This window comes from Phaenicophaeus curvirostris, chromosome 4 (assembly GCF_032191515.1).
Source record: "Phaenicophaeus curvirostris isolate KB17595 chromosome 4, BPBGC_Pcur_1.0, whole genome shotgun sequence".
Classification (NCBI taxonomy): domain Eukaryota; kingdom Metazoa; phylum Chordata; class Aves; order Cuculiformes; family Cuculidae; genus Phaenicophaeus; species Phaenicophaeus curvirostris.
The window spans coordinates 48831500-48975678 of NC_091395.1; the positions used below are offsets into that span (position 1 = coordinate 48831500).

At 39.1% G+C, this 144179-nt stretch overlaps 3 protein-coding genes across 9 annotated transcripts; 2 read left to right on the forward strand and 1 right to left on the reverse strand.

Moving 5' to 3' along the window:
- Positions 1-8650: 8650 nt before the first annotated feature.
- PPAT (phosphoribosyl pyrophosphate amidotransferase) lies at positions 8651-16092 on the forward strand. Its single transcript, XM_069856570.1, has 9 exons — positions 8651-8854; positions 9372-9484; positions 9603-9748; positions 10998-11070; positions 11980-12131; positions 13313-13440; positions 13768-13989; positions 14436-14556; positions 15917-16092. Exons 1-9 carry the CDS (start codon positions 8651-8653, stop codon positions 16090-16092), a joined length of 1335 nt encoding a protein of 444 aa, XP_069712671.1.
- Positions 16093-20717: 4625 nt separating this feature from the next.
- AASDH (aminoadipate-semialdehyde dehydrogenase) lies at positions 20718-40546 on the forward strand. 5 transcript variants are annotated; one of them, XM_069856013.1, is made up of 16 exons: positions 20718-20751; positions 22206-22441; positions 22948-23201; positions 25206-25326; positions 26049-26395; positions 27122-27314; positions 29012-29253; positions 30753-30859; positions 31307-31479; positions 32024-32216; positions 32701-32819; positions 34164-35001; positions 36104-36267; positions 36854-36979; positions 38323-38454; positions 39514-40546. In XM_069856013.1, exons 3-16 carry the CDS (start codon positions 22972-22974, stop codon positions 39919-39921), a joined length of 3393 nt encoding a protein of 1130 aa, XP_069712114.1. In that variant the 5' UTR covers positions 20718-20751; positions 22206-22441; positions 22948-22971; the 3' UTR covers positions 39922-40546. The 5 variants fall into 5 exon arrangements, with proteins under 5 accessions (XP_069712114.1, XP_069712115.1, XP_069712112.1 ...); XM_069856011.1 differs by lacking the exons at positions 20718-20751; positions 22206-22441 and adding exons at positions 22533-22621; positions 22704-22843; XM_069856014.1 differs by lacking the exons at positions 20718-20751; positions 22206-22441 and adding an exon at positions 21633-21674 and having other exon boundaries at positions 22946-23201.
- A 3335-nt stretch (positions 40547-43881) lies between these two features.
- CRACD (capping protein inhibiting regulator of actin dynamics) lies at positions 43882-99837 on the reverse strand. Of its 3 annotated transcripts, none has more exons than XM_069855991.1 (10): positions 99710-99837; positions 83159-83327; positions 67664-67799; positions 58444-58608; positions 55909-55977; positions 54399-54581; positions 49318-52588; positions 47914-48104; positions 46740-46905; positions 43882-44309 (listed from the first exon to the last, which is right to left on the reverse strand). In XM_069855991.1, the coding sequence occupies exons 1-10, from the start codon at positions 99801-99803 to the stop codon at positions 44149-44151; spliced, it is 4605 nt and encodes a 1534-aa protein (XP_069712092.1). In that variant the 5' UTR covers positions 99804-99837; the 3' UTR covers positions 43882-44148. The 3 variants fall into 3 exon arrangements, with proteins under 3 accessions (XP_069712092.1, XP_069712094.1, XP_069712093.1); XM_069855993.1 differs by lacking the exon at positions 99710-99837 and adding an exon at positions 97746-97841; XM_069855992.1 differs by lacking the exon at positions 99710-99837 and adding an exon at positions 85515-85593.
- Between the last annotated feature and the right edge of the window lie 44342 nt (positions 99838-144179).

Consider the following 144179-nt stretch of genomic DNA (forward strand, 5'->3'; position numbering starts at 1 on the left):
GATCTACCAAGGCTTGGACTCCCCAATGAGTTTTAAGGTGTAGTTTATGTAATATTCCTCTTGCTATTCCTTTTGGAAGGACCCGTCGGCCGTCAGGTAATAGCCATTTATCACCATTTCTTTTGGCCCCAATTAGTTTCAATTTTTCTAGTTCCTGGAGAGTAGATGTCTTTCTTACTCTTAGCTTCTCAGGTTCTTCTCCTACAGTTTGTGTCTGTACCACTAATAGTGCAGCCCGTTTAGCTTCTGCGTCTGCTAAGTTATTTCCCCTTACTGTAGGGCTTAATCCCCTTTGGTGTCCTTTTACATGGACTACTGCTATCTTGAGGGGGTTCCTTAATGCTTTTAAAACTTCTAAAATCAGTTTTTTCATGAACTAGTCCTTTTCCCTGGGTGTTAATCAAACCCCTCTCTTCCCAGATTTTCCCAAAAGTATGTACCACCCCAAAGGTATGTTTTGAATCTGTGTATATAGTTCCGATCTTGTTTCCTATTAGCTTTAAAGCTCTCAACAAGGCATATTATTCATATTCCTGTGCGGACCAAGTTCTATCTAGTGGTCCCAATTCTTTTATCTGAAAGATATGCCCATCAATAATAGCATACCCTGATTTCTTTTGTCCCTCAATTACCCTTGAGGAGCCATCTACAAGTAATTTTTCTCCTTCATTTAATTATTCTTTCTCCAAATCTTCCTTTATTTTAGTTTGTAGGTTTATTACCTGGAGGCAATCATGTGTTAAATCTTCTCTGGGTTCCCCATAGAGAAATTGAGCTGGATTCTGGATAGAGGTGGTCTCTATCTCTAGTTTAGGGGAATTAATCAAAATCCCTTCATATTTTAACAGTCGGCTGTCAGTAAGCCATTTATCGGCTCGTTGTTGCAGTACTCTGAGTATGTTATGGGGCGTATATACCTTTAATTCACCTCCCAGGGTGACTTTTCTGACTTCTTCTACTAATAATGCTGTGGCCACTATTGGTTGTAAACAGGTGGGCCACTCTCGGCTGACAGGGTCCAGTATCTTTGAATAATACCCCACAGGTTTTCTCTGCCCTGCCCATCCTTGGGTTAAAACCCCATACGCTGTCCCATTATCTACACTGATAAAAAGTTGAAAGGGTTTACGAATATCGGGTAAACTAAGGACAGGTGCCTCTATTAAATCTCTTTGTATCGCTTCCAAACAACTTTCATCTTTGGGAGTCCATTTTACCAACCCACCTTTGGTCAGGTTTTTTTTTTGGGGGGTTTTTTTTTTCATACAAAAATTTTACCTTGCTACTATAGTTCTCTATCCACAGTTGACAATACCCCAATAATCCTAATAATTGTCTTATCTGTCTCTTGTTACTGGATGTAGTTAGAGATAATATTCCTTTAATTCTCTCGGGATCCAGTTTCTTGTATCCCTTCGTAAGCCAGTGTCCCAAATATTTTACCTCTTCTTCGGTGAATTGTAATTTAGATTTTGAAACTTTCAACCCCTTAAGGCCTAAAAAATTCAACAATTTGATACTTTCGGCTCTAACCTCTTCTTGGGCCTTCCCAGCAACCAACAAGTCATCTACATACTGGATGAAAATCAGGCCTTCAGTTAATTCATAAGATTCTAATAGTTGTTCCAAGGCCTGCCCAAACAAGTTTGGGGATTCTGTAAATCCCTGGGGCAATACAGTCCATCATAATTGTTGTTTTCTATGTGTTTTAGGGTCCTCCCATTCGAATGCAAAATAATCTCTACATTTTTCTTCTAAGGGTCAAGCCCAAAAGGCGTCCTTTAAATCTATAACACTATACCATTTATAGTCTGGACTTCATTGGTTTAGTATAGTGTGGGGGTTGGCCACTACAGGAAACCGGGTAATCGTTTGCTCATTTACAGCTCTCAAATCTTGTACTAAGTAATAGGACCCATCCGGTTTCTTTACCGGTAATATGGGAGTATTATGAGGAGACATACAGGGTTCCAAAAGCCCTTGGGCCAAAAGTCTCTCAATTATTGGCTGTAACCGTTCTCTTCCATTTCTAGAAATGGGGTATTGTCTAATCCTAATTGGTCGGTCTGGATCCTTTATAGAGATCATGATAGGTTTGATATTTAATCTTCCCACCGATCCTGGACTATACCAAGTGTCCGGATTAATTTTGGCTTCATCTTCCGCGGTCAAAAAACATAATTTTACTTTCAATTTCTCTTGGTCTGCTTCTAAACTGATTCCCAATTCTACCATTAAATCTCGTCCCAAAAGGTTGTATTCAGTTTCTGGGACCAAGAGGAATGTTCCCACCCCATATTTATTGGGAGTTTCTATAGTTACATTCCTTATCAGGGGTACCTTGAAGGGTTCCCCCTTTGCACCAATTACTTGGAGTTTGTCTTTAGATTCGACACATCCAGAGGGCAACCTCTGAACGGTTGATCTTTCGGCACCCGAGTCCACAAGGAACTCAAACACCTCATGCTGAGGACCCAATTTCAATTTTATCAAGGGCTCTGAAACTTTAGGAGTCCCCAGCAAATAGAGCCCCTGACCCCTCTAATCTTCTTTAAAGATTTCCTCATCCTGCAACCTCCTATGACAATTTTTCTGCAAGTGTCCTTTTTTGTGGCAATAGAAACTTGCTATTGCCGGGGGGCCATTTTATATCTCCAGCAGGACCGTGCTGGTGTCTCTGCTCCCAGTGGAAGAAGACCCCCTAGGGGGTCTTCTAATAAATGCCCCCTTTCCTTTTCTCTTTTAATGGGAACAAATTTGCTGTCTGAGTTGTACTCAAGATCCATAAAAAGGCATATTCACTCTCCTCTTCATTAAAGAGTTGTTTGCTGTTAAGGTATATATTTAATTGCTGACATATCCAATCCTCAGAGGATCCATAAATTGGCTGATACAAGCCTGTTCTTATCTGCTTACCTCCCCATACTTCCATACAATAATGAATCATTTTCTCTTTGGACTTCCCTCTTCGAGAGGGGAAACTATCCCAATGTCTAATCATTAATCCTAAGGGGCTATCTGGGGGTATATCAGGGAGCCCACCCCCACCCCTTTTCTCCTGCATGGAACCAGAAACTTTACTCTTCTTCTGGCCCATCTTCCGAAAGTGCCTTCTCTCACACAATCCTCTCACTTCCCTCCGTTCGTGGCCCACATCCTCGCGGACAATGGGAGCCACACTATTTGGAGGTCCACACTCACTTCATCCGGTGGACACCTAAGTCCGTTGGACATCTCACTCGCTTGCACTCTGGGTACCCAAAATCCCCGACCAAGCGGTATCCAATTATACTCACCCTATCCTGGGTCTTCACCTGGTTCAACCAGGCGGTATCCACTTACTATTTTCCCGAGTCTTCGCCTGGCTCGACCAAGCAGTATCCCAATATATTTACTCTTTTCCCGAGTCTTCGCCTGGCTCGACCAAGCGGTATCCCAATATATTTACTCTTTTTCGAGTCTTCGCTTGGCTCTTCGTGCACAAAAATTACAGGGAACTGCAGTATTTCTTCTTTCTTTTTGCTTTCCTATCTCAGTTCAGAAAATCCAGGTAAGTTAGATCAGAACTCTCCCTCGGGACCATCCGAAGGTGGGACGCCCTCCCAGAGTCGAGGTCCGAGTCAACTGTCTGGATCCGAGTCACGGCACCAAATTGTTATAATTGTGTTAACAACACAAAGTCCAAACGTGGATCAATTTATTATTTATTTAGATAGGAAAGCAAAAGCAGCGCTGGGCGGCCAGGGAGTCACAGCTCCACCAAGGCTCGCAAAGTCAGGTAGGCTGAGCAACCCCTTTTATCCCCCCCTGAGTTCGTTTCAACATCTTTGAAGACGCCCCTTGGTTCCTTCCCAGTACATACAGTTTCCATATGGTCAGATAATAAATCAGCTAAGTTTACAGAGTTGTCTTAGTTCAGCAGTCTTCAAGGTTGCAGTCCTGCTCTTTGTCAAGCAGTTTCTAAATCCCCTTCTTCCTCCCTTCCTCCTTATCTCTGGGCAACTTGTTCCTTACTCGCACAAGGCCCCATTCTTTGAGCTGGCTAATCTCAGTCTGCTGAGGCCCGAGGTGATTTGTTGCTTTTGATGCTTGCTTCAGGCGGTTTCAAAAGGCTTAGTTATAAAATTCAGTAGATATACAAAATGTATATTGTCATGGTAACCTTTAGCATTTAGTTAAGATAGCATTGTGCTTCCTCTTTCTTACCAAACAAGACGTTCCTGTGCGCTGGAACAGAAAGACCGCTGCTCGTTTAGTTGGCTTGATCAGCAAATTACTTTCTGTTACTCATTACATGGCAGCAGTTCGTTTTGAGGAAACACTCAACCTTATTCCAGGAAGCCTTTCAAATCCAGTCTGCAAAACATAGGGTTTTGGTGGATATGGATGGAATTACAAGCAGTACAGCACCAGGGAAGCTGTTGGAGCTGGGGAAAAAGGGGAGGGAGCGAGGGACAAGTGTCATTCTAGCTGACAGAGCTCTTCTGCCCAACACAACTGCCCAGCTCTTCTGCCCAACACAACTGCCCGCCAGTGGCTGATCTGCTGTAACAGAAGTATTTCCATTTGCAGTGACAGTGTACACCAGTCACGTTTTGCTAGAGTTCAGAAGCTATGATGCTCGATATTAGGTTTATGTGCTCAAACGCTTTTATCAGAGAGTCCATATGGCTTTTAGAGGTGTAAATGATAGCTTATCTGCTGAAGTGCAAGACTGCAAAAGCTTCTGCAGAGGTGATCTGTGGAAAATACCATGCATTCCCTTAGGCAAACCTGTCAGTTTCTTAATGCCCTCCCACCAAAGAAAGCAGAGTAACACTATAGAGCCTACTGCTACAGCCTAGACTACTATCACTGCAAAGTGGCTTTTCAGATTAAGCATCTGCTGTTATTTTATGCCCACACTGTTACAGGACTGCAGTAAGAGCCTGAGCCAGTGCTTATTAGTGGAAAGATTCCCACTGAATTCAGTGGGCTTAGGCACAAACCTTATGTGACTGTTTTGAAATAAAGCGTAACATGGGCACAAAACCAGTTGTAATTACATGCCTGTAAAATAAAACAACAAATAAGCCTACATCAACATTTCATGTTGTAAAGAATAGATTAAAAAAAACACTAATACATTGTATGTTAAAGCATTTCATATTCTAAACATTTCAGTGCTTTAAGTTAATTATATTTTGTCCATAGGGGCCAGGAGAGTGCTGGAATTGTGACAAGTGATGGAGAGTCATCCCAGGCATTCAAAGTACACAAGGTAAAATGTAAATGAATGTTCTGTAGATGCCTTACTGAGATGCATGAAAGTTTGTTTCAGCTAGGAAACAGAATAATCAGAGTGAAAGTAACGTGTTTTGATGGACTGTTTTGGGTTTGTTTCTAATGATATCTCTGTTATTTGTGCAATTTCTGTCTTAAGTGTGTGTATTAAACAATATGCCGACATTATCTTGCTGGGTGTATCCATTCACACAGTGGCAGACATACAGAAGTATCCAGATCAGGCTATTGATGTCAAAAAACTACTTGCCAAAGCCACCCTGCACTGTGAAGGCCTGGAAGAACACCGATGCAACTTGAGATCAAGAAAAAAGAGATAGAGTTACAGGCTATGCACAAGCAAATGGATGACTAATTCTTGTGTTACTTAGGCTCTAGGAAGTGGCAGCTACTTTACCCATAGGTAAAAATAAACAGCATAAGAGACTGAATAGATGCCTGAGAAGGTCACGCAGTCTTTCTCAAGCTGAGGGAATCCCAGGGGCTGTTAAAAGACATAAAATAGCCATAGCCTCAGAAGTATTATGTCAGGAAAATACCTGCATGCTGTGGGTTATTTCTACTCATTCTGTGTTGAATGGTGATGAGGAAAAAAATAATCAGACTATTCCATTGTGGAAGAGGAGAGGATTGGAAATAAATCTACATCAGCAAAATAGGCATGGGGCAATTCTTGATGTGTGTTCCCTGTCTGCAGTCAGAGTGCAGTTTGTCTTAAGAGGTCTCTGAGGAAAATTAAGTTGTTCAAATCCATCCAAGAGTAAGAACCGCTTTGCTACAGCAGCATGCATATCTATGCATGACTGCTCATTGTCTGATGCAAAATCTTGTCTTTTCAAGCATCATGTTTGTCACCTCCTCAGGCATTTCCCCCCTCCTATGTTACTTACAGCCTGATAAACACACACACATGCGTGCACTTTTAAGTGCAGCTTTTCTCAGCTTCAGCACCATGTTATCTGTTCTTCATTCCTGCTCCTGCTTGAGTTTCAGCTTTCCTTAAGTTTCACAGGAATTCCAGCTTTCTTTAAAGTGAGCTGCTCTATAAATGCCTTAAGTAAAAGTGCTTCTCAGGTGAACTTGCAGCAGGTGATATAATAATTTGTATTGTTTCTTCATTACAGAGCTGCAATACTTAACTGTCATGCTAGGAACTTAACTGACTATCTCATACCAGCTTTGATATTTTAAGAGTTGCAGAGCATGTGATGGTTTCTTTTATCCTTGCAATAAGTTTCTCAGCTACAGCACTTGTAAAAACTGTAATAACCACGGTGTAAAAAAGAGCCTGAGGATTTATTTGGATCGTTTTATATCACTTGTTTAATCCTGGAAGTGGTGCTACTGTAACAAACATTTGCGTATGTTACACTGGTGAAAATGTATTTAGGACTCTGACTTCTAAACTAGTCCATAAATATGTCAGCAGTTAAAATGCTATTGTCCCTATTTGTCCTCCAAACCCCAGTTGACTCCTCTTCATAGCAGAGAGAATAGAATGGAAAAGGTTCCTGCTTCTTACTGCATTGATTCACTCACCTTTGTCAGCAGTTTAGTGCAATACATATATCAGAGTGTGATCTGGAACACCTAAGGCATGAGTATGTGTCCCTTTCTGATGGCTGCCAGCCTTTGACCATGGATTAATAACCCTCAACAAAGGGTACTAATACTTTCTTTTAAAATCTTCCAGAAAGATGCATCCAAATTTGTCTGTCGTAATCTTTCAGCTAGATTTATATAACAAAAAGTTATTGCCATAGCTCAGGATGTGGAAAAATGTAAATCTCTTGCATAGACATAGTGATGCCAGTAGGAAAAAGACTCTCTGATTGTTTCATACTTGGATATGCAAATAATATATTAAAGTAGCTATTTATCAGACCAATATAATGTTCTGACATGTACAAGGCCACGTATAATACAGACATGAGATTGTCTTCATTGGCAGTTTTTTGTACTGTTGTAATTCACATCACCATCTCACACCAGCACGATATAATTCAGAGGGATATTTCAAACTGCAATTAAATCATTATGTACCTTGCATAACCAAACCTGGTTTAAAACAGCATTGCTTAACTATTGCAATGCTTAACGTGGCCACATCCATTAATGCTGGACCTGTGAACTGCCAGAACTGTCAGGATAAAGTGGCCCTAAATAAATTAAGACTGCCTGGTTGCATTTCTGTACATATAAGAGCACACAACATGGAGTCTAGACCACCTTTATGTCATCTGTGAGACAACAGATAATAACTGATTTGGCATAAAGTTTGTTGAACCATTAAAGCAAGCCTATACCAGTTTAACTGTTGAAGGCAGTAACTTTTTAACATGATAGTAAGTATCCTAAAACTACATGTGCAACAACTGCCTTATGGTATTTTGACTCTATAGCACAGCAGAAAATACCCCCAAAATGATGTTTCTTTAAGCTCTTTTGGTTGAGCTTTGAAAACAGTTTGGCCAATTTCCTTCATTCCTGTCCCATCTCACTCTTGTTGTGGTACCTATAGCACCAGTTAAAAACCATTCACAGCTTCAAAACTCTCCTGTGTACCTTTGAAGATCCTGGAGGAGTGTTTGTCATGTGGGATATTATGATTACTATGTGCAATCCAGAAACGGGCATAGAAGGATGTAAATATTTTCCACAGGCAGCAGCAGAAGTTTGTAGGAAGGCCTGGCATCCAGTCTTAACTTCTATTCTTGGTGCATTTTTTTTCAGACTATTCTTGCTGTTAAATTGTCTCCACATACTGCTTGTTGCTAAAAGAAGCTCATGATGGTAGACTAAAAAGTTTTGATGCATTTCTGCTTTTGATAGAGGGCAACTCAGCTATATGAAAAGTTTAAGTAAACAATAAAACTTTTGTTACCAATATTGGCAGGAATGACAATGGACTCTAATAAATGTTATCTTGGTCGGATCCAGTATAAAAGTAAATCTAATAAAAAGTAAATCCAATATATTGCTAACTTTTAAGAGGTATTCTCTACATAGAATTTCCTTCTCACAACTTTTTCTTTTTTGCCTTTTTTTTCTAGTGTTTTTAAACAACACAACGGTTTCTTAGTGTTTTTTTCAGAAGATTTATTTTTTAGCCAGGGAATAGATTATTCTGTGAAAATCCTCAGCACAAAAAGAGTATGTTTCTTTATTTAAAAAGAGGAGTAATTGGGTCTGAAATATCACTGACACGTCCTCAGCTTCTTTCTTTCCCAAGTCTTTTGGGTTATTTGCCTTTCTCTTAAAGCTGCTTGCATTAATGCTGTATCAAAAACAAACTCAAGGAGAAATTAGAAAGTTGCCTGGAAAACAAACGCAAACCAGACTTTTTTCTTTTTATCTCCTAAAGGGAATGGGTCTTATAAATCATGTCTTCAATGCAGACAGCCTGAAGAAGCTGTACGTTTCAAACCTCGGTATTGGGCACACGAGGTACTCCACCTCTGGAATTTCTGAGCTGCAGAACTGCCAGCCTTTTGTCGTAGAGACACTTCATGGAAAGATCGCTGTTGCGCACAATGGGGAGCTAACAAACGCTGTACGACTCAGGAGGAAGGTTAGTGTCTGCTTTGGGAGGCTCTGGCCTCATCTCTTTCTTGGTATGAGACAGCAGTGAGGAAAAAGTTTGTTATGACTCTTCCATAATACCAAACTACTTGGAGTAGTGAAAGACCACCATAATCAAAGTAGATCATTTTGTGGGAAAAAATCCTGGAGAAGGGAGGCACTTCTAACTGTCAGAGAGGATAATTCACCAATCCTCTAGACTGATGGTCGCATTCCTGTTGATAAAGTGAGAAAACTAACTCAGTATTAATTCGGTTTCATGTAGACCAAAGGAATGAGATGCAAAGGGAGAAACATAGTACCAGGCATAGATGATTGTACTAGCTTCTTTTACATATTCGGTTTGTTGGGCAAAATGTGATGTTATTGTAATCTGATCACTTGAAGTACTGATGTGTTTGAAAACATTTGTTCGTTGCACAAAGGTGGTGTTAGATTAAAATCTGAGCAGTGTTACGTGGGATTTTTTTTTATGTTGGTAACACTTTTGTTTTGTGTCTTAAAAGCTTATGCGGCACGGTGTGGGACTGTCGACCAGTTCTGACAGTGAACTGATCACCCAGCTGCTGGCTTTCACACCTCCTCTAGAAAATGACGATACAGCTGACTGGGTAGCAAGGTGAGGAGGATGGGTTTCAGAAACAAGAACAGCATCTAATCTCAGCACATTATGCAGCTGTAAATGCACACAGATGTTTGTGTGACACACAATTATGTTCACCTGTGTCTCATTTCAGAATAAAAAATTTAATGAATGAAACTCCAACTTCATATTCCTTGCTAATTATGCATAAAGACATAATCTATGCAGTACGTGATCCATATGGGAATCGCCCACTCTGCATTGGTCGCCTTATTCCAGTAGGGGACATGAACGGAAAAGGTAAACCATACATACATATTCATATGTATATATGTGTATATATATATAGTTTGTGCCTGAAATCGCTGGTAGAAGTCATTAAAGCTACACTTACTGACATGTAAGTAGGAACTTGTGATGCAAAATTCAGTTTTGAAAATTTGAAACAAAAAAAAAAGTTGGTAAAAAAAAATAATTTGTAGGAAGTCTGCAAACATATCTTTTGTTCCCAGAAAGTCATGTGATGATAGTGTCAGAATTAGGCAGCCCAACTGTAATAGAATATTTGTGAAAACTTAATTAACATCTCATTACCTAAACAGGAAAGCAGGGATGAACAGAATCACAGAGGTGTTGCGCTTCAAGGGACCTTTAGATCTCATCTCCAAATCCTCTGCTCAAGCAGAACCACCTAGAGTCAGTCACTCAGGACTATGTCCAACCCAGAAACAAGTCTGGTTTCTTCCATTCTTGTGTAGTAAGTTGGACAAAAAGTACTGTATTAGTGGCAGTGTGTTTCTAAATTCCAAGCACTCCCGGTTGCACATAGTATGGTAATGGAACACTATACGATCGGTTCAAGGGGAAAATTCTTTTTGTTCCTGTTTAGCCTGCAAATCAACATTTTCAATTAAGTGAGATTAAAATCTGCTCATTTGTATAAAAATGAAATCATTCAAAAGCAAAGTAGTGAATGCTTCCGTATCTTCACGAAACTTGCTAATTTTAACCACATGAAAAATTACCAGGATTTGTTTAAAGCATACAAACATTCCTACCCTGTGTTACACAATTCTGTATTTCCTGTGCCTGTCTCTGAAAACTCATTATTGGAGTTCAATCCAACATCCATTGTAATCAAAAGGATCTATCCATCAACACATTTAGCATAAGAAAAGTAAGGAGTTTCTTGTGTGAACAAAAGTAATTACATATAACTGAAGTCACTGAAATAGATTTGGGAAAATTAGAAATACTGCGGAGATAACAAAGGTAGTTGTCTGAATTGTCTCTCTTCATGAACTGTAGATATGATGCTGTTACTTCTGCCTAGAACAGGTTTATGATGTTTACAAATAATATTATGATATTATAAATAATATTATGAAAACTTTGGAATGCTGTACCTTTTAGTTCGAAATTACACCAGTCTTTAATTGTGCACTTGGCAACTTGAATCACAGCAAGCCAGATAACTGCAGTAGAAATGCAAATGTCAGGGGTAATGGTAACAAGCATTGTGAACTCTAACTGAAATCTTTCATTTCAGGAAAAGATAACAGTGAAACAGAAGGATGGGTAGTCTCTTCTGAATCCTGTAGCTTTTTGTCTATTGGTGCAGAGTAAGTGCCCTGATTCTCGCTTTAGCCAAAAGCTCTCCTCATGCAGTGACTAAACATTAAACCTCAAATTGCCAAATATCATAATCTATAACAACATGAAAGACATCAAGGATTAGGTTTTTGGGCTGTTTAGAAAGGCGTTTTTTTGCCAGTCCTGTTCTTGCCTGTTTATTTTCCTGAACAGATTAATGTAGAATTATGTGTTAAGAATGTAATAGTAAAGATGACTTTACTGCTATAAGTGCCTCTTACTTGTTGGATTAAACCTGGTTATCCATATAACTTTTTAATTTTAGCCTTGTTTGCAGAATCATTGTATTACAAAATGTTTCTTCAGATACAGCAAGATTACATTGGTAGCTCACAGGCTGGATTAACCTGAGCTGTAGCATCTGCTATCTGACAAGTGATGGGCACCTGAAATTATTTTCCACACGTGCAAACACCTATCAGAGCCAAAAGATGAGATGACAGTCACATTGGCTCTCTAGCTAAGACAATTTGAAAAGAAAGGTGTGATACTTCTCTGGATAAAAAGAGAAGACCAAGAGGCTTTTTGGGAAACTGCAGATTGATCTTTAGAAGTTTCGAGTGGAAGGCAATTGTGAACTAGATCATAATTAAAGTTAGACTATGAGGAAGCATATTTATTATTCGGATATTATCAAAAGGTTCATATAAGAGCTAGACTAAGAAGTTGAATCCTCTTCAAACTGTGGAAAATTGCATTAAGAATACAACTACTAAGTAAAAAGACATGTAAAGCATGTATCACCATAAATCTCTGGTACTAAACTGTTGTATTAGGATGTTCAAAAGCATTTTTCCTGTCAGTTGAATCTTGATTGTGTTTTGAAATTATCATCCAGGTTCGGGACTTTTCTAAATGCTATGTAATTCTCTGTCAAGGTACTATCGTGAGGTCCTTCCTGGAGAGATTGTGAAAATATCTAGATACGATGTTCAGACACTGGATGTTGTACCAAGACCTGAAGGAGATCCCTCAGCGTTCTGCATCTTTGAATATGTTTATTTTGCAAGACCAGACAGTATTTTTGAAGGTAAGAAGATTCAACATACAAAGCCCCTCCCCATCCTAGGAGATGTTATCCTGGAGAACAGTGCCTCTGGAAAGGATCTTGGATCATAGGGAACCACTGCAGAGCAGGGCTGGGACAGGTCTTGAGGACGTGAAACTGATCAGGAGGAGCATGTAACATCACCTTCCTGTTCTAGTTGTGCATATGGCCTCAGTCAGGCTGCCTGTGTATTCCTACAGAAGGGATGAAAAGAGCCGTAAACATGATTAAGGTAGAGGTAATATCCCTTACAGGTGAGAGACTTAAGAAAAGAACTTAATTGCTTCTTGGAAAACTTTTTTAAAAATAGACTTATGAAATAGGATTTGCAAAGTAACTTAATCTTGGCATTATCTTCACAAGAAAGTGCTATTTCCAGAAGATGCTTTTAGTGTAACTTGTAAATCTATGCATTTTCTAAGTATTTGGGGTTGTCAGTCTAATTAATGCTTTATTATTTCAGAAAACGCTCTCAAAAATTATCTTCATGACAAGATATTAGCCAGACAAACAAGCTTTTCTTTGCTTTTTATGGATGTGACATTGGTTGATTCAATACAGTTCCCCACCCTTACAAAGCCAGTTTGATCTCACATCCCTTTTATTTATGCTCTTACCGTTCAGTATCCTCACTTCTTACATTCTTTAGTTTGCTGTGCCTCATCTCACCACAATACCTCCAGTTCCTTCCCATGTTGCAAATTTTTTAGGACCTTAAAAACTTCTGAGGCCTCTTATCCCCTTACTAAATTTGGGGTGAATTTTACCAACTGATTCAAAGTTAATAAGCGGGCAGACAGCAGGATTGCACAAACTGTCTGCTGGAGAAACTAGCCTAAAATAGGATTTGCATGTTATGAACAGGCAGGCATAATTTCTACTTCTTTCTTCCTATAAATAGATTTTGTACCATCCCCAGGACCTTTAGTTACCCAATTAAGGCAAACTGGATTTTAACACTCTGTGTGGGGATATGAATGGGAATGTTAAAATATGACATCGGGAAAGGAAATGAAAAATGGCCTTATGTGAGTGCTGCTTATTAGTTCTGGAGCTTTTCTTACTGACTTCTGTGCCTGCAACCTGCCACAGAAATTCGTACAGCAAACTGAGAGGAAATCTGCATCATGTATACCAGGGAAAACACTTCTTTCTGTTCTTAGGTCAGATGGTGTATTCAGTCAGGAAAAGATGTGGGCAGCAGCTTGCTATTGAAGCACCTGTGGAAGCAGACCTTGTCAGCACTGTTCCAGAGTCTGCAACCCCAGCAGCTCTTGGTTATGCTCAAAAGGTATATGTGAACTTGCCTTTCCACCCCCCCCCAAGCATATTTACACATACCTCTTTTTGTAATGGAGTTAAATGGTGTGGGCTGTTAGAGTTTTGTATTTGATAAAGCTTATGTATTGGATGGAGACTTGTATCAGGAGTATGCTGGGTACTCTATTGAGTCACGTGTACTTGTTTCTTCTGTCATTATTCCACTATATTAAGGTATTTAAAAGTTTTTTGGTTACTGTGAAGTAATACTAAGTCCTGAGGTTGCTTTAAATAGACAGTAACCAAGAATAACCAGTTCTTTAGATACAAATTCTGGCTAACTGTCTCCTGTTTACAGTGTGGACTACCATACGTTGAAGTACTCTGTAAAAATCGATATGTAGGAAGAACGTTTATCCAGCCAAATATGAGGTTACGGCAACTTGGAGTTGCAAAGAAGTTTGGCGTTCTGTCTGATAATTTTAAAGGCAAGCGAGTTGTTATCATTGATGATTCAATTGTGAGGGGCAATACCATTTCACCCATAATAAAACTACTGAGAGAATCAGGAGCCAAAGAGGTAAGTTAATTTTCAGTCAGTTCCATACAGATGTAAATAGAAGATTGATGGAAGGGTAAAGCACAGGGTTTTGTCTTCATTTGTACTATACATTGTTCCCTTATTTAAAATGGCAAGTGTGTAAAAAAACAATGGCTAGTGCATGTTTATTGTGAAGACAGGTTAAGAAGTTTCTTTTGTATGACTGTGATTATTGGGTGATTAGGTGACAGGAACAGGTCTCCATTTATAAATCACTATCTAAATTCTAAAACTATCTTTCTGTCTCCTGCTGTGTTGGCATCTGAAAAAAACTTTTATCTCCCTTTAAACCTTTCCATGATGTCTGTGCAGTGCTGTGTTCTGTTCGTTGGGATTATTTTGCAGAACTGGGACTCTGCTGTAATGTTATGATCTGCCAACCTTCACCTTATAGCAGTCTGTTTTGAAAATGTATTTTTATTCAGGTGCACATCCGTGTTGCTTCACCTCCCATAAGATTTCCTTGTTACATGGGAATAAACATTCCAACTAAAGAAGAACTCATTGCCAACAGACCTGAATTTCATGATCTTGCAAACTATATAGGTAAATGCTACTCTTTCTTTTTCTTTTTTTTTTCCTTTTCTTTTTGAGAGAGGCAGTTTTCACCTTTAGGTGTTTTATTGTCTGCATCAAAATAAAGCACAACACATCAAGATAACACTGGTAAAACTGACTAAAAAATCTTAAGGTTGATATGCTAAATGTCTGCGTAATTGCATAATGATAATTTACACATAAGGAGTGACAACACAATTTTCCAGTAGTTAGATCTCCTTCTGGGAACTTAGATCTCCTACTCCTTGTCTTTAAAACAAGGAGCTACTGTAAGCAAACTAGCAGGAAGAAAATAAGTGGTGAAAATCTGTCCTGTAATGGAAAGCTAATACAGTTTTGCTTTCGTGAGACAGTCAGAAAAATATGTTTGGAATTCTGAACACCCACTGATTTTGCTATAAATTTAAATTTATATAAATAATTTTCACTGCATTGTATATTTCACTTCAAAAGAAATTACTTCTGAAACTAATCTAAGAATGTCAAGTACATTCTCAAATTGCTAGAATAAGTCACATTGCAGCAGAGCAAAAGGAGAAACAATGGCTTATGTTGCTTGTGACATAATAAATAAATTCATCAGATATTAAGCTATCCCGATGCTCTTCATCAGGATATAAGCAACAAAAGTCATGTGAAGACTTGTGAGAGAGGAGGTCTGCTATATATGGCCTATTCTGCTGCAAAGGATTTTTTAAATGGTTTAAGAACATAGCTGTGGTTACAGTTAGAAAACTGTGAACTCAGGTTTCCTGTGTTAAATACTTACTGCCTAGTATTGCAATGAATTCTTTTCTCCAAAATAATTGTGAAGGCATATTGAAATGTTTCAAGTCTGTAGGATCCTAAGTCTTATTCACAAAATAATGAGTGCAAACAATAGAAAACTAATGATGTGAAAAGGCTATCAAACTCTCCTACTGCTTTGGAACATTTGTATGAACTGCATACTGGTTGTTATTTTTTTTAACGTGGTGGCGTGCAGTATGGGAAGCACCAGACACACACACATCTGCTTCAAGACCCAAAATACTGGGCGACTGAGAAACTACAGGGAGTTTAGGGAGTCTTAATACACACTCTGGATTTTGTTTCTATTTTTCTATTTTTGCAGTATGGGACGTGTTTGTTCCCAACTCAGAACCTTCTGTCTAGATTTCAGTGAGTCTGCTCCCTGCACAAAGAATTTGAGAAGGGCAAGGCTTATTATGGTCTGATAATTTTTCATATCCGTTCTGTTTAGGTAAGGTGATCCACAGTAATACAATAATGTGACTGCATTTCCAGAGAGCATTGCATTTGGAAACAATTTTGCAGCTTTAACTGATGAATTCTCTATTTCCTCTAGGAGCAGACAGTGTTGTCTATCTCTCTGTGGAAGGGCTGGTATCATCCGTACAAGAAAGCATCAAAGCAAGACAAGAGAGTGAGAACAGCCTAAAAACCCAGAAGTCACGTGTTGGAAAGATTGGTCACTGCATAGCTTGTCTCACTGGAGAGTATCCTGTAGAGCTGGAATGGTGAATGTTTAGTGGATGGCCATCAGTTCACCTGGGGTTGAATGTACCTCTCTCAAAGATGCCTTCTTGCTAATAGCAATAACCTTCTTACATTTAGGTAATATGGAAAGCTTATTATGAATAACTGTTATTAAAATACATATTTACAGTAAAGACTTAACAGAAGTCAAATGTGCTGATGAAAACCGTGTGATCAGATTAAAACACAAAATCATACTGTTTTGATGCACGATTGTGCCTTCTATAAACCAAAGTTATTTTAATTATATAGCAGTCCCGGATTGTTTTGTTTCGGTCTTGCCCTGGAAGTGAGATATCACTGTTAGACTTGTTCACAAAGTACAGCTCATGAATTGGGTGATGTAATTTCAAATCATCAAAGTCTTAATGCAAAAGTATGTGAAATTTACTTTTCTCTTTTTAAGAAAATTACCAGAGCCTCAAGAATCAAATAGCTTCCTCACCAGTTTTTGCTTAGGATTTTTAAGAATGGAAGTGCGTAACTTTGGCATATATTAACATGTAAACAGACTTTTTAAATGAACTCCTTGTAACTAATTGTCCAAATTCTATGAACATGACATCTAGCATTTAATTTTAAAAACTAAAGACTCAGGGAAATGCTCAGCCAAAAGCTCTCTAGTTTTATAACTCTGAAATTCTTTTTTTGAAGTCCAGTGTAAGTACATGATCTTTGTGTGCTTCTATCAGTTCTCAGTAGGATGTGGAAGGAGAAAAATACTTGGCACTGCCATTTTTCTTCTGTTTCACATCTTGTTTTCTCCAGGGTAAGTCCTGACAATTTTTGAAGTCTAAGCTAATGTTCAGTGTGCTTTTCATATGCCAACATCCAAGGTAAACTGAAAAATAAAGTCACTTTTCATTCTTGACAGTAAATATGATGTATCAACTAAAGATTGTGAGTTGTTTTGAGTATAGTCTTATTTTGCTACATTACTGCTGTTACAATAAATATACTGTTTAAAAAAAAAAAAAAGAGTTCTGATGAACTATTAGCTATTGAATGCACAGTATCTTTTAATTGGCCACAATTGCATGGTTCCTTATTTACACGAAGTTCACTTGGACAATGAACCACTGGCTGAAATGGAAAAGCACCTTTTGAAAACTGTTGCAAATGTACGCACAATTGTAAAATATTTTGTATACCTCATTTTTTTCACTGAATATGAGCAACTTAATTTTAGATTTTCTATTTAATATTGTATTTTGGCCTTATAATTGTTCGTGATTTTGTTACAAAACAAAAAGAAGTTTAAGAGCCTCTTTCTTTCCCATTTTCTTCCACATAGTCGAGAATTACAGCACTGGTGATTAAATTAAAAAGGGAACTTTCTTACATAGGATTTGTAGCAATTGTGCCTGATAGACAATCACAAACCAAAAGTCTCAATTCAAGAATGCCTGTAAATACATTTTATGAAGTTAAGACTGAGACTTGTGCAGGTTCTCACTGGAACCAGAACCTATTTGCAGTCAGGTTTATGGGAGAATCCAGATCTTCCTGAGAATCAGGCTGTTTGTACTTCACCAAAACCATTACCTGCATTTTGGGAAATCTCGTCTTTTGTCTTAACCAGCAAGTTTGTTTGTTTTGTAATAGAACCATAACAGTTCACTTAGTAACCCAGGAAAAGAAGAACTGGGTGGAGTCGATCTGACCGCCCCCTTTCAGACTAACCAGGGAGGGTGTGAGAAGACAGAAAAACTGTCATTGACATTTTTTTACCTTTCTCCTTTCCTGCCCTCAAAAAAGTGATTTTTATAAGAAGGGATAAGCTGAGCTGTTAGGTTGTAGATACATGTGAGGAGCCCTTTCTACTTGAGATAAAAACTTAGGTGCACAGTTTAGCAAGATTGGAAGCAGAAGTATATAGATTTATCTGAAATGGTGACAGATTGTAAAAGAAACTTGTGCAGATAATACTCTTCTAACATGTTTTCAACAAAACTGGTATTTTTTGAAGTCTGGGAATAATTGCTTAAATGTTTTTTGGGCATTAGGTGGCATAATTCTGATAGCAATCAAAAGCATCCTAATGCCTTTTATCTCTCCATGTTACGCATGTGAAATTGCATCTGCTACTGTAAGCACCGCAGTTTTTAGATACACTACATGCCTAATCTTTAGCATTTATTTTTCAAAACCTTAAATTAAATGGGAGATACTTCTCAAGTGTTGCTTTATTCTCTGACAGATGGATTTATGCTTTGGATTACCAGGCATTTCTTCACCCCCAGCTGAAGCACTCATTCAATGAGAATGCGGGGGGAGAAAACTCAACGGTTTTAGGTGTTGCTATTTTTATTGATTTAATGTTTTACTGTGAAACTGTTTCTGCTGTGTTACCAACGTGGACCTGTGCCAAATTGTTATTTACAAAATGTGAAAAAACAGTAGAAAGCTGATGTCTAACTTCCCCCATCCACCATAATAAAGCGGTTATGAACTGGTCTCTTCGTTGTCTTTCTTCCTTGCGCCCTCCAACCCTGTGCATCACATGGTTCTATAATAAAGTCATCCTGAAACCAGTGATGTCATGAACAGCCATACTCAATAATCAAGCTAATTTGATTATTAAGTAAGGTATTCTCCAATGTGATGTCAGGCACACAGAGGCTTGTTCCGCCTAATGCATGTGCAACCATTGAAGCTGGTTATGTGACTTTTATACTGGTTAAACATATTGATATAGATTCTGGGAAACACATTACATATTCATTAATTTTCCTGGAGTAGGTATGTCTGTTATAATCCGTTCTCAGAATTTATTTACATAACTTACCTCCCTTTGGCACATGCATTCTGCCCTCTGAGGGTCTTCTTCTGGTCTTTAGATACAGTTGGAACTCTTCAAATGAACATTTGCATGAACTGCATACTGATTTTTTTTTTAACATGGTGGCGTGCAGTATGGGAAGCACCAGACACACACGTCTGCTCCCAGACCCAAAATACTGGGCAACTGAGAAACTACAGGGAGTTTAGGGAGTCTTAATACACACTCTGGATTTTGTTTCTATTTTTGCAGTATGGGACGTGTTTGTTCCCAACTCAGAACCTTCTGTCTAGATTTCAGTGAGTCTGCTCCCTGCACAAAGAATTTGAGAAGGGCAAGGCTTATTATGGTCTGATAATTTTTCATATCCGTTCTGTAAGGTGATCCACAGTAATACAATAATGTGACTGCATTTCCAGAGAGCATTGCATTTGGAACAATATTGCAGCTTTAACTGATGAATTCTCTATTTCCTCTAGGAGCAGACAGTGTTGTTTATCTCTCTGTGGAAGGGCTGGTATCATCCGTACAAGAAAGCATCAAAGCAAGACAAGAGAGTGAGAACAGCCTAAAAACCCAGAAGTGTTGGAAGGATTGGTCATTGCATAGTCTTTAGATACAGTTGAACTCTTCACCTCCCCTTCTTGTGCAGCTCTTAGACTCCTGGGGCTCCCCTGCAAGGCTGCATCTGATTCTAGCTAGTTCTTTTTCCTTTTGTCATTGTGCTAGTCCCTGTTATCCGGCTTAATTAGATACATCACATTCTCTCCACATTCTAAGTCCTTACTTAAGCATAAGTGCCCAGGTACATGCCAGTTAAAAGTTATTATTCAAACTAATCATGAGGTTTAACAAGACCAAGTGCAAGGTCCTCCACCTGGATTGGGGCAATCTCAGATTTCAATACAGGATGGGGGATGATGTGATTGAGAGCAGGCCTGCAGAGAAGGCCTTGCAGGTGCTGATTGATGAGAAGCTCGATATGAGCCAACAATGTGCGCTCACAACCAAGAAGGCCAACCGTATCCTGGGCTGCATCAGAAGTGTGGCCAGCAGGTCAAGAGAGGCGATTCTGCCCCTCTACTCCTCTCTTGTGAGACCTCAACTGGAGTATTGCATCCAGTTCTGGAATCCTCAACAAAGGAAGGATACGGAGCTGTTGGAAGGGGTCCAGAGGAGGGCTACAAGGATGATCAAAGGGCTAGAGCACCTCCCATCCAAGGGCAGGCTGAGAGAATTGAGGTTGTTCAGCCTGGAGAAGGCTCTAAGAAGATCTTATAGTGACCTTCCACTACCTGAAAGGCGCCTACAAGAAAGCTGTTCACAAAGGTTCGTGATAGGACTAGGGGCAATGGGTATAAACTGGAAAGGGGCAGATTTAGATTAGACATAAGTAAGAATTCCTTCACCATGAGAGCAGTGAGGCCCTGGCACAGGTTGCCCGGGGAAGGTGTGGACGCCCCGCCCCTCGAGGTGTTTAAGGCCGGGCTGGATGCGGCCTTGGACGTCACCACCTGTCCCGGAAATTACGTCATTGCCACCGCCCGGCAGCGGTGCAGGTAGCGGAGCCCGTACCACCTCCGGGCGGGGGGGGGGAGGGGTAAAAAGCCCATTTTACCCCCGTTGTGTTGTTCGAAGAACATCCGCTGGGGAAGCCTAGGCAGCCTCTGGCGCACGGGCCACTCCTCTCCCCGACCCCCCTCTGTGGGAGGGGGGACAAAATGGCGCCGTCCCGGGCCGGGCGCAGGTTTGCTTGCGTTATGCGCGCGCGACGACCGGCCGGCCAATGAGAGCGCTGGGCCGGGGCAGCGCCCCTCCCGCCAATGGGAAGCGCTGTCCTCGCGCCGCTGCGGCCGCCGCAGGTGGGGACTGAGGCCCGGGCGGGTCTGAACGGGCTGAGCCCAAGGGGATGAGGTTTAACAACGCCGGGTCCTGCACTTGGGGCACAACAGCCCAGTGCGGTGCTACAGGCTAGGGGAAGAGGGGCTAGAAAGCTGCCTGGAGGAGAGGGACCTGGGGGTGTTGGTTGACAGCGACTGAACATGAGCCAGCAGTGTGCCCAGGTGGCCAAGAAGGCCAATGGCATCTTGGCTTGTATCAGAAACGGTGTGACCAGCAGGTCCAGGGAGGTTATTCTCCCTCTGTACTCGGCACTGGTGAGACCGCTCCTCGAACTCTGTGTTCAGTTCTGGGCCCCTCACCACAAGAAGGATGTTGAGGCTCTGGAGCGAGTCCAGAGAAGAGCAACCAAGCTGGTGAAGGGGCTGGAGAACAGGCCTTATGAGGAGCGGCTGAGAGAGCTGGGGTTGTTTAGCCTGGAGAAGAGGAGGCTGAGGGGAGACCTCATTGCTCTCTATAACTACCTGAAAGGAAGTTGTAGAGAGGAGGGTGCTGGCCTCTTCTCCCAAATGACAGGGGACAGGACAAGAGGGAATGGCCTCAAGCTCTGCCAGGGGATGTTCAGGCTGGACGTCAGAAAAAAAACTTTCACGGAAAGGGTCGTTGGGCACTGGACCAGGTTGCCCAGGGAGGCATTTGAGTCGCAATCCCTGGGTGTATTTAAAGGACGGGTGGATGGGTGCTGAGAGGCATGGTTTAGTGGTTGGTAGGAATGGTTGGACTCGATGATGCAGTGGGTCTTTTCCAACCTAGTGATTCTGTGGCGGGCGTGGGTGTGGAGGAGCTGCTCAGAGCCTCTGCAGGTGGGGAGGGTTCCCGTTGGGGCCTTGGCAATGGGATTCTCTGCTTGGAAAGGAGAGATTTCTATTCCGCAGTTGTGTTAAAGAGAAAAATATTAGTTAAGTTATGATAAAACTATTAATTCAGTTGTGCTCAGCTTTAAAAAATAAAGGTGTCATAGTGAGAAACAGACCACAGGATGAGAGTTGGGGGTGTTCAGCCTGGAGAAGAGAAGGCTCCAAGGAGACCATAGAGTTACCTTCCGGTACCTGAAAGGGGCTACCAGAAAGCTGGGGAGGGACTGCTTATGAAGGCTTATAGTGGTGGGACCAGGGGCAATGGGTATCAATTGGAGAGGGACAGATTTAGACTAGACAAAAGAAAGAATTTCTTCACAATGAGAGTGGTGAGGCACTGGCACAGATTGCCCAGGGAAGCTGTGGCTGCCCCATCCCTGGAGGTGTTCAAGGCCGGGTTGGATGGGGCCTTGGGCAGCCTGGTCTAGTGGGAGATGTCACTGCACATGACAGGGGGGTTGTGAGGGTTTTGCCTTTTAATTTCTTGTTATGCTGGGCAAGAGGTGGGGGATACAGCGTATAATGTAAAAGCTGAGGCCTTGTTTTCTCCCTGAATATAGCACCTTGGAGACTCTGCAGCAAAGACTGTTGTAACTGGACTGGCATATATGCTATGGCACAAAGGGTATGTAAAAGGGTGTTCTATGGTTTTGTGCAGTGAAACAAGTCTCAGTTGCAGAGAACAAGTCTTTTGAGGAGCAGCTGATGGAGCTGGGGTGATTTAATCCTGAAGAAGAGGAGGCTGAGGGGAGATCTTATCGCTCTCTACAACTACCTGAAAGGAGGTTGCAGAGAGGTAAGTATTGATCTCTTCTCCCAAGTGACAGGTGATGGGGTAAGGGAATAGTTGCAAGCTGCGTCAGGAGAAGTGCAGAGTGGACATTAGGAAAAATTTCTTCACAGAAATACTTACAAAGCACTGGAACAGGCTGCCCAGGGAGATGGTTGAGTCACTATCCCTGGAGGTGTTTGAAAGGTGGGTAGATTAAGTGCTTAGGGATATGATTTAGTAGTAGACAGGTACAGTTGGAGTTAATGATCTCTATGGTCTTTTTCAGCCTAACAATTCTATGAAATCTTGGTGAATTACTGTATCTTGGGTTCTGGGAAGAGACCCATGGCAAATGATAAAAGCATTCGGCTTTGCACTTCCGCAATATGAGGTGTAGTGAAGCTGTGTTTTCAGCCAAGTACCCAAGTACGGTTTTTTCTTCCAGCTTGGTAGTGTTTTATGTGATTATATAATTTGACTGAAATATTAAGAGGTAGGTGATGGCACTATCTGCTTTGTTAATCTTTCAGGGGGATGAAGATAACACTGCTACGATGACTCTTCAGGAAATGGTGAAGCAGGCAGCTAGCCTGCACTCTGATAGAAAAGCAGTTTGGTTTGATGACTGCAATGACAAACCTCCAAATTCCTATACATATGCAACGGTGGTTAAGCTTGCCATGGAATTAACAACTTTCCTGCAACAGCACTGTGATGAGCGAGGAAAATGTGAAATAGGCCTTTACTGCTATCCAGGAATAAACTTACCGTCTTGGATCTTAGGGTAATGGTTTGAATGCCTGCATTCTGCGTTGGGTTTTTAAGGGTCATCTCTATTAAAGCATATTGTCCATTTCTTTATATTTTTAATAACATCAAAAATACAGTAATAACATAGTAATATAGTCAAGAAGCACTAGAGTCTGGCATTCTTTAAGGAAAAGTGTGGTAGGATTATAATCTTTTGAAAGGCCAATGCTGTTCTTTTTTAATCTACAGTACATTGATATGAAGTGTGTGTAATTTTCCCATTTTTAAAAAGCATAGGAATAAACATAGAAATATAAAAAAAAAGACTAGTATCTTTGTTATCACCTCCATTTTTAAACAAGGATAAGTGATGTAACAGAATAAATGCATATATATATAAAAATATATAAAATGAGTATGCAGGGGTGTGTGTTAATGTATTCTTGTCTTGTTAGGAAAAAAGATGCATGAAAGCCAATGTCTTGCTTTAAGCTAAATGCATATGTGGTTACAGTTCCATTACAAATATTTTAGAAGACAGCAATGAGCAATGACACTAAAGTGACATTCGTTTTTTAATGGCCTCACAATGTAAATGTTTATGATCTCAACAGTCAAGTTAATTCAGCATTTTAAAAATCCTACTTCTGCTCATAAATTGTAGTGTTTGTATACTTTTTATATATACATCTTTTATATCCATTGCATTTATGATGTAATTTAGAATCCTGGTATCACAAGCATATTTTCTGCAGCTGATCATACAGCAGCAGTTGTGGTTCTTAGGGGGATGGTGTGTGCCAGTATTTTCCTATTGTCACATTCCATCTAAAATACGCAATAGCGCAAGGAGACGTATCACAGTTGACTAAAGATTTCAGTGGAGTGAGCAGGCAAGCACCATAATCATAGACCTTCCAGAAGCACTGAAGGACTTTCTCACTGATCAGGAAACACTTTTCCCCCAGTTCAGCAGTGGAGCAGGTTACCCAGAGTTGTTGTGCAGGCACCATCCCCGGAGGTCTTGAAGAACTGACTGGATAAAGTCCTGAACACCCTGGTCTGGTGTCACAGTTGGCCCTGCACGAGCAGGAGGTTGGACTAGGCATCCTTGAAGTCCCTACCAATCTGATTTTTCCTATGTCCCAATGAACTGAGCAGCACAACAGTTTTCTTTTAATGTGTGACTGGGAACTACTGGAGCATTTTTAGTCTTAGAGCTATGATGACTTAGCAGTTAACTGCTTTGTATGAAATGGAGCAGGCTGATTCCAGTGGCTGTTCAAGTGTGCAGAATGCTGCTGTTTCCCAGTCTTTGTTCTGGATTGCATAATTATTGCAATGCTAAATCACTTACACAAAGAGGAAATATAATTAATTGTTCGTGGGAAGCCAGCCTTAGAATACGTGAAACAGTGTTTATGGACACTGTTCATATTTTAGTTGCCACTTACACATCTTGGCGTTTTGTGACATTAACAAATTCAAGTGTTTGTCTATCAAATTGAACCACTAGAGGGTGGCATTGGAGTGAACAACTGTTGGGGAAGCACTGCAAAATAAATGAGAGCACAATGAGTGTTCCTCTATTTATTGGGGAAAAAAAGCTCCAGTAGGTGCTCAGTTTCTCTTTTGCTGGATTCTTTAGGCTAGTGAGAACAGAAAGTGTCTTCAGTGTGCCGACTTTAGGTGTTTTTTTAAAATATGTTTGCACATGTATAAATGAAAAGCTTATATTTCTGTTCCAAGTCAACAGCAGAAGCTTTTGTTTGTGACACCTTTATCATCACCAACCTGCTTGGCCAGAAATAATGTTGAATGTTTTAATCTAGCTTTAATTATTTCCTTACTGCAAAGTACCAAAAGGCAACACTGATTATTGGGAATAAAGTAGGAAGAATAAAATATTTGAAAGTAGTGTTATGACTACATTTTCTAGCTCAGGGGACTATAAAAGTATAAAAGAAATGCTAGTGAAACTTAAGAGGGTTTCCTTATTTTTTAAAAAAATATGTTTAAAACATTTATGTATTGTTAGAATCCTTCAAGTTCCAGCTGCCTATTCTCCTATTGATCCAGATGCACCACCAATGTTATCCGCTTACTTCATGAAGAAAAGCAATCTTCAGTATGTTCTTGTTGAGAATGACAAAATAGACGTAAGTGTTCAAGCTTTTACAGGAAGCATTAAATGGGAATTTAGAAATGTATAACTCTTCAGATTGTTTTCTGTTTTAATAGGCTTCAACGGGGTTGTTTTGTTTCTCCATGTCAAGAGGTCATCTTTCTCATTCAGGAAAGAACATCTTTAAAATTAGAAATACAAAGTGCTTCTCCTTCCCTATTAAAAAAAACCAAAAACCAAAAAAACCACCTGCTTTCCTATTACAGTGTAGTCCAGGCAAGCTTATTAGGCACCAATGCTGGAATAGTATACTTCACAGTGCTGTGTGAAAGCTGAGAGTTGTGAGTCTTCAGTGGTTAAAAAATACTTGGACATTTAAATCTTTGGTTTCCTTTTTTCCAACTCCTTCCAAATCTTATATCCTCACTTGTTGCAAAGGCAATAGACAAGATTGGTCCATCTAGTTATGACTCTTCTGCTGAATTCTTTTGTATGTTTTCTCTTTATTTTCATTATTTGCTCAGAGAATTGTTTATTTAGTATTTATAAAGTCTGTGTTCACTTATATTTAATATGTATTTAATATATAAAAATACATGAGCTTAAAACTGCCTAATGTGTTGTATTCCAAAAGCTGAGGTATGAAAAGCCACAGCTTATTTGTATGAATCATTGTTTCATATTTCATTGCATATCGTAGAACAATAACAGTATATCCTGAGTTCTGCTGTGTAAATTCTCTCTTTTGTTTTACAGAAATTCCAAATGTCTCACGTTGATTGGTTTTATCACAGTTCTTCTACAATAGAACATATTGGTTTAACTCTCTTCCAAAAGAGCTCAAGCAACGCTGATTTAAGTTCACGAGCAGATGATGTGAAGACTAACTACGAACCTTTCAATGCTATGAGTAACTCGCAGCCAGGACATACCCATACCATTTGCCCAGATCAAACTAATGTAAAAATATCAGAAGGAGAATCCATGGATGTTGGCCAGAAATACTCTTTAGCATACATACTGCATACATCAGGAACTACAGGGATTCCCAAAATAGTCAGAGTGCCTCATAAATGTATAGTGCCAAATATTGAGCATCTTAGGTAAGTGTTTCCAGTTTTCCTTTTAAATGCATTTACAAATTTGACGTTTGGGGACTCTAATACTTCAGAGGAGCATAGATGGGGTTCTGCTACCACTGCTTTGCCTCTTCTGCCTTCCTTGCCTCTTCAGGTTTCGCTGTCTTTGTTTCTATTGTTTCCGAAATAGCACCATACTGAATTTTGTTTCTCTAAATGTTAGTGTTTAAACAGTGCTTTACTTGAATTTTTGAGGGATGTACTTAAGTATTGTATTCTGGCTTGTAGCTTAAAAGAAACAGATAACAAAGTTAATTATTTGTTCTCAATTAGATTTAGTGTATTCTGTAGTTTTTGCATCCTAATTCCTGTTTCCGTTTTTTTGTTTCATTTAATACTTTCTAAAAGAATCTATTATGGAAAATCCTACCTTTTTTTCCTTTCCTTTTTCCTTTTTATTTTTTTTATAATGAGCGTCCATTAGTTGAAATATACAAATATACCCTTCAGTATACTGTATCAGTGTGTAATATGGTGAATAACTTTGGAAAGAACCTCATTAGCATAATCAATAGTTATATTCTTGATGCAGGAGCTCTCATTCAAATTGTCTAGCCTCCGTGTGCTTGTGTATTGAGTGTGTCCTTTAAGATTTTGCTGAAGTCCATTTATTTCATGCTGGTCGTCTAGTTTGGAAATGTTTTTTAACAATATGCATCAGATTTGTAATTCCTAGCTTTCTCATTTTAGATCCATATTTGAGATCACACAGGATGATATGCTGTTCCTGGCTTCTCCTCTAACGTTTGACCCATCTGTGGTTGAACTGTTCATTGCTCTGACAAGTGGAGCCTCTATTCTGGTAGTACCCAACACTATTAAAATGATGCCTGTGGAGCTGTCTGTGGCTCTGTTTCACCGTCACCATGTGACGGTGTTGCAGGTAGGCAACACCTAAGGTAAATGTCTTCAGTGTCTCACTTCTCACCTATGCTAATGTGTGCTACTTTTTCGTCAGTCTAGACACAAATGGTAATAGAGCGGGTGTGTTCTTCCTTGAAAGCACAGCTCATGCTATCTTTCTGCTGTAATGTGTTAACTGTTTAGAAAATTACCATTTGATTGAAGCCTCATTTTGTGATGAAAGACAATGAACTAAAAATAAACCTGACATTCATTTTAAGAAACCGTTAATTCTTAAGAATTAATTAAATTATTATGTTAATTAAGCAGTTCGTTCTGAAAACTTTGGTAATGGAATAACCTGTTACAGACATTTTTAGCACCATATAATGGGCTTGATACTGAAGCCTTTCCTTATAAATAGCTTTTAAGTTTTGATGGTAGTCCCTATGCTAGGAATACAACAACTAGACTAGTGCCATTTATAGGGTGGTAAAATGTTTGTCATTTTTACAATAATTGATCCACTGCAACACTTACTGTTTTCAGGTCACCTGCTTATATGAGGCTTTGTGTGCCTCTTACATCTTGGAATAGATAATATCAAAATTCATTTTTTGAAAGTGTACTTGATGTTACGAGCATCCAGCATGGCTGAATAAGCCTAGCCCTTATCTTGTAGCGTAAAGAGGTGTTTCGTACAACTATTAGTTGAGTATAGAGACTTAAATCAGCGTGGGGGGAAAGAGTTACTAGAAATGGATCTCACTTGTAGCTGACTTCGAACAAAGTGAGTATGGTCTGGTTAGTCTATTAATTGTGATAAGTCAACCCTTAAGCCTTGCTTTGGCATTAATGTTGTAATTTTGAAGTATTAGTGCTCCTAGAAGTGCTAAGGTTTCCTTTTTTTTTTGTGGAGTGGCGGTACTTCAGATTGTAGGATACAAATTTAAGATTAATAAGAAATAATTAAATTAATTTTCCATTCCTCTTACTGGAAAAAATAGCTAAGAATGAGAGTGAAGTGTGACTTAAAATGATTTACTGTTTTTCTTCCTTATTGAAAGGCTCCAATAGTTTTACAGAAGAAGCTGTATTTAAGAAAACTGTTTTGATTGGGGCTTTTCCTTTCATTTTTTCCATGCTCATTTTGGAGAGTGAAGTGATAGTTTTCAGAAAAACTAATCTTTGTAAACCATTACATTTACATAAATCAGGAACAACCTGAAGTCTAGCATCCTATACATTTTTAGTGTTATGGAAAGGTCTTTAAATTTTCTATATGCAGATTAATCAGATGTATAGGTTATATTTTAGCTATAACATGTTGGAACGAGGGGGAGAAAAGCCCAAACAGTAACATCAAGAGAATACTGTTTGCTGCTTTCTATTTCAAAGTAATTAACTGAAGAACTAATGTGCACACACTTTACATAATAGCTGAGCCACAACATGGATCCCATAACATGTAAAATAGAAATTCTCTAGAATATATATTGGTGCTCATAGTACTTACTAAGAGCTTTACACAATAAACAAAATTTTGCTGAACACGAGCACAATCTATACTGGTATCTGATGGTTGATGTCGTCTACTATATGTAGATGATTGTGAAGTACATATACTATATAGCTTTGCAGTGCGTATGATAAGGCAGGAAGTGGTGTACACGTATATTGAAAAAAAAATCAAGTCTTTCTCTTATCCTTTTTTTTTTTTTAATATGTATCATTGAGGCAACACCAACGCTTCTCAGAAGGTTTGGAGCTCACATTATTAAATCAACAGTGTTATCTGCAAATACTTCACTCCGTGTCTTAGCCCTTGGTGGTGAAGCATTTCCTGTACTGAATCTCCTGAGGAATTGGAAGCATAAGGAGAACAAAACAAGTATTTTCAATCTTTATGGTATTACTGAAGTGTCAAGCTGGGCCACTTGCTACAAGATTCCTGAAGAGGTTTTTAGTGCTGATTTTAGGTAGGAAATTTCACTGTTTTCGTGGCTTGGCAAGAGAATGATGAAAAACATTAGACATACAACCTCGGTCTCCTGTTTCCAGGGCTACTGAGTCCTCATAAGTGTTCATGCTGGTAGAAGTTAGGTCTGTTTTTTATGTAGAAATAGATTAATCCATCCTTTCATGCTCTAATACAACACTGTTAATAAAAGTTGTTAATTAGTGATTCTTGAATGACAGAACTGCAGTCTGAAATTCTGTGTAATTGTAGACCTGTTACATTTCACATAACGTATTGTGAAGGTCTATGTTTTAGTTTTCTCTGTATCTAGACCTCTTCCTCATTCCAGCCTGTGATTCCACATGCTGAATCTGGACTGGACTAGTTCAGGGTGTGCTGATTGTGTTGCAGTGTTGAATGAATGTTGCACTTCTGCAGGCAAATGGCTCCTACCCAATTTGCTAGTAACCTCACTAGCATAGTCTTGCTCATCATGAGGCTTTTCCAGTGAAATCTTGCATTTTCAGAGAGAAGAAACCTAACACAGCTGTCAGTGAGAGTAAAGGAATGGAGCTCTGTAACTTTTAATCTTACTTAGAACAAAGATATAGCTTAGATTTGTCAAGTTCAGTATGTTGTTTCTGAAATTCACTTATTTTAAGTAAATGGAAGAGAAGATTCTCACTTGACATAAATAAACATTTCACAAAATTTGACTGCTTTTTGGCCAACTTGAGATGAAGAATTCGTTGACTGTTCAGAGAAAAAGAAGTTTCAACAGGCTAAATAACAGGAGTTGAACAAGAACTGTTAGGGTAAAATATGATACTTCATGACAGAAATTGAACTGGAACCTGCTTCTAACTTCATATATTACCAAAAGTATTTAAAGTTACTTTGCTTTTTAAATTTTGCTGTACTGAAGAAAACATTATTGTCTACTCCTACTCAGAAATATATTCCGTATGAGGTTTTGCAAGGCTACAGAATGAAAGGGAAGGAAGGAGTTGGCCTGTAGCTCAACTGAAGTCTGAAATAGATAGAAATTAATGTTTCTTTTATTTCTGTCTTTTCTGAAAGAGTCAACTGTAGTTATTGCTACAACATCAGTAATAAAAATAGATACAAGCTCAAACTAGATAGGACAGGGAAAGAATGAATTGGACAGCAGCTACATGCGTTTAAATTGGTTGCATTTGATGGAACTTTGAACCTGGGGGACTTAAAAACTGGCTGAAACTCAAGGTACTTTCAGGATATTTCAGGGTCCATCCAGGCTTTATTTTCTATCATTCTGTGCTTTTTAGTATACGATAATGAAACCTGTGCACATTGATGATGTTTTTAATTTTGAACAAACTGAGATGTTTTTAAAGAAGAAACATTTGTGAGAGAAGCCCACACATCTACTTTTAATACAAATCCTTTAGCAGACTGTAAGCTAACTCATTTCTGGAACAGCTGTTTTGTGTTCAGAAGGGAAGGGTGTTTACTGTTTTCTCTTTTTTATGTATTTAGAGCTGATTTCCCTATACCCTTGGGATCACCACTCCTTGGAACAAAAGTTGAGGTCAGAGATACCAGTGGTTCTGCAGTTCTAGAAGGCGAGGGACAAATATTTATAGGTTGTTTGATATTTCTTCTTCTAAGTTACTTTTCTGAAATCATTGAGTTTTAATAATGCATTGATTATTTTACTTGGTATCTACCTCTGATATGCAGATTAATATAGCATTTTAAGTTTTGGGCAGGGAACCTTCTCCTGATGTTTTAGGTTGTTGGACTCGTGAACAAGAAATTACCATAATTCTTGCTATAGGCTGTGCTTTCATTATATTGATATTTTTTCTTGCTTGCATTTTGACATTCTGTGTTCAAGTAATTTCTGTGTGTTAACTGAATTAAATGCATAGTCCAGTTTGAACATTGCAGAAGATTAGACATTCACAATAGTCTTTCAGTATTTCTTATAATGCTTGTTAGAGTTCAGGAGCATTTAATTAAATACTCTTTATAATTTTAATTTACAATTAGCCATTTACTTTATATGACCACTATCTTTTCTTGTATAGGTGGTAAAGAGCGATTCTGCTTTCTTGATGATGAAATAACTGTACCCCTGGACACAATGAGAGAAACAGGGGATTTTGTAAGAGTACGGAATTCACAGTTGTTCTTCATGGGTCGGAAAGACAATCAAATTAAACGTCATGGCAAACGTTTTAATATTGAATGTCTGCAGCAGGTAATAAGACGTGTAGTGAGTGAGGTATGCCGGTATAAAAGAGTAGGGGTAAGGAACACATTATCTTCATAAATGGTTATTTAGTCATTTTCAGGTGACTGTTAGGAGTCTAAAAGAAATTGAGAAGGTGTATTATCTAAAACCTGGTCACATAATTTAGGAAGGAGTTTGGTTGTTCTGAGTTCTTGTAAATTGTTTTATTATATGGTTTCTTCCAGCAGAATTGAGAGCTGTATAAACACCTGAAAAATATGGAGCGTTGCAGTGGAGTGTTTGTATCGTGATTGTTCTGCAAGGTTGAATGTCACGCTCATGGATTATATCTTGTTCGTGGCATTTAGGCAAATAATACATACATCTCTGAGTTTGTTTTTATGCGAAGACATGCAAACTTCAGTTACAAGAGAAGATATTTCATAGGATATTCTGTAGGAATGTGAGACGGATACAGATATTAAATGTGTGTTTTTTAAAGTTATGGGTTTTACTCCTTTTACTCTACTGTTGAGCTGCATTTCAAAACAAGAATATTTTTAAATTACAGGCTACTGAAGATCTTTGTCAGGTAGAAGCTTGTGCTGTGACCTGGTATCAGCAGGAAAAACTTATCCTATTTGTAGTACCGAAAGATGATTTAGAAGAGAGAGAAACGCTTAAAGAACTCCAGAAATGTCTACCAGCTTATGCAGTCCCTGATGAGCTTGTACTGATTAAAGCTTTGCCTTTAACATCACATGGTAAATGAAACTGTTAAGTTCCCTTAACGGTCTCTATTCTGTTTGATTTTATTGTTCTGTTGACCAAAATGCAGTACCTGATTCATCATTTTTGAATGGGTAGATTAGATCATTAACTCCTGGTAGGAAAACATAGCCATGTATCGTGTTTTCTTGATAATGTTTAATTCCAGAGTCAAAGAGTAATGATAAAATTAATTTAGTATTAACACCACACATGTATTTTCTCAGTTGTTCCTGTTGCACTCTGCAACAGAGCCCTGACTTCAGATGGGGAAAGGTCAGGCCTTGAGGAGGGGATTATGTGGGAGGCTAGGGTAAATTTTCAAAAACCTTACTGGGTTTTGTGTAGTTGATTGATGGGTGCAGTTGAATATGAGTAAGAAGTGTGTACAAGAATAAAGTGACTATTTGAGCAGAGCAAGTTTTGGAAGTGTAAATGCTAAAAGAACGATAAAAAAATCATACTTTATTTTCTACAAAGGCAAAGTTGATATATCTGAACTGAACAAGATTTACCAGAACCATCTAAACTCCAGAAGGCGTGACAGTAAGCTGAGTGGCGCAGAGGAATTGTGGGAAAGATTGCAGTATTTATGGAAGGTAGTATTTTGAGCTGCCTTTTATCTTTGCAAGTGGATCATTATACATGTGTCAGGAATTAAACAGTTTTAAGAACTATGACTAATGCAACCAGAACATTCTAGCTGCCTATAGATTTAAGCAGTACAGTTCTTTCTGTTCCGTTAATACTTAAATATAGTCCCTCTGCAGTGGCCAAGAGGGAGTCATTTATATTTCTTTATCATATGAAACTTCAGGCTATGAGGTATAAGCAGTTAGCATAGGAAGGATGTAACCTGTCAGTAGCTTTTTGAATACTGTTTCACATGCCAAAGAAGGTATCCCTAAGGGAAACAAGGAACTGGGGCATGGAAGCTTTGTACAAAATAGCTGTGTTAGTAGAGTTTCTTATTTCTAAGGATAATTATGAATTGTAGAGTCTTTTTAAATAGATGGCACAGTAGCATAATCATTCCTTGGGTTGTTTGTATTTTTTCTAAATTTCTTTCCTGAAGGCTTGTTTTTGAAGGTACTGAAATAGGATGCCGAACAGTAGTGTGGTTTTTCTCAATGACAGACTTCCAAGTTTCATCTGGGAGTGGAATTTGATGTGGTTAGGACATGAACATGTAAATGCAGCGAGATTAGTAACATTTGGCTGTGCTGGTACTCACTGTATATAAATGACAGAAATAGCTATAATGATAGCTATAGAAATTATAACCCAAAGGGGTGAGATGTGCCCTTGAACTATTATTAACAGCAGAAGGCAGCTTCCCAAACCAGTGGATTTCGACTTCACACCCAGACTTAACAAGAAGGGAGTTCAGTGAGAGGAAACATAGTAACTGCTGTTTGTTGTAGTAACAATGCCAAATCCAAAATCCTTCATGAATTGAAGGGGTTATAGCTTCAGAAGTAGGTAGATAAGTAGGATACTTAAATAATTCAGAAGTAAAAGATAACAGTTTGTTTAAGTTTTATTAATAAAATAAAGCACCTAAATAAATTTTATCAAAAGGTGTAACTGTTTTATCTGCAAAGTTATCATTCTTAAATGGTATCAAGATTGAAAATGGCCAACAAAAATACAGCACAATTTGCTTTTATTCCTTAAACTACAGAACTGGAATTGAGCAATTTTGTAGTAGAGAACAAGCATCTTCCTGTTTCCCTGTTCCTCCCCACCTCTTGTCCATCACGACCTGTATTGGCACTGACATGTTTTGTGTGATTTTTTGCAGAGTAGCGAGTTTACCAAGTTGTTGATTTTTAGTAGGACTTCTGGGTATTCAGATGGATTTTACCCTACTTGAGTTTGTGTGTGCGTGACACGGTGCAACACCAATGGATTGTTACCTCTTTCGTTCTTGTTTTCTCTAGTCTGCTCTAGGTCTCCTAGGTGATTCCACTGAAGTTTCTAAAGATGCAGTATTTCTGTACAGTGGCGGAGACTCCTTAAAGGCTCTACGATTTTATGATGAAATTGAGATGTTAGTAGGCAGAGCTGTGCCTGAACTCCTTGAAATTATTCTCAGCTGCTCAATTGAAGAGGTTTATAGACACATTCTTAAAATTCTGTTTCCAGATAAAGACCAATTAATAAATTATGACAATGTTGTGAAAAGGAAACTTGGTGGGAACAGTGGAGAAGAATTCCATGGGAAATATATTAAACTGAAATCTGAAAGAGATTTCAAAGTTGCTTCAGGGTTAAATTCATTTATTGCACTAAGCAGAGGAAATAAATTTTTTTCTATGGATTTCACAAAGACCTTTATGCAATCCAATAATACAGTACAGATGGGAGTGGAACTGCTACAGCAACCATCCTTTCTGCATTCAGTGACTCCAAGTATAATGGAAAGCCCTGCGCAAGGGTGTGAAGTGGAGAACAGAATTTCAGCAGTTATGAGCAAGGCAAATGAAACTGGCTGTTGCTCTGTACAGCAGAACCATGCAGAATGTAGTCATGTAACAACAGCAGAGTTGGCGTTATATGTAAGATGGAAGTCAAATACAAGAAAATGTGTTGATGCATCACCACTAATTATAATACAATCTAAAGAAGAATTATCCGCATCTGTGTATGTTGGCTCTCACTCTCATGCAATGCAGGCGATTGATCTAGATTTGGGAGAAATAAAATGGGAGAAGAACCTTGGAGATCGTATTGAATCTTCTGCCTGCGTATCTAAGTGTGGAAACTTCATTGTTGTTGGTATGTCTTTTGTTTCAACTTTCATTTTAAATAGTTTTTTCTCCTAAATGCAAGATGAGTGATAGAGTACCTTATTTCTTACCTTTGAATGCCTTCCATATACACTTATCCATAAAATTCCATATATGCTTCAGAACTAATCTGTTATAAAGTAGAAATGAAAGGAAGAAGTAATTTAAGCTTAACCAGTGATGGAGCATATCTAGCATATGCACTTGTTTATTATATGCCAATTTACTAATAAGGCCTTATTAAGGAATAGTCAATGGGTACGGTTTCTTTTTAGTGGTTGATTAAGGTGTGACCTTTAAACTGTTTCTTATTAAAAGTATAGAAAGGTGATGTAGTATTGAAATGTTTTTAAAAATTGATAAAGGTAGAAATTAGTATGTGGTGCCTCAGGTAATTAAACTCTGAAAAATAATCTCCTTTGGTTCTTTTTTGAGATGCAAACAACATGTTTGGATAGTTTTTTTGTTTTATCATATCCATTGTCAACAGGGACAGTTGTTATTAGTGTTATCTTTTTAGGCAATATGTATCCATCACTGGTTAGCACAGGTGTCCAGGTGGTGATGTTTTTCATGCGAAGTTAATATTACTGTCTTTTTGCTAGTATTTTGATTGCTGTTTATTTTGATAACAAAATTGAATGTGTTTTGGTTTTTTTTTTCAAACTGAAGGAGTTTCTAGAACTACAGTACAGGTTTTGTTAGAAAACATACAGACTTTATTCTTTCAGCATCTTTGTTTTCAGAAAGGAAGATGAGTGAGAGAGGTAGTTAAAACAACTTTCTTGTTCTCCCTTTTCAGCAACTCTTCATGTCTTCTAATATTATTACTGTAAAATTTGATAGAAAGGGAGTGAAATAAGCATATTCTAAATGTAACTTGGAAAGAGAACACAGAACAATGAACTTTGAATGTACAAGCTATCCGCAAAAATTTTGAGTTAAAAAAGGAGGAGGAGCTTTGGAAAAAGTTTTGAAACTGTACCTCGTGAGTCATTTTATTTCTTTCCAGCAGTGATGCAGCTAGTAGCATAAATCACAACATAAATAAAAATACCTTTTTTCCCCCTGTTGTGTTTTATTTCACACAGGTTGTTATAATGGCTTAGTGTATGTGCTTCACAGCAGCGATGGAGAAATATACTGGACTTTTATCACAGAAGATACTGTGAAGAGCTCTGCAGTTGTAGACCCTTGCAATGGACTAGTCTACATAGGATCACATGACCAACATGTGTATGCTTTGGATATTTATGTAAGAACACTGACTAACTTTTATGTATAGACGAATAAATATCCAACTTAGACCCTGTTTTTAGTACACCAGATGAAGCTCCACTGGTGTTAGCATTAATATTAGAGTCCAACTTTTGAAATAATTAGACTTGCTTGAAGTGGTGTTAAGTTACGTGGTAGTAAATATTTTCAGTGGTGTTCTCAGCCGTGGTACTTGTGCTCCTAGTCCTGGTTGAAACAAAATCTTAAGTCTGTTGGTTATTCAGTTGTCTGTGGGTGTTCCAGAATTAGGTGCCCAGCTAGAAATAAAGCTATGTCTTAAGGGCATAGAGAGAGTCTAACATTCTAAAAGAGCAGATGAAGGGAGATAGAAAATAAGAGAGGCAGAATTACTAACTGAATTTCTTTTATTTCCTGGAAGAGATTGTAGCCAACAGCATATGTGTTGCTCTAATAGCATGTGGATTATATCTTCACTTTTTAATTAGTATTTGCTGAATAAATGCACTGTTTGATAAGCTTTGACATTAGAAGGTCTCTGGAAACACGATGAGCTTTAACTCCTATTTTAAAAACTTTATTTATCATTTTTCTTGTGCTTACAGAAAAAGGCATGTGTATGGCAGTTACATTGTGGAGGTGGAGCTGTGTTTTCATCTCCTTGTCTAAGTTCTTTTCCGCATCATCTTTACGTTGCTACACTAGGAGGACTATTATTGGCTGTAAATCCGGTATGTGCCTTTGCTTACTTGTTTTGATCCCAATCTCGTATTTAAATTAAACCAAAATGCATTTTTGAAGTTAAGATTGCTTTTCTGATGAAAGGAACTAGATGATCATATGTTGCCCTAAGGTATTTTTTACTTGAGTGCCTTATTCTTATACACAACATTACCATAATAATTCCTGTATTTTGGAAAGCTATCTGGTTATAAAGAGAACTGAAGTGACTTTCTTGAATTTACATGCTGACTGGAGACCAAAGTTGGAATCAGTGTCTTCTCATTCCCACATACAACTTTATCAGTAAAATTAGTGACTGAGGGCATGTCTGTAGATTTTTTTTTTTTCCCAGACTCCTTTTGACAGTAAGATTAGAATAAAAAATACACAGAACTTAGTGAAATCAGAACAGAGAAAGAAGCCCCTTCATTCCTTCTACTATTTCCCTCCCTGTAGTCATTTGAAGAGCAGTCCCCCTTTATCTTGGACTGCTATTCTGTTCTCTGCACTGGGGAAATGGCATTCTTGATAGATGTGTTAAAAGTTCATGGTTTTCTGAGGAATTGTTGGCTTACAGCTTGTACTGTCTGATAAAAGGAACAGTCACTTGGATCAGCTATTCATGTTTTTGTAGTTACACAACCCAGAGCATCAGCCCTAACCATCTTTACTCCTACCCAATACAATTTCCTCAGTAATACCCAACCTACCAGTAGAAAACCAGTGTATGGGTTTGCAGCTCTAGAGCACTATGGTTAAGAAAACCAGAATTTGTTTTTTCCATAGTTCTGAGTAACAGGTAGTTGAGAAACCAGCTGTAACTCAAAGTAATTATTTATGAAAATAGTAATGTACAGGTTATGGTGACAATCATAGATTGTGGGTTGCAGCATTTCCTGCAGTAAGTATTTTTAGTTCATGACAATGTGACTTGTTTTCAATGTGTCCTCTCTTTCACTGGTCTTCATCACATACTGAGGAGCTGGGAATGGAGTAAAAAATGAATCTGTCATTTATTAAAACCACTATTATTATGCTATTATCATTATTATCTTGCCTAGACAGAGGAAGAGAAGGGTGGAGAGGGATATTGAGCATCCCCAAAAAACTACTGAACATTTTGTTGGAATAAGATTGGAAGAGTAGTATTGCTTCTGGTATCCAGTCCTGAATGGATGCTTGCTTTTCTTTGCTTTTTGGGTTTTGTTTGGGTTTCTTTTGTAGTTTTCTGGGTTTCCCCTCCCCAACCCCGATTCTTATTGGCTGGGTGAAGCTGGGAAGGAAGGGTAGTTTTGTGGAGCTTATTACAGTTGTGTTAAGCATTAGATATTCCATACTGCCATTTTTTTAGGTGACAGGGAATAGGATTTGGAAAAGCTTCTTGGGAAAACCACTCTTCTCCTCTCCTCACTGCAATGAGAATTATGTTTGTGTTGGATGTGTGGATGGAAACTTATATAGTTACACTCATTCTGGAGAAAAGGTAAGTGCTGCTGTTCGTTTTTTTATCTTCATCACAAAACTATGAGTAAGATGCATTATTAATACTGTTTTCTGAGTTTTTATGATTAGTATATGCATTTTTTGTGAACCAAATATAAGTCTTTATTTATTGTTACAGAGGAGAAAGTAGAAAAACTGTTTGCCTATGGTAGTCCAGGCAGTTCATGGCAAAACCACACATGAACTGCAGACTTTGAAGTTGCTTGATGCAGTCACAGAATTTCTAGTTCAGAGCTCACACCCAAAGTGAGTGATCAAGACTAGTGTCAGCAAATGAAACTATATGGGTTTAGTTTGGCAGTTTTTCTAGCGTGTTTAAAGTCATCTCTTCTGTAAGGTAGTGGCTATTTGGAAGTAAAGGTTTCTTAGAATGTTTATGCATTTATTGAAAAGTATTGACATCACAGCAGAGATGAGTCAAAACATAATTCTGGCAAAATATGCATCAGCCTTCACATTGAATTAGTTCCCTGGAAATTAATGTGGTTTGTATCTGATGTTAACACAACTGACACTGTTCCTCTTTATTTGCCTCAGATGCAGAATACATGGCAATTCCTAAGCTGTTTCTGATTATAAAATACGTTAGCCCGTGCCCTGCTCCCTGTTTGCTTGCATCAGTGTTGCAGAACTGATGATCTCTTCAGGGGGGAACTGCACATCATTGGCACGAGTAGAGGGAATCTATATTACAAAAGGAATATTTGCCTTTTTGGCAAAGAATGGCATGTTAACAGAATTCTTGAAATTCATTACTAATTGTGGTACAAGTGCCCAAGAATATTTCTTTCCTGAGCTGGCCATCTTTCTGTGGGCCTCACAGAAGGCAGTAGTGCTCACGTGTCCATTTTACGAGTCTTGGTGTGTAAAACTCCACTTGTAATTTAACAAGTATTTACCAGCCCTCACTGAAACCTAGTATGCTGTTGAAATAAAGTGCTCTCCTGTCAACAACTCCTCTATTAAAAAAAAATACAGTTGCTGTTAAACTGTTAATGTGAACAACCCTTGATAATGGGTGGTTATGTTCTTTCTGTAGGTTTGGCAGTTTTCCACTAATGGACCAGTGTTTTCATCTCCATGCATCTCAAGTTTAACTAAGCAAGAAATATTTTTTGGCTCCCATGATTGCTTTATCTACTGTTGTAATATGGAGGGTAAATTACTGTGGAGATTTAAAGCCACTTCAAGTGTATATGGAACACCATTTGTTTTCCAAAGTGATGCCTTAAAGAACAAAATTCTTTTGGCAGCAGTATCTACAGATGGCAAAGTGTGGATCCTCAATGCCAAGAATGGAACAGCAGAAGGAGTAGATAAGCTTCCAGGAGAGGTTTTCTCTTCCCCTGTGGTATGGGGAACAAAGCTTGTTGTTGGCTGTAGAAACGATTATGTTTATTGCCTAGATTTGTATGTAACAGGAAAAAAAGAACAGCCAAGGTATTAGCCTGCTTGATTTTTCTTGTTTACATTTGTAAACTAGGAACTCACAGGTGCTCTCTACCTCTCTGCCTATTTCACTGTAAGCAAGAAGTGCTCTTTGCAGACTTCTTGGGTAGAATTTTGCACCAGGCAGTGTCCAGAGTAGGTAAAGCGATGTTTGTTGACTTGCTGTACTGACTGAAGGAGGGCGGCTACTCAGCACCCAGCCAGACATTTCACTGTCCCTCCCTTATTTCGGAGCTCCAGTTCATGAAAGAACGTGTTTCAGATGGTTTGGATTTGAATGTTATGCTTTGACCTGTGCAGTAAGAAAGCAAAATTCAGTAGTTTGGCTTCAAACACTTGCAGGATTGGGATAAACAGCAGTACAGTGCCATACTCTGCAGCCTGGAATAACTTGTCTCCCTGAGCGAGGAATGTGTTCCTCTCTCTGAGTCCAGTCTGGCCTGTGCCCCGAGGTTCCTCCCTAGCTCACTGTACCTGTAGGTGCAGCATGAATTCTAAGTTGAAGCGTACACTGCTCAAATCAACTTTTGTCAAATAATTTTTTAACTGGTTTGACAGAATGCTTTCTACAACATCTTCGCAAAGAACTATTAATAAAGGGTTGCGTAAATTGCTTTTGGTTGTCTTTGTATCAGAAACGGCGTGACCAGCAGGTCCAGGGAGGTTATCCTCCCTCTGTACTCGGCACTGGTGAGACCGCTCCTCGAATACTGTGTTCAGTTCTGGGCCCCTCACCACAAGAAGGATGTTGAGGCTCTGGAGAGAGTCCAGAGAAGAGCAACAAAGCTGGTGAAAGGGCTGGAGAACAGGCCTTATGAGGAGCGGCTGAGAGAGCTGGGGTTGTTTAGCCTGGAGAAGAGGAGGCTGAGGGGAGACCTCATTGCTCTCTACAACTACCTGAAAGGACGTTGTAGAGAGGAGGGTGCTGGCCTCTTCTCCCAAGTGACAGGGGACAGGACAAGAGGGAATGGCTTCAAGCTCCGCCAGGGGAGGTTTAGGCTAGACGTTAGGAAAAAATTCTTTACAGAAAGGGTCATTGGGCACTGGAACAGGCTGCCCAGGGAGGTGGTTGATTCACCTTCCCTGGAGGCGTTTAAGGCACGGGTGGACGAGGTGCTGAGGGATATGGTTTAGTGTTTGGTAGGAACGGTTGGACTCGGTGATCCGGTGGGTCTCTTCCAACCTGGTTATTCTGTGATTCTGTGATTCTGTGATTCTGTGATGCCATAAAAACAATTGCCAGTGGTCGTGGTAACACAAGTCAAATATTTGTAGTGACAAAAGTACACGTAACTGAAAGCAGCTTCCTGATTGTGAGTTTTCTAACAGAACTAGAGTAGAAACATTATCTTATTTTCTGTGGTGAGCCACCTACTTTGAATTCTAACACCCTGAATTAAAAAGTAAAGTTAGAAGTTGCACTATGTTGTTTCATCACATCTGGTTCTTGTATTTTATCATTAGTAGAAATGCATAGGCACGACACTTGTGGCACTGTAAAAACTTCTATTTATAAAGCAAACCTGAACTGCACGGTTAGCAAAAGGAGATACACAATACATACATCATTGATTAGATAATTTTGACCTGGTTATAGTTTAATAAGAATTAAAATGACATTAGTATAATAAACAATTGCACTTTAAAACATTTGAAAAATTAAAAAAGTACACAACAAATACCCCACAATTATACATCTTATAGTTTTTATACATTACTATATGAACATAGAGGTTAATCATACATAACCTTATCAGAAGAAATGGTATTTTGTGTGCATAAGTTACAAAAAATTGAGACAATATACTACATAGTGGTTTGTTCAGATCTTAAAACATTTTTGCTGTTTTCAACTTGGTAGTAACGTTTTGGTTTCATTTTTACAGATTTCCAACACTTTATCAGAAGTGGCTGCAACAAAGCTAAAGCAAAGTAACACTTCATTGGTATTTAGTGCAAATTTCTGTTAATTTAACATGAAATGTCACTGCTGAACATGTACACTTTAGAAATGTTTCCACCAAGTACTGTACATAATACAGTTTCCATTATTACACTAGATACCTTTATGGTTGAAAAGACCCTCTGCTTTGAAGCTTTAGATTAAGACCATCCTAAATGAAAGCTCTATTCTATGTGCTATAAATGTATTGGAAAATTGCATCCTTATGTCATGCACAATAGCACCTAATTTTGTTATGCTTCTCACAATACCAGTATTTTTAACTCTTTAATCCTGATTTACTTCACCTTCTCTATATTTCTGCCTAGCTCCTTCTCCCAAAAAATAACCATAACGATGATTTTCAGGCAGCTGAGTTCTTGTAATTACAAATACATACTGCAGGCTTATAAACTCAGAAAAAGTGTAACTGCAACTTAAGCACTAATTCACGGTGCTAGCACAGCAAAAATAATTATGGATTCAGTTCTTCAGATAAGCTTACAAAGATTTGAATTCAAAGTCATTAAGTTGGTTTTTTCCCAACATTGTCTTATCTCTGTATAAAATGTTTTAAATGTTTCCATTAAGGGTAAAAAGTTACTTTAGAGATTGAGGTTTTAAATATGAAACTGAGTAAAACTGATGGCTTAAGAGACCCAAAAACCCATATCTTGCTGCTGCACATTTCCTCAATCTAACAAACAAACATGTCCATTGTGTTTGTGCTATTGTAACCATGATACTGAACAGTTGTTTTCTGTTTGGTGGGAATAGCATATTCAATAATGACTTCTGCTGACAAGCCCCTTTTGGTTCTTGGAAAGGGAGGATATGGCAAGTTTCATTCTGTTTTCTGCATAATTTAAAGTGCTACTCCTCATGCTGCATACAGCAGTTTGACTAAAATACTTGCATGAAACGTATACAGTATCATTCTATAGTGACGCAATTCTTTCTCACGAAAAGTCTCCCTTTATGAAACAGGCTTAGAGGTTCCTTTGAGCCTTATAGGTTAAAGGAGGAGACATCTACATTTCTTAAAGACCTCCTCGTAAAACAGACCTGGGTGTGTTACAGATTTATTTACTAGGATGACTTCTTAAAATGTAGACCTAGCTATTTCTGTGAGATGTTGAGAACAGTAAAATCTTTATTACATTATGGACTTCATCCTTTTTTATAAGGGTGGAGGGGAGACATTTCTCTTTTAGTTACAAGTAGTAATAAAGTGTTCAGTTGCCACAGCAGATACCTGAGATGGGGTAAAGAAACTTCTTTCTGAAGTGTTCTGGATGTATTGATCAAAGTTCAGGAAGTTATGTGAACTAAAATCAGGAAGAATGCACTGTTAAAACTCTTGAGACTCTCACTGACTTAGCTTTCAGTTCTCAGTTAACTTCAGTTCTGCAGGTCTTACTTCTGCGGGAACTTACTGAGATTAATTCTACAGCTACATGAGCACAGGAATAGTTTTACTTCAGTTCCAGTTAATTGATTTGAAGTTGTAACCTGTGATCACTGTCTCTACGCATCTTAAATAAGGCCAAGCAGAAACAGTGACGGACTTAAATGACTAGAAGAAACGCTGGCTCCTTGAATTCTTTCTGAAAACTTTCTGACGTTTGTTTGAATGACGTTAGGTAGGATGGAATGTTTTCTTCCTAGGAGTGAGCGAACATACACATAATGGATTTAATCCTATGATGAAAGAAATTATTTCAGCATTTGGATGGTATTATTTTTCTACTTATCATTTGCCGGTGGAAAGGTATCTTCTGAAGTTCTTCATTAGGGAAGAAGCTTTCAAATAACAGGTAGAACTGACAGTTCATACAGTGTAACACTTAGGAAGAAATGAGGAATAAGAGAAGGGAACATGCATCTTGCCTTATTTTTCAACAACGGAATGTTGAAAAAAAACTCTGGACATCTCCAAATAAGTGTGGAGATATAAAATTCCAGAACCGAATACTCACAGAACAAAAGGAGCTTCTGAACTGAAGTTCTGGCCTTTTTTTATGATACTCACTAAAATTTACACCCCGTATCTGAGCATTTCTAAATTTTGGAGAGAGCCTGGCTCTGAAATTTTTGCCATGACCTCATTAGCTATTTGTCAAAGCAATGCAATATATGACTTGAGTAGGCTAGAGCAAAATGGTAAATCAGTTCACTTTTCAGTCCTTCAATACATGCATTTTCAGTTTTGTCATGTGTAAAAAGCTGAATAAATAAAAAGAAAGCAATTAATAGTCAGCAGCAGAGATGTAATTTTACAGTTTACTTTATGATCTGTGGACAGTCACTCCAGGCTTTTGCTTTCCTCTTGGCTAACGCAAGCCAGGCTGGTTCTGTTGACACAGGGTTAGCATCAGGCGTAGAGAATCTCTTGGCCACATCCTTTGCCAGTGGAGTTGATGGAACAGAATCTGAAATTTCCACTGTTTTTAATGGGGTAGAGAGAGGAAGAAAAGAAAGCATTAGTTGAACCCTGTGCTTTTTTTGCAGAATTCTAGATATTTTGCTGCTCTTCTGTGAAGATGTTCTGATCTAACGCTTCATATTTATTCCCAACCCTTTTAGTTAAATCTTACTTTTTATTGTATTTGCAAAATAATTAAGTTAGGAGGAGCTGAGTTTCTCTTTTCAGAGGGGATTCCAAATAATGTAACTCACAAAACAGGGGCAAAATTTTCCATCTCTGTGAGATCCAGAGAAAACATTTCTAATTTGCCTGTCGTCTTCTTTACTATTTTAAACTATTTTAATTACATCTGCAGTGTAGCAAACAATGGGAAATAAAGCTGGATTATTTTTTTTTTTACTCTTTGGTTAATGCCGCTGCTGAACACGGGTAACGCAAATGTATTCGGTAGGATTCAGATTGCCTTTTCAGATTAGACTTCTTAAATAAGCACAGAGAAGAAAGCAGTCCTATAGTTTCCTGCCTAACTTAGCCATTCCCATGAGACTGTCCTGAAGAAGAAATGAACTAACTTTCTCCAGTAGCTGTTTTGTCACATTTTCTGCTCTCTCAGCAAGAAAATATGTTGAATAAGCAACCAATTTCTAACAAGCAACTTTACAGAGCAGAACTGTAGAAGTATATTGTAGGAGTCGGGTGGGAAGCTTGTTTAATTCTGAAACAGTGAATGCTCCTGAAGGCAGCCTGGATAGAAATGAGTCTTATCTGAAAACTACGCCTAAAGCCAAAAAGCCTAAAGCTCCTGGTTACAAAATAAGTCCTACTAATCCTCCCCCCACAAGCCTTACACAATTTAGCTTTGTTAAATATTAATATTCAGTCTGAATTACTTTTAGTTACATTTCCTTTTCAGGTTTTGAAAGTTCTAAAAATATTTAAAATTGCATTGATGGCAAAAATTATTTATTTTCCTTTTTAGTACATCTTTATTTATGTATTTTGACCTATAAGTAAATGAGCAATAGTAGCAGCTATTGCTGTAGCTGGACCCTTTGAAAAGCTAATTATTTTAACAGTTATGGTAATTTATGCTATTTTAAAGGTTGCACCTTCTTATCATTTCCTGTTGTATGCGACTCAAGTGCAAGTCTGAAATACACCAGCTTCTTCAAGTTTGGGGTGTTTTTGTAGTGTCCTTAGAGAAGGACTCGTCAAACTTCTGTTTCATAGAATCATAGAATGTCCTGAGTTGGAAGGGACCTGCAAGAATCACCAACTCCTATCCCTGCACAGGACAACAACAACATTCACACCGTGTGTCTGAGGGTGTTGTCCAAATGCTTCCGGAATAATGTCAGGCTTGGCACTACGACTGCTTCCCTGGGAAGCTGTTCCAGTGCTCTACCACACTCTAGGTGAAGAACTTTTCCCTAATATGTAACTTAAACCTCCCCTTTCACATCTTCCCGCCATTCCCTTGGGTCCTTTCCCATTTGATGGAAAGGTCTTTGTCTATCTTTTACTTCAAAGCACCATCCCCATGGAGGGGAGACGCTAGCAAAGAAGGTGACAGGACCCTGGAAGAGGTGTGAGCTCTCTCTGTTTCAAACATGTTCTAGCCTGGTCTGCCTTAAAGGCTCTCCTGACTGTGGGAAACCCAAATCAGTGTCATTATCCATGATAACCAGCTACCAGTATATTTGTATAGTTGCTAATGGCTGCCTGGCTCCAAATGTAGCCAGTAATCACAGGGAAATCCAGTCACTATTTCCTTCTGGGCCAACATAGTTACATGCTTTCACTTTAGCTGAGTCTCAAATTTCCTCCTCAAACTCTCATTCTCATGCATACAGAACAACAAAGGATAATTGTGTTTTAGCCCTTTGTTGATCTAATTTGGCACAATCTGTTGTGCTGGAGTTTGATTTCTGCTAGAACTGATCACGTACAGCATAATATTATACTGCTGAATCTTTTGGGGTACGGCTGCAATACAATCCTCTTGCAGATTGACAGAAATGCTGTAAAGCTGCTCCCGCTGCCTGCCTCCTAACCCCTGACCTAAAGGCAAAACAGTACTACAACTGCAATTTACAGTAAATCAAATTCCTCTAAAATGCATTAGTCATGTTGCAAAAATGCTGTTGGATATGGCTTGGGAAGACAGCCTAATTTTTTAAACTTGAACTGGGGCAATTCTAAACAAATGCAGCAGTGCAACCTTAATAACCTGGCAAGCCTGTTGAGAAACCTGTTAAAATTATGTACTTCCAGCAAATAGCCAGTGTGTGAGAGTGGGACAAAATGTGTTTCATGATAAAAGCAAATGCATTTGTAATTTTGGAGGTAATATATAAGGAAAAGAAATTTTGTTCATTCTCAAAAACACACAATGCCATTTTTGAACTGTGTCATTCCTATAGTAAATCTGAATCTCTCACTGTACCAGTCACAGAAGTTGGAAGAGTGTTCGACTTTTTTAGCTGTTCCCTTCTTTCCAGTCTTGACACCGCCGTCTCAATTTTCTTTTCCCCTTCTTGAGCTGCAGATTTCTGCAGGGTGCTTGTTTTGCTGCTGCTGCTTTTATTATCTGACTGATTACTTAGAGCAGCCTAGAACAGAGAAAGAAAACTGCTAAATAAGACCCAGTCTGTCATGTAGTGGCTACAAGTAAGAGATATTGCACTCAATGCTTTCATTCATCACCTGCTCTTTCCTTAACCTTCCTTTTCAGCAAAAACTCAAAACACTCTGATACTTCTAAAACTAACAGTTATTAAAGACTAAAAAAAAAAAAACCACAAAGCTAAATTTATCATGTTGCCATTTCAGTCAAAATATTGAACAGTTTGAGCCAGCACTACCTGTTAAAAACAGCACTGAAACACAATGCGCATCTGTGGGCAACCTCACGCCCACTGCTGTTTTCTTCTGCCAGTTATTTATGTCTGGAATTAGGCACGTGTCCATCAGAGGTTTGGGTCTCAAAACAAATACCTAAATATATTTAGTTCTCCACATAATCTCCCTTTTTACCATCTGTGGGATCTATATGCAGCATCACTGCATGTGTAGCATCACTTCTGTACTGTAACTAGAAATCTTTTTCTTACTAAGAGAAAACCATAGATAGTAAATAGCTATTTAGAGAACAGGATAGAAGTGATACTTGAATTTAGTGCCTGCTTTAAACATTTGGATATTTCATGTGACAGTTCATTTCTTTCATTTGTCTACACTTTATCCAAATAATACATGTTACAGTAAAAATAACTTCAAACTTATTACTCTTCACCTATAAATGAGTATTCCAACTGTTAATCCCCAAGAATTAAGGCTTAACATCTTATTTACTCAAACTTTGACAGAACCCTGTTGCATACAAGGTTTCTGTTCCACTACCCACACTACCCTAGTGCTTACAATTACCATCAACTGCCACCAGACATTAAGGTAGCAGAATTTACAATAAAATTGTCACACTATTGCACAGTATTTTCTCCTGGAGGTCTCAGTTTTGCAAAGCATAAATAAATTCCTTTCACATATAATAAAACTAGCTACCAATTATAATTGTGGTATCAGTATTTCTAATGGGCAGGTTTCTAAAGATTGTTTACATTTTCTTTAGCCAGCTTCTCTGCTTGCTTTGCTTCTCTGGCTTGTCTCCTCTCTTCCCTTGTAGCTTGTTGCTCACGAAATCCCTTTTGCTTTTGCAGCGCTAATGTAATCCAAAGCGGTTGGGAAGTTTCAACTTTTTCCATCAATTTAGAGCCATCTAAAGAGTGCCTGCTCTGGAGGACAGGTTTTTCTGAAAGAAAACATGAAAAGAATTGGTTAAGTAATGCACATCTCTTGTCTCAAGCAAACCAGTACAATTCTCTACCTTGCGGAAACTCTGGGGCTAAGCCCATTGAGTGCCGAGCCATTCACAAACCTTTATGGACTGTTATATCAAATCTTGGAACAGACTGTATGCCTCGAGAATAAGGCCTAATTCAACATACTCATACAGATGTCCACATTTATCCCTTTTTTTGTGAAAAAGCCCACCCAGACTCTTTAAACTACAAGCCTGATTTACTACCTGTACTCCCACCACTAGGTGAAAGTGATACATACGCATTGTTTACATCTCTAGTGAAAGGGATCCAGCCACTACACACTGCAGTTCCCCTGTCTTCCAGGCATATTTAAAGGAAGAAGTCCAAACATCAACCAAATAAAGGGCAGTGAAATTACGTACTCCTATAAATGAAGCCCCTCTTAAATTTGGGGTGTGGGGGTGTGTGTGTGTTATAAATTGTCACTAGAGCATTTAGATTTCTGTACCCTGAGATTGGGGTTAGCATCCAGAATAGAGCTGTGAGTGGCAGGGAGCAGCCCTGGAGTACAAAGGTGCTCCTGCAAAGCTCAGTGAGCTCAGAAAACCTCAGCTGGCCTGGGCCCTGCTCCCCCAAGCTGGCAGCTGAGCTTCCAACTAGTTTTCATAAATCTTCATTTAAGAATGGAAGTGAAAGGAAAAAGTGTAAAAAACTGTAAAAATTTTATCTCAGCAGTTCCAGTGTGATATGGTTTTAGAAGTGTCTTGATGCCTGCAAAATTCAAGTGTGGAAAAAAATGGGATTTCCAAATTAAATGCTGAACTCCTGCCTTGCTCTTTTGAGCATCATTAGGCTGAAAGGGTAATTTTTACTATTGTACAGAATACTATTTCAGGACACAGGGGCTTTCAAGCCTTCTCTAAAAAGCCACTGTGGCTGCTGTAATTGTTTTATTACTGAAGAGTGCCTCTGAAATGCAGACTCCTATGCTTGGCTATATTGGGTTACATAGAGAGTGTGTCCAGAACAGGGTGGTGGTACTCCACAAATAACATGTCAGGCAAAATTATAGCTTGAGACCAAACATCTTCCTTTTGAACCCCAGTATCCCATTTTGGAAATGCTAAATGCTATAGCAATATAGCTAATATAGCAATATAGCTAAATGCAATGGCTAAATGACCTTTGAAAAATACATACCTTTCTTCAATGGCTCAGGCTTTTTGTCATTTTTTTCTCTCCATGGAATGCTTATAGATGGGAAAAATGACTTCTTTTCCTTAATTTCTTCCTCTTCATTTTTGTACTCATTGGACGGTGGGGGGTGCACCGCATTTGCTCTGTCTTCTTTTCTCCAGCTACCATCAGATTCAGTTCTAAGCAACCTTTGTCCTAGCATATCAGCTAGGTTTGATCTGTTCACTTTAGAGAGAGGAGATGATGGTGGTGTCTGGGTGGTGGGCTTTGGAGCTAAAGCAGGTTTCTGTGGGAACAGTGACTTGCATGGTGGTTTCTCGTGAGGGGGTAAAGCGCTCTGGCCAGTGGCTGGAAGGACCACTGGTGAGTTTCCTGGTTGTGACACCGGCACCACAGTAACAGAAGAGTCTTTTGAGTCTTTTAAATTACCAGGGACATTCACTTTCCCCATGCCGGGTGAGGTACCCTCTTGTGGACCAAAACCAGCAGATTCTTTCTCACCCTCAGTCGTAACTAGTGGGTCAGGCACACCATCAAAACTATCTCCTGCACTGTATCTTTTCTTTTTCCTTTGCTCTGCCTGTTGATCATAATGGAAACGTAAAGAGTAGTTTGTCCTTCGCAATTTTATCCCAAAAGGAGAAACATTTTCTTCTCCACTGGGTGCTGGTTTATCTGCTTTTTTTGTGCTGTTATTTTGCTCATTTTCCTGAGCACCAGGAAGTTCTGCCTGGGGTAATTCTTTACCCGGAGAATGAGGAAAACTTGGAACAAGGAAAGACGGAAGATCTTTTGCAAATTTACAGCCTTCTGTGTTGTCTGTCATTTCCCTATGGGTTTCCATTTTATCCTTAGCCTTTTCTGCTAAGTTATCCTTAAAAATGGAAGCCACATCCTCCTTTGAATCAGTGGATGAGCCAGTGATTCCTCCCACAGCCACCGTTTCATTGACTTTTGCTGCACTTACACTCTCAGCCTCTGACTTGGTTCTTGAAGCTTCTGAAAATTTCTGCCATGCTGGCGTTATGGAGAACTTTGCATTTGCAGACAGGGTTTTCCTCAAGTTGCCATGGGGAGCACCTCGTCCTCTGGGTGTCCAGTCATCGCTATGTCTGCAGACACTTACTCGGTCTCTCTCATTATATTTGCCATTTTCTGCGTTCTTTAGGATCCTGGAGCGGATGGAAGCCCACTCAGCAAGTACGGCCTGGTTGTTCAATGTCTCCTGTGCATATTTCAGTTTGCTGCTGCTGGGCTTGGGATTCTGCATTTTTTTCTGGGCCTTCTCTGGTGAAGGAATATCTACATTTTTTCTGTCTTCTGTTAAGCCAAGTAACGATTTACAAGCTGTGTCCTTTATCTGGTTCAAGTTAACTGCTGTGCCACACAGCTGTGCTCCAGTAACCAAAATAGCTGTATGGGGTACACACACGGATGATGGGAGTGTATGAGAGCCCTTGCTGGAAGTCTGCATCCTGTAGTCTTTGATGGACGGAGAAGAGAGTCCTGCTCCTTTGACAGGCATGACTGGACTCAGATTTACCTTCTGAAATATGATCTGTTTATCTCCAGAAGACACCTGAAATGTGAAGGGTCTGGATGCAGTCTGTCTTTCATCTACCTCTTGCCACCTAAGTTCTTCCCCTATTCGCTTTTGCTCCTGAGCCTCAACTTCTTTCTTCAGTTTCTGGGCTAGGATTTCTTCTGCAGTTTTATTCCCTTTTTCTGGCTGTTTGACATTTTGGGATCTTGATCCTTCTTGGAGAGTCTCTTCTATTGTGGGGCTATCAGCCCCTCCCAAACACAACTGATCCTTTTCCTGTTGCTGTTCCAAAGATTTTTCATGTTGCTTTTGCTGAAGATTTTGTCCTTCTGTGCCTACCTCCTGCTCTTCCAGCTTGTTCCATTCTTGTTCATTTTGTTGCTTTTGCTGTTTCTGTTCATCTTGTTGCACGCTGTCTGCACTTTCCATGTGCATTTGTTTTGTGAGCTTGTGTTTTCTCTGCTCTTCCCGTTTCTTCTTCTTATCCATTACTTGCTGGGATTGTTCCTTCTCTGTCTTTTCCATCAAAAGCTGCCTTTGTTCCTCCTGTTTCTTCTGTTGCTTGAGGCTCTCGGATTCTTTCTCTTGCTTCAGTTGTATTTCAGCTTCCTGAAGCTCTTTCTCTTCTAGCTCTTGTCTCTGTTTTTCTTCCTTATTTTGTTCCTTAAGTTCTTTTTGTTTCTCCAGCCAATTTCTTTCTTCTTCCTCTTGACACTGTTTCTCGATCTCATGTTGCCTTAATTCTTCCAGCTCTATACTCTTCTGCTTCTTCAGCTCTCGTCTCTGTTTTTCCTCCAGCTCCTTGGGCCTCTGCTCTTCCCGTTCCTGATGCTTCTGCTCTTCTAACTTCTGATGTCTCCACTCTTCCCATTCCTGGTGTTTCTGCTCCTCAAACTCTCGTCTCTGTTGCTCCTCCTGTTCCTGGAGCTTCTGCTCCTCTAGTTCTCGTCTCTGCTGCTGCTCCTGCTCCTGAAGACTGTGCTCCTCCAACTCTCGTCTCTGTTGCTCCTCCTGTTCCAGGTGCCTCTGCTGATGTCTCTGTTCCTCCAGCTCTTGTCTCTGTTGCTCCTCCTGTTCCTGGAGCTTCTGCTCCTCCAGCTCTTGTCTCTGTTTCTCCTCCTGTTCCTGGTGCCTCTGTTCCTCCAACTCTCGTCTCTGTTTCTGCTCCTGTTTCTGCTCCTGTTCCTGGTGCTTCTGTTCCTCCAGCTCTTTTTTCTTTTGCTCCTCTTGTTCCTGGTGCTTCAGCTCCTCCAGCTCTCTTCCCTGTTGCTCCTCCAACTCCTTCTGCCTCTGTTTCTCCAGTTCCTGGTTCTTCTGCTCCTCCAGCTGTTGCCTCTTTTCATCTTTCAGCAGTCTTCTCTCCTCTTTATGGCATATTTGCTCTTCTGTTTCCAAAGATATCTCTCCTTCAAGGAGATACTGCTTCTGCTCTTCTTCACAATGCCTTCTCTCCTGCTCTTTCTGCATCTGCTCAAGTTCTTGGCACCTTTGTTCTTCCATTTCTCTTTGTTCTTCCATTTCCACAATCTGCCTTATCCTTTCAGCCTCAAGTATCCCCCAATGATCTTCAATTCTTTTATCCTCTTCCAGCTGAAGTTGCTTCTGCTCATCTCTGTTCTGGATTAGCTTGTCTGCAATGATGTGTCCATTAAAACCTGGGTATATGTCTCCATACAGCTGAGTTTCCAGGTCCTCTGGCTCAAATTCAGTTATTGTCAAACTTTGTGATCCCTAGATTTGGGAGACAAACTTGGAATTACTTTATATTGCCTATTGGGTTGTTATTCTTTACAGTGAACGAACAGTCTGTTGCAAATGCAAAACATCTTTTTTTTTTTTTTTTTTTTTTTTAATTATTTTAGATCCAGAGCCAACTCACCCACCCCAATTTATGGATTGCATCATCATAGTTCCTATGCCTCCCACCTATTTGGATGATAGCCTTTAAAGGAAAGAAAACATCCCAACAGTGGGAACAGTAGAAAGCTAAATATTGGATCTCCATTTGTGTGCATGAGCTAACCCAGACTGAGACCTGCTATTTTGAATTTACCGAAGCCCAAGGAATACAGCATAAATTTCATATGCTTGTTCTACTACTTAGAACTCCATCCTCTAAACTTGAAATAATTAGCACCTGCTTAAGAGCATTGTTTTGCCAGTTCTTTCATGGCAAATACAGCTATTACTTGCAGAGACAAAAGCTGTTGCCTGCAGAGAAGAGCTCTTCAGTGCTAGCCAGGGAAGAACATTGCCCAGGGAAACACAATCTGGTTGCTTTTCACAAATCCTCAGTGAGGATATCTTTCTCATTAACTGTGCTGAGACTCCAGTTCTACTGCAGGAAGCATGGGATCATACATGAACAGAGAACCTAGAGCTCTCCAGCAACACTGTTCTGTACTGAGGCATGTGCTGACTGGTTCTCTGTGCTTGCCCCACAACCCCAGGATCTGGGTACAATACTTGCAATAAAATGAGTGCAGACTTTCTTCACAGCTTACTCCTTGTCTCTGTAGCGATAGGGTCTGAGGTTGAACAGCACCTAAATAGTGCTTCAAAGCACTTTTTGGGAGGGAAACAGCTCAGCTAGTGCCCTGTCTAGCTGTCACTTGTTGACACATCATTCAGCTCCAGTTAAACACTCTGTATAACACTCTGTTTTAATTTCTTCATTGCAAGTACAATGGTGCAGAAGAAAGGACAATGGCCTCTCCCGAACCCTGTATTATCTTAATAGTCTTGTTCCCTTTACAAGCACTGGTAAGATGTCAGGATAAAAAGAAAAAAAGCCATGCAGTAAATGTAAAAAGTAAGGATTTAATAATTCACCTAGCTGTAGCAAGAGATGCATTACTTAAGTCTTACTCCTTCTTATAAGACAATCATACTATCACTGTCAGAACATATTCCAATTTTTTGAGATTTTTCTTCCCCAACCAACTGATTGCCTATACCCAAGCAGCATCAACAGTGGCAGCTATCTTTCAGACTTTTATGACCTAAGTTTTAACTAGAAAAACTAGAATCAGAAAGCTTTCCCAATGTAAAATCATACTGGAAGTACCTCAAGTGTAAGTAGTACTTGTCTCAACTGACTATATGAAAACTTTTTTTGTGTGTTCTCTCCAGCTACGTTTTCATCTTTAGGCCTCTATCTTGATTTCAAGATGAATGAAAGAATCATGCATTTTGTTTTAGCTTGAAGATGTGAGATTTGTTGAAGAAGCTTTCAGTACCTATCTCAAACAATGTTAATCAAATCTTAAGACAGTCCTCTGTCTATAGCTACTCCTGGTGCACTCAGTTAAACTTATTTTAGAATCATAGAATCACAGAACCACCAGGTTGGAAGAGACCCACCGGATCGAGTCCAACCATTCCTATCAAACACTAAACCATGCCCCTCAGTGCCTTGTCCACCCCGTCCCTTAAACACTTCCAGGGAAGGTGACTCAACCACCTCCCTGGGCAGCCTGTTTTGTACCCAGCTTCAAAAGCAACCCCCATCCTCTCACTGTTCAATGACTGATGCAGTTACCTTTGTTAATCTCTTGTGCTTTCTTGACATCCTCTGCTTTTTTGGCTTCACTGACAGCTTGTGCTTTGCTGCACTGTTGTCTAGACGAGCAGCAGCCTGGGGAACAGCATCCAGATTGATTGTTTCAATTGTGCCAGAACAGGAAAATTGTCTTTTTGGCCGAGATGATTTGACTGGAGGAACCTGTTTTTATCACAAGCACAGGAAGCTATAATTAAGCTATCTGTTCCATTGAAAAAAAATAATTAATAACACATACATATGCACAAAGCCTTATCAGTTTTCAATTCAAGGGAGTCATTAGCAGAAAAGATTTCAAACCCTGTTTTTCTGTTATACAAATAATGAACTTTGGACATAAAAATTACAGCTGTAATACTGTCCTATTTACAGTACTATACATTGTTATACTTTTCACTTAAAAGTTACTTAGACCATTCTAACTGCAGTTTTTTCACAGTTCAGCTCCTCTCAGAAGTTGGTGGGAATGATAAAGGCCAGAAGCAGAGTTTTAAGCAACATCAAACACTGGGATGTTTTAAAGTGGATGTTTTAAAGTTTGCTTACTGTGGGAAAAAAAAATCTACATCTTTAAATAATTTACATTATACACTTTAGGAAAGAGCAAGTCAGGTTGACTTAGATTGTAATATTGTAATAAAACAATACTGTATTGTAATAAAACAGCTACAGAGCTCCATGGGAGATGATTATGGTATTGGATCTCAGGCTGGCACAGTGCCTGAGGAAAACCTTCCTTCCACATTCAAGGTGGAGTTGTCCAAGCAAACACAAACAAATAGCAAAAAATACAAGGCGGCAATATTGGCTTTGATTGGTGCTTTTTTTCTCTCGCCCTTCAAATATTTGTGTTCAGAAAGTGCTAATATAAAGTGATTTAGTGAGGCTCCTCTCATGAATAAATACAGGGGAACTGCATGTCTAGACATGTAAAAGTGAGCCTGTAATCAATTTCTCCCATAAGTCACCAAGCTGTCACCCTAAGACTGGTATTTGGCACAACCCAAGTGGGAAAAGAAGACAGAAAAAAAAAAAAATATGAGAGAAAACATCTTCTGCAAGGCAAGAAAATCACATACATTGTTTTCAAGGCAGCTCTGTAATCTTCAGAGGCTAAATGTATGCTAATTAGAGAACCAATTACTTAAAAGCTGATGGAACATTATGTATACACTTACTGAATTACATGTGGGCCTAACAAAGTGGTAGAAGTACTTATGAAAATTATGGCTCTGTGATTAATACATCAAATGCAGGAATGCTGCAAGACTGGCAGAGACTGAGTTCTGCTGTTTCCTGCCATCAACTTTTACAGATTTCTCAGTCTTAGTTATTGGTTATTTACTAGCCCCCAAACTGCACAATGTTCACAAAATCTTGGGTGATAAATGAAACAATGAAATACATATTAAAGCAAGAACTGTCAGGCTTCTAATAACTAAAATTAGAAAGTAATGCAGTGCAAACCAAGTGTAAAAGTTTTTTTTACCTTTTCTTCCACTTCATGTCTTGTTCCGGGCAAATTCATTGCTCTCAAAAAATATGAAGTGTCAGTGGACTAGAAAATAAGATTGTCACAGCTAGATATTAAAATATACAGGATCTAATATATATGGTTTAAAGGGCTTGCAAAATCATGCTTTTTCAGTATGATTTTTTACGCTGTTTCTTGTCACTGAAGGACTGATGGATAAACAATTCTAGTTTCTAAATGCTATGAGTTTCTCTTGTTGCTTCTTGAATCCCTGCTTTCTGTGCAGAAGGAGTTGCTGCTTCAAGACACTATGAAAGGCAAATCACTCACGCTTCCTAAGTTAGATAAACAGGTTCCAAATAAAAAAAAAAAGAATTTTTATAGGACTTCAACCAGCTCTTAATAACTTTATTTTCTCCTGACCTACACCTAAGGAAAAATATACCCAATCAGGCATTAACTCTACTGCAAAGAGTTTCAACTCTAGGCTCCAGTTTCAACCACTTCCTCCTGAGCAAGCAGAGCCTATCAGTCATTAAGACTCCGTAGCTAGCAACCCTCTCTGAGCTGTCTATCTCACAGGAGGGGATTTTTAAGGTGCAGGCATTGAAGCAGCTTTTATCACACCCAGAAACACTGTTTTTAATCATTGTATCACAATATTACTTCATAACCTAATGAAATTTGGGATCCCTTTATACCAGGCGCACATGAGTGTATAAAACCTAAAAAAACCAGCTTTACAAATACAGGTTAAAAGAAACCCAGAACTCTGGTCATCAATCCAAGTTGCTCAGTTGAGAAAAGCAGAAGTTACAAAGCAATAGAGGAAACCTTTTTGAAGCAGAGGTGTGCTATGCTGTCCTGGCCACCAACCCCTGACAGAAACCCATTCCTTCCCCCTAGGACGTATGTAGATAAACACCCAGAGGAGTGAGAGGACCAAAGACAGGAGCAGAAAACAGGCAAGCTGCTGTGCACCAGAAATCTATGATAAAATAGGTAATAAGTAGTACACAGAAAGAGAAAACGAAAGTACAAAGTGCTCTGGCTGACCCTATGCACGTAGCAAGATATCACCAAAAGACCCAGAATTTCATGGATTTAGGCTCCTGTGTTGAGTTTACGCAGCAAGCTTTTGGTAGCAGGGGGCTACAGGAGTGGTTTCTTTGAGAAGCTGCTAGAAGCTTCCCCCATATATGATTAGAGCCAATGCCAGCCAGCAATGGTGGCAGGACCTCTGTGATAATACATTTAAGAAGAGCAGGAGGAGGGGCAAAAAAACCCACAGCAGAGGAGAGGAGTGAGAATATGTGAGAGAAACAACTCTGCAGACAGCAGAGTGAAGGTCAGTGAAAGAGGGGCAGGAGGAGCTCCAGGTACCAGAGCAGAGATTCCCCTGCAGCCCATGGTGAGGACCACAATGAGGCAGGCTGGCCTTGTGCAACCTACGGAGGTCCATGGTGGAGTAGATACCAACTGAAGCCCGTGGAGGACACCAGACTGGAGGAGGTGGATGCCCAAAGGAGGCTGTGACCCCATAGGAAGGATCCTGACAGGATCTGTGAACCCATGGAGAGAGGAGCCCATGCTGGAGTGAGTTTGCTGGCAGGACTTGTGACCCAGTGGAGGACCCTCACTAGAGCAGTCATTTCCTGAAGGACTGCATCCTCTGGAACGGACCCACATGGGAGCAGCTTGTGAAGAACTGCAGCCTGTGGAAAGGACTCACATTGAAGAAGTTCACAAAGAAGTGTCTCCCATGGGAGGAACTCCATGCTGAAGCAGGGAAAGAAGCTGTAGATACAATCTGTGATGAACTGACCATAATCCCCATTCCCACCCCTTATGCACCACTAGCGGGGAGGAAGTATAGAAACTAGAAGAAAAGTTGAGCCTGGGAAGAAGGTAGGGGAAAGGTGTTTTTAAGATGTAGTTTTTATTTCTCGTTATCCTACTCTAATTTGATTAGTAATAAGTTAAGTCAATATTTTCCCCCAAGTTGAGTCTCTTTTGCCTGGGACAGGAATTGTGAATGATCTCTCCCTGTTGTTATCTCAACCCACGAGCCTTTCATTAAATTTTCTCTCCCTGGTCTAGCTGAGGATAGAAGCAATAGAGCAGCTTTGGTAGGCACCTGGCACCCAGCCAGAGCCAACTCATCACAGCTCCAGACCCCTCTCATTTTGGAATGATTTTCTTCTTTGATATTTGGTGCTGTGCACAACTTTCCACGCTAGAAAGACCATATTTTCACATTTTCTGTCTCAGAAAAAATTTCTGTCTCATATAGCTATGTTGCAAGTGTTTTCAGCATTGCTGGAAGTTCAGAGCAGACGTTCAAACTGGTAATTCTTTGGGACCTGGCTCAGGATGCCAAGAGCACACGCTTCTCATCAGTTCATGAAGCATGAGCTGAGAGATCCCACCCACATATAACAGCCTGGTGAGTTCAGCTACGCCTCAGTGGAGACATCTGCTACGCCCGAGTGAACTTCACTGTTTTAATATCGCTATAATGCCATCAATATGTCAATTTAAAATGCTTACTTTATTACCACTGTCTGAGATCACTGTGTCCTGCTGATTCTCAGTCTCCATTGGGCTACCAAGCAACACATCATCTTCTCTACTAGCATTTGCCTCCCCTATTGTCTTCACAGAAACTGTCATTTGTGGAGGCTGCCCAAATTTTATATTCTTGGCCAACTGTTGCTGAAAAACAAGAAAAAAATATTATAAGCAAAACAAGCCAACATCAGCAGGCACCCCTTCTCCACATGAAAGCTGCACAGAAATATTCAGGGCAACTTCTGACTCTGGACAAGAAGACCAACCTGAGGTTCACGTTGCTGCAACACAGTGGCCAACCCCTCTCCTTCCTCCCTGCAAACCGACCAAGGTCAGGGATTTACTGCCAGACTTCTGATTCTGGATGATCAACTTGAGTTCTTGTCAGTATTGCCAGCTTTTGCAAAGTTACTGTGAATTTTGAAACATTCCTTCCATCTTTTTGAATCTATGTCCCAGGTTAAGACTTCATAAAAGCTAATTACGAAGCCTTACTGTTGCAAAGAATTAAGATGATGAGCCACGTATACACTGAGAAATTAAAACTGACCCAAAAGACAACCTCCAGCCCCCAAGCCCTGCATCTCATGCATCTGTAGTTGTTAAAGTTATCCTTATTTTAAAGTTTAGCCATAAGTTTTAAACATTAAGGATTTTACATCATCCTGCCATAGAGAAGGCAAATTCTCAAAGGAGGGGAAAATTGGCTTCTTTTATATGTTTGATCTTGCAGGAACAGTGCACAAACTCATGCCTGCCTCATGTTCACAGCCTCATCACTGCTTTTGCACAAAGAAGTTTACGCACGGGACATCCAATAGATTAATGGATAACAGAGCTTTCCCACCACTTATTTTCCTTGTTGAAGTAATCTTCTCTCAAGAGTTACAAGAAAGTACTCTTGAATTATATCAAGTGTAAGATGAGTAAAATAAGTAGCCTATAACATCTGTCCTCTGATACGATGATTTGGAGAAATTACAGCCCTGCCTACTACCATAAAGTCTTTGAAACTGAATTTCTTGCAAAAGAGTCAGAAGAAATTGTCTGGACAGAGCAAATGGAGTAAGGAACATTTATTGATAGATAACCTTCCTGAAATATTTAAGGGAATCATTCTCAGTTAGGGAAGGAGGAACCATGGAGTTATTTGCCTACTTCACTCTCTTCCAAGCACAGAAAATTCTCCAGAGGAGATCTTCTATTTCTGTCTTGTGTTACTATGAGCATCTACAGCTCAACAATACTCAGTTCAGCTGTGCAGCTACTATTCAGTGAGAGCATCAGGTACATAGCTGGGTCCCTGACATAAGTTTGCTGCTGAGAACTGCAAAAGATTGGAGTAGATCACATGTAAAACAAAGACTTTTTTGTTTTTCCTGTAGAACGGAATCAGCAGGATGGCTTAGGTGAAGTGCTGGAAAGGGAAGATATGCTTTAGTAGCAGCCGATTCACCTCTAAAAGGATTCAAGTCAGATCAATCTTGCTTGCCCAGTGGACTAGACTCTTAAATAAAGTTTATCCATATTACTCCCAGACAGTACCCGACTTCTGTACTGAATCAGTAAGACAAAAAGTACATGCAGAGACACCTTACAATCAGGTTATTAAACTAGAATAGTTTTTCTCAGTCTCCTCATTGAGCTACACATTATATATGCCCATTTGGAGTTTGGTAGAAAGTAATGAAATTCATCTAGTACATCATTTTGCCATAGCGGGTGGCTTTGAGTGGCAGAATTTTATTCCTGCCTAGATCAGCGGCAGAGCACTCATAGACTAAAAGCAAGGGTTTCAACCAAGTCCTTCCAAGCTAGCAGTGTAACTCTCTAACTTGAAATCTTGCATGTTCCCACTGTGTAAATGGGAGCTGGAGAGAGCAAACTAGTCTGTATTGGATAGTGTGAAGGCTATAATTTTGCTCCATTCCTGCATGTCCTCTGATGCTAATAGAAAATTACTTTCTAACAGCTTCTTAATCTCATAGCGGGTTTTCTAAGTTGAGGCTGCTCCTTTCTTCTTACAAAGCCATATTCCCAGACAAATATTTCTCCCAGGCAGAAAAGCGGAACCATTAGCATTACCTGAGCAATTACCCAAGACGCTAAGGATTTGTGCATCTGTTCCACAGTAAGAAAATGCATGCATGTATGTTTTGCTTGCGATGTGTTTGGAGGGAAGGGATGGTGTGTTATTCTCTCGATCTTCAGATCAATTTCTTGATCTAGTGTGTGTGCAGTGCATGGTGGGAGTTATGATGGAGCTATTGTGAAGAATGGTCTGAGCTAGAAGAATGGCCTTTTAAATCGTCATCAAGGATTCTTGAGGGCTCTGCTGTAAAAATGTGTATTTATGTATATAAAAATTTAAAATGTTATTTTCATGATATTTCCTTGATATTTCTGGACTGTACACAGGACTGGGTTGTTTGGATTTTTTTTTAACTATTTAATAGTTTTTAAAGTTTATTTACTCAGACTTGCATAAATTAGTTTAAAGAAGAAACTCTAGTAGCCCTCATTTCTTCCAGGACAGAAGGTCTCCTCTGTATTATTTATTTACTGGCCTTTTTTGAACAAATTCAGCTTAAATGAGCTTCACTAATAGTTCTCCATTGGCCGGTTTCTTTCAGTGCATTCTAATCTCCAAAGCTGATGCTGAATACCGTGTGACAAAATCTCCAACAGCTTGTTGTTACCACTGAGTAAATGTGTTCTTATATTATTCATATTCTTCTCTTTGTTCTTTTTAAAAATGTGCTTATACCATAACTACAACGCAATCATCCTCTCAAAAAAATTCATACAGATACATTCTCTACCTGGTCAATCACAAAAACCCTAAAACCACATCATCCCTGAAAGAAAAGAAAAAAACCTACAACTTCCACATGGAAGCACATTCACACATAGTCCAACCCAGAGACAGAGAGATACATCAATTTAAGCTGCAAGGCCTTTGAGGAGAGGCCTTGTTCCCTGAAAAGGAGCATATGCTTTAAATTTCTCAGAAGTTTCAGTTAGACATGTATTTCTAAACACAAAAATATAAATCCTCTGTACTTGAGAATTCCCTATGCAGACAACATACGGATAGTAGTTGCCTTAGGAGGATTATTTGCAGTGCTGGTCATTAGAAGTTGCAGGCGTGACATTTTTGTTCTTCTGCCGTTGTGCAGCCATGTTTCGGACACCTCCACAGACGCATACTGGTCTCAGTAAAATGAACATGATCTGTTTTGGCTTGTGCAAGAATGCTCCAGATCAGGTTTACCTCATCTCCAATTTTTTTTTCTCTGACATTCAAGAGGTGCATTAGTTTGTCTATTCACACCCAAGCCGAGTAGCCAGCAGTGCAGTGACATTCAGCGTGAGATAAAAGGCAAGGCAGCACATCTAATAAAAGCAAAGAAATATTAGAATTTAGGGGAAAAAAAAAGTTTGCACCCATCAAATTTTTAAAATCTTCCTCAGTAACTGGACTGTGACAGGGGTCCACTTTTATTTCATGCAAAATAACTTGCTAAAATGTGATACTGTGTAACTGACACCTTTACACCAGTTTACCATTCATAACTTCAGAAACAAACCTCCCAAGTCAAATTGCTCTGCACTGGTTGGCACCTGCAGCAAACTAAAAAGCTTAGGCTTTCAAAGCACTCTTTGTGTTTACATAGGAAATGCCACAGAACAAACTTTCCGTATTGACCGGGAGAGCCCAGATCGGGCTGTGTGTCTCTTCTTTCACTCCAATTTGGCTCCTCTTCTGTGTACATGCCTCCTTGCATGCACATTGGACTCAGCCCCTGAAACTGCATCATTCTTATGGCTCTGTGCCTGGAGTAAATCCAAAACCAGATCCGCTGAGTTGCTTACTCTGTTCAGCTTAAAATCATTAAAACAGACTCCATCCAAACAAGTCCCACAAGAAGTGCCAGTAACATTTTGCCTTTAATACAAATACCTATTTTTCATGTTTGCCTGCAATGCCCAGTTATAAAAAAAAAATGAAATTATGTTTTCTAGTTACATACAATTTTGAAATAATTACTTAATCAATAATATCTGTCCAAAGAAGAGCCATACTGTTAGAATTCCACTGCATCCTGTAGAGTCTCCTACAGTGACCCAAAAATCAGATACCTTAGAAATCTATAAGAACCAGGTGAGTCCACACTGAGTTTTCCTTGTAAACGCTCCAGTAATTTGTGGTATCTAAGGACTTTCAGATGCATTAGCCATTCGGGCACTTTTCTTTTATGAATCTGTTTCCTTGCTCTCTGAACTTCTGTAAATATTTCACCAACAACAGTGCTGTGTGACAATGAGCTCTACAATCCAACTATGCAGAAAGAAATAATTGTTTTGGTTTGAAAGTGTTCCTAGTTTCAACTGATGCTCATCTGTTCTTATGCTGTGAAAGACTGAATAATTGTCCTCTATTCATTTTCTCAACTCCACTCATGATATCATGCATCTCTATTGTATTCTGCCTCTCATCATTTCTTTTCTAGGCTGAAAAGACAGTTTACCTAATTGTTCTTTCAATGGAAGTAAGTCCACTTCTTTATCCAAACAGGAAAATCTCTAGCATATCTAAACAAGCAAAACACTCCACATAAGCAATTATTTCTATTTTTTTTTAAATCAAAGTGAGAGAACAAACTGGAAAGAATAATGTGAGAAGTTATATTGGTATATCTGGAGGCTTTAGAAAGTAAACTAGATGTAAACTTAACCTGTAAACCTACTGAAAATGAGCAAAGTAACATAACTGGTGTTATGCATCAGTTGCAGGAAGAGAGCTATTCCACATCCACTGCTGGAGCAGCATGTAGTTTGAGGCATTTCACCTCAAGAAAGATTTTGAGATTCCAAAATACAAGAGAGGTGAAGAACCAAACAGTGTATGAAATGGCAGAGGATCTCTAGAGATTTAGATTTGCAGCAAATCCAGATGCAAATGAAGATTTCAGTACACAGGGTAATGGACCACTTACAGATGCTTACATGTTAAGAGCAAGATTTTCTTGAGAAGCCTGAAGATACTTAAAGGACAGGTGGCATTTGTCTCCTGAGTCTCCCCTTGCAGAATACTAAAAGCAAAGCAGATGTGAATAAGGGAAACAGCAGCCCATTTCCAGGGCTTAGTATGAACATAGGAAAAAGATAATCTGCCCCAGAAATCCTATAATTATTATGAAAAACTGATAAATTCCATTTATAAAGTGAAAAGCATTGTCAAATGTGAAGAAAACAATAAGGCTGCAGTGGCACTAGAAAATACTGGCAACAAAGAAATGAATTGTAAGAAACAGAAAGCTGGCCAATCATGCAGTGAAAATTTACTCCCAATTCTATAAAATGCAGAGCACCAAGTTAAAAGAGAATAACTTTGGGGTTTAGCAAATGGCTTTATAGCCTTGTTTAGATCAGGACAGTATGAAACACAAGCAACAATGGGAATGGTTAGCAGAGTACAGACGTGCAAAGCACAGTAGGGGAAGCACCAGCTTGATCCATTATCTAAGACATGGGACTAAAAGAAATGGGATCCAAAATTGAACAGTCACTAGATCTAAGAGGAAAAAATGATTGTGGACCTTCATCATCACAAGGCCAGGGAAATCTGAATTTAAAAAGTGGTCCTTTAGAATTTGACCAAGAAGCCTGGATTCTCAAAACATGTTTTATCATAATTCATTGCTGTGTAATAAATGGTGTTTTACTAATTTACAGAACAGAGGGTTGGTTTGTTTTAAACCACATGGCCACATGAAACTAGAAAAGATGTAGCCCAATAGTTCCTAAATGCAATAAGCCATACACCCTACTCAGCCTTTAATATTTCTTGCAGCTGAGTGCCACAGCCTCACGGATGCTGGATTCTTACAGTGAAGGCAGGAGGCGGAGAAGATGCTGTCCTGCTTAAGAGGCAGAAACAGTGCCACACCACGGTATTGTCACAGCAAAGGGGAGAAAATGGCTTAGATGCATTGATACTAATGCTCAAAACAAGTTTCCATTTTATTTGCTACATTTTTGATGAGTCTGAAACAAAAACTGTCTCCTGTTCATTTCCTGACCATTTCTGGCAAACATCAGTATCAAGAACAGTCACAACTGCAGAATGCCAGAAAATGGATCTAACATTTTGACGGAAGAAAAAAAGCTCACTACCCTGTGAAGGGAAGAATGTAAAAACAAGCTCCTGAAGTTTCTTTTACGTTTATACTGACAGACTGCTAGATTTAGATTTTAAGCATTCCTTGTGTCTCATTCACAGTCCTGTGTAAGAAGTAAAGCACTAGATTCCAAGAAACTAATTGAGTTCAGCATTAAAACTACCAGTGTCTGGGTACCATCTCCTTGGGGGAGGAGGTTCAGGTTTGCTTTTGATACTGGATCTTAAAAACTAGGTAATGACAAATTTCAGCAGATCCTGCTTTTATGAGAGCAGGTGGCTTGAACCAACACAAAATTACCTCAGGATACAGAACAACTCTTGAAAGTTAACAAGAAGTCAGGCTTTTCTCAGCCTGAATTCTAGCACACACTAAAACCTTTGAACACAACTAAATTCATTTACAGAAAGCCCAATAAGATGCATGCTGTCAATTGGAAAATCAAGAAAAAGAAATGAAAGCTATTACAGAAAGAACTAATTTACCTTGCACACATAATCGAAGACAATTTCCATAATTCGGCTAAGAAGCTGAACCAAGTGCATACACTGGCCAGCTGCCCAGACTGCAACGGAGTTTTGCACCATTACACAACATATTTGGTGGGTTCATTACAGCTCCAAGGTCAGCAGAAATGCAAGGTGAGAAGCAGGAAACACTTTGATGGTCAGCAGAATGAGATTCAGCGTTCTTGGTATTAAACGGCTTGCATTTCTATTGTCATCCCAAAACTCTTTTCACAATGGGCTTGTAAGCACAGTCTCTCTTCCAAAAAAACAAAATTACATTTTCCAGGAATGTTTACTGTACAACCCCCCAAAAAATCAATGAAAATTATTAAAATCTGGAGGTTTTCATCTCCACTTACATTACAGCAAGTTCAGAGACAGCACAGCACACTGAATCATGGCAACACTTCTTTACTGAAAAGCATCTTGCTCATCAAATGGAAACTAGAAGTACTGTCCTTCCACTGCGACATACAAGCCTGGGCAAAACCACAGCAATGTTGGTGGCAAAGCAGTGGCTTTACCAGGAGCTGGCCACAGATTTGGTTTCAGAAGAGATAACTCTCTTCTCTTGTTCCACCACTCTAGAGAGGTTCCCGGTAGGACTAAGCTTGTAGAAAGGGACTTGAAAGTACATGCAAGCTTCTGATATTAGAGACTGAGTATCAGCATTTTCTGTGACTGCAAAATCACACAGAAAACAGTCTCCTTTCAGAATACTACAGCAGTGACAAAGGATGTAGTATGAAGGGGTGAGTGCATAAACCTTCAGAAAGGAATGATAGTCCAAGTAACTGGTAAGACCTGGGACTCAACTCTAAGCTCAACCTAAAAGTGTGCAATGGCATTTCATTTCTGATTGAACAGGTTGCTCTAGATACCACCATCATCAGTAGAGTGGGAAGAGCTGAACTGAGGCTGCCGTTACAGGCTGGGCTGCAGCTATATTAAAATGACAAAATTGAACTACCATCCTCTGGTTTTAAGTAAAAAGGTAAGCACGGTTTTGACATCAGCAGCTGAAGCAACACTCGCCCTTAAAATACATGCAAGTAACCACTCCAAAAAACAAGATTTACACAAATTCACATGAGCAAGAGTGTATCACTGCCCATTTATTCTGTAACCTTCAAGGGTGACTATTTTTGCTTTGATTTTCTTGAGTTACCATTTGCTTAGTGAAGATAGTTGTTAGCAACTGCAGTAACTGTACTTTTTATCAAGTCTCTGCGTTTAGTGAAGGCAAGTTTCCACCGGGAATTGTAAGGTGAGTTTGGAAATGGGAGAAGCCACTCCTACAAAGTAAAAGGTTATCCAGAGAAAATATAACATACTGAAGCCAAGACCAAAAAACAGGGAAGGCACAGTTCCCCTCCGGAAGTCAGGGGGCTTTGTATCCAAAGAACACTCAGGTACTCTGCAAGAGAGTTCCAACTACCACGTAATGGTTTGTATCCTGGAAAGTAGCATGCACTGAATCTACCTGAAGCAGGGAAATTCAAGCTGGAATAACAGCATGGAGAAATTGGAGCTGTCCTAGTGTGGTTTGTACTTCAGAATGCATCCACAATCTGCAGAAGCAGTGCTGTTCAGGTCTGTCTGCTGACAGCACCAGACAGGAAGAAGGAAAATTTTCATCCTGAAGGTCAGATCTGTCTACTGTGAGTGATCTCTCACTCACCAGAGAAGATGGACCATGGGAAGACTTCGGAGGTAAAAGTAATCAATGGTATTTTACTAGTCAGCTACAGGGTAAAAGCACCTAAACAGCATTAAAAATTTATCAGCATTTCAACAGGACAGGTAAGCATCCTCAACAATAAACTGAACTGTGCTTCTGAAGGAGAGCTCTTTCAAGGTCTAGATGGACATAGAACTGGGAGCCTCACAGATATACAAGAAGTAAAGTGAAAAATTAGTTAGACCACTAATGAAACAAAGTTCTGGAAGACACAACAGGTCACATAAAGCTCTTTAGAAGCAAATACCCAAATGTGTTAACTGTGTAGTCATGTGCTGCTTGCTTTGGAGAAATAAACATATCCATCTTTCATGAGAACCATTGAAAGGAAAAGGATAAAAAGAAGGAAAAATAATGTAATATGCACAGAAAGATAATTAAATCAGATTTGCAAACAAGTCCCACTCCGCATGCCATTCCCTGCCTCCAACACCACCCTCACTTTTTCACTCATACCACATCTGTAGGTCTCAGGCACACAGATCAAGACATGCCAAAGCCATGAGTTCAATTAAAATGAGTTCCACAAGATGCAGGCATTCTGCAGATTTGCTTGCAGCACCACTGCCTTACCTTTCAAGACCCAAATCTACACCTGAAGATTTTCCAAACTATTTACATGGCTTTTTGCCAGACAGTTTACATTGGCTAAGAAATTGCCCAAAGACTACTGAAAAAGAAACCCACCTGTATCCACATTTTGCACATTCTGGAGGCCATTTTCCACCACATTTTTAATATTTTTCTGACTTATAATTTCTTACCTGAAGAGTTTTGACTTTTCCTAAAACGTTCTCCTGTGACATTGCTTGGATGGCCTGTTCACTCTCTGTTCTCCCATCAGGTATAAAAATACTGTCATGGGAAAAAGCTCGACTGCCCATAGAATAATGGGAGGACCTGGAAAAAACAGTTAAAACGTAAATAAGCACATAAATTAATTTATGGAAGTGACTCTTCATATCATAGCTGCCATGCTGTATAGTTTCCCTGCCTCTTAATAGCTTTGAACATAAAAGCTTTGAACATTCTCAGAAGAGAGGTATCCAAACACTTTCCGTCATCAAAAGTTTAATGGAGGTACACAATTCCTTTACATACAGTTTTTCTACTTGGAAGGACGTAGAGAGGTTTTAATAGGAGTGTTGAGAAGTTCAATTGATTTTCCTTAGGAGTCTCAAATCTAAATGTTACTTCTAGCATACAGGGTAGATGACAATGCTGCATACATTACCAGACTGCATGTTTAAGAAAGCTTGCATTCAAACTTAGTCAGACTAAGGCACAAAAGAAAGGCAGTGGATTCCAGGCAAAGGTAGCTCTATAACATAAAAAGAACCAATACACTTTAGTAACCTAACACTTAGCTGCTCCTATCAGCACAAGTATGATCACACTAGCAATCAAATGTTAGAATTAACACTTCAAATTGATACAAAACTTATTACACCATCCTGTGTGGGTTTGATTAGCAACAGTCAGTGAGAGATGCCCATGTGTAACTGTTGTTAAACCAGATACTGATGCCAAGGAGAAGAGTGCATCACAAATGCATACCTACTTGCATACCTGCTCTAAAACCACAGGCAAAGGGATTAAACAAAAACTGGTTTAATTTACTGGAGATTTTAAAGGCTTGTCAAGAAAACTGAGAATTAAAAAAAAAAAATTGTTGTGGGTTGTTACTTCGCGTTTATGGGCATTCAGGGTGAAAATGTTTTAGTTGGAAAGTTATGTTTTGTCCAGCCTAGTGCATTTTACAGGGAGTGGAAAGCCAGTAAAATACAAACATGACAAAAAACACAGTAGAAGAAAATAGAACAATTGTGAGGTCTTAAATCTCTCTTCTTAATAACCTATTGGCAGCTCTGCAGAATCCATTTACAGCTCCTGTAAAAAAAAAATCTGGAGGAAAGAAAATAAATATTTTTAATACAAATCTAACCATGGCCATATGTGATAAAAACATTGTAAACAAATATTTTCGCAAAACCAAGGAAGAGGATACTTCCAGAGAGAGAGGGGTAAGTAAAACAACAAGAAAAATTAAAGCCTTACATGTTTGAGAAAAATCAGTATACTATATTTTTCTCCCTTTAAAAATCTACTAGTTGCTTTTAAAGTACTCAAAATATATCCATTCATACTTTGAAAAAAATTTAGAATGTATTTATTTATTATATTTTCATTTCTTTTTTGTACAAGGGCTTTGATCTTTTTAAGTAAAAATTATTATATTTCCTTATCAAGAATGTTGTATATTATTATATTAGTATTTTATAACAGACTAAATAAAAAATTTCTTACAGGTAACACGAAATTAATAGAAAAAAGGCACCCCTACAACCTCAACCTCTCTCTAGTTTGTACATAAAATACATTTGCACTCACAAAATAAATAACACAAACTTTTGGGGAGAAAGCGCACAGCTCTCTATATTTTACAAATATGCAAGCACATATTAACTAAAAAACTATGTTTTACCTAAAATTAATATTTTAACAACATAATTCATTGAAACAAACTAGCACACAATCAAGCAAAGAGTTGGTCAATATTTCATACCATTTTTAGCCATCAGAGGGAGAATATTTAACTGATACTACATTTTACTCTTATTTATTTTTTTAAAAATAAAACCCACAACTTGATTGCCTTTGGCTGCTGAAGGTAATTCACCTTCTATTAGAAACCTTTTATTAGAGAAACCATAAAAGTATATTTTTAAACCCTCTTCTAAAAAGGTTTCTATACTGAATCGTCACGACTCAGCCTGTGCACAGAGCTGTGGTAAAATTACATGGCCTTGGAATATATCTCCCTTCCTAAAGGAATCAGTCCATGAGGCACAGTTTGAGAAATGCCCCTCAAATGCAGACAAATTCCGAGCAGGGCTGGCTTGCAGAATGAGTGGTTTAGCAAGGAGTGAAAGCTGGCTTTTCCATACAATCATGTAGGTCCGTTTTCAACTGAAAACTCCAGCATTGCATTCAACAAGCAGGGAGAGGAAAGTCTGTATGCACAACCACAACTGAGGGGAACACACAAAATTTGACACACTAGCCCATGCCAACCCCTCCTGCACTTGCATAGTTCAAGATGTAAAGAAACTCCTGCAGGTGCAGAAGGCAAGGCCAGTGGAAATTTACAGATTACTATTTACCTTTGAGCAGAGAGATCTGCTGAGGATGCAAAATCCAGGTCATACTGTGCTCCAATCACACTCCTCTCTCAAGTATTTTTCCAGCAATAATGTGGTTCAGATACTTATAACTTTGTCTCACAGCTACTCACCATAAATACGACACTCAGCTCCCCTTTTACTGTCCAGTGAGCAGGTTGGCATTCTCATACTTAAAATTAGACAGCTCATGTTTATCCCTGTTGTTTGGAACGGCTCATTAGTAGGTGAGGGTTGCAATTCAGGCATCAAATTGTTCAGTGAACTTGTTTACAAGTCATTCTTGACCTTACTAATGAGTCTGATAATATTTAAGTCAGGAACAGCCAACCTGCAGCTTTTGAGCTGAACAGGGTTTGCTAACAGTCCAAACCCCAACACTTCAGCTGACCAGCAGCAAGGATGTTCTGGCAATAGGAACTGCCTGATAATGTGAATCCTTGAAATGGAAATCAGAGACTGTTGAGATTACCGCTGGTGGCCTGTCTAGGACATGGCTGTGGATGAAGACCTGTCCCATTCTGCTACAGAGCTGAGGATACCTCTAGTGATCTAGTCTTGCCTCCTGCTTGTGAACTAATCCAATGAATCTCCTGACTGAGATACACAGTATTCCAGCTTTTGGCTACGTGCAGACTTAGATTTATGGCTGGTGTGATCAGACTTCTTAAAATGTCATTTAAGGCTTACTTTGGGACACTGGGTCACATGAAACAGCTTGGAAGCTTCATGTGACCCAGAAGCATAAGTACATCACCGCTCAAAATCCAACCCTACCTTTGACAAGCGTCCACAATGGTACTGCTGGCAGGTTAGGATCGTGCTAAGCACGTACAGCATACTGTCTCCATACACCACCTGCCTTCAGTCTAGGCACTTCCTCATTACATGGCATCATGAATTTTTGTTTCATGGAACTGAAGTCAAACATATTTCAAAGCTTTTGTCCATTTTTGTTTGCTTGTTAACTTCCCAAGAAAACAAACTTACTCCAGATTGTCAGAACACATGACACATTCACAAGAAACCATACAATGAATTAACCCAAGATGTCTCTTTCTACTGTATCCCTTCAAATTGCTGTGCAGATACACTGGATATTTCAAAAGTGAGCAACTGAGCAATTTTGCTAGTCACATGTGTGATAACTCATAAAAATGTTTTAAGAATTTTGCTTAAGTATCTCTGCAGAGTAAAGAGCCTTGGGAAAAAAATATAACTGCACATTGTAATAACTTACTTTCTTTTACAGGTGACTTTCTATAGTGTTTAAGGTGATTTCCAGGCTACTTAAACTTTCTGAAATGTTTCTTATTTTACTCACTTGGAAGCCACAATCCTTTTATATCTTCCCAGCTGTGAGTTTGACAGATTACATACAAAGGTCCTTTCTGCACTCCTCTCATGTTCTGCTTTCAGAAAACCGACTCTCTTTTAAGTCATAATACAGTATGAATAATTGAGTTTCCTTCACTGGTACCATCATTCCCATCTCTGAAGATTGCCCCCAAAGTCTTTATACAAAAACACCCTCTTATATCACATCTACAGACAGTGCTTCAGAAAGCCCTCCCCTCCCAAAAAGGTACATTGACAGCAGGAATAGACTTCAATAGAATCATGATGTGGTGGACACGGGCTACAGTTGTAGCCACAGTTTAAGGTATTACACAGTTTCAGACTGCCATATCACTTCTCAGAAATCAGGGAAAACAGTGGCATCATTTTATGAGCACTTCTGTTGATAATACTGACAATGACACTTCAGAGGCTGTTTGTGCTGGAAATAATTTAATCATCATCTGACTCACTTCTAGAAACCTGACGGAATTAAATGAATTATGGATGTGGTATACAAAGCACTTTTCACAAATCCTTAAGGATGTTATTTCTGAAGATGCATTGCAGCCCATGTCTCATGTTCCAGTTTCAGTTCCAATACACAAATTTCAAAATGAATTTTCTTATACTCAAAGAAAAGTTAAGTTTCATCAATTCTCAAAGTTTTGCCACACCTGTGTCCCTCTTCAGATCCCTGAAGATAGGCAGGAATACTTGTTTCTCAGCAAAACTAAAATCATACTTTTCACTGTCTTTTATTAGGATGAAATTCTAAAGTACTACTACATTTTTGAGAATGTATGAGAGGTGCTTTGGCACAAGGAGTACACCAGGGTATGTCTTTATATTGAGGGTACCCAAGAATGTAAAAGTACAGCAGAGCTGATCATCCCATAGGATTTCTACAAATAATGAAGTCAGTAGAGCCAAACGGGTGGGAAATAGAGCAAGACATGGAGTGCGAGGCCTACACCACATATTGACCACGGGCGTGACGTTGACTCCCAGCCCAAGTTTAACTGTATTTAGCTGTAAGAAGAGCTGCTTCAAATACATTTTGTCCCTAGCTAGCTTTCTTCTGCACAAAATGAATATGTTTTTCAGACTCTGTTTAAGTCAGTGCTGATCAATTCATTCCCTGGAAAGGGACAGCACCTTCTGTTGCATTTCAGATTTCTGAAAGAATCACAAAAAACACAGGTAAAGCCGATTACATAGATACTAGAAGTATCATAGATCTAACGTATCTATGTATGAATTTGGCTTGCAAAAACCTCTGTGCAGTAACCTCCTTTTATTACTCTGTGTGTACTAAGAAAGCAGGAAACCTGAAAAAAATCCCTTGCAGCAGAATAGAACCACCCTGAACCTTTATGTCCTATTCCTCTCACATGAAGACCAGCAAGCTGCGAGAGTGATTTCTCTTTGAATTCTCATCAGCCATCCACTGCTGTGCATCTTTTACTTTTTAAGATGCAATCTTCTGTCAGTTCTCACTACTCTAAGTCCGGACTACATGAGGTACTACCCTTTCTCCCTTCATCCTCCTTCCTACGTCTTCCCATCACTTCTTTTGTGCCAGCTCAGTGCTCATGGTTCATGTGAGAGAATTCAGAAAGCTGTTGTGGCTGAATAAATAACAACAAAAACAAAACAACAACAAAAAAACAAAATCCCACACAACTTCCTGGTTTGGTTGAGCAAACACTGGCACAAGCATCCATGTCAGCTGCATGTTGAAAGAGTCAGATGGACTGCAGCCTGGACTTCAATCAGCTAATTCTGCTATGAGACCGCACCATTAATTACATCACTATGTAACTAATACTGCACAGAATATAAGGCCAAGTTTAACTTCGTATTGGTGGCTATTATGTTTTAGACCCCATTTCCCCTCAGAATTGTTTCTCCCCTCAAAGATAAATGTAGGGTCCTTATAAAGGGGAATTTCTGCCAGCAGGTAACACTGAGGTCTCAGATCTTGCATAATCCCATATTAGTGCATTACTGTAGTACAGAAAGCTCACACCACCAACTGCCTCTTCGGTGTGTCATAAATGTTCCTCCCACTCCGATATTAAAGAGTTAGAAATAGAAATTGGAAAATAAAGGGAAAGAATGACTTGTTCTGTTCTTTCATGTTTTGGAGATTGACTCCAAAAAAACCCACAGTCTCATGACTTTTACTCTTTTAGATTTCCATTAGAAACAGATTCTATAATCATTAGCGATCAGAGCCAACTTTTAAACATAAAGCCATTTTTAACACTAAACAATTCACAAAGCGTGCAAAGCAAGAATGAGGGTTTTTAGCCAGGTATTGACCCTTAGTGTAATCCCTTCAAAGAAATCTGAGAGTCACCTCTCAGAATAGCGTCCCAGGGAAATGACAAGTGCAGCGATAGGTTGCCTTTACTTAATGTTTTGTTTTCAAAAAGCAATCCAATTCCAGCTCTTTGCATCTACCGTGTATGTCCCCAGGGCAGCTAAAGATGAAAAGCATAAATTGCACTTTCTAGTCATTCCAGAAATGCTTTAGTACTGTAATAGAGGAAAATGGATTGTAATTCTGAGCTGTATTTTTAGAGTACTCTCTTTCATCTGTCATGCTGGAATGTGAGTTTTAGTTCTTACTCATGCCTAGATGGGCAATATTGTCCATGCTGCAACATAACTTGGGTTGCAGCTATGCTTAGACAGCACATTGCTTCATTGCATTAACACATAAACAGAGTCCTTACAAGATGAACAGGTAAAGGAGACAATTTTTAGCATGGTAGTTGAGAGTTTCTTTTTCACAAAGTAAACTTACGGATCATTTCTGTGCTCAGTCTAAAGATATATACTGTTACCTTCAGGAACTGCAAAACCGCTGGGAATTCACTCTGGGAAAACTGCACAGTCCCATTGTTACAACCCACCAGAGTCCCATTGATGCCCATGACCTGTTTTGCAGTCTCTGTGTTATAGTAGCTTTGCTTATTTCGGAAGACATCGTGCAACGTTGTCTTATATAAAGTTCCAGTTTGATGTCATCAGATCTGAAACCTATGAACTCACCATAAATTACTTATTTTTAAAAAGTAGGGATCAAACCTAGTTTTGAATAGCTGCTGTATCTTTAATGCATGCTAATAATCTAGCTAAAATCATAATCATTAAGCTCACAGTAATTAATCATGGGAGGTGTCAAGGACCTGAGTGCAGTAAGAAAACTTAATCATAGAATGATAGAATAGTTTGGCTTGGAAGGGACCTTAAAGCCCGTCCAGTTCCAAACCCCCTGCTGTGGGTACAGACACCTTCCACTGGATCGGGTTGCTCAAAGCCTCCTCCAACCCGGTCTTGAACATTTTCAGGGATAGAACATTCATGACTTCTCTGGGTAACCTGTGCCAGTGTCTCACCACCTTCACAGTAAAATATTTCTTCTTAATAACTAATCTAAATCTCCCCTTAAAACCAGAGCTATCCCAATTCTCTTAGCCTGTCCTCAGAAGATATATCCTTGACCAACCTCACCTGGGACCCCCACCCACCCCTACACACACACACTCTGGACCACAAGGCTCCTACCCTGCTGAGGGATCCCTCTTGCTGCCACACTCGCCTTCCTTGAGGGAGCAGCCCTACCCTTGCTGCTTTCTGACAAGAAGGTAGTGAGGTGGGACTAGAAAATTAATGTCAAGAACTATAAGTAGTATTTCAACAAACCCTCCAACCTCATAAAGTCTCAGCATACAGAGCAAAGAAAGGTATTGTTCTGGTTTCCAGTAATTCTGCAAGTCAGTCCTTAGCATAGCTCGAGGATTGCAGAGAATTCACCAGTTGTAATAGAAATATACAGAATAATGCAAGGAACAGGGCTCTAAATGGTCCAGGTTTCACACATGACCTGGCAAATGGCTGTATGTGACACTATTCTATCAAACAGTAGCACATGTCCATGCAAAGTTTGCTTTAAAGTGTGGCAAAATATGCAGAAAATAAGTGAAAAATCGATCTTAGCCTTAGCAGGAGTAAGTGCTATATAGTGATAGCATCAAGCTCACAAGGATGGAAAGGAAGAGGAAATAAGACACCACATTATACTACAGGTGACAACTCTGCTTTGTTCAGGAGCCCAGCCCTGGATCTTACCAGCTGCGGAAAAAGCAGTTGCCATGCAGGATCTGCAAGAAATAAGTTATATGATGATTAGAACAGGGAATGCAATGAAAACATCTGAAAGTGAGGTAATGGAGAGGCCAAGTGGAAGATGCGGCAGCCTAGCCTTTCAGGGAGACTAAAGCAAGATGGCATGTGTGATGGAAGAAGTGAAGACCAGAGTTTAAAAAAAAAGTTCTCGTGTTACTAAGGTGAAAATGAATGTAGCCGTGATCAGGATTGAGGATGAAAGACAAGGAAAAAAAAAAATGAGACAGAGTAGGGCCTGGTATAAAATATTAACAGCTGTTGCAGAGAGAAAGCCTATAGAAGGGTTCTCAGGATCGTACAGAAACCATAGCATATATAAAGAGGAATCTCTGCACTCATGTAGCTGCTAAAAAAAAAAAAAAAGACAAGTTGATGGCATTTAGTGTACATTTCTACTAAGTGTGAAAATTGCAACAAGTGGTGAAAAACCCTAGCTCACACACCTGAGAACAAAGCTTCAGGAGCGCAAAGACTTAATCAATTGGTAATAGGAGTGAGGAAGGCAAGAGCTGAGGTGTCAAGAAAGGGTAAGATCAACAAAAATGCTGATCATGATGTTAGTATAGTGTTCTGTCAAGACACCTGAGGCCATTTCAGGAAAGCTCTCCCCACTGCTCCGTCCTCACCACATGCCACTTACTACGTGTCACAAATGGCCACTCATACAGTGGTTGTTCCTGTGGTGTTCAGCTGCAATATAAATTACAGAAAAGGTGAAACAACTAATTTCACCAACAGTTGTAATGAATCCTATAAAGAGATCCATGCAAATGAAGAGCTAGAGAGAGTAAAGCTGTTGTTTACCACAAACTTTGCTGTCCTGGAACACTCCTTAATTCCTTGAATTCACCTTGTAACCCAGAAATAAGAAAATTGTTCTGCATAGATCTGTGTCAGCTGACACAAGTGAGGAAAATCCGAGCATGCTTTGTTTCTAAAAACTATGTACTGTCCATGTGTTTTGCTCTGCTTGGGCTTGGAAAGATGCTTACTGAAATCAGAGTGCTGCTAATACAAAGTCTCCAGGAGAAGGAGGACACCAACCACCACTGCATCAAGGTGCACTCCCATTGGAGCCAGGAAGGCACTCAAAATGAGGCACTTACAAAGGAAATTAGGAGACTGACAAAAGCCAACTGCAGAAATCAGGCTAATAAGCCAAAGAAAAAAAAAATTGCCCAGTATATGAGAATTGGATGTGACAGAAAGAAGATAACTTGGGTGCTCGTTGAAGCTGCAAGTGAGTAGATCACTTTTTCACTCTTGGTCTAGACTGCCTCATACAGAACTGTCCAATGCTGCATCCCCACAGAAATGCACCAAAGCAGTGTCTGAAATTGTCCAAGAAGGAATCAGGATATTCCCCTGGACACAAAGCACAAAAGCTTGTGATATTCTACATCTAGTTGTTTTCATGTCTAGACAGTACGCAGGGGTTCATGAATATACAAGTATACTAATAGCTAATAAATATATTAAATCAAGTTTTCTTAGTCTTCCTATTTTAACAAAGCAGATTCTTGCAAGTTATCATTTATAGGTTGTTGAGTTTCTCTCCTCCCCATTCTCAAATTTAGAAAGTGAACAGCTGAACTGCTGATGATTCATTTTCATGAGATCAAATGCTCTAATAGTCATGCAGAAAAAACAATACACAGACATTAAAAGTTTATACTACATTAGGCTTACAAGTTTGAGTTGGAGGTAAAAACAAGACTTTAGTTTATGAAGATTTGAAAATATCATGAGCCGTGTTTGAAAATTTTGCAACAGACTATTTGCCAACAACTACTTTGATATGTCTTCTTTACAAGCATCCAGCTAAATGACATGCCAAAAAGAGTCTGTACCTTTAGATCAAACCTTTAGTGAAATCCCTGCAGTGGCCCAGAGCAGGAATGTGTATCTTTGTGTCCTGCTGCTGATTTTTTTTTGCCTTACTTAATCAATCACCACATATTCTTTCAAGGTACATATCAGGTAATTACCTCAGCAATAATAAAAGAGTCACTTGAAACATGAAGAAAGTATAATTAAATTCATTTCTCAGGCCAGTCTCTATGGCAACAAGAGCACATGCCATTGATCAGCAGTTAGCAACCAAGGCCACATTTGATGTAGATGAGTTGTTCTCATTCACAAAATTAAATATTCAGAAACTAAAATGGAGATACAAGAGATGAGTAATAGCGAACAAACTGTATCACCTCCTAGACCCAAATTATATAATATGCTGTTATTGAAGCAGTGGAAGACCACAAGTATCTGCAGAAATTCTTAAGCTGAGCACATTGTTCAGAAAAATCAGATAAATAATTTTGTTACCTGAGGTAAACACCCAGCTGAGAACAATCACAGAAAGGGTGGTTGAGCACAGAACAAGCTTCTCCTATCTCTAACTTCTTCAAAAACAAGCACAAGAATACAGCTCCTAATCTGCAGCCTCCAGAAGAACCTGCATTTTGTTTGGAATACGTATTCGCTCAAAGCAGAGGTGTTCCTGCTACTTGCTGTGTATGCACAAACTCAATATAAACTGCATTCGCAGTAATGAATTTCACACAGGCTAAAACAGTACAGCTACTGCTGGTTGGTTTTTTTTTCACTTGTTGCCATCATTCCCTCCTCACTTACAGAGGACCAGTTCTTTGTGTAGTCCTCCTCCTATCAGTAAAATGACTCCTAATTATCCTTTACATCCCTCTACGATTCATCATTTGTTTCCACTTTCTGTAGACTTCTCTCTCAAATTTCAATCCATTAAAGACATAGCGATTTAGCTATGTTGACAGCTTTGCTTCCTATCATTTCTCTGCCTGATTTTTTTTTTCCTTTGTGCTCTTCATGCCCATTCAGACACAGAATTCAAAATTAATGTAAAATTTAAATTTATACTTTACAGGTCAAATATCTCTTAGAGGTAACACCAGTCTGGCATTTATTGCTGATACCACAACTTAAGTGACCAATCAAGTCTTGATCACATTATTTTCCCCTCTGAAAAGTACCTTGAGGAAAGCTACTAGCAGCCAAGTGCCCCCCAAAAAACATGCTGTGCAGATGCCTCATCCTGTGCATCACTGACATTCTTTCCACCACTGCCCTTGGCCTCTCTTAAGCAGAGAGAAGCCACCTTTGCACTATAAAAGCTGATGGCTGGTATGAAACCACTATTTCCTTTCCACCTTCGGATTGTTTGTGGCATTTGGACTCAGCTGTAAACCACTAGTGAAACAGCCCAACCCACCCAGCCCCTTAGAAAAATTACCTTTAGCAAATTACTAAATGAAGGCCTTTTAAGATGACAATGAAATGCATTTCTTTCCCCTCCCCAGTTCTTCTTCTGCTTTTTTCAAATGGAAAGATTAGTGTTTGGTGTTGGCAGGTGGACTACCCAGAGAAATTCAGGAAAGTTCTGTTCTTACCAAGAGGCCCTTACAACTTGCAGCTCCATACACATGCATGACCTGATTCACGCTGCATCTTTGGCACCAAGTACCAGTTTGCCACCCTGAGGCCTCCCCCTGGGAACTTCCCTGTCCCAAGCTGTAAAACTTGTGATGCATCCTGGGAACACAGCGTGCTCCTTGCCCCAGCTTTGGTCTATAAACAGTTTATTGCTTATTTTGCCTATCTATATAGCATAATGATGACAACTGTGCAAAACACTTGCCTTAAATCCCAGTGAAGCCTGTCTTTGAGTGCAGACACTAGGGAAATATTACAAAAAGTACTGAGAGATTTTCCTTCAGCTCTGCATATGCCCACTTGACATTTCTAGAATTGAAGTTTCCTGGCAAGATGTCAGGACAATTGTCAAGGAAAGATAATTTTGAAGTCCTGCTAGTAAACTTGTCAGAAACCAAACTTCACAAGGGAATGCTTTTGGCTTCCACAATCATGGAAGTGACACAATGCAGTTATGTGATCTCTCCGAGTTATCTGATCAAGTGCAGCAAGGGTACAGCTTGAATAGCAAATATCAACTTTGCTTGCCAAAATCAGGCATTTTCAAAGAACTAATACATTTGGACAAATCACACTGCTTATGCACATGGTCTCCACAAGCAGAAAAAACACTGGATTCATTAACTGAGTAGCAGCTGTTTAACACAGCCCTACTAGACAAAGAGCTTGGTGATTCACAGTTGAGTCCCAATAGCAATTGATGCTGACAAAGCTTCAGCAAATACAAGGCAAAGTTGTTTATGAGACAGAATCTCTCCCTTTTCTTCTTCACAGGCAGCCTTCCTCAGCATACAGAGGCAGCTAAGATCTGTAGGTGATTTCTTCTTAATGAGGATGACTTTATGTAGGCAACCTGAAAAATGTTTTACAGCAATAATGCAGAACCTGGTGGGGATCTACAAATAAAGGGGTCCCACATTTCATGGACTGGTATACTCAAGAGACTGAAGTTTGCTCAGAGACCTTTCCCTGTAGGATGATCAGTGTCTTCACACTTGAGTCTTAAAGACATGACAGGTCTCATTCCAGGTCCTTTGAAATATTACATTCAGCCCAAGTAAAGGCACTCTACTGTACCCTCTATAAGAAAAATATAATTCCCCACTGCCTCTGCACATCAACCCAGAACGACAAACTTTTTGTAGTGCACCGCAGAGGTGGCCTTCAAGGTATGTCCTCACAACACTTGCTTAGTGTCACCTGTGACAAATAAGAGAAATATAAAATCTGATAAAGGGCCAAATAATAACCTCAGAACAGAAGCTTCTGGAGACTCCAGTGAAGCTTCACAAACACAATTTAACTTGTCTTGTAGTAAGTGCTTCTATCTCCCAGCTCATATGGTTAGGACAGAAAGTTAATAAATACAGTTTTAACTTTGTAAACTCAAGAAGGGCAATATGAAAGTGGGAAAACGAATTCCAGTCTTTCACAGGGCAGGGCAAGACAAATTACAGTAGGAAACTTCCCACCTGGGAATTGCAAAACAACATGGATGAATAAATAAGCTAAAGCATGCATACATTAGGATACCAAGCAAGTTATTTGCATCTGATGAGTCCAGGAAGTATCTGTAAGAAAGGATGGACAGGCAGATCTGTCAGGCTGCTTTCAACTAAGTTAGCCAATCTACACCATATGCAGATTACCTAAATTGCTCCTGGTGTGTTTGCATCACCCTGTCTGTGCAGTATACATTAGAGATTCAGGCATTAGCTCTGAGTAGGCTTGTAAGCCAATATAGCACTCAGTGAAACACTAGCTTAGGTCTTGAGAGCAATACGGATGTCTTATTTAGGCTATACTCATCTATTTGCTTGTCTCTACCCTCCTGAAGCAGCTTCCTACCTTAATTTCTTTTTAAAATAGCAATGTCCTCTCCCCAAAACAAAATGTCCACATGAAAAATCTACTGATAACAAATTAATGTACTTTACAGGCTGATGAAGAAATATAACTCTGTTAAGGGAATGAGAGCATCCCTGAATTTTTCCTACAAAATTGGAACTTCTATTAAGCTTTTCTAAGTATAAGGCCATTGTACACTCTTTTAAAAAAAAAAAAAGTGGTTTTATAAAACTACTCAAGATTTTGGTTATATAAATATACTACTAGTTATTTATATTTGCTCTGGTCCATTTCTATATGAATTATGGCAACATACTTATTGGTAGACCTCCTATAAACAACTACATATACTATTTTAGATATCCTAGCTCTGCATTCAATTCATAAACATTTGAAATAATACTAAAGACAAAAAAAATAAAACAGGTGGAAGCAATGCTTCTGAAAACAAAAAACAGGTGACAAAACTAATGTCCTCAAAGCAATTTAATGCACTGCACTAAACATCTAAGCTCTTTGTAAATAAGTAATGTGGCAAACACTACCTGCAAAATGAAAATTATTATATTCCACTCACATTTGCAACATGAAATCTGGCAAGGAAAACAGAGTTTTGACTTGAGTATTTCTAGCAGGCTAAACCAGAAGAACCTCTCACGAATCACAGGTTCAGAAAGAAACATTCAATTTGAGATGAGCTATAGAACCCTTCACCTTTGCTAATCCCCTGAGATTTAAGTTGTGCGGTCTGATTTACTCCACCAGAGGCTTATATTTAGTGCCTTTATTAAAGAGGAAAATTTATATGTTTTAAAATGCAAGCATTTTAGGGTCTGCCACACCTTCACTTCACCACTGACGAACAGGACAAGTTCCCATATCACTGTTTGTTTCTGGGCGCAGCAATGTATTTTTAGTTACACTGAATGGGAAATCCCTGATAGCAAGATGATGCCCTTTGTTTTGCTCCTGTTCACTAGTTTGCTCTTGAGGCAGGTACTGTAACTTCCTACAGTCGCTAGGCACCATGTACGCAGCTAATGCAATGCAATAGCAGTCAGTCACATCTCCATCTACAGTGTGGCTACGCTCACTTCTGATTTTCTGAAAAGTTGGGACAGGCAAGAGATGCATAATATTGCATTGCAGAAACCAAAGGGGAAGCCTAGAACTTAAAGACTTCTACAGAATGGAACAAAAAAATCCAGAAGCTTATAAAAACTGAAAAAAATAATACCACATTTTTACAACTATGATTTTGCATCATTGAAAATACTGTGCAGGGTGACATTTCCGATGAGCAGAGGAATTTGGTACGGGTTTTTTTTTATCTTCTCAGACTTTTTGCTACTTTCACACTCTCCAGTGCAAACAGTTCTTTTTTTTCCAAGGAAGCAGGCTTTGGCCAGGAGTCAACTAACCTCTCTGAAACTTTCAGTTGGCAAGTGAAAGAAGTACTACTGACCCAATTAGTTTGTGCATCTGGTCTTGTTTTTTTTTTTAGTGGTGGTGTGTGCTGTTTTGGTTTGATTTTGCCCGGGGATTTTTTCAGTTCTGTTCATACGTTGCTGACTAGTTAACTCCATACCGTTTCTTTCTTCCATCATTTCTGCAGCAAATTCTCACGCTCTCCCTCCTACCCTCTCTCGTCACTGGAATACAAACTGATTTCCAGGTGCCTCTGTTCTCTCTTTTCCTTCTTCTACTCTACATTCAAATGGGATCCGAATAAAGGTAGCCTGGTTGTTGCTGCCAATTACAATGCAAAACCTGTATGGGATAGACTGAAAGAGGATGTATCCACCCTACCACAGAAATACCACCTTGCAGGGAAAAGTATGAAATGAAGTATCTGTAGCAGTCAGTTCAGGTTTCCCTCTCCCCAGTTTTAAAACCACGGATACCATTAATGTTTTCATCATGGAATTCTGTGAAACCACAGAGGCAGATTCAAGTTAATTTCTGCTTCACTCTGGAATTTCTTTTTTGTACACCAGCACAGGTACCCAATAAGTAATGTGAGCAAGAAGTGAGACCTCAGAGTCTACAGCACTGGGTATCAAGTTCAGAGGAGGGACAGAGATGCACATGCCTTGTAAAAGGCAACATACAACTTGCTACCACTCAGCAGAGGCAGAATTTAAGCATAATTCCATTAAAAACAGGGAGAACAAGTTTGCAGGGGCTCCTCCACCAGCAGGCAACAGATGTGTATGAGCTTACCTCAGACCACTGTTTGGCTCTTCATCGGAGGAGAAGGTGCCGTTGCAGACATTGCCAAAGGAGTGGCTGGGCTTCAATTTGGCTTCCTCACAGTCTGACACAGGCTCTCTTTTCTTCCTCTTACCAAAGAGCTTCTTGAAAGGCTGGAATTTGCCTGCTTTTTTCTTGTCTGCAGATTACAAGACAAACAGGCGAAGGGCTGAGGGACACGGTGCCTCAGCACAGCTTGCAAGCACGCACTGCGGCAGCAAGTTCAAAGGAAGAATGAGGTCAAAGAGCAAATCACCAGCCCAAAGCAGCCCAGTGCTTGCAATGTAAATGCAGGGCTGCAACTCCCTGTTGACACATCATATAGACAAAGCAAATGTAAGAGCATTAAAGCATCTGCTCTTGGCTTTAAGGATCTGCTTGGAGGTGTCAGTGCAGCCAAATATTTAGATGAAGAGAAAGGATCATTTTGTAGAGATAGAATTCATTTTTCATTCGAGTCTCATTTTTAGGCTTTACACCACAATTTTGTTTTGGCTTGTTCATCAGAGGATAAGCACCATTTTGGTTACCCAACTTCAGCAGGTCCTGGATCCTCTCACTGAAAAGCAATTGAAAATAACCTGCTGTATTTTACTTATGTAACCTTATAACAGACAAGACAATTTGCAAACGAACTAAGAGAACAGGATAAAGTTCTGTTGGTTTGCTGGTGGGTTAATTCAACAAACAACCAGCTTTATATCAGAAAAGTCAATACATTTTTCCTACTCTTCTTTCCCCAAGCACCTGAGGACAGAATTTGACCAAGCATTTCTTCCTTGAGATGCTTAAATATTAAAAGCTCCATCAAAAAAGCACAGTAAAAAGACAAAACAGACATGAAGACAGGTACAAGAAATTAAAAAGTTAACGAGGAAAAAAAAACAAATTCTTTTTCCACCAAAGACTGAAGAAAATAAACGCAGCTTCAAACTACTTTCCCCACATTTAGTAATAAGTTACCAGAAGTTTCTTGTTAACCATCACCAAGAAGATGTTAATTTCTCTGGTTTAGGTGCACCAAATAATTTCTAAAAGATCATAACTGTCAAAGATCTGGATTTCTTTTTTGGTTCTTCTTAATTTTGCATTGAGTCGACTTAAAACAAGATTTAAAAAATAAAAAAAACCCAAAACAAACCCCAAAACTTATAGCCTCCTATTATAATCGAGTTTGAGAAGCATCACATTGTACTGGTAACAAATATTTTCATAAGCTATTTAAATCCTTACATGGACTTTTCTCCCAGGCTGCATGCATATGCACTGCCTCAGCACACTCTACTATGAGCTGTTGCTTAGCAGAAAGCAGCAGCTTGGTTGCAAAATACACAGAAGGCCCCTGTAGGAACATTTGACCAGGAAACAAGAAAAATCTTCTGTAGTGCAGCAGTACTCTTCAGTATTGCATCAGGCTTTACACACCACTCTGCCATACCTGTGGATGGCAAAGCCACATGTAGGCAACATCTCTTTCTAGTTGCTGAAGGCATAAATAATTACAGGGTATTTGGAGAGACAAAATGTGCCCAAGCATATTGCAATCTGTCTGCTTCCACTGACAAGTGGTTTCCTAACTAGCGTGGTACCAACAAGCCTGAGTTGAACTCAGGGGTGCAACTAAACTTACACAAAGAGCAAGAAAGCCACTCCTTGTCCATCTGAATATATCTGTACCTGATCACGGATGAAGCAGGAAACATAGATTGAAATTATAAAATCAAAAATGCAATGAATTATAATTCTGCATTTCCTTATAGATCCCTAGGAAGTTTACACAGGTAGCATTCTTCTCATGGGGCAGTCAAGATACCCAGGATTTGAGCAATTTCATTAAGACAACAAGGCATGCGAGTAGCAGCATAGAGATAAGCTGAATTACAAACCTCAAATTTAGCCTCTGCATTAGTATTTTTCAATCCAGAATCCCTGCCCCACAATGAATAAACGAGGTGAACGACAACCACCAAAACAGCAGCTTTAGCAGTGTAGAAGAAAAAGGGGGGACAGAAGTTCATTCACTCTGTCCCCTAGCTCTGCCTTCCATAAACTGACCAACCCACATCATTTCCAGCCACGCCAATTGCTTACTGCTCAATTCTAACTTCAGAAAAACACCTTCTTATACAAATACCCCGAAAGACAGGAAAGCAGTGATGCAGAGAAAGAGAGAAATTATTGCTCTAGGCTACAGCTGTCCCCAACTCTTCATGTACTTCAGAGACTGCCTGCAAAAACTCATAAATCGAATGGTAGAGCATACAGCAGAGAAAGTATCAGTACCAGACACAAGACTAGATAAAAGATGGTTTTCCATGGTTCCCACCTTGCCTGCTTCCTCAGCCTTCATTGAAAAAGAAGGCTGCATGATGCCATTTCTGCTGGTTAATGTAATTTACTGCCTATATCAATTCAACTGCAGCATTTTTTGAAAAAGGATCTGTCTTTCACCCACATTACCTTTGTCCCCTCCTCTTTTGGAGCTCTTCAGATATAACTGTGAATTACCTCATCAACTCCAAATCCACTGTACTGATTCACCAACTATGAATCTAGGTGTTGAACAAGTAAAACAGGTCACCACAGCTTTCACTTCAAAATGGGTGAAAGAAAACACTATTATCTCCAGCCAAGATCTGCCTTTCTCCATGTAATTTAACATGTCCCTATGCTGCCTCCCGCTCCACACCCCATCATCACAGTTGTCACATTACTAAGCGTGAATTCTTTAAATTACGCTTTGTGACTCACTGCAAAACGAATGGACACCCTTCCCTGCACAGGGTGCACATACTATTCCCTATCCTGCCAGCGCAGAGATAAGGAGCAGCCAGCTCTTCCAGGTTTCTAAGCAGGAAATGCCCGACCACTAAGACAAAGTCTACTGATGTAAATTTTTCACAAGATCTTAGAGAGGAAGCTGTGGGATGATATCATCTACATGGTAAAATGCTTCCAATAACAATAAAAAAAAAAATACAAAAAGTAACACAAACATTGGTAATGCAACAAGCAATGCCCTGCACAAAAGCCTTTTGAGTCCCTAATGCTACAGCTCAAACATTACTTATCCCTCCTGTCTATCTATAATGCAGAAAGAAAATAATGGGATAGGAAAGGCTGCAAGTTGAGATATCCAATGCTGTTGACTTGTGTCAAGGCCAATTGCTGAGACAGCCAGGAAAGAAGCCTGCTTACATGGGCCATTTGCCTCTCTCCTTAATCACTTGAATGGGAATCCTACAGATCCAGCCTCAGGAGAACACTGGAAATCAGCAATCAAACCTTTTTCCTGCTTGTTTGACAAGCCTCTCTTGTTCTAATCACTGCGAACAGTTAACAGTAAATCAGTTTTGAATCACAGAAAAACATGAGGTGTGAGGGAGACAGATAAACAAGGTTGGATACACTAGCTAGAATATCACAGCACATATGGTAAATGCTCCCTTCTCAGCTTATTCCAGAAGAGTAGCAGAGCAGATTAGAATAATCTTTAACCTGCCATATAATTTGTCAACTGCATAAAGACACACAGTGCCGAACTCAGAGCCAATTACAGCAAAAAGCATTAGCATCATGAAGACAGCACACAATCCCTCCACTCCTAACTACATTTAGGATAACACAAAAGGAGTAAAGATTGACATAAAGACTGATGCTCTGATTCAAGAGCATAACTTCTCAGCAATGAGTTAAACTATGTGAGAGACTGATAGCAGCAGCTATCCCTCTCGCACCCTCATTCACTTTAAAGAGCTCTCCAAGGAAGATGAAGGCTGGTGCAATGAGCTTTATTGCCAGTAAATCAGGCATGGCCTTTGGACTCCAGCTGGCAATGTCTTGGCAACACACCAGCCAACAAACCCCTGTGAGATAACTTGTAGTTAAACAACTCAAGTATTACCCAAATCCACTGGGATTCCAAGGCTGTGACACCTTCCAAAAACTGCACAGAGCCCTCAAGGCAGGTACCGGTCAAACAGAGATTTAACTGCTGCTCTTGCAGATGGAAGAGATTTAAATGATTGTGTGAGATAATGACTGGATGGGATTAGGAACAGAGGAAATGTCAACACCACTGGAAACATTTGAAAAATAATTTTCAAGCAGATCAAGCTTCACCTGAGAAACAGAAAGTCTTACATAATCATAGAGGAGACACCTAAAGATGTAACAAGATGTTGGTTCCTTGTAGCTTTGATTCCTTGCTGTGGTGATTGGAATACTCACAGTAGTGTAGGTGAGAAAACCTGTGGGGAAGAGACCTCTCCAAGCAGAGCCGATCAAGATGGTGGTAGGTGGAAAGACATAAATAAAAGCAGAATATAAAGTGAATTTGTAAAGTTGGAGTTACTGTGATCAAGATTTTTCAAACCTAAGTTTTGTAATGGGAATCACAAAGATTTCACAGACATTTGTCCATTGTGTGATATGCAGGGCCTGTCTGTAATTCCTATCTGTGGGATGATATACTGCACAGATGCTGTCTCCAAAACAATGTGTTCCTTGTCAGTGAATTTAATTGCTATAAAATATGGTGTAGTAGGCTAGATTAATAACGATATGAATTATTAATTGAAAAGGAATTTCTGTGAAGACTTCAGAGAATGGAAATCCACATGCATGCAGCATTATGAACCACATGGCAGGGAGGGGGCAGGTGGGTGCCTGGGCTGCAGACACAATCACAGAATCACTAGGTTGGAAAAGACCTCCAGGATCATCAAGTCCAACCATTCCTATCAACCACTAAACCATGTCCCTGAGCACTTCATAATACAGCACAACACAACACAATACAGCAGCCGAGGCAAGAAAGGGAACTAGAAAATTCTATTCAAAGGGTTAAGCTGACTGACATCACTTATCACACCTCTGCAGCAGAAAAAGACTGTTATGATGTACATTGCCAGGATCAATAATAAAAATAACCCTCCTTGATTTTAAGCTAATGGTATGCTTTACCATGCCCTTTTAAAAATAACTGAGAGCCATTACCATAAGCACTGCCCTTTTGAGTTCTGGGTTGGTCATACACCTGCACAGATTTCTTTGCTTTTCAGGTCCCCACAGAAATAGCTGCCCTCGTCCCCCACCCTCTGGCCCCATCTGTTCTAATAGGGCACAGAGCATTCCCATGCAAACTGGGAGCAGCACTTGCCTCCAGCTTTCCCACCCACTCCATGGCACAGTACATTCATTTCTGTCAGTCCCCAGAGCTGCTCATTATTGCTGATACATATGTGTTGAAAGCTGGGAGCAGCAGTCCCAGGAGAGGTGTCTCCACTCCTCTAGGAAAGGGAAACAAATTGTCTGGGAATAAGAAGGAGCAGGGCACATTCTGCAATGCTAAACCATGCTCCCACACTTTAAAATAGGCACAAGGTCTCGTACCTATTGTGGTCTATCAGATTTCACGGGGAAAGCTGATTTCTGATTGTTTCTGCCTCCATGACCATTGCCCTCAGTCCACTGCTCTCTCTTCCACATGTAAGCAAAAAAACAAGCTGGTTGATAGATGGACACAATCTGTATATGCAAAGCAGACACAAATACTAAAGAGCTCGAGGAAACATTTAGGATAACGCAAAAGGAATAAAGACTGACATAAAAAGACTGATGTTCAGATTCAATAACATAACTAATAACATAACTTCTCAGCAATGAGTTAAACTGTGTGAGACATTTAGTGATATTGCATAACATTCGTAAAGTGGACAGTATGGAATAAGTTCCATGCTGACAGATATAAGATGAGATAAAATAAGCAGAGATGAAATAAATACCTGAGAAACATTTAATGAAAACAAGATGGAGAAAGATCAAAGGCGACAAATTGGAGCAGCCACAACAGTCTCATGAAACTCCTAGGCAAAGCAAAGGAAAAATTGCATACCAATGCTTGCCTGTTTTTCCAAGAGTATCAAGTGATCTTATAAGAGATACTATTTCTTGCAAACCTTGTCCCACAGAGAAGATGAGGTATTCTTGGATTACCTGATATAAACTAGTAACGCTACCTAAAGTATCCATAACACAGCAAGAACCAATCTTACCTTCCAGAAACATCTAATTTCCCTTGCCACCTGGAGAAATACAGGCATTTCTGTAAACAACAGCCCATTTGCGATTTTGATTCCTCCCAAAGACTGTATCTTCCATAGAAACTCTAAGTAGCTGAGAGAGTCAGCTGTTAAGAAAAGCCTATGAATAAGCATAATAGAGTCTATTAATGTTCAAACACCATACAATACACTTTATCATCCAGAGAAAGGAAAGAACTATTTCAACACTTCTTTTGACACAACAAGAAAGTAACAGTAAAAGTAAAACCTCATTTTACTCACTTCAAGGCAAAAGGAGTTAATGTCTGCTGCACAAGGGTTGGCCCAGTGGTCTTTAGCGGAAAGGAAGAGAAATTAATGGAGAAAAGAAGTAAAGAGCTCTTTTAAAGCATTTAGATGACATTAAACAGAAGAGCTAGAGCTAAATAAATACTGATCCTATCCACTTCTTCACTCTCATTTATTCTGGAACGAGTTTCACCTCCTTTCCTTTTGAGGTTCTGTTTTCCCCATCTATAAATTAAAGCCTTCCCAGTCAGTCTTTGTATTTCTGTGCCCATTATTTTTATTAAGTACCACATTGACCGGTCCTAGAGGTCAGAAAACCTTATGTTCATCAGCCAACCCTTCATTTTGACACTAATATCCTGCCTCCCTAATCCACCCCACTGCCAGCCTTGGGCAGCACCTTTGGGATAGGGCTCTCCGAAAAACAGAACCAAAACTAGAGCAGGCAGGTCACTTTGGGAATGTGTGGGATAGGCTGGGGAGAGTGGGGACTCCCAGCAGGGAAGACAGTATGAGAAAATCAGTACAAACTTCAGCAGCAAACAGTACTGGGGCCAGAGAGTTTCCTTTTTTTCGGTTTTCCAGAAGGGAAGCCCCAGGTAGAGGTTACAGAGTGAGTAGTCAGGGGGGTTTAAAACAACTTGGGATAAGCATCTTGAGCACAGTAACAGCAGGCAGCAGAGTTAATAAAGGCATTTGTGAAACGGTTAAGTAAATGCAATAGATGTTACTGAGGTGCTGGGCTGCATTGCAGAACATATGGGATAAGATAAAACCTGCTTATAATAGATCTGGGCTCAGTGATGCATGTGAGACTTTTAGAAAGGAAGAGACCGCAATAGCTTCTGATTCACCAACAAAACATTCATCTATTATGTAACAGAAGGGAGAAAGTTTTATTTTACTAGGTCAAGACTTATTAACTCAAGTTATTCATGGAAGACCCTTTTGATATGCTGTGTTTTATCTGAGGTTTCCAGATCTGCATTAAACACTTGAGATCAAGGCAGTAAAGAGATGTTGGCTCATTATTTCTTTCTCAGAGGAAAAAAAATTGTAAACCATGGGATTTCATGTGCAAATTCGTCTCTTATATGAGACAATTCCTGCTCAAAACATTTAAAAATGGAACTACTGGCTAAGTTGCAGATGGAAGGATAAGCCTCCCAAAGGCAAAGTGATTTGCTGGAGGCCCCACTGCAGAATGGTCCAAAGTCCAAGGAATACAATCTGAACTGGGAAAACACCTCCTTGCTGCCCCTCCCCAGATGCTGGCAGTCATTTGTCCCTCCTCAAGGCTGGCATAAGCTGCTGACAAGCGAGGATCCTACGCTTAAATCACTAAAATCATTCTTGCAGGGGACTGTTACATGAACTGCTTTCTTCTGCCCTTTAGGCCCTACAGCAAGTCCTGTATGCACTGGTCAACTTTTGTATCCATACCACTTCCCAATTTTTTTCCACCATTTAGAGAAGAAGCATTTCATGCACACAGAAACTACTGTTCTACCATAGAAAATATTAAAAACATTCATGAAGGACACATGAAACTTAAACCAAAACTCTTTGGTGATAAAGCACAAACACTAAGAGCATGCTACTGAGATCTATCAATAGGACAAAGACAGAGGGATCCTAAACCCAAAGGACAGTCAGTGCCATGCCAGAAAGCCTGGATGGCTGGAGGACTGGGATAACAGAAATCAGAAGCAATGTTGAAGTACCATGTACTAAGTTCATTTGTTTAGGGCATACTGCTGAGACATTCTTCTAATAACTCAACCCTGATCAGCTGAAAATGGGTGAGAAGACAGACCTGGCCACACTACTTGATCACACAATAATTACAATCCAGCATTGTGATGGAACTGCAAAAAAAAGTAAATATCATCCTATGGAAAGGGCTCCTGGGATGGATAGGGGGTACTATCTGAGAAAGGAGTGGAAAGCCAACTGGCTAATAAATCACTAGATGCTAATAAAAACTGTTAGCACCTGGCTAATAAACCAAGGCTGAAAGCAAGCAGGTGTATCCAGTACATTTCACTTTGGGATTCAGAATGTTTTCCTTCTTTTGTAAGGGAAGGAACAAACTAATACATTACCGAGGTGTTCTGACACAGGACAAATTCTTTCCTGAATGTCACATAAAGGCAATCTTACCTGTTAAAAATTCCTTGCCATGGTGCAAAACCAGATGCAGTATTTTGGCTTTTACTGCCTAACACAAACTGACACCAGTAAAGACACAGCAGCTGCAAGCACTAAAACTAGCAATTTATGGAGCACTTTTGAAGTAATGTTACTACTCAGAACAACGGTAAACAATTAATGAAAAAACCCAGCAGATAAAAATGCTTTTTGATTCACTGTGACTGGCAAATGTAAAAGAAAGGCTTAAAGTGATTATTTTCTTCATTTTTACACAGTTTCAGTTTAAAGTACTTTTACAATGACAAATGTGTATGAATTTTACCCTTGCTGCTTACATAAACTGACAACATATTTCAAGTAGGTTAGATGAAACTAAGAGAGGTAAATTTTCATTTTACGAACTCTCTTAGTCCCTCGTCATAAGGAATATCTGATTGGTTGGATTCTCAGAAACTCTGAAATGAGACAAACCCCCCATATTTGAGTGACCTGGAAGCCAGGACAAATCTAAAGTCAGCCTCAATGTGTCTAAAAGAACTAAAACACTTGTGACCATCTCTGATTTCACACAATTAAACTCATGCTGCCGTGGTTTACAGATGGGTAGCATAGTAAAGAAAATCAACTATTTCTGAAGAAAAGAACCATGGCATAAACCATGACATTCAGAAATCCTTCAGGCAATTTTGGTAGAATAGCAAAGTTGGAAGTGAATGATTGCATGGTGAAAATCACAGTGAAGAGAAGTAGGAAGCTGGGAAGGTTTTTGTTTTGATCATATTTTTTTTTCCTGAAGGAAGCCAAACCTCAGCCACCTTATTCTGTTGGGCAAGGTGATCAGACGGAATCACACCCTAGACTGGTGTATCTCCAAAACATTGTGGGAAATAACATCAGTCAGAAGCACAGGAGGTGAAGAACCTGTTCTGTGTTCCCCTCTAAAGCCTGGAAATAGTGTGCTTCTCCAAGGAGCCACCTCTTCTACAAGAGTCCTGTGGAGCCAGGACAGAGGAACTAATTCCTCTCCTCACAGCTTCTCCTCTTCCTTTCTACTGCATGCTCTCCATTCTCAACTGCTCCTCCAGGCTCATTTACTCCTTCTGATAAACAAATCCTCTTAGCACAAATTGACATTAATTGTGGCCAGATTTAAAACTCCGGACAGCTGGCCTGAGTTTGCCTGGTTATCCAGCACCTGATTTTTTCACTGTCTGAGCAGCTTTCACTACATACATTGAACACAGGCCCCGACCATCCCTCTCCTCAGGGACAGCAGGCACTACACTAAGACATTCTCTATTCTTTTGTTCAGTGACAAGATTCCCCTCCTGAGCATACAAGCAAGAGATTTAGCCTCGGAATACCTAAATATGCCAGACCTGGGTAGATCTTCACTGTAAGTCAGAGAGGCTTTACCCCTACTAATGCACAGCTTACAATTCCTCAGGCTCCTCCACATCTTCAGCATCACCGCCTCGTGTCCATGCTGCACTGAGAACTGTCCTGTACTGCATGTTTACCTCATCCACTGACATACTACTATTCCAGACTGCAGTGGATTGCCTTCCCGAGTGCCATTGATTGAAGGTATCCACACAGCCACTCGAATGAAAAATATTTAAAGATGCAGTTGGAAGGATATTGGGAGTGTAGGTTGTGTCTGTCATACTCTGAGGGGGTACAGCAGTCATAAAAGTCCAGAGGACCAGACAAACACAGCGTCTCCTGATGCAGCATCATTCCAGAACACAGGCTTGTCTTCTGGCAGACCAGGTGCCCTCCAGCCGTTCCACTACAGTGACAAGAGCAAGAAATGGAAATTCTGCTCCCACTACCACTTAATGCCAGGGTCTGAATGTCAGGCATGGATGGATGCAAGTATCTATTTCGGCAGCTCTGAACACCTGTCTCCCAGGTGCTGAAGCATATTTTGGATCCTTGCAAGCAACTTGCTACATGAATTGGTAACCTGCCTGTCCAGTTAAAGGAAGTTCAAAATGAGATTCAGGGGAAGCCCTGCTGAACAAACTGTATTTAGCTACCTTCCCTAACTCCTTCTCTGCCACTATTGGCTTCCTGCCACCCTGCATTAAACACTCCTTCACCTGATAGCTCTGCTCCACTTGTAAAAGTCAAGGCTCATGAGCAATCACAGTAAAAGGAGCTGCAGAGAGCAACTGTGGGAAAGGGGTAGAGGCAAAGCAGAGGTGAGTAATTGTCTAGTTTTAATCATTTTTACTTGCCTCTTATCTATTCTTAATTTGCCTAAACTACAATCATTCAGCAGCTGAAACAGAATTTTTCCACCTCTGTAAAGCACCACACAGTGTTAGAGCAGCATATGGAAGTTTGAAAGAATTGTAACAGTACCAAAAAAGCAAGCCAAAAGAAAAGTTTAGAAGAGTAACCAGTTTCCATTAGGTGACCAACTAGCCTTAAGAGATGCAGACATCCCTTTCCTTGATGCATTTTGAAGCTGAGATGAAGAAAATTCAAGTTGCACTTCATGATGCCTTCCCCACCCAATCATTTCTGAACTGTTGAGTGTGAGTAAGGAAACAATACTAGTTGTTGCTTTGCATAGTTATCATTTATAGCTGAAAGTCCCAGGCTAAGAGAACAGTACTTTCAGTCGTCTGTGTTGGCCCTCTGTCAGATCCCCAGGTCCTCAGGCCAGGTTTTCTGACACTTTTTTTTTTTTTAAATCCTGATGGCCTAAATGACTGTGCTAATCTTGATACTTCTTTAAAGAGCAAAGCAAAAGCCCAAAAGCCATATGCGCAGTAACACCCACCCAGGACAGTCAGAGGAAAGAACTTTATTTTAGGTAGATGAAATGACAGTACTGTCAGTTATACAAAGGTAACCTTGTACAATGTACAAGTTAAGCTCAGGCTCCTCCAACCCCTTCGTCCCCCCTTTTTCAGTTTTGAAGACTAAGACTTGCATATTATATGGAAGACAGCAAAATGCCAGTCACCAGCTGGGGCAAGAACACTTTGTAATGCCAACGCAGAGCAACATTTTCTCCATGATTTTTCATCAGTGAGTATGTCTCAATCACAAGAGGAACGCCAGTTTCTCCTTTTCATGCTTTTCTGTTAAATTATTTGGAACCAAACCATAGACTGCACAACGACAGCAAATAAGAACCAAATAGGAGACATAGATGTGACTGTGCCTCAAAAGGGGCACAATCTCCCTCCATATCTTCTGGTTTTCAGTCTGGCTTGATTTATTAGCTTTTACAAACATGATGGCAGAGGCATGACCTTTATGCCAGGATATGGATTGATTGCAATTTGTTTGCTGAAACAAATGTCTGTTACTCTGGACAAATGCATCTCTAGCTGTTTTGTTTAGTCACAGATAATACTATGTATATCTTCTCTCTGGCTGACTGACTCGCACAGACAATTCTGAGTTTAAGTATCTCAAACTGTAAACTGAAAATTAACTAGTGACTAATAATCTGCTGTATCACCTGAGAATTCACTGTTTTATTAACATCCCAACAAATGCTAAATGACTATAAGCACAGACACATTTCTGTACATGAAATTTATTATGTACTTATGTATTGCAGATTACTGATGAGTCTGGAAAAGAAAAATCCAGGGAAGAATACATACAGCTACCTGGCATTACATATCCATGTTCATTAATAGGAGGGCAGCTGCTCTTTACTTTGAGAGTCCTAGCTGGAAAACTACAGTCAAACGTGACTGAAAGGTTTTCAAACATATATTTGATTTTGGTAAACAGAGTCCTATAAACGTATTACCCACGTTGTATCCTAAAGCTCCAGGAATGGTTAGGCAATGCAGATAGTATTTGGATAAGCACTTAACCCAAAAAAAGAAAATAAGAAAGCAAAGAGATTTCACTACTCTGTAACAAAATTATTTGAACTTCTTTTAAAAATTACAATAATATTATTACATTTCAGTGTTTTCTCTAGTTTTATCATAATAAAACATTCAGAGCAAACTGGAAAGGGACACTGGATAGAAGCTGAAGCAGGTTATCTACCAATAACTGTTTCTCTTTGAGGTCCCTTGGCAACAGGTACATCCATGCAACTGATACCTAGCTGCAAGGCTTACTGGCTGAAGAGTCTCAGCCTGGCAGCATGTTCCAGCACAGACAGCACATGAACTGCATGTCACTGTGAAAGAGGCCAAATGCTCTTTAACCAAAGGATCTGAAATTTAACCAGGACTAAGAAGAGGGCAGAATAGATGGCTGCAAAAACACTTATAGAATCACAGAATCATTTAGGTTGGAAAAGACCTTTAAGATCATTGAGTCCAAGCATAAGAAAAGGAAATTTGAGATATACATCTCAGAAAAGGACAGGATGAAACAGACAACCCATGTTGCTTCCTCATAACATCAAATACTTGTTTACTTAAACCACCTGCTACAAAAACTGCCTGTAAAAAAGTCCTCACAATCTCCAGTGAAAGAAACTCTCCCAAAGACAGCATCACCCTTCGCAGCTGTGGTGGAAACGCAGTGCTTGCTTACAACATGACAGGTCACCAAGCAGCAGCTCCAGAGACATTGGTCCTGGGTAATTTACACAGAGTCATCACCAGCATAACTTGGCCTCTAGCAGAACAAGCCCAAATTGAAGGGGGAGGAGGGTTCTTTTCCCTTGTTTTTAAATGGCAAACATCTTAGCTTTTGTTCCATTTAAAAAGAGTGGGCAAAATCAAGGCGGCTGCAAGCACTTCAAGGTGCTGATGGGCAAAGGCACAGCTACCAAGGCAGCCCTGCAGGACTCTGCTCTCTTCTGCTGGAATGGGCCAGAGCTCAGAAGACAGAGGTAGTAAGCTTTGAGGACCTGACCTCACTGAGAATAGCTGTGCTTCTGCCCTGCCCTCCTGGACCATGCCATCAGACTGGTAAGGTTTGTTTGTACCTGTTCTTCAGGATAACCCAAGCACCCTCTTCAGAGCCAGCCTCTTATATCCTCCAGCATCTGAGTAGTCAGCTGGGGCAAACATAAGAACAGAGCAGCTGGTTGTCCCTGCTTTAGGCTATATTGTGAAATAGGACAAGTGCTCTACTCTGGGGACAGAAGAGGACATACCATTTAGGGAAACAGCATTCCAGAATAAGAATTAAATGTAGTCTGCTATGGGAAGAGAAGAAGAACATGAAGAGATTGCATCTTTTGAGTGATGAGACAAGATATTAATCTTGCTATTTAATAAGGAACCAGTAAACTACAGGACAGAAGTCTTCCACCTACACTGGGTCAAGATCTCTAATTAGTTCATGAAGCATTTTACTCAAAGTATAATTTTACGTGTCTAGCAAAGCAAAAGGTACTCATGAATTGCAACTCATTAAGCATAAGCTGTTTAGTAATTAGGAAAAAATAATGCAAGCATAGCAAGGCTAGTGCAGACAAGAATTCCACCTAGCTGAGTGTTGCACTGCCAATAGCAGCCAGGCTGCTCGAGCAGTAGAAAAGTAATTTGAAATTCAGTCCTGACCCTTGGGGACAGGCAGTCAGACCACACATTCCAACTTTTCTAACAGAAATCTTATAAAATAAATATAATTAATGCCTTTGCTACAAATGACCACGTTAGCCAATTAGTGGTTTTCTCCACCTATGAGCTATTAAAACTAGTTCCATGTATAAAAAGCATTGCTATCCTATCTAGAGTACTTGTAGATGTACACATCATCTGTGTCCATGTTATCATTTTTTAGAGTTCTGTTACTACTTATGCAGAAGTAAGGTAAGTCGGTCATACTTATCTCTTATGTAAACTGTAAGCTTCTTAAGGAATCAGAAACAAATAAATATCCCAAGTAAGATATTACCAACAAGATTTCAATAGCATACTATTTTCTAAAACTGCTTTTTACCCATTTTGGGAGAGAAAGCTTGCTGTGGGTGAGAGAGTTCAGAAATCATTCCATGTTCTAGAATAGAAAAGGGACTGAAAACAAAGGCCAAACAAAACCCTAGCAGAGAAGTGTATTCTGCAAACAAGACCACCAAGGCATGCAGAATTGTCATCACTCACCTCTGCTAGAAGGCTGGCAAACTGTAGATATTCTCTACCTTTCTACTTTTAATCCTATCCATGAAAGACAGGGACCCTCAGGGAAACCAAATATATTTTAGCCAATCCTTTTTCTATTAAAGGCAATTTAACAGCGGCTGTTAACACAGGTTTCCTAGAACAGAACCTTCAGAGAAGACTCACATGACATTGAACCAGACTCATCCCCCACATCTGGCTGCCAGGAATTTTTAAGTCTTTACAATAGTAGTACACAGTGATTGACCACAAACCCCTTGTATAAGACAAGACAGTGATACACCATTTTATTTGGTGGTAATTGTATAGCAAGTGGTTTTCTACAAAAGCAGGCACCCAATTCTGGGAAAGCCTGGGTCTGGAATTTTCACTTCAGTTATTACTTAACTAATAATAGCTAACACAAGTGTAAAAGCCACATGAAAACAGAGTTTCCTTCCCACAATGACTTTGGTGAAGTTGCCTACAAAAAGAAAATGAAAAAAAGTCTGAAAACTTCACGCATGTACATTCTTTCCTTTGTACTGAATGGACACGCTGTACTCCCACTCTTTTACAAAGGAAGTTAAGAGTTTCTTTATATTTCAAGCCTACTCGGTTTTTCTCAACAAAATACAAATGAAAGGGTCATGTGAATTATTAACAGATGACAACAGAGAACTAGCCAGGTATTTCAAACACTTGTGTCTCTTCTTCCTACATGAATTCCTCAATAGTGCATGCAAAGTAAGTAATCTTATTTCTTCCATCCTTTAAAACTATAATTAGAGCTAACTAAAAAAATCGTTGAGAAGTAAAGGCCTTTTTTACATTCCTTCCTCCCTCTTTTCTTTCCCTGGGAGAGCATTTGACCTGACCATCAATGACAGAGAACTGTACATCTTGTTCTGAAGCACAGGCAGTAAAACAAACAAGAACCTTTTCTCTTCTTAATACCTTTTCAGTAGCACATGCTCACATGGAACATCATAAAATACAGTGGAAACAGAGATACTATTTACTTACAAACTGGAATAGATCTATGATCAGGAAACCTGAAAACAGACTAAAGCTTTTGTCATGTTAAGATGTTAACCATCATCTCATGTTGAAAGGAAATCCTGTTGATTATAAACACTTCAGCCAACCCTCCCCTTCATGCCACCTCCCAAACTCCCCCAAGCCCTCCCCCCCCCAATAAAGACATGAACAGAAGGACACCACATGAATCCAACATCACTTCATGATAGCATGCTTGGTATTGATACATAGGTAGAAACGTAATACTGCTTCAGTCCATACACATCATTTAACTTGAATAAATGCTGAATTTGTCAAATAATCTCTGCTAATCTAATGCAAGACATAAAGATGAAATAATGTAAGTTTGTATCAATGCAACTGAAAAGTAATATTTGACAACATAAGAAAAACTATTGAAATCAGAGCTACAGTAGTAAGCTTTAAAAACAGCAAGCTTTTTGACAACTTTAAAAAATAATCCAGATGATCCTAAATGAGCACATGCTTTTGCATTTACTTCAAAATTTTAATCCATAAATTCTAAACTTCCATCAGTTAAAAGGACCACCTCAAAAGGAATAGTAGAGCACAACATCTGACATAACACAAACTGGGGGAGTCAAGTTTCCCATAGCGGTGCAGATAGCTCCCAGTGATGCCACAGGGAATTACTTACAAAAACATAAACCAGAATAACCTCTTTGGTTTGGATTTGACTCAGCTTCACACATATGCTCTTTATTAAGACTTCCATAAAAATGGACAAAAGCAGCACATACATTAGCAGCAGCTCCTGCTTAAAAACAATTAAGCACAGCACATTTTCCCCTCAGCCAGCTCCCCGCTGAAAGTACTCCAGACTAAGCCACAAAAACTTAACAGTGAGCTTTCGAATGACAGGACACCATGTGCTCCACGATCTACAGAATCAGCCAAGTACTTACAAGGTTTCCTAAACAAATTGATCATGCCTACAATTTCAGACGAAGTCAGAGAAACTCCAGACTTGATCTTCTCTAAGGAAGAAACAAAAGCCATAAAATCAACAAAGAGAAGAGTTTGCCTTTTTTTAAGAGAATGTTGAAGGACACATTGTAACATGACAGGAAGCTTGCAAGAGCACGTATTTCAGTGCTGTGGGGTTTTTTTTAGCACTCTCCCTGTGGAAAATGCTAAGGGAGGTTTTAACTAGCAAGACCCAAGGAAATTTCAGGTTGATAGTGAACACCTCCCAGCTGATCTTTCATGTGATATGCATTTGGTGCATTAGTTTATATAACTGCTTTTTGTTCAGTCTTCCCCAGCTACAAAGCCAAAAATAGCTTACCTTTTCCATGATGGCAATAAGGTATACCTGGAATACTAAGCAACTCTTTACAGGTGCTTTGAATAACAGCAGCAGTTTTTAAGAAGTCAGAAAAATCCTGTCATTTTATCATCCATGTTTTTAACTTTAAAAGAACAGTTCAATGTAAAAAACTACCATGAAATCTGGAGGCTGCATTTTCCAAGAAAAACTGTGCCAGATACTAAGATTTTCTGAAGCATCCTATAGTACCATGAAATGGAAACAAGCATTAAGGTCCCTGTATTACTAACATAAAAGAAGCAACAATGATGCAAATCGCTCTTGGGAATCAATAGAGTTTTGAATATGAAACCTAAAAAAAGACTTCATTATGCAGTTCTTAGTCAAGACAGGCTGAGCCAAAGTTCAGTACTTCTCTGTGCTGTGGCTAAAACTTCCATGTCTCCAGTAGCTTCTTTTGCAGAGATGCCAGTCTTCTATGAAAAGATCTTTGCAACCAGTATTTAACGGAAAGTATACCCAGTAAAGCTAGGCTCCCAGATCTGTAGTTTGGCGTACAAATGAGTGGGTGATCTAATTTTCCAGTCTCCTGGGAACCAAGTAGCTTATAGTGCAGTAAAATTCTTTACAGGAGATTCATTAATACTGTCTTTTCAATTCTTGCATGGTGTTTGTCCAAAATCATGTCTTACAAGTTTTACCCAAAGACAAGCAACAACAAGTAGTTAAGCTTAGGCCTTCACATCCTAAACATGTTTAGACCAGAAACCGCTTCTCAAAAAACACAGTATCTAGAGAAAGACTGTGCTTTCTTAATGCAAAGTCAAAAATTTATGGTTATGGTTATTGTCTGGTTTAAACAGAGGTCTTTAGCGCTTGCATCAACCACAGAGACTTACAAAGTCAGTAAGATAAAGCCTCTAACAGAGGAAAATTGTAATTATCTGTTGTACATAGAGCATTCAATAATCCTTGATTTCTTAAACTGCCTTCTGTAAAATCAATTAAAACCACATTATTAGTTTATTTGGAGAATTTAAGAACAGTTAAGAATCCCAGGCTGCTTAGCAGACTCACTGTGTTAAGCACTGGAAATAGAGACTTAGAGAATCATTTCCTCAAAACATGGGCAAATGGCATTGAACTGAAAACGAGAGAAGTAAAGATAAAATAAAAAACTTGAGAGTGATATCATCCTGTCTCTCTCTCCTCTGAGGTAACTCACACTGGTACATATGTCAAGGCTTACGTGTATTAATGACTTTAGTGACTTTTTTCTTTAGGGATGCATTTTATTACATTACTGAAACATCCTCAGGAGCCAAGAGAATGATTCTCACTCCATTTCACTTTTAATTAAAAAGAGGTAAAAACAAAGAAAAAGGGAAGAAAAAAAGAACAATAGAAAAATGAAACTACTCTGGTCTGACAAAATGCATGGCTTTTTGACCCATCCAAAAGGGCTGCTTCTCCACTCCTGCAGCTGACAGAACAAAATTCCCTGAAGTAAATCAATCACTTCACTCAGGCCCCCCAAGCCTTCCCCCCACAGCACTACACTAGATCTAGGTTCCCTCCTAATAGCCAGCAAGCTGGGATTAATTCACACCATGAGAGCTTGTAGTAGAGCTCAGGACCATCAGAAAGTTTGCATGGTTACCTGAGCAGACACTCTGTGGATCACAACTGTCATCTCTCCCCTGGGCACATTCTGCAGCTATTGAAGTCCTTTACAGTTTTATCATTTCAAGCCCCATGACTGAGATCCAATTTGGAGACCAACAGGTGAATATTACAATACTGAAAAGCATAGATGTCAAGAAGTACCTCTTAGAGGGACGGCCTAATCTAGCATCAAAGTTGGAGATGCATGAATGAGCATGAAACAATCTCCTAGCAGAGGAGAATTATCATAGAATCATAGAATGGTTTGGGTTGGACAGAAACTTAAATACGATCTAGTTCCAACCCCCTGTCATGGGCAGGGACACCTCCCTGTAGGACATGCTTAATTAGCAGTGCTTAATTGTCACACAAGGTTATCAAAGGACTTTGTGTAATAACAGCTGAGGAACAGCATCATTCAGACAACAGGCATGAAGACAAGTGATGGACAACCCTATAGTGAAGAGGTAGAAACCACTCTCTAACTTCCTAATACCAGCATTATCTCAGTCATACCCAAACTGCCTGCCACCAGTGCCACAGCCTCTGTCTATCTAAGCAGGGATGAAAATTGAAACACAGCTTTTCTTACACATCAGAACATTAAATGAAAGAGGATTAAAAGGCGAAGTGGCAAGATTAAACACCATGAAGTCATGGTTTAAAGAGAAAAAGAAAGCTTTTTCTTCAATTTACTTACACAAAAGTAGGTTTTACTAGTTGAAGAATGTAATGCAGTAGACATTTAAAACATCCTAGTTATTCCGCAAACAACTCCATTTCTTGTCAAATCCAACCAAAACTTAGGTACATGGGGTATTTTGTTTTTACATTTTGTTCTGCAGAGAATAACTAAATAATTCTCAGCACTCAATTGGCAGTGATGCCATCCACTGATGCCAAACTGAAATGTTTGCCCTCCCCTGCCAACTTAGCTGACTTCATATTTCATATTGACCTATTTTGGATGCAACAGAAAACTGAGGCAGTGAGATTGCTAAAACCTTGTCATACGTAATTGTAGTTACTGGAAGTTATTAATGCAAATACAGATTTGGCATTAGACCTTAGATTTCAGGAACACACTTGTTCAGATAGCTTACCTGCTGGTTAAAAACGCCGCAGACTACCAACTCGCTCAAGCACTCTAAGCTACATGCAGTCAGTGGAGAATACTGAAGCTACTGTGGTAAATCAAGTAGAAGAGAGTGGCCAACAATGAACCAGGCAAAACTCACTTCACTGGAAGTCAGGAAATTTGTGAAGAGTGGTTAATGATACAAAAGGGATGCATTACTTAGACAAAACACATCCCAGGAAACTACTGAGAAGACAATAAAGAGAGTTCTTAAGCAACATAGTTGGACTCTTGTCTCTCATTTGTCCCTTAAATGCTGGAGGTCCAAATGAAAACAATATATGGTATTTGTAATGGCATATACAGTCATTCACCTCTAATCAGCTTCTTCAAACAAACTGTACTTCGTAATGACCAGCAAGGCCACCTGGTGCCCACTGAGTCAACTTTGAGAAATACATTTTTGTTTCCTTACAAGCAGAAAGGTGCTCCATTTCCAGTCCCAACAGCACAGTCCTCAGCAGCAGCAAAACCACAAAGGGTCAATGGGAGCAGCTGCCTCCCCAGGGATGTGAACCTCTGCCTCGCAGCAAGCACTGATTGCAGAGTTCGTATGAGCACTCCCCATGACACACTCTTCTGAGGGCAGACAGGGAAAGCCAATTTACTAGAGTTTTCAACACAACAACTCTCTGAAACCCTAACTTTTGTGCAAGCAAAGTTTTTTTAACGTTTTTACCAGAACTCTCAGTTGGAAAGAGGCATCTCTTGTATTAATCAACAGCCTTGCACAAAAGTAAAAACTGGCAAGTGTTGCTTCATTTACTTTATTAAGCCACAAACCCTGTTTATTCTTGTTCCATTACTGTGTTATCTATGAGCAGCTAAATGTCTACCAGGTTGGCTCAACTAACCAACTTATTCTGCCGTAGTTTTGACATTTCAAAAAAATTCTGTTAAACAACCAAAGCAGAAAAGCAGCTGAAAGAGTAGACCTGAGTTAGAATTGCTACAAAAAAGGAGCAGATTTAGGAATAATGAGGTCACGTCGCACCTCAACACACACAAAGTTATTCTGTTTACTCAAATAACTTCATGTTCAGCAGTAGTCACAGCACAAAATACCACACCATTTTAAAGAGACAAAAGCATTTTCAATACTTCAGCCGATTAGGAAAAATGCACACAGAAGAATACCATCATGTGTTACCCTTCTAGCTTTCTCATGGCTTTACAGATCAAGAGAGAGAAGAAGAACATTCCCCTCCTTCTTATCCTCTCCAAGTCAGAGACCCCTAATAAGAATGGGTGGTTGCAGCTTCAAAGCATGAAGCAATTGTGGCATTTATGGTGCTTCAGAAGCATCTTGTGCCTGTTCCGGCACTCGGGTGCTGCTGCAGTAACACCACTAGCGATCTCCTTTTCACCAAGTATTTGGGCTTGTCAGCCTTTCTTATTCCACATACCTACAGTCTCTTCATTATTTAGCAAGAGAGAGATATGGTATTAGCTTCCCACCAAACTGTCAAGTCATACAAAAGAAGAGTTCAGTGTCACATGGTGTGGCAGTGCCCGTGCTAGGGTTTCCATGGGAGTGAGAAGGAGGAGATGACTCGTGAGAGGCAAGAAGGCAAGGATATAGATGTTCAGGTGACTGAAGATGAATAAACAACTGAGGGATCAATAAAAAATTAAACCAGTCTGAATTGTCATTGGATTGATAATATCTGTGAAGCCAAGAACTGTGCTAGTTGCCTTTTTTTTTTTTTTAAAAAAAAGACCCCAGAGACCATACTTTTCTGAAACAGAGAGGATGTAGCCATCAATATCTAATAAAAAAAGTTCTAGATGTCAAAATTGCTCAGAAAGCATGACTGCCTACTGAGCTAAAGCATGATATTGCTGTTGCTGAAAGGGAGATGGTATCTCAGCAGATACATATTGGAATCACTGACTCATCCACCCTAGGCCTTTAAGGCAAATTGATGAAGGATGAAGGGCTGACAGAAGGAAAAGAGAGAAGGAAAATAAGGAGTCAGAGGGGATTTAAACAAGATTAGTTACATGTGGATTCTAAATAAAGATTAAAATCACTGTCTTATGGATTTGGGGATTTCTGAAGTCAAGGTCATGAAATTAGCAGAACACTGGCAATTTATGGGCTTGTATGATGACTTTTCTGGGGAGAACTTTCAGCAGTATTTCATCTCTTAAGAGCTACCATTGCACACTTCTTCCAATCTTATTATAAACATAACAAGAAACTGGCATTTAGTGCAGGCATCTAAAAATCCCTGCTCCCATTGTAGTGAGCCTCTGTTTTCTAGGAGAAAATGTTGCTAGAGAGTTTAGATTCATTATCAGGAAAAGGTTCTCAATAAATATATCATACACTTGGACACATACATGAAGTACAAGAACATTCACCTTAATAAGGTACTCAGAAAGATAATGAAATTAATGGCCCTACACTTCAACGATGAAAGAAAAAATAATTGCACACAGCATTGCTTCTTAGAGCTAGTTTCTAGGACACTTTTGTTCACAGCACACTAGAATTAAGCTGAACATTGCTACAGCTTGAAAAGAAAAGGAAGTGAGGAAGGAAAAGCTAAATCAAATTCTGCCTGTAAATCCCTGTAACTTGGACTTCCTTTACAAGTACTTGGATCTTGCTAGCCTAACCGGTTAAATATGCTCCAGACCATGTAAGAAGGATACTGGGAGACCCATATGCAGTAAGAAGGAACTGCAAGACCAGCCTGGTCAACTTCACAATTTTGAGAGACAGGCATAAGGAGATTCCTTGCAGTAGTTCATGAAGAAGAGGCTTCCTCTATAAATAAAATGAAAATGTGTTCTGTCTCTTTAACTTACAACCCCTCAAAACCAGTTTATTTTTACCGTACTCGAATCATCAATACTCACTACCTCAGAGTGAATATTTTGGTTAGAATCCCTTTCAGCTGCAACCATGTTTTTTGATGGTTTTTTTTTTGTTTGGTTGGTTGGTTGGTTGGGTTTTTTTTTCAAATGTTACTGAAACAAGAAGTACTGCACAACACTTTTATATAACCATTGAGATTTTGAAATCAAACAGAAGTTTAAGATTCCCTTATTTTTAAATCTCCACTCTTATAGTAAAACATCTTAGATTTTTGGGAGTTTTTTAACTATGCAGTAGCAGTGTTGTGAGGCTACAAGAGTCATTACAATATGAAACCTTTCATATGTGAAAATTAAAGCTGTGCTTTGTTACAAAATGCAGCAGCACCAGCAAATCACACCTCCAATGAATCGTAGAGGACTGTAATGAGAAAGTCACATTGTGCAGAACAGGTTTTCAATCTAACTGTCCTCTGATCACTAATGGAAACTACTAATAGTATTATATATTTATATAATAAATATTTTTAATAATATTTGCAGTATTTCTATTTAACACAATAAACAAATACAGCCATACATGAACACTATAATAAACATTATAATAAACCGTATTATAATATAAAGCACTGTACTGGCTACCTGGGTGCTGTAGAAGTACAAAGAAAATTATTTTCTTCAGATTACATTCTCTAGCTGCATGTTTTCCATACTTTTATTCACCAAGGAGTAAACAACTACATTAATGGGCTCAATAAAAGATAATCCTATGTAACATAGGCAGTAGGAATATTATAGTGATACATTGTATCTCCCAGATCTAACGAGATAGCCATTAAAAATTACAGTGTTTTTTTTTTCTTCAGTAAAACATACAGGCAGATTGAAATAAGAGCTTAAAAGGCATTGAAGAACGTTTTTCCAGTGAAATTTGCCTCTGGGTTAAATATTTTTCATAGTTTTCTTCATCTCCAGAATCATTCTTTTTTGGGGGAAGAGGTCTTACTTTTAGGCAATAACATGTGCAATATAGGAAAAGAGTAAAACCAGCACTGATGTTGTTTTATCCTGCACTGTATCCACAAAAATAATCAATCTCAGCAGGACCCTGCAGAAGAAAACATTATCCAACCATGACAGAAGAGTTCAGCTCACTTTTCTGCTGAAGAAGGACCTTATCTTGAAGACACCTCTGCCTGTTGCCTGTTCAGAACATCACAGATCTCTAAGAAGTTCAGGGAGTGCAGTGAAACGTGATATGAAAATAGCAAAGTACACAAGGCCAGCTTTTTAAAAGCTGTGTAAGTCTCAGAGCTGCATTTCAGCTGATCCATTCAGATGGAGGGGAGGAAGTCTACAGGGAATTTTATATCTTTGAATACAGAGCGAATAGCCAGTCCATTGCCCATACTGAATGTAACATGCCGTATCATAATTAGCTGTGATATCTACATGCACGTCTTTTCCTTTTAGAATTTCCCAGAGAGCTCTACCTCTCCCACTCGCTAAAGCCCAGGGCTATAGTGAGCTTTCAGCTCACAGAAGCACTAAATCATATTAAAATTAGACATGTGATTCTCTTTTCCTGAATTACATAACAGAATCATAGAATCATTGAGTCATTTAGGTTGGAAAAGATCTTTAAGATCATCAAGCCCAACCCTTAACATAGCATTGCGATGGCCACCACTAAGCCATGTCCCTAAGCACCAGATGACATGTCTTTTATAAGTTTCCATGGATGGTGTCTCAACCCTTTCTCTGGGCAGCCCATTCCAATTCTTCACAACCTTTTCTGTGAGGAAATTTTTCCTATTTTTCTAACTGGAGCTTCTAAGATTATTTAGCCACTGCTGTATGGTTAAGGCAGAACATCACAAACACCACCTTAGCAAGGTAAAATGAGGATTTGTGTCTGTATTTGCCTCTCCCAAACCTAAAAAAGCAATTCCTGAGTACTCTTAAGATCCAAATTTGAACATTAAAGCCCTAATATAGGGGCAGCAATGCGATAAAAATAACTATATAAAGAATTCTTTTATTGGTCCAGTTCTGAATGTTCCAGAGGAAGCATATATCCCCTTTAGCCCTCAGATAATTTTGCCTACAGTACTCTTCATTAATATTCTCTCAGAATTCAGCAAAGAAATCAAAACAATGTAACTTATATGTTAACAAAAACTCAATTAATTGCTTAAACTCCTGTCATCAGCAGGAGCACAAAATAAACCAAACAGAAACTGATCTAAATTTTGCAAACATGGCTCCAACTTTGTGAAAAAACTGACTTAACACAGGAAATTTTGAACATATTGAAAAAAATCAATAATTAGTCAAGCTTCACAGTTTGGCCCCCATTTTGAGCTGCTTCAAAATACTTCTGTGACCATGGAAATCTTGCTTGCAACTATTGAACCTAACCAGGAAAAAAAAAACTGATTCCAATTTTAACTTGACAGTTCAAATGAAGAAACATGTTTAATTAGAACCAAGCAATACTACTGCAATCAAATGATTTCACAAAAACTAGCTCTTAGAAGCTATTATAGCCATTTTTCTAAACCTCTTACTCTCTATTAAGTACAAAGATTCAAAAAATATAGACAGTTAGAGACTGAACATAAATACTGCTCTGTTTTTAACACAGACATACCATTCAGCTTATCTATGGGCAGTAAAAGCAGAAAAAATATATTCTTGCAAAATTATCAAGACAAGTTTTGCATACTTGGTAGCTTCTGGATAAACAGATCTGATGTGAAAGTTAACTAGTGAAGTTATATATTGAGAAGCGTATGGAACATGAAAAAATGTGACATAGCAACTTGTTTTGTTCATTTGTTATTTTATTTATAGTTGCCATACCATTATTTCAAACCAAGATGGTCAAGGATAACTCTGTTCTTCACCATTACAGTATTACCTTTCAGAGGAGGTGGGGAGGGCCACACAGTGGGCAGATGTAGCTGGAGTAAGCACAGATTAGTTGTCCAGGTGATTTTCACACATGATGTGAGCATGAAACTACTCAGCTGAGCTCTAGAGTGCACTACTCCGGATCCCAGTCTGGCATGGCCAGAGACACCAGGTGAGCAAACACCACAGATCAAATGAGCAGGTGTGTGGAGTCACTTTTTGCACTGGGCTAGAATGAGAACGTTACATTGTTCTGCAAGAAAGCAAGCTAAGGATGAGTTGCAGAAAAGCATGATATCAGTGTCTGTTTACAGTGAAAGACTTCCTGTCTGTTTCTGTGATATTAAATTTGAGAAGACAACAAATTCATTTACATTCATAATACGTAGATAGTTCACAAATCAAGAGCCTTCAGTAAGAGGCTTATTCAGTAAAATTAATTACAAGCATAACACAGAAAAATTCTAGAAGTCTAGAAAATTAATCATAAACAAATGCTACGACATAATGTTGACTAAACCAAGGTCTCTGTCAACTTGGCAAGACCTCTTCTTCATTAAAATAAGTATATAGATTATTTGCATAGCTAGTTATTGCACAGTGACTCATTTCATAAAATCCTTGCAGTTTGTACTTCGACTAAAACAACTGAAAGAACACAATGGAATTTATCCATAGTCATCAATTTTGTAAGAATGAAGTCTGAATTGGGTAAACATAAAGAACAAGACAGGCAAAAGAGGAAAATTAATAAGAAATTAATGGAATAAAGCAGAAAAAATAGCTTTGGATGATAGAAATGAAATCAGCAACTTTAATAGAACACAAAAGAACAAAACTTTCCCTATTCTTCCACTTTTTTTTAAGAATGAAAACAAGAAGTATGCCTTAAAAGAAAACTGAAGCCTCTGAAGATACAAGATATAGTCACCAATAAATATAAGTCTGATGCTGTAAGCATTTTCACCTAGAAAATGTGAAATGGTAAAATGAGCTACAAAAATCCATACGCATTAGAAAAAAAAATACAAAGCCTCAGAAAACTTGTGCAAAAATTGACTAATACAACATTTACAAGTCATTACAACAAAGAGAATCTTACAGATAAAGCAAAAGCTCTACTTATAATACAAAATATTTCCTATCAAAGTTTTGGCCTTATTTTCTGCAGCAAAAAGCAGAATATAGGATATAGAGTCGTGTTATCAAAGAACACTGAGTACATATATTGCTTTAATTCTCCTAAGAAAAAAATTATACTTAACTTCTACACAGAAATATGTTTTATATACTTTATTTATGAAATTCACATTATCCAGTCTGAAGAGAGGATTGCAACTGACCACTCTCATTGACTGCTTTGTATTTTAAGCCAATTGCTACTGTATTTTACTTGATAAAGTAAAAAATGCGCTATTTGAAAACTACCATACTAAAACGAAACAAAAGATAGCTCAGGATCTGTAATCCTTACACACAAGTATCATGGAAACATGAGGTTAGAGAGAGCAGTAGGAAGCACCCTGCATTCACAGGGCATTTCCCATTGGTGGTGGCACTCTTCGTCTTTCTGTTTTGAAAAAATAAGAACATATGCTAACTATAATACAAAAACAGACAACATCTCACAAACTGGTATTTTAAAAACACTGGTGTACCTTTAGTTGAGATGTAGTAAGTTTTTATGATAGAATACAGAACCTTTTTTCTTAACAAGCCAATGTATTCCAGCTGATCATTTCAGAAGAGTTGTCAACATCTACATAACATTCATTCTCTTGCCACACATCACAGCAGTCAAGCATACATTTTGGCAAGATAGTCACAAGTAAGGCAAGACTCGTAGTTAACTAATAGTCTTTGTTAATTTACAGGGTGATATTAGTTAGCCAGGACAGACCTATACCACATAAATACCTTTGAATAACAGAACCATATTGTTTTGTGCAAAAAGCAAAGACATAATTGCTACACTAGATAGACACTGAACCCATTTTAATAGAAATGCAGGATAGAGTAGGGCGTTTGCAGATTAAATCATTGATGAACACATGTGCCCTGGGACCACATTCCAGTATGACTGCGCTAGAAAAAAATTGTTATCTATCATTGCATTTCAAATGTTCTTCCCTGGCCAAAAGAAATGCTGCTGTCATTCCACTTCGAGAGGAAACATGCACAGTACAGTAAATTTTAACTCTTTTCAGCTTCTTGCAGTACTTGGTAGAACTGAAGCATCTACGGAAGTAAGAGTTGTAAATATTTTACAAAAAAACAATCAATCCAAACCAGAAATGAAAACAGTGCAGATCTGTTCTGATAAAAGCCTAAATGGTGGCTTACTACTTAGCACTAATTCCCAGCGGCAGCATTCTACAAAGACACTGTGTATTTTGTCTTGGCAAAACAAGAGTTGCTTAGTACACTGGAGACTACATAAATCTTTGCATGGCTAGGAATACCTTCAGTGGTTCAAATGAAAGACTATATTTGCTGTTGTATATAGTACTTGTTTTATTTTTTTTCTAAAATACACAGAAAAGCTACACAAAAAGCAGTTCTAAGTACAGTAACACATGCATCACATTTCTTCCTTTAATATGAAAAAGCTCTCTTTCTAAGTTAGAACATGCAGGTTAAAATAAGTACTTTAGTACTCAATTATTGTCTAAGTTTTCACATCTGACTTCAATTTAATGAATTGTTAAAAGGAGACATCACTTACAGTGTTTGAGGATCAGCAGAAGAACATTTCCTTACCTTTTGTAAGATAGAGTGTGATATTCTCTACTTTCACGCAGTCTTGCTTTCTCTCTGAAATGGGGACTTTTCTTTAATACATGTGATGAGAAATCAGAACACGCCGGTAGGGATCAGTGGTTAACATTCTTCTTCCAGACTACCTAGGCATGAGGGGAAAAGAAAGAATTTCAGTTCACCTTTTCTATGCCAGCCTAAGAGTATTTTCATGTTTTCTCTCTTTTGAGGGTTCTTATAAATTGAGCAATTCCTGCCTGCCACATCTCTTGTAAATGGTTTGAGATGTTTGCAGTCTAAGAAAAAAGGGGAAAAAAGGTTATTGCAACCCGAGAAATTTTCATTAGCTTTGGATCTCCCTCTGAGACTTTCATACAAAATGGTCTTTCTTTACACTTTCAAACTAGTGAAATGGCAACACTTTCTTATTTTCCCTTCCAAACAGCCACATCCTGTAGCTCTAAATCAACTATATCTCAAGGAAAATATTGCACTGTTTTTACTGTAGTTTTAGCTGAAATAAAAATGCAGTATTTGACTAGTTTCCCAAAAGGAAAAACTAACAACTTCTAAGAATTAAAATGAGAGCTTATGATAACTCTGTTTATCCTTCAACAAGAATATGTAAAATGAGTTTTAACTATTTTTCTGGAAAAAAACCCAACCATGAAATGCCTTTTTTAATAAAAAAGCCCTTTCTTAACAAAATAAATCAAACTATAGCAATAGACTGCAAAGTAGGAACAATTTAAACAGGTGAAAACAACTTGTAAAATTTCACAGAGAAACTGCATTAGATTTTTAACTGATTTCTGTTCTGGTTTCACTAATTTTGTGTTTACATTAAAAAATTTGAAACTAATTTTGCCATTTTGAATAAAACCATGATGTAAAAGTTTCCAATTCTCATTAGGGATTGCTATGCTTCATTTTGCATATAACTAGAAGTATCAGACAGGGATTTTATAGCAACTGTCCTATTCCCACACCCTAACAGTTTTTAAATAGTATTTGCTATATTATTTTACCCTTATGTCCTCAGGTGGCTACAGATAAGAGTATTTTGTCAGAACAATGTAGTTAGGGAGTTCAATGCACCTGCAATAAAGAGCCTGCTGAAACCAAGAGACTTCAGGTCTATTCCACCCCAATGGGAGCAATAAATCTACCAGGGGCTGCCACGGAGAGTCCATTTTCATGCTGCTGGTTGAGGTTTTGAAGCACGTGAGCAACAGAACAACTTCTGAATTAGTTTACTGTTCTTGAAAATCAGAATCTAAAGGACTTTGAACTAGGTACAATACAAGCTTCCATTTTCCAAAGTGCAAGAAAAAGAAACTTAACGTGCACTCAGTGTTGGCTACTAAGCTTAACAAATATAAAAGGAGATGCCCTTGGCAGTAATAAGCAAACAGAAAAATTCTTCCTTCTATTTAATAACATTCTTTTTCTTCTCAGGGGAAGAAATGGAGGCAGGTGGATAGGGAAACATTTCAATGTAAAGGAAATTCTTGCAGAGGCCAGCATGGAAGATTTGGACCTTGAAAGATTATTTCAGGAAACTTACTAACTCAGACCCAGTGCAGTGTTAAAATATAATATATCATCCTTTTCCAATGCAGTCATAAAACTCAGTGCAGCATTAGAAATACATATTTCCAGCATAGAAAGCTAAGCAGATGCATGCTCTGCATACACTTAGGGAAAATTACAGTATCCCACAGTAATAAGTAGCAGACAGAAGCAATGATGCCAGGCCAAGAGCCCAAGAAAATCTGACTAGAATGGAAATCAGAAAATAAAAGGTTGCTTTGGTTTCTCAAGGTTTTGTTGGAGGACAGAGCACTTCATACTCTGCATTCTACCTTTTCACAATCTACACTTAACCTCAAGACATAATAGTACAAAACTTTAGGACAGAAAAAGGCCATTATAAAAGAAAATACCTACCCTAATGCTACAGTTAGAAGTCTATTTTTAGTTTCTCAGACAATGGTTTTGCTTTTACATCATCCACATGATTGTTATTTCACCCCACGACACAAGCCTAGTAGACCATTAAGCATGGCAAACCATCAAATATTTGTCCACTAAAAGACCCTGCTATATCTGTTCCCTCTGCCTGTTTTCCTAAAAGCATGTTTCAACTTCTCAGGATAGCTGAGTAACATTCTGGAAGGAAAACACTATGTTCAGTATCCCACAGGTAAATATAACCAATGTTACTCACAGAATACTTTTTCTCATATGCAAAAAAGCTTCTGATTTAAAGAAAAAAAGAAAATCTTCTCCACACTGAGAAATCCTATGTCAAAATCAATAAACTGTAGAGATATCTTTCACTGAAAGCTGTGACTCAGTGTTCTGCATCATGAGTAAGAACACAATACTTCTATGAATTGCATAATTTCTTTGGAACACAGCAGATCATTCTATACTAAAAACAGTGTTGGCACATTTAAAAATGTGATTCTAAAATTAATTTTAATAACACTATAACTTAAAGTATTTGGTACAGATATAAAAATATACGCAATATCAATAAAAAGATTTTTTTCCCAGAATACTTACCTGAACAAAAGCCTGCAATAAAGTATTAACCACAAAAAATAGTACAATTCAGTACAACACTTTTGACATTGCCAGGCTTAAGAAACATGTTAATACTATGATACAAGCTGTTTTACTAACAAGTCATAGTCCATTTTGATACCTAGGTTTAATTTTTAAATCAAAACCCAAAACAAAACAAAAGAACCCTCAGGGAATTTATTTTCTGCCACTAATACTTTTGTTTCTCTGTATCTGAGACTAAGATAGTTCTGCCTTGCACATCATACAATTTCATCACTTTGGATTATCCTCACAGACAACACATCACATAGTGTCCACAACTGCTCAAAGCTAAGCAAAGTGATGATCTCTGGAGATCATGCTAGATTATATCAGCGTTTATCATGGTGCCAAAACTGAGTTTGACTCTTGAGCCACTTCATGGCTGGGTCCTGCAGGGAGCACTATCACTATCACATGCATGTGCACGTGTGTCTACACACACACATCCACCCGAGCCATGGAATAGATGGCTAAGTTTATCTAATGCTACTTCCTTCCCAAAGCTCTCTCATTGCAATCACCAGGACTCATTTAGAAAAAAATGATATGCCATCAAGATAACATCTGATCCACACTCTCCTAGGTTTCTGCAAGTTACACCGTTTTTAACAAAACACATAAGAAGCCTATTGGAGAGAATTTTATTCCTGAAGAGGCTGCCACCATCCTAATAACTGCATCTCTCCTATATGTCCAAATATAGCGAGCAAATCATACTCTTGATCCATATGTGGAAAATAACACCCAAACATAGTGGGCAAAATGCGTTCTTACTCCTCAGTCAAAATTAAATTCATTATATGCTATATTGAGAGATAAAGAAGTAGCTAACATTCAGAACGAGCAATTAAAAGCACTACAAATAACAGAAAACGTGACAATTGTAGTTAGTAAATAATGTCTCAAAAAGAAGCATATGAATCCTGCCATAAGAAAAGCTTTGGTAACTTAATCTATCATCATTGACATGCACTGTGTCCTGAAAATCTAAGATATCCCAACATGTGATTTTCATATAACTGCTAGGTGTCTGAGGAAAAATAAGTGGCAAAAGTGTTCAGCTCCTAGTTTTCAATAGTTGTAGAGGTAGGAGCGGAGACTTCTCCCAGATCTCCTTACACCATCATTTTCAGCCATGCCTTGAAAGGAATACTCTTCCAAGTTACAAATCCAATTAAGAAAATTAAGAAAATCAAGAAGAAAAGAGAAGACCCCAAAATCTGAAAAAGTATTCTACAATCCCCTACTTCTGAGTAATACCTGCATGGGCAAATAACAGGGTAGAAAGATATAAAGGGAGTAAAGAAGACATAGAATCAGGCTCTTCTCAGTGAAAGCAAGTGACAGGACAAGAAACAATGGGCACAGACTGAAACACGGAAGGTTCCCTCTGAATAACAGGAAAACCTTTATTTACTGTAAGGGTAACTGAGCACTGGTACAAGTTGCCCAGGGAAGCTATGGAGACTCCATCCTCAAAGATATTCAAAACTCAGCTAGATGGAATCTTGGGCAATTGGCTCTAGGTAGCCCTGCTTGAACAGAGGGGTTGGACCAGTTGACCAGAGATGTCTTCCAACATCAACCATTCTGTTTTTCTGCGAAAATGGAAAAAGCCAGGAAAGTAATTTCCTTGTTTAGGAAACAAAAACAGGAAAACTCTCATAGTTTTTAGAAAGTGGAAACCTATTTATCACGATGACATAAGTAAATAGGATAAAACTGGATTAAATTTGACAGATCTGCAGAACAATTGCTTTTAACATTGTGTAAGAATTTTCCCGGGTCAGGCTGCACCATTAAATAGTCATCTCTCCTGTCAAGATTGCATAGACAAAATTCAACACATACAGAAGACTAAGAAGGAAGCTTTGATCTCACAGACTGAAAGGCAGGAATAGTCTTCTCAAGAAATGCTGCCATAGCTAAATATGAAAAATGTAGATTTTGCAGGGCAAAGCACCCCCACCCCCCGCGTGAATACACATGGCAGCTGTGTGCCCAGCTCACATCTACACTTCTGCACCTCACTCCAGCACAGCGAGGGGCAGTAAAGGTTAATTACATTTGCTCAGATGAGTGGCAAAGCTGCATCTAAAGATACTGGGGGTCGTACAAATGGGTAAATGAGACTGTCTGACCTGCAAAATACTAGTGCTGATGAGGTATGGAAAAGGGAAAAAAATCACTTGGGCTTAGAGGGGCATGATGGCATTAAAGTAGGAAAATAAGTGTATTTTTGCAATGCACTAACACACCCCGGTGCTGCAGCATAGCCAAAGCATGCTGTAGTTTTAATTTCACTGATACTGAACAGCAACTAAATCAAAATAAAACTGTAGTTTTCCCGGTGCTATAGGGTGTTAGAGGTAAATTCTCTATCAAACTACCTGATCCAGCTCTCTGATGATGCTTAGCTAGCCTCAACCTGCCCAAGCCACATGGAGTTTGCTCAAGTGCAAATCAGAATACACTTCATTGCACTGTTTAGTTACACTTACAGTGGCAGAATTTAAGTATAAAGAGGCAAGGAATAAATGAGAACCCAACCTCTCCATGGGCTTAGGCTTCTCTTCCACACAGTTTATTGTAACACTGCCCTCAGAAGAGGTAGGTACTTCTCTTTTAAAACTATATCACATTCTTTCTCAAGGGCAACAAACTTCTTCAATTAGAAATGCCTCTAACGTACTCTGAGGAATATATGAAATATTACAGTTTCTTCATTTCACTGACAAGATCTACATTTTTTCTTCTCTGTTTGTTGTATGAATTGTAACTTCTAATGCCCATAAAATATAGTTCCCTTTCAGTACCATAAATGATAAGGCAGGTCATCAACTGTTGTGAGATTCTTCTATGATGTTCTAAAGTTTTTCTGTCTATTTAAAGTGCAATTAAAAACACTGTTATATGGCTGCAAGTGTCATTCCTGAATATACACCTACGCTCCTTCCAAACACAGCTAGAAAAATTGTTATGTGCAATATTATGTGACCAGATTCCATTTCTTTTATTTGATCTAAAATGAATTCTGTGCTACAGGTGGACTTAAATGAGGCTATAAAGCTGCTTCTGAAGTAGGACACAGATCTACAAGAGTAAATGTAAAACAAAATATCAAAAAAACTTGGAAGAAAAAGAAAAAAAGGAACAGAGCAGCCTGGAAGACTCCCTCTTAAGAAATCTCACATCACAAAGTTCACAGACAGCACAGCATCATGCACTAATGAAACCTAATTCTAATCTATATACAAGAATATGGGGAAACGTATTTTCTTGTAACTATCTCCATCAGTACAGAAATAACTAACAACCACGTTCAGGTACTTGCTAGTGCAGAAATAAAATTCCCAGCTGCCTTGAAAGCTGTCAGAAGAAAGGCACTACATAAACATGAATCATTAATGAACTGTGTGACCTCATCCTTGGGTAACTGGAGAAGCATAAAAACAACATGCTGTGTAAGTAGAAAGTCTTCTGGTCAGCAGTGCCACACAACAGCAGGCAGCAAACACAAGAACATCTATCCTGACACCGTAGTAGATTCCTTCTGACAGGCTTTGTGTTTTTATCTCAACCAGCACGGGTCATCAGTGGTAGAAAAACAGAAGCTTCTGAGGACAAACAAGTGTACAGTTCAATAATTAAGAGGGAGATCCCTGTCTCATCTCTTCATTTCATCCAAGGCTTGCCTGAAGTGAAGCATTTGACAGAAGTAAAATACACTTTGCTACCTTTACGAACCTAGACATTGTGTCTAGGCTGGTAAATGAGGCAAAGCTGTTAAACCACCACAGTCCAACCTGTGACTTGCAGCAACATCCTGGGGAAGATGGGGACAAAATGTACAAACAGAAACTCTGCTTAACTAACCACCCAGCTGCCCCAGACTTACAGAATGACAGGAACCAGCCTCACATGCAATACAGCAGAAGCAGTCCAGCCTTTTGAGGCTCTTTCCTTGCTTTTCATCCCTGCTCCCTCACCTTTAGCACCTAACAGACTGCAGCTGCTCCAGCCCAACTCACTCCCCACCCCATTCATACGATGGTAGAATGGAAGGCACAGGAGGCAAAGGCTGCCAGGAAAAGGAAGGAGAGAGAGAGAGAGCGAGCAGCTGCTGAAATAAAGGCAAGGAAAACCCCTCTGCAGAGGGGTAAAGTTGCTGCTATGTAAGATAAGAAGTGATCATAGGTCTGAAGTACTCAGATCCAGGTCTTGCAAGTTCAAGGTTGTAGCACTTGACAGAGACTTTTGCAACCTCTAAGTATAAAAAACTCAGTAGCACCAAACTGCCCTAAGTGCAGGTTTCTTAATGGCATCATGAGGACAGCAGTTCTTTAAAAAGACCTTCTGGTGAGGCTGTTCAATGCACAAGCATCACCGCTGATGGAAAACAAACAGAAGCAACAATTTATATGAGAAAAAATAAAAAGAGAGATAGAGAAATTTGTCTGGCTGGCTCCTCTGGCAGAGCAGAGGAGATACTGTCTCTCATTTGTCTCAAATGAGCCAGTGCTTCACTGGAGGATTCTTTGAGGCCAGCAGCTATGGGACTGATACGCTATTTTTCTTCTCTGTAGAGAGAAGTGACAGAGGGAGCACTTCACTGGCAGTCTTCATCCTGCTAACACAAGGAGGAAACTCAGTTGTGTGCCACACCAGCTTCATGCAATGATTTTAGCTGACAAACAGTCTAATTTGCCTTTGCTGTACATGCAAGAACTTGTTTTCCAACTAGCTATACAAGCAAATAAAACATATTTTTCCACAGTTTTTCTATTTGTTCTCCTATGACAATTTGACCCTGAAACTGTGGGCGATGGTTACTGACAGCTCAGTATCTTCATCCTGATAGGTATTTTGCTTGCTGCCACGTTGCAATTCTACTTCTCTCATACTCATTGCTTAGATGGTAGCAAATGGCACAGAAAGGTTTGCGCTTTTCCCCTTTGTTGTACTTCTGTCACCTGGAAATTAAAAAGTGGGATTGCACAATCTTTACCTGAAAGAAATCTATATGCAAAACCCTACACTGTCCAGACAAGATTAGGATTACTGGTGATAATCAATAGTTACATCTCTGAAGAGTTTTTAACTTTTTTTAATTTTCTCTCACGTACAAAAACAGAGAAGGCAGAAAATGGACTGGTGAGGGACAATAGTTTCCCTAATTACTTCTAGTTATCCTAAGGGTGTAAAAGGCAAAGAGGTGTCTAAACCTCAAGAAATGAGAAGTAGCGGGGAAGGAGACAGTTTGGTATATGAAGATTTGAGATTCTTCTATCAAATACAAGGACATATTGTTTCTTGCTCAGGACTTTCAGTGTTTGTTGTGTTTATGTAATAAAGCACCATATGTAGTGAAAGACACAAACTGCATGGGTGTTCACAAAAATACCAGTTCTGTAAAACTGTAAGAAAAATCACTTAAAAGGACTTGAAAGCATTAATTGCATTACAGCTCTTATTTGTGCATATCATGACTCTCTACTTTATCCTCCTCTTGAAATGGCCCACAACAGTTACCATGTAATATGTTTTCTTTCAAATCCATGATACTTCCATGAACAAAACTAATCACTTTGTTAGAAAACATATTAATAACTATTCATGTGACAGATAGCACTGTACTTATCAGCAGCAAAGTTCCCAAGCCTTTTAACAGCACAGATGAGTAATATCCAAGGTGAAATATGCCTATGTGTAAAAATACGTATATACACTCACTCAGGCAAACATACACAATCAGTCTTCACATTTTTACATTAAAGAAAGCTTCAAAATTCAGAGTTTTTGCTTGACTTTCACAACTTGATCTAACCTGAAAATAAATACAAGGTCCTCAGCATTAGTCAGCAGAATGAAGTATAATATTTAATAGGAAAAAAAACCTCTACGTAGCTTAAACTAATTAATATATATTTAAATAGCAAATGAGGACTTAAAAGAAATACCTGCTTAATTAGAAATTCTGTCTTTTGCTCTCTTCATCTAAGTAGCGGTCATATCTTGGAACATACATGGAAATTGCCAATTTAGCATTTGTAATTTTTGTTGAATTAAACAACAGAATAAAAAATATTTTTTAAAGCTTTTTTTTTTTTTTAATCCTTTCTCTTTCCCAAAATTTTAAGAGCTCCCTGCTAGGTCTTCTTTTATCTCAAAGAAACATAAGCTGAATTATTCAATAAGTCATCTTTTGATAACTGTAGTGGGATACAACTCCAGTTCCTAGAGAAGATGAATGTGTGCTGCTTATTATTCAGTGTCTTTTTTTTTTCTCTATTTAAATAGCTCTATCTCCTAGCAAAGAAAAGCAACAGATGAGTATCTTTACTGTGTTTATTTTTCAAATTGGAAAAATGCATGTTTTGCAGAAGCTATTCTTACAAGAAGAAATACATATTAGATGTAAAAACCATTTAAACAAGCAACTAACTGTAAAATGAGTTATTTTTAAATTTTAATTAGAATTAATTAATTGTATCTATATAAACAAATAATCTATATAAATAAATAATCTATATTTAAGCTTCTTATTGAATGCTTTTTCTAATTATCACAAAAATTCCTCTGGATGAAGGTTGTTGCAAACACTACACATTCTATAAGGTTATAATCCTTTTCAGGTAGGTCTGGTTGTGCAACCCACCATCGCCTCCAGTGCGACTGACAGAAAATATATGTAGAGTGAAAGAAACATAGCTGTGAATGTACAGCATAGCAGCAGCCACACCCGTGTTTGGGTGTGGGTACACTGAATAAGTTTTCACTCCAGCAGATATTTTCACTCATCTAGAAACCTTCATGTTTACTCTCTCCATATGAAAATAAGTACAGATTAGGAAGTCTTCCTATATTGTCTTTTTAGGCTATGATTGTCGTAGTTACATGGTTTGCATGTTCTTCTGGACAAGCATTAAGTCTTTTTGTAAGTCTGAGAAGTATATGAAGTGGTTTTGGAACTACTGATATCCCAGCAATAAAATGAGTTGTGTCAATCTTGTTTATCAGTGCAGTATTTCTTGTACTTTTCTGCAACAACCTTAAAAGGGCATCTTTGCCAATGATACTAGGAGGTAAGTCTATCAACTGTCAGTAGCAAAGACATTGAAGTCCACTCACCTTCTCTCACGGAGAAAGTGCCTAGAGCAGGAAAACAGGCAGGAATTTGAAAGAAAATACATTCAAGTAGCATGTCCTAAAGGGAGATGAAAGGACATGGTAACAAAGACTGTTGTGATATTTCTGTGGACACTTTTGCCCTTCCTGACATTTCCAGCAACACAACAAACTGAGACTGCAGCTTCTCTAGGTGAGTGAGTTCTCCTGGCAGAACTCAAGAGACTTCAGTACAAGCCCACATCAGCTCGGTCACAGGGTCCATCCTTACAGACCCAGGTCACCTGTTGTGGAGTGTGATGGATAACACAAAGCAAGACATTTTTTGAAGAACTGTACCCTCATTTAATTCTTATATCAGGATGATTTTGTGTAATCAAGAAGCAACAGAAATTTGTGCCAAACCACCAAAATCTTGAAAAATTTGAAATGTTTATTGTATGTCTGTGTATTTGATGAGACTGAGAAGAAAGAAGTGGGTGGAAGGTGGTTTAGTTTTTGTCTTTGTTTCTCACTATCCAGCTCTATTTTTAATTGGCAATAAATTAAATTAATCTTCCTCAAACTGAGACTGTGTTGCCGGTGACGTTAATTGGTAAGGGACCTACCCGTCTTCATCTTAAACCACGTGGGTTTTTTTCACCTTATTTTCTCCTCCCATCTTTATGAGGAGAGCAGTGAGAAAGCAGCTGGGTGGGCAGCTAGCTGAGGTCAACCCACCAGTTTGTTATTAAAGGGAAAAGGTTCTTCACTGCCAAGGAAGTATTCCAAGTGTAGATTCACTTTCAATTGTGTCCTTTTAAACCTAAGAGATTCCAATTCTCTCATGAAACTTTCAGTCACTGATCTGGTATTTGTTTGTTTCTTCATTTTCCCCTTTTCTGAGAGCAATGCAGGGATGATTTAGTGCTATCTTTTTAGTGCTATCTTTCCTCTAGGTACGTACAGCAAAACGGAAGTTAGACCCAGTTAGAATCAAGGAACCACAGAATATGAAGCATTTTCCCCAATGTCTAGAATTAGTTCAACAGTTTGGTATTTGTGATACTCATATGTCATCACACCAAAAAATAAAAAATTGTTGCAATATCTTCCTGCATTATTTCACTTCAGTATATCGGTATGTTGCCCGATGTTAAATAAATCACTTCCCGGCGGTGCTGGAATGACTAAACGCTCACTATGCTACCAGGAATTAAGAAATTGAGCTGAGGTAAGCAATTAGATTTGAAAGAACTCTGTAGGAAATAAAGAGTTAGAAGAGTTGTTCAAACAAATGAGCAGTGAGGCAAAACTAAGGAGACCTGAATGCCAGCTACAGAAGCTGCATATATATAATGACAAGAGGAAACATGGGGAGTCTGCTATGGAAACAAAAGCAGGTGAGCAAACAGAATACCAGTACTGATACACCACTGCAAGCAGATGAATCACTTGGCTAAAATTGGGCATGTTCTTTTCACCATCTGTTTTTAAATAAAATGCCTAAGAAGCCTTCGTAAGATTTTTGTATTCTCTATTTCAGTTTCCCTGAAGTCCTAAAATGCTACCAGAAATGTTGGTCCCAGAATATTACTGCCAGAATCTCAGAATAGAATTCCGCAAAATTTTACATGAAAGCACAAAGCGAATGTTTCCAGATTGTTCCATGTTTGCTTTAGATTCTGTGAGCCTAAATAACCAGCCCAAAATGCATACCTAAGACAAATGCAACTTCAAATCTTTGATAAGTCCACTTGCCCTTTATATTAAATTAAAAATATTCCCTACAACAAAAAGAATGAATGTTGGAAAATAATCAAAATGTTACAAAAAGACATCTTGAAATGCAGAAAAGCTCATATTTTTGAAACAAAAAGAACCCATCTGAGAACTCCTGAGTTTAAAGAAAAGATATGCTGACAAATGAAACAAATATGGTCTCCCATAGCTGCCAGTTTGTCTGTTTTCCAATCAGAAGTAAAAGCCTAAGAATCTGTCCACAGCTTACTGTACGTTAAACCAGATAATACTTTTTGACATAGTAGGAAAAAAGTCAAATTCTTACTTTGCATAGAAGCTCCATATATTCCTATTGACAAATGCCACAGCCTGTGTCATACTAACACTAAAGATCATAAAATAACGTCCATCCACCCTATTTTACTGCATTTGTTTCCTTTGGAATCAAAATACATCACATGAAATTATGTTAAGAGTGTGTAAAATTGTAATAACTTCCCAATTATTTGGTTTAAATGAAACCAGTGGACCTGCCCTGTGCTAGTCACAGAGAAAGGCACACTTTGCTTGCATGGTCTGACCAAAATCATCACACTTCCCTCTACCCAACGTGACAGTATTAATCTTCACTTCTACCATTCTTGTTTGGCAGACTTTTGTTCCCATATTATTAGGTACTTAATGTTCAATAAATTACGTCAATATTCATGAATAGTGGGAATAAAAATGATAGATCTAGAAGGCTGAGATTCACAAACCACATTTTTTTCACAAAATAGATGTGATACAGGTAGTGACAGGAGGATCTGCTCTGCACTTAAGACACCTGGGACTTCTCCGCTTATTATAACAATTTGCTTCACAGTTCTTCTGTAACCTCTCTTCCTTCTGGACATTCTTGTGAGGAGTGCTGAGTCCACACTGTAAAGCAATGTTATGCCAACACTTGTCTTCCAGGATCCGAACAAAACCAACAAATCATGTCACAATGACTGAACGTATTGTTGCATAAAAAATGTTGGGATGCAACTCTTCCAGTTAAGTGCCAGTGTATTCCCTGTAGAGTCCTTGAGCTTTTCTCTTGTACTTTAATAAGTACTCTTCTAGAAAATAAGAAATTGGTAAGGGTGCCAGACTCTCTTAAATTTAACAGGACTTAGAGTAACTTGTACAGAAGCTTAATACATTCCTACAGAGCTCTGTTTCATGCTATTAAATTAATAGATTTTTTCCAAGAAAAGGAGACTACTTCACTGAATTACATTTTGATCAGGAAAATAAGAGATTTCTCAATTATATTACAAAGGCAAAACTTTCTTGCCAGGTTTCCATTTGTATCTGCAAGAAAGATTCTCTTTTGCTTTTATGACTGAATTTTCTTCCTACAGAGGTCAAGCATTTCATTTTGCTCAAAGCCAACCATCACTGAATGAATACACTGCTGCTAGTTCTTGATTTTAATTTCATCATAGAGTGAGGCTGCCAAGGTTTATATATACCTCTGAAAACAGGGTTTTATTAATAGAAAACAAAGGTGTAACACAACAATCTTATGCTGAACCTAGAGCATGGTAAGACTCCTGATTCGAAGAAAAATGGTGAAAAGGCAGGAGTTCTAGGGGCATCCTCAGGTGACAAATCCCTACTTCCACTTGAAGCACTGAGAGCTGTGATCCAACCACTAGACCTGTGACCTCATTACTAATTATAAGGCAACGAAGACCTTCTCTCTTGTATCTGCAGGTTCTACATTCAAGTTACAAGACTTTAAGATATATCAGTAATAATTCAACCTGACTCAATAGAGAAGAAGAAGAAATGCAAAGACGCATGCACCAGTGTTAATGTATTCACTCAGCTCAGGCAGCAACTGTGTTGAGCGAGTCCATTGCAGTAGTCTGATCTGGAGCTAATACATGAAAACATATGCTTATGCCTTAATAGGATAAGTGTTCAGTTTTAGTCTTTTGTTGGTGGAAAAAACCCACAAAAATCCCTTGTGGGCTTTCTGAAGTTGATATAAAAGAGAAGGTATTTACAATGTTCATATATGAAAGGTACACAGCTGCACCTTCTAACTGAACGAGAAGTTACTCCCTTGGGTATCTTTAATTAAATAAATTGCACCCTGCTGGTTGTATGGAATACCTTCTCTTGGCATGAAGCTATTAATGGAGACAGGACTTTGAAGAAGTGCATTAGAAGGCTTCCTTGCCCCTGGAGTCTTGTCCCAGGGGATTACACAAATAAAATGCATTAGGAAAGCAGCCAAGTATTCTCCAAATGTAACAGACACCTTTTCAAAGAATTTAGCTACAGCCAGATTATTTTAGCTCAAGTTCCTTGTTCCAGAAAAGCTCTGTCTCCTTGTCAGAACTAGCCACCTAATTTTGGAAGGTTCACCACAAATACAAAGGGATCCTGTGAAACTGCAAAGGAGGTGTTATCACCTCTATTCAACAATAACAGCCTGTGACAGATTCTTTCTTGTCAGATCACTGTAGCTTCGCACAGAATTTTAATTTGGAAGCAGCTATTTGGATCCTAGAGGCACGTAGGATTTAGGATTGTAAAACCATGAAACCCTGAACAAGCCTCAAATGTCAGCAAGCTACAAGAAAGGAAATGACTTCTCTTTGCTAAGGCTAGTTTTACTAGACATTTTTTATTGTTTTATGTTGTTAAAATGCAAATTATAAATGCCTTTTAGAGTGCAAGGAAGTAACTCTGAACAAGGCTAGTAATACAAAAGCAAATAGTTGCAACCCCTAAACTGAGGTTGTTACAATGTAGGTCAATTATTACCTATTTTGACAAATAGTAATTGTTCAGTCTTCTTTTCTTTCCATTCTGGGTCCATTCTCTTTTCCCTCATCAGCTGCTCACTTTGACCCTGACAGACTTTATGCCTCTCCGCCACTGGACCAAACAGGTAGAAAACTCCCAGCACAGAGATGGCAACAAGCCACCAGGTAGGATGGAGCCCAGAAAGGAAACCAATAATGTTCCATTTTTGAAAACGCTTTCCTGCCTTGCCTCCAAACCAGTTACCATAATGCATGAAATAGCTTATATTTAACTGGAGATTTGCATTGTTATTTCTTAGCAAGTGAGGGAGGCAAAGAAATGAGCTATTCCACAAACACAGTTTTTGGAACACAGTGATGAGGAGGTGGGTCTGATGTTTGAAAAGGACAGAAAGGAGCCTGTCATCTAGGTAGTCAAAACCTCTGTGGAGGAACAGCACTGTCCTAAATACTCCAGCAATCAGACTATGGTAGGACCTATGGTTGGACATCAAGAATGTTTGTTTTAAAAGTGTTCATTTTTTCCTCATTATTCAATGTGACACACATATATCACACATTACACTGAATCTACTCTGGTGAGAATTATTCATTTTTCCAGATTCATTCAATCTGCACATTTGCTTGCCTGCAGTGCTGTCCTTAGTAATAAAACACCACTAAAAATATCTTCTATATTGACTACAGTCTGAAAAACAAAAGGGAGAAAAAGGCCTGGAAGGTGCAGGAAGCACATTTGAAGATCAGAGCATAGAGCAATATTGGGAGAAAGCCCTGCTAAGAACTCTCTGCTCTGGTGTAGCCCATGTACAGCCAATCACACAACATGAGAGAGCGGAATAGGTTGAATGAAAAGCATCCACCAGGCCAAGTAAAGTTGATTAAAACATTCTAGTCATTATGCAAAACTAACTGTGCACCTTTAAGGACAGTAACAGCCAGAACACCCCACACTTCTAGGAAGAAAAGAAACCTGTTTGAGACTTGCACCTGATGTTCAGACATTGTTTGGTTATATGAATTGAGATCTGCAGTGATCCCTCTGGATTTTGAACTGAAGAAAAACCAACATTAAGATAGGTTTTTGTATACCTTTTTTGTATACTTTTCTTTGAAAGAACTCAAAATCAGAACTTTATTCCATTTTACCTAACCCCTGGAGACTGGTGGGGAAGGATGGTAAAGGGGAAGGCAGAGGACACTAGAGGTAACTCTGTATCTGACCATACTAGATGAATCCTTCTCTGCTTTCCAAGCCAAATCTTTACCAAAACATTTGCTGTTGCTAAAATACTGTCATTCAAATATTTTCCAAAGTGCTTTACTGTTTTAATTTTTCTCAGTTCTAAGTAAGAGTAATTAAATTTTTTTTATACCAAATATTTCCCAAGAGTTTCCACTGCCTTCAGCTCCAGAGGTTACAAGCTCGCCTTGGTATGCAGGAGATATTATTAATTGTCCTTATTTAGGCCAGTAGCAAGGTACTTCTGTCATCCCATCTTGAATTACTTTTAGCTATCGTGACAGAGGTGCCTGGAAACAGCTCTCCAGGCAGAAATCTCCAGTCATACTCACAATGTAAGGATTTAGCACAAGCACATTCATCTTCATTACTGGAAACATAATAGGAACTGTGGCACTTAAAGACAATACCTTTTAAAGAGTATTTAAATAAGAATAGCTCCTGAGTGCAATAAATACTTCATGCTCACACGAGTTACATGCCTACAAATCAGATGTGGCCCACTGAACCATCCGCTTTCACAACAGCTTCCAGTCTGTCTCTTTCACTGCGGTGCAGTGTGAATTGCCCCTCTCCCCAGTAGGACTTGGATTGAGCTAGATCAGATAAAGAGAACCCCCAGTTGCTGGTATGTTTAAAACAGTTTCTAAATTATGTGTTGACTACTTGTCAAATTACTGTGACCTGTAATTGAAATTACAGGGGTGAAAAAGATATCAGGTAAATGGTTAGGGTAGTATTAGTAGGTTCCTCTAAAGCTCACTTCTGATGAAAAAGTCAGTTCTTCCTGCAACTGAAATAAACTGGCCACCTACCTTCATTACTGATATGATCTTGCACAGCTCCGACAAGAATAGGGCTTTCATTCCATCACCTCTGAGATAACACTGCAAGAAATGTGACACAAAGATCTCTGTGCTGAGCTGACTTGTGTGCTGTATCAGATGTTGGGAGCATCCAGTTGCCTGCAGCTTCCATGGAGCCTAGCAGAGGGCTGATGAAACTTTGTGACACTGCTAGGCATTTGCATGCTCTTCCTAGGAGGGTCACGTTCAAGAACTGTCCCCAGACCCCAAGCTATGACATTGGCAACTGCAGCAAATGGCTGTTTAAAAGGTGACGAGATCATCTGGGAAGCTGTCTGTGAGAACAGAGACTTTCTCGCTCTGGTGTAGCTGATAATTTGAGAGGCTGAATGGTAATGGCAGGATATCAAGGAGCTGAGAGTATCCTGGCAGAGGCAGGAAGGCAGGACAGCAGTCATAGCAGTGCAAAAAGCAACGCACAGGGACAGAAGGCTTCCAGTTCCCAATATTCAGCTGTGTATCGTGAGAAATTAGGCACTTTCCCCAAACCTCCACAAGATCAGAAAACCTGGGGGAATTCATCTCAGATAAGCTTATCTAAATAAAATATCACAAATAACTATTCAAACCTAATTACAACTTAGATATCATTACAAGCTACATACTGGCCTCCACTAGATGCTCAGCTATGTTGTACTGAAGCTGCTGGACTTCTCTGATGGGTATAGACTTCAACCTGCTATTTATCCTCTCTTAACACTCCAGACACCCTCTGGTGTCTAAAGGATGTGTTATCAAGATAGAATTAGACCAACAAGCCTTTGAACCTTTAACATTAAATATTGAAAGGGTATTAGAATGTCACCTTAGATGCCTTCAATGTTATAAATAGATTAACAGTTATTTCGTGCAAGAAAGCCTAGACATTTCAGCAATAAACATTTTCTAGAGGTTCCTATATTTTTGTCTGCTATATTAACTAACACTAAAGATCCAGGACTTCCTCCAAGGTAAAATCAAATTTCTTATATGAGCCAGCAAGCAGCAATTCTACTAGAGCACCATACAAATAAAACCATAACAGGCATCGTTAGTGGCTCCATTACAGTGCATAAAAGAGAACATAATATTTTTCATCTAGGCACTGCATTTTGAATTAAATCTATGCTACTAAGCTTGTCAGTTCTAAGGAAAAAAAAAATCAGAACTTCTACTTCTCTAGGCTGTAAAACCACACATTTCAAGACTTGCCTTGCTGTAATACTGCCATTAATTTTGGAGTGGGACAAAAGCACATTTTCCAATACTCACACTCAGTATTTTCCAGCTACCTAATAAGTGCAAAAGATCTGTTACTATTAAAGAGGGTTGTTAACTACCCTGGTCACTAGCAACCAGAAATCAGACAATGTGAAGATCAGGAAAGTAAGATGTCAAATGGGAAGCTCTTTTCAGAATACCAGACATCAAAAGTAACTTTACACTCCGAGCTCTGCTTCTTAGAATGATGACTAGAATTTTTGCTTTTTGGCAAACCACTAATTTGGTTTTCAAGCTTAATTTGCAAATTAGCACAACACTTCCTGCCAACAGTAAGAAGAATAATATGTTTCAGATGTCATAAATTTTTATACATTATACTGCTCCTATACCAACACCTAAATGTCTGCACTCACATACACATCTTCATCTTATCACTACCTCCTTTTTTAAGATAGAATAGTGTTCCCAAACAGTGGTCCCTGAGCAGTCATCTTCTAATGGTGCCTGTAGCCAAGGAAAGATGTTGACAGCAAGTAAAGGAATGTAAAGCATGTTTAGCGATACTGAGCTGCTTTGCCCACAAGTCAGTGAGTTTAGAGCTTTATTGTCTAAGCAAGCACTTCGGAATATTTAATGAAACTGTTGTTGTTTGACACTATTTTGAAATTACAATTTCCCCCTGAACAATCAATTTGAAAAGAGAAATATCTCAAACTGTCCTGATTGCATGCCTCATCACAGCCTGCTGGACACGAGGACGTATTATTTAGCATTCAATAACAATACCTTAAAATACTTTATAGCAGCTCTGTCATTCTCTACAATTCTTAAAACAGATCTGCATTCATCTAGCACTTTGTTGAGAAAAAAAGTCAACCTTTTCTGGACTACGTAAGCCTTTTGATATCTGAGGGCTTGCTATGTCACAGCTGGGCAAATAGCAAAAGGGGAACTCTACATTAAAATTCAGACAAGCAGTTAGAATATCTTAAGTATTTCTACGGCCCAACTGAATGACCTTCAGGAAATTCTGAGCTATTCAGCTACATTTATTACAGGCAGAAGCTGAACACCCCAAGTTGGAGATACATTAGAGTCTGGGATTTGCTTGTTAGAAGAAAAAGACTGTGATTCAGAAATTGGAGATGAATCAAAACCTTGGATCAAACTTCAATGCTCTCTTAAGCGGGACCCCTAGTTGAGAGAGTTTCATTTGTTAATCCATGTTGAAACAGCCACCGATGGGGCACTTTCACAAGTGGCAGACGCTACATTTTAAATGAGAAAAATAAAAAACAAATGCCAGAGGAACAGATTCCTAGCTGAGTGGGTGGCAGCACACAAGCAGCACAAGCCTCTGCTTCAGAAAAGAACAGAGTGATTTTGTGGTAGCTAAAGATGCTCTGCTTATATACATTGTCGTGAGTACCAAGAACACATAGGATTTGATCTGCAAATTTTGGAGCTGCTTGCCTGTACATGAGCTTTAAGTGCTGTGTGCTTCCAGCTTGAAGCACCACTTGGCGTATCACCCAGGTTAGTGGCAGCCCAGAGTCAATTACAAAACTCCAATCCAGCCACACCACTAATCCTTAAATTGCAGTGAAGGATTACTTACTAACCACAATGTATCTAAGCATTTAAAAGGTGATGAAGCAAGAAAGGAAGTAAATCTAATCCTCATATTAGCATTCTGATTATTTTCAGGAGAACATATCCTCACACTGCTGCTGTCTCCCCTGCACGAAGATACCATCTCACATCCTGAAAGAAGTGGAGTTACATTAGCATGGCCATATGCTTTGAGGAAGGCTTGTCAGCTGAGGCACAAAGCTGCTGCTTTGGATTCTGGAGTGGCATAACTCTGTGCCAGCCAAAATTTTTGTGTATGTGTCTGTTCTGCACCACATAGTGGGACAACAGCACAGAAACCCAAGATTCTGTAGTCTGGTAAAACTAAAGCAAAAAAGAGAAGGGTGAGAAGGTTCTCTAGAAATAAACGAGAGAGGTAAATGCGGTAAGAGAATAGTTAATTTAAGGTAATGAACTGCCTGAATGAGAACCAATAGGTATCCACTGGTCATGGGGGAAAAAAAAAAAACCAACATGAAACTTCCTATTCCCCCATCCCTTCCCGCAACAGAGAAAACTGTAAGAATCTGGAAACAAACCCACAATATCTGGAAGCAAAAATCTTGTGACCAGTTTTAAAGATGAAGTGCAGTAAATTCATTAAAGCAATGCACGGCATAATTGCCCATCACAGGAGAAGCCTACAATTCAAAGGCTAAGGACAGCAAAATGCCACATATATTGAAACCTAAATTATTCCTACACAGTACCATCCAAGTTATGCATTGGAAACATACAAAAATTGAAAAAAACCCACAACAAACATACCAGAAAATGAATATAGACACTCTCTAGTGAAGTTTGAAATTTGAGCAGCCTCCTAAAGGAACCACCAGTAATTGCAACTATACAGAATAATCACATCTCATTTTCTTGGAAAATGCTCTGAGACTGGCTAATTGATGGTTCACGATGCCAATAATACAGTAAGGCAAAAGGCTGAAACTTCTCTATACCGGACAACCAAATGTCTTCTTAAGCAGCAAAAGAAATCCTTCTGCAATTGACTATACCACCTTTAATAATTTTACCATTAATTATCTAACACTAAAACAATTAATATTCTGCATGTATGCACTCACTGCATTGTAGAATGTTTGAGGCTTAGTCTGGCTTTGATGCTTAGTTTGAGCCTTGAAGTAACTTATTTATACACTTTTTCTGTTCTGTTACCAACTATGCTAAGAAACGTGGTTCTTGGCTCCTCCCGCAGAGCCTGCTCAGGCGAAACAAAACTCTTCCCATCTCCTGGGGCTCTATACCAAGCCAGTATATGATTGCCTATAACATTCTGTTATTTACTGTAATAATAAGAAAGAGAGCAAATGCACGCAGGGCAATGAATTTTACAGAGTGCAGTCATCACACACAAATTCTATGTTCTTCTCTATTTGTTTGAAAGCTAGAAAGTCAAGCTATTTTAGAGTGATAATTGACTTCTATTTCAGCACCATAAAGAAAAGAAATGTCATCCACTGCGGGTAATTAATTGCATTACATATTCACATACACCCACATTCGTTTCGAGCAGGAGAATACAACTGACAGCTATGCTCCTAAAAAATAAAAGCCCAACAGATATATTTAGAGATTCCAGATCATCCAAAGAAACCAGATGCCTGGAAACATTCTAGGTCAGGTTGGACACAGCTCTGAGCAACCTGATCTAGTTGAAGATGTCCCTGTTCACTGCAGGGGGTTGGACTAGATGACCTTTAACAGTCCCTTCTGACCTGAGCTATTCTATGATTCTAACTTTATCTTACCGATTGGTACCTAACAGTTTTCTTAAAAAAAAGTCTGTTGAAGGGCACAAACCAGGTTTTGCTTCCTCACTTTGTAGAGTTCAGCCCTTCAACGTCATTGAGGTCCCTGTGCTTCAGTCAAAAAGAACACAGTCTGTTCTCTGTTTTAGGGAATTGCTGTCTCCAGTTCATTTGAAGGAACTGCTTGGGAGCAGAATATAACAGTTTTTCATATCTAGGGTGAAGCAGCTCTTAACATTTCTTATGGTTAGGAAAGAAGGCTTAGAAATAGAAATAGCAGGTATGACATAGGCGAATAAACAATGACGTCAATTGTTATTATAAAACCAAACCATCATGCCATGTCCTCTTCATCTTTCTTGATTTTTTGGAAGGGGGTAAATTTGTTTTGCATGTAAATTCTAAAGAGTAGTAATTAATATACCTTCAGTTTACAAGACTTTCCATATTATTCTACTTGACTCTGAGACTGCATTCAATAATTTCCATTCTCATTAATGCTCATATTAACTACATTCCTCCCCAGTCCCCATAACTGTGGCTACAAAGGTAAGTTAACTCCAGCTGTAAATGAAGAACAAAAGCCCTGTCTGCTCCCTCCAATGAGCTGCGATCCCTCCAGTCTCAGCACAACAGTCAGCAATCCCTGCAGCACGCTGAACTACCATGCCTTCATTCATGGGATAAACCTGCTTCTGTAGAGCTAATACTCTGAACAGCATCTTGCCTGCTAAGGGGCAAAGACTTTTAATACTATTAGTTTTTCATTAAAAATAAAACAAAATACAATGACATCACATTCCACTTTTTAAACCAGACAGTTACATATTTTTAAAATTCTCAGCCTTCGTCAGTTCTCCACTGCTTACAAAGACACTGTCGTATAAACACCAGCCCTTACTTCTGCTTAGGAACAGATGTCACCATTTTCCTTATCTCTGGGTGAAAGGCCAGAGCATCTTTTCCCAAGCCTTAAATTTACCAAGTCTACCTCCTTCCTTTTGAACCATGATACATTTAGAAAGACACCCTGTCTAAGCAATAACATTTAAAGGAACAGTACATTTATCACATCAAAATATAAGTACAATTTCTGGTGCTTGGGGCAGCCCAAGGAAAATACAATATCCTACACAGCTTTTTCTGTCCTGCATTCAGCACATGATATTATCCAGTGGAGCTAGGTCCCAAGGGGAGGGCTTGGAAAGGCCACAGCCCTGAAAGCAGGCACACATGGCAGTCCCTGCCCTCCTCCTTGTTGCTTCCCATTCTCTCCAAGAGCTTCAGGTTCCTGGAAGTGCAAACAAAAGCTAATCTGGCTATTGAATAGCAGGAGAGCAAAAGCACACTGAATCCTCAAGTCTACTTCTCTCCACTTTGGGCACAGTCCTGGTGGATGCCTTCTTTTCTTTCTGTGGGGTCAGTAGCAAACAGCTGCCGGTTCTCCCTGGAGAAGGCACCTAAAACATGCAGTAAGATTTATATGGACAAGCAGCAGTGCTCAGACCTTTCTAAAACTATTTCTTTGAAATTCTTCCTTTCCATAAATCAATAAAGTCATAGAATCATAGACCTTAAAGATCACTCAGCTCCAACCCCCCTGCCATGGGCAGGGACACCTCCCACTAGACCAGGCTGTTCCAGGCCCCATCCAACCTGGCCCTGAACACTTCCAGGAAGGGGGCATCCACACCTTCCCTGGGCAACCTGTGCCAGTATTTCACGACCCTCATTGAGAAGAATTTCTTCCTAACATCCAATATAAATCTTCCCCCTTCCAATTTAAAGCCATTCCCCCTCATCCTGTCACTACATGCCTTCATAAAAAGTCCCTCCCATGCCTTCTTGTAGGCCTCCTTCAGGTACTGGAAGGCTGCTATAAGGTCTCCCCAGAGCCTTCTCTATCTTCCCAATATCTAATCTAAATCTCCCCTCTTTCAGCTTAAAACTGTTCCTGCTCGTGCCATCCCTGCACTGTCTGATAAAAAGCCCCTCCCCATCTTTCTTGTAGCCTCCCTTTAAGCATTGGAAGGTCGCTATAATGTCTCTGCAGAGCTTTCTCTTCTCCAGGCTTAACAACCCCAGCTCCTCACATGGGAGGTGCTCCAGCCCTCAGATCATCTTGGCCCTCCTCTGGACTCACTCTAACAGATCCCTGTCCTTCCTGTGCTGAGAACTCCAGAACTGAACATAGGGCTCTAGGTGTGTTCTTACAAGAGCAGAGTAGTGAGGCAGGATCCCTTCCCTTGCCCTTCTGGTCACACTACATGCAGCACAGATTATGGTTGGCTTTCTGGACTACAAGGGCACATTGCCAGCTTATGTTAAGCTTCTCATCTACCAGCACCCCTAAGTCCTCTTCAGGGCTACTATCAATCCCTTCTCCATTCAGCCTGCAGGTGTGCTTTGGATTGCCCAAGTCTGGGTTTTTTTTACTTAAAGGAAAATATCAATGCCAACAATCATACTAAAATTTAATGTAACACATCAATCTTTCCTTTAAGGAAAGCCATCTAGTGTTTGCTCTCATCACTACTGCAGCTGGATCTCAGAGGGCATATGGATCCAGATGGCATTCTTCAGTGTGGCAGAGCTGGACAATGTTCAGCAATTGGCAATACCAATCCATACATCACTGTTTGCTGCCCAGCTTCTCTCTCACTGAATCTCCCTGCTGTGTTTTGCAGGTCTGCTATGGCAGAGATTACATTTTGCCTGCTTAAAGAAACCTGTCATGCCAGCTGACATACAGAGAGCTCCTTCTCTAATTCCTGGAATTCCATAGCACATTTGATAAGAATGAAATGGAATATTAAGGAAAATGAAGGCAGCAAAGTCCTGTGTCCTAATATGAGAAAGAGGCCCACAAAACTACATTCCTAAAAAAAGATGTGCAGATATATTTTGCTCTTCAGGGAGATCAGTGCTTTAGGAAAAATCATAATGCACTAAAGAGACTCAATGTTCAACACACTGTTGGATTTCAAGCGAAAATATCAGATCTAAACAGAGGGCCAACACAAGAATTAAAGGGATACGTGTTCACTCACCTATTCATTACTTTATATCTGTTGCCACTGAAATGAACTGGGTGAAAGCTCTAAGGCAGTTTAAGACACAGTAACCAGGATCAAAACATCACATTTAGAGAGATGCAAGGATTGTTGCTTGCCTAGAACCATCTGTGATGTAGCCTTGCAAGCAAATTAATGCTGGCCAAGAAAGGAGAAGGGAAAGGGAGAATATTTAGAATTCATTTAGTTGCTGGCCACAATCAGTTTATGATGCTTTTATATAAGCTCAGAAATTTTAAGGGTAGAGCTACAGGAAGACAATCTTTACTTGTCTATTTCTGTATTTAAGAAAGAGAGTCCTATATTTTGTATTTAAATACCAAGTTAATAATTGCTACACAATTATTAACAATCTAGCCAAATGTACCCCGTTTAGATGATTTTTTTGTTCATAATGTTCCATTTAAGCAGCAGTCATTTCCATTCAGTCTCAGCCTAAACAATTTCTCTGGAAGATAGCCCAATTAAACAGATTTTCTTATTAAGCACGCCCCAGTTAAGTGACGTACATTCCTATCAGCCCAGTTTCTACATGATTTTTACATAATGAGCAGAGTACAGGGAAAATCTTACACTGGTTTTAAGCTGGTTGGTCCTTGCACAAAGAAAGTACATTTTTACATAATTTTTAACAGAACAACATAAAAGGTATGAAATCTAACCTAAGTAGGAAGGCTGCTACTATAGTACTTTATGGATTTTTGGGAAGAAATCACCCAATTTTCCTTTTAAGCATTTAATTGAAGCAAGTCTCTGAAGAGAAATGGACTTCTGGCATGGGAAGGGGCTCTGCTTTCTCTGGGCTTCCAGAAAACAACTTTATAATTCATTCTGTGCTCCAGTACTGCATAATACTTTTCATATATTAAATTTATTTAATTAATTATTATTTTCCAGCGGGGAAAAGAGATTAAATGACAGCCCCATAGTAATTTCTTAAGGTTAAATTTTTTGCAAGGAATCTGAATCAAGCACTAAGCGTATCTTATTTTTACAAGATGATTTCACTTAAAATCAAGAATACTTGTGCATTTTATTAATTAGATACTTGTTCATCCAGGGTATTAAAACTAAAGACAAACACTGAAAAAATAAATTAAGTAAAAGCTATGATATGCATTAGAGAGTGTTTAAGTCTGCACTGAGCAGTACTCAATGCTGACCTTAAGTGCTTATATATTGTTCCAGTAGCAAACACTGCTTTCTAAATCCATTCCAGTCAAGTAGCTGGCCTCACTTTGCAATCCACACCTTATCTTTCTTTTAAAATACAGACATTGGAAGTGTTAAATCAGTTATCCCATAAAACAATCTTCTGACTTGATTTTTCTGTCAACTGCAAGGAATATGGTGCTGGGCAAGAAAATCTGACTGTCACTGTTAATTGTCATTGTTTTTTGAAGGGGCTAATAGCTTCCAATTTAACATCATTATGTTGCTATATTAGTCCACTATTCTCACTTTATTAGAATAGTTCAAGCTTTAACTCTGACATTATTTCTCAGTTTGAAAAGATACAGGCCTTGTGCCAAAAAGTTAAGTGAATTACTTTTGTACCATCAGAGGTTGAAACACAACCATCTGGTCCACCAACATTACTCTGAATTTTTCAGTATTCTTTAAATGGCACATGCTGAGGAAAAAACCTGGTCCAGCTGAAGTAAGCGGCATAACTCTCACCAATTTATAGGAAGCCAGGATTTCATCCAATATATCCCAGTGAGAACATTTTGCATTTCTGGACCATGCACAGATTTTGTACAGGCTATAACTGTGTTGGTTGTGCGAGAGGGTTTTTTTCTTTCTACAGAAACAACAAAATCAGCATTACAATTTGAGAAGAAATATTCAAGGAGGACAGAAACAAACACTGGCAAGCAGCACACTTTCTTACTGATGTTTTCATAGCAGGAGACAGAAAAATCATTCCACTGAAGGTACAGTGGAATATATAAATATATAAATGTATATATAAAAATATAAATAAAAATTACATTTTTTTATTTTTATCAAGTCCAAAGTATCGCCAAAATATTGAGAAAAGTCAATTCTTGGTATAATACATCTCACAGACTGTTAGTAATGCAGGACTTCTGGTTTCCTTGAACTGGACAGTTAGTATACCACCCTTCTGGTAACTTTATTTCTTTTAAAACACTCACGCAGACACATTACCAAAGGACCACAGTTTATGAAAGTAGATTATATATTCTAGAGTAAAACAGTGACATTTTCACAAGAAATACTTTGCTAAAAAGTAATGCTGGCAGTTGCTTCAAGTCTTTTAATTTGGATCTACTTACCCAGAAAATGCTTTACCTTGGAAATCAAAAAAGGTTACGCAAGCAATAGTTTCGCATGCAGTGCCACCATTTCCAGAGACTTTATTCTGCACTTCACAGCAAGGTGAATTCAGGCAGCCAAGCAGCTACACAGTTATTTTTGTGGTATTGCTATAACCAGATGAAGACAGATACAAAATTATTTTTGTGGTATTGCAATAACCAGATGAAAACCAAGACCTGTGTTTTCCAAGGTTGGTTGTCGTTTATTGGCCCAATTTTTAGACTATTTAAAGGTTAATTATTTTCCTGTTTATAGCAGAAATAAGATAGAAGCTGCTTAAATGTATGAAAGCATGCACATAGGCATTTAAAAGTATATTTACACAAGTGTGATTGCTTTGTAAATAAGGTTAGTTTGAATATTTTTAGATGCAAATCAGTTCTATTTTCCACTCTACCATAGGATTGAATGTCTGCCACTGGTGAAATCCAAAGACGCTTAAGTTTAACTTGGTGATTTGAGGATGATTCATAACGAAACCCTTCTATTTTCATAGCAGTGGGATGCCACCTATTTTCTTCTGTTCTATTCTTAAGATAGATATTAGAGTGTACCCATGATAAGCAGTAATAACAGTCAGATTTTAGCCTACCAGATAATGATACTTCAGCTGTACTCTGGAGGAGGTGGAGAGACTAATACCTGTGGCCACAGGATTCCACATCTATTGCAGAATCATAGAATCATTAGTTTGGAAAAGACCTTTGAGAACATCAGCTCCAACCATACCTGTTCACTACTAAATCATTTCCCTAAGCACTTAATCTACCTGCCTTCTAAACACCTCCAGGGATGGTGACTCAACACCTCCCTGGGCAGCCTCTGCCAGTGCCCAGTGACCCTTTCTGTGAAGAAATTTTTTCTAATGTCCAATCTAAACCGATGCAGCTTAAGGCCATTCCTTCTTGTCCTATCACCTGTCACTTGGGAGAAGAGACCAATAGCCACCTCTCTGCAACCTCCTTTCAGGTAGTTGTAGAGAGCAATAAGGTCTCCCCTCAGCCTCCTCTTCTCCAGGCTAAACAATCCCAGTTCCCTCAGCTGCTACTCATAAGACACGTTCTCCAGCGTCTTCACCAGTTTCATTGCTTTTCTCTGGACATGCTCCAGGACCTCAACGTTTTTCTTACAGTGAGGAGGGCAAAACTGAACACAGTATTCAAGATGTGGCCTCACCAATGCAGAGTGCAGGGGCAGAATCAGTTCCCTGGTCCTGCTGTTGGATTTCTTGGCCACTCAGGCACACTGCCGGCTCATGTTCAGTCGGCTGTCGACTAACACCTCCAGATCTTTCTCTGCCAGGCAGCTTTCTAGCCACTCTTCCCCAAGCCTGTAGCGCTGCATGGGATTGTTATGTCCCAAGTGCAGGACTCAGCACTTGGCCTTGCTAAACCCCATCCCATTGGCCTTAGCTCATCGATGCAACCTGGTCAGATCCCTCCGCAGAGCCTTCCTACCCTCCAGCAAATCAACACTTCTTCCCAGCTTAGTGTGGTCCGCAAACTTAATAAGGGTGCTTTTGATCCCCTCATCCAGGTCATTGATAAAGAGATCGAACAGGACTGGACCCACCACTGAACCTTGGGGAACCTCACTTGTGACTGGCCTCCAACTGAATTTAACTCCATTCACCACCACACTTTGGGCCCGGCCATCCAGACAGTTTTTAACCCAGCAAAGGGTGCACCTGTCAAGGCCAGTGGCAGCCAGTTTCTCAAGCAGGACACTGTGAGAAACAGCGTCAAAGGCTTTACTAAAGTCCAGGTACACTATATCCACAGCCTTTCCCTCATCCATCAAGCAGGTCACCTTGTCATTGAAGGACACCTGGTTAGTTTAGCAGGACCTTCCTTTCAGAAACCCATGCAGACTATGCCTGATCACCCAGATGCCCTGTATGTGCTATGTGATAGCACTCAAGAGGACCTGCTCCGTGATCTTCCCTAGCACTGAGGTCAGACTGACAGGCCAGTAATTTCCTGGATCCTCCCTCCGGCCTTTCTTGTAAATGAGTGTAACATCTGCCAGCTTCCAATCAAATGGAACTTCCCCAGTCAGCCAGGACTGCTGGTAGATGATGGAAAGAGGTTTGGCAAGCAACCCCACCAGCTACCTCAACACCCTTGGATGGATCCCATCCAGCCCCATAGACTGGTGAATGTCTAATTTGCTGCGCAGGTTTCTCACCATTTCCTCTTGGATCAAGGGAGCTTTGTTCTGCTCTTCCTCCCTGTCTGCTGACTGGTGAGGTTGAGTATCCAGGGAACATCTCACCTTACTAATAAAGACGGAGACAAGGAAGGCATTAAGTACCTCAGCCTTATCCTCAGCTTTGTCACTATTGTTACCCCTGCATCCAGTAAAGGATGGAGATTCTCCTTGGTCCTCCTTTTGTTGTTGATATATTTGTACAAGGATTTTTTTATTATCTTTCACAGAATTGGCCAATCTAAGTTCTAACTGGTTTTAGCCCTCCTCATCTTAACTCTAGATGATCTCACTTCATCTCTGTAGTCCTCCTAAGATGCCTGCCCCTTCTTCCAAAGTTTGTATAGTTTCCTCTTTTTCCTGATTTCTACCCAGACCTCTCTGCTCAGCCAGGCTGGTTTTCTTCCCTGCTGGCTCATTTTCCAGCACACAGGAATGGCTTGCTCTTGTGCTACCAGGATTTCCTTCTTAAAGAGTATCCAGCCCTCATAAGCTCCTTTGCTCTTAAGGACTGTCTCCCATGGAACTTTATTGACCAGCCTTCTGAACAGACAAAATTCTGCCCTCCAGAAGTCCAAGGTGGCCGTGCTACTAACCTTCCCCCCCGCCACCCTTTACTTCTCCTAGAATTGAGAATTCTATCATCTTGTGATCACTATGCCCTTCCTCCAACTGTCACATCTCCCACAAGTCCTTCTCTGTTTATGAACAGCAGGTCCAGCAGGGCACCTTCTCCAGTCAGCTTACTCACCAGTCATGTTAGGAAGGTCTTTCACACACTCCAGAAACCTCCTAGACTGCTTCGTCTCTGCTGTGTTATACTTCCACCAGACATCCAGTAAGCTGAAGTCCCCCACAAGGACAAGGGCTAGCAATTGTGAGACTTCTCCCAGTTGCTTATAGCCTCCTCATGCTGGCTGGATAGTCTACAGCAGACTCCCACCATGATATCTGCCTTATTAGGAGCACCTCTGATTTTCACCCATAGACATTCAACCCTATTATCACCATCAGTGAGTTCAAGGCTGTCAAATGTCTCTCTAACATACAGGGCTAAAAATATGATATGAAAAACCTTATTATTACACGCATACCTTTTTGACATTGCCAGTTTCTAAAGGAATAGATCAGTGAGTTTTTCAGAGAAAAGAAAAAGAAATGCCAGGTCTTAGTGCATCAAACAACTACTCAATAATAATTTCCCTCAAGGAAAAAGAAATGTATGTGCCGAGTTTTGAAAAGTAATCTGACTTTTCCTCAAAATAATTCTTTCTTTTTTTAAATAAAGATTTCTAGTTTCTGTTGTATGTCAAAAATTCCAAACATGCATTTAGCAGTGTGTCACAGATCCATAGGCATTAATGGAGTGTCTCTGAATGAATACGCCTACTGTTGCCTAGCAAGCATAAAAATGTGGAACATCTGTATGTCATCAACAAATACATAAAGCTGTTAATTATATTAATTTTCTGTTGTCATATGTTAAGTATGTTTATTTCAGGATTTTATGGACTAGGAGTAAACACTTACTGTAATTTTTATTTCATTGCTAAAGTTTAAAACCACATGCATTTTCCTGAACCAGCCAGCTAAAGCCTGGCTCAAGCCATTTTTCTTGAGGGACAAAGTTGAAACTGAGTTAAACAGAGGTACTCCTGTAAACTTGTTTAATTAAAATTACCAACAGTTATATTTTTTCTCCTAGTTTTAGATTTTAGCAGCATCATATTTCTCTGCAGATCATTGTATTCACACAGCTTAGGTGATGGTACTAGAAAAAAAGAGCTGTAATCATGGAAATCAAGGGTTTCCAGTCTTCTCCTCACCTCTAGAATACCTTCATATAAATAAACTTTACACTTACTTATACCTTATATAAATGCATATATATAGTATCATGTATATATACACCATATTCCTTTTTTTTATGTGAAGTTCTACAGATTAACGCAAAATATGTTAGACAAGTTTCTTATGCTTAATCAAGATACATAAGAATAACTTCTCATGTAAAATATATGGCAGCCCTGAATAATTTAAAAAGACTTAAATGCTCCACTGTCTTTGATATCAAGATATTCCCTGTCAGAATATACAAAGAACACCTCTTTGCCCCTTTGAAATGAAAAAATATTTATCTTTTGTAGAACCTGGATTTTTTTAGATCACATATGAGCAATTTGAGAGGAGAGGAAAGGGGAAGCTGCTCAGGCACGTTGTGATTTTTCCCAAAACAAATATTATGCTCCCAGAATTCTAAAACAGGACAGATTTGCAGGCGGATCTAAAATAGTATACACTTTCCTTTTTAAAGTATTGCAGAGTGTTATATCCATTTCATAGTTTTCACTTAAATCTCAAATTCTTGAGATTTCAATTTCCTGATTTTCTTCCACCTACTACTAAAATTTGTCATAACTGAAGATCACTGGTATTTTAAAGGAGGTAATAATTTGGGATTTGTGTACCACATTTGCGAGAATAAGTTGCAAAATCAGTTATGGTGTATTGAAACTTAATAATCCACCATCCTCCCACCCAAAAAACTTCAGACTTTAAAGAAACAAAAATTACTTCAAAGCAGGGATTTAAGCAATTTTGAAATCCTGTCACCTTCAAACCCATTTTCCTCTCTTACTCTTCATTTTATTTGCAAGTTAAAATCACAAAACAGGGCTGAAGCCCCTTTGGTTCCAACTAGTTCTTCACCAAGGTGAAGCATAAGGAATCTAGTCCAGAGTCATTAGGAGCCCAAAAGAGAAGAGGAAGCGACCACTGCTACCATGCCATACGATGCCATGTACTGTTTCATTTGAGTTTTGCATGTAGATGGCGGCCGTTTGAATTGTTGTGCTAATAAGATCAATTAATTTCTACCCTTTAAAGTAATGTTTTTAAAGCACCAGTGTAAAAGAATCATCTGTATTATCTGTTTTTCTTACTGGGGCATTATTTTTAGTAATTCAGTATTTTTATTGGCTTTTTGTCCTTCATACCCCGATCTAAAGAGAGTGTGATACCCATGTAACATTCAGAAACATCAGCTAATAAACCAGAATAAGCATGACTATATGGGTGTTAGGTTAAACAATTAATTACAGCTTTATAATGCTGAAGACAGAAATGTATTTACTGGCTAAGAAACAAGCCAGATATATTCTAAGAAGTGCTGGCAGAGTACTCTGAATTATGGGAGCTTTGTTTTGAAACAGAAAGCCTTAAAAGAATCAGGATCTAACATCGAAGCAACATTAAAATTCATTTTAAGGATGAGAAACTATGTGAGCACTGCTTGGTGACAAGGACCTTCCAGACAACCTTCAAAACCAATTACAGCATTATCTGCTTAAGCCTTTACATCATTAAACCATAGCATATCTCGGAGACAAAAAGCAACAAAACCCTTCGTACACATCTGTCAACAGTCAATGGAAACGTGTTAGAGAAAAAGAAAAATGTTGAAAATGAGAAAGGCACAGAAAGGAAAAAAACATCTCTCCCTCAGTAGGTCTGAATCTTCCTGCAGCATGTTCTAGTGTTGGTAGGTTGTCCAGATTCATTACATTGTGGCTTTTAGGACTGGCAGGCATCTGAAAACTACATTTCTGCTTCATTATAATTAAACTCCCCCAGGGAGTTTGGTGCTGTGTAGTTGAGAACTGTGTCCAGCATCAACTGCATCTGTACATAATGATAACTTTCTTGGTAAAGGGACACACAGGTCTTTTCCATTCAGGTCACTAACAGACCTGGTCAAAGCCAGGGAATTGTAAGAAAAATTCCATTCATGAGCAGAAACAAAGGTCACTTATTTGTAGCCATTTTCAAGCTAAATATTTTCAAGCTTTTCAGCACTAAATATTCCCAAGCAAATATAGCCTGGATTTAAGCACTTTAAATGTTGCCTCTGAGTAGCAGTCTCACACACCCTGCTGACCTCAGAGGTCCTTTCCCACCTTCCCCACCAGCAGCCAGCTGATGGAGCGCAGACAGGCAGCTTGGCTGTATCACGGGGGTGCCCACTGGCTCCAAAACAGCAGAACTTGCTATAAAGATATATCATGTATTTATTTCTAGTAGAGTTTGTAAAAGTTTGCAAAAACATCCTGAGAAACAGATGAGATAAAGATTTGACAAGTGATTTAAATTAAGACATACTGAGATCCTAAAAGCTTAGAAAAGCCTTTACTGG

Coding starts and splice junctions, on each gene's coding strand:
- CRACD (XM_069855991.1), bottom strand. CDS start 99,803: ATGGCTTTTGTTTCTTCCTTAGAGAAGATCAAGTCTGGAGTTTCTCTG. Junction 58,609..67,663: donor GAAAAGTCAAAACTCTTCAG/GTAAGAAATTAT, acceptor CTTGTTTTTCAG/CAACAGTTGGCCAAGAATAT. Junction 46,906..47,913: donor AGAAGCTGGCTAAAGAAAAT/GTAAACAATCTT, acceptor TCTCTGTTCTAG/GCTGCTCTAAGTAATCAGTC.
- PPAT (XM_069856570.1), top strand. CDS start 8,651: ATGGGTCTTATAAATCATGTCTTCAATGCAGACAGCCTGAAGAAGCTG. Junction 12,132..13,312: donor ACCAGACAGTATTTTTGAAG/GTAAGAAGATTC, acceptor TTCTGTTCTTAG/GTCAGATGGTGTATTCAGTC. Junction 13,441..13,767: donor CTCTTGGTTATGCTCAAAAG/GTATATGTGAAC, acceptor TCCTGTTTACAG/TGTGGACTACCATACGTTGA.
- AASDH (XM_069856013.1), top strand. CDS start 22,972: ATGACTCTTCAGGAAATGGTGAAGCAGGCAGCTAGCCTGCACTCTGAT. Junction 32,217..32,700: donor TTTGCCTTTAACATCACATG/GTAAATGAAACT, acceptor TTTTCTACAAAG/GCAAAGTTGATATATCTGAA. Junction 36,268..36,853: donor TGTATGCTTTGGATATTTAT/GTAAGAACACTG, acceptor TTGTGCTTACAG/AAAAAGGCATGTGTATGGCA.